We start from the raw sequence: 144,179 nt of genomic DNA on the forward strand, positions 1-144,179 counted from the left end.
TTTTCTTCAGTTAAACTAACGAATAGCTGTAGAATAAACCTGCACGCAAAATATTTTTACGGATGTACTAATTTCTTTCTTGGCAAAGCAACGGATTGTCCTTACGGGCAAATTCCAGCTTTGTGTTGGATATTCCGCAGCACGTACCAGTTTAAGACTGAATGCAGGTCGAACGGGCGATTTTGGGGATTGCTTAGTCACCAAATCAGCGAGCTGTTAAGATACGCCAATGAGCATTTATTTTACATAACATTATGGAAACTAAAACGTATGCCGCATAAAAGGGTATTTTTAAATTGCTAGCCAGTAAACGTTAGTCATTCTGCAGTGACAGCGCTAACAACTATTTAAAAAGAGTGTAAAGTTCCTTGAAGCTACTTAGGTACCTCTACATTAAATTGTTGGTTGATGACAGCCCTGTTCACGTTACTTTATCAGTTTAACAGTGCATAAGAAAGTTTAGAGCAGATATCCTATATTTAGTCGGTATTTGATTTGCAATTAAAAAAATTCTAATCTTTTTAGGTGTCAAAATTGCAATCACCCATGACTCTGACCCTATGTAAAATGGGCTTAACACAATTTTCGAGAAGATAAATGCCGATAGAGAAAGCTGCGCATTACCTGGAAGGGGAAATTAATTATGGTCTCGCAAAGTGACCGCCAAGAGAACAAGCAGATCGCGGTATTAATTTTTGTTTTCACCCCGTTTATAGGGCCGCGGAGCGTATGCACGTGAAAAACTCATACTGGCATCTGCTCTGAAGCCTATGGACACATCGCTCCTTTCTGAGGATTTGATCCTCGGCGCTTGGCCAGATAGTTTTAGAACTGTAAAGGCAACGCGAGCGCTCTCACGCTTTTTGAGCGACACGTACCTTGTCTCGCGTTTGTGATGTCAGAAAGTGTGCCTTGTTTTTTTTAAGTAGTTTTTCATCTGCCTCCTCCCATCATCATCGTCCCTCATCGTGACCTTCTTTTATCTCCTCTTCCCGTCCCCCAGAGCAGAGTAGCAGGCCAGATATTTATTTTTCAGGCCAACCTCTCTGCCTTTCCTATCAATAAACCCTCCCTCTCTCTCTATCTCTCTTTCTCTCTTTGTCGCATTGTTGTTCAACATAGTGACCTCAATTTTATTTGTACTAACATATACAAGTCTTGTTATACGCGTATTGCAGAAGCAAAAAGCTGGGCGGTGATTGTCCTGCAGAAATAATTTACAGCTAATTTCATGTCTGACGGTGGAATTGTGAACACTGAGCGCCAGAGAATTGTCCACTGCCCATGCTCATGCGTACGTGCAGTTTAAGTTGTAGCACCAAGTGTGGGTCAGTTTTTTCTTTTTTTGCGACGCTTTTCGACACTGTCATGTCATTGGATGAACACATCCGCCTGTAAGCCTCAGGAACGAGATGAGTCCCGGTTGCTATCATTTACTTCCAAGTATGCATTCACGTCGCCTATTAATCCCGTGTTGCTATCTTAAACTATCTCAAACGCGAATTAAGCCGATTTAAATGAGGTCGGGGCAAGATTAAAGGCACATTACGGTGCTCGGTTGTCGCCAGTGGGATCCCTTGTTTTGCAAGGTCAGACTAGGAGCACCAACATGCACGGGCTACGTGCTTAAGCGGGCTCATTTGCACGATTCAATAATTGACGTGCAATGTATACAGAGCGTAAACAACGTGTACTCAGCATGGTGCTCCTTCATATTGCGCGTGGTCTACCGCATGACATGCTAAACACATGTGCGAGGCTGCGCAATGTATAGTTATAAGGTTGTTAGCTATAACTATTAATCGCCTTCACATCGAGGGAGCAGGTGCTGCCTTTGTGTGTTGTGAGAAATATTTATGGCCTTGTACGTGGTCATACCACGCGTATTCATAAATTGTGAATTGTATGTGGTGTCCACGCTGACACACAGCACGTACGAAATCGTCACCCTGTATGTTCTTACTGGCTAACACCATGTTGTTACACTGCTATAATATTGTGGGATGCACAAACCCTGAGAAGTGTTTAGCGAAGCAGCTAGCTAAAGGAGTGAATTCATTAAGCTATGACATATGCGTATTACATCAGGATCCTATAAGCTTCAGTGAAAAAAAAGTCGGGCTAGTTGGTTCATTACGTGTAGAATCAGGAGAACAAGCGGGACCAAAAGATGCAGACAACAAGGGTGCTCATGTTGTCTTGTATGCATCCCCACTTCTGTTTTCTCCCGCCAATCTATGCTAAAAGATATGCTGACGGAAGTGTCATAATTAATGAGTATTGAAAGTTTAAATTCAAAAGGCGGTGCCATACTTTGAGGTCGCTTAGCGTTAAGGAGGTGTTACTTAAGACTACTGTTTTTTACCTGTGTCTAGTTCTCACGAGTGCTAATCTACAGGATTCGCGAGTGAAAATGCAAGCACAGGTACTTTGGCACTCAGACGGTGATTTAAGAGTAAGCGACTTTCTCCTCTTATTGTACTACGTTTAGCTGCAGGTGCGTACAGAGGGTTATATTAATAAAATGGCAATAAAAGCAAAAAAAGACTTAAGGCTTACGGTAAAGAAAGAGGAAACTATTACAGAACGCACGAACTGCGGAAATGTTATGGAAGCGTTTTCTGCTATCCATCATGGGCAAACATTATGAGCATTCGGTGTTCCTAAAGGTAAGCTTAGCGAATGGTTCCTGAAAGAGTCGGTTTTGGGAGGAAATCTTTCAGCGTGTTAACATGGCTATAGGTCACGGCGGCATGCTACATTCGTCGCGAAGTCAGCGTGCAACTTACTCCAATTCCGCTTACGCCTTTGTTATTGTTATCACATGGAGTGCATACTTCGATATTTGCAGTTGAGTCTATTAAATATTATACCTTGCACTGCAAGGCTGAGACCGTTGGCCACATCCTACTGCGTAGACAACGCTACGGCTGATTCTAAGGCTTTGTGATCAGTTATATAAACTGCCAACGCTGCCAAAAAAAAAAAGACTGCAAGCACCCTGTTCCTCCTTCCAGCAACTATGTGTACAGAAACATCTGGCATACATTTCGTTTTAACATGAAAGCGTGCAAAAGAATTTTAAGTGCTTGACCTTGCACTGTCTTCAATGCGTTTAGTGTCGGCGCCGAACTTCGCCACGGCCATGAAGCCTCTCGGATTGAGTGCTAGTCAAAACAAAACAGTACACTGCACTTTCTTGCAGGGATACTTTTTCAAAAAAAAAAGAAAAAGAAAACAAACCTGTCCTTCCAGAATAGACTTGCTATTGCCAATCGTCGTCGCTGCTACTCCTGAGCTGACATTTTAACATGCCTTCTCGAAAATCTCGCAGTCTTATAGTGATAAGACCGAGGCCACAGCTATGAAAACGGGATAACTAAAATCTTGTAACATGCGTTAAAACCGCCCAGGGTACACCGGTCGGGTTCGAGCCGGAGTATCCGGGTTCGAACCCGACCGCGGCGGCCGTGTTTCGATGGAGGTGAAACGCAACAGGCGCCCGTGTGCTGTGCGATATCAATGCGCGTTAAGTTCTCGAGGTGGTCGCATTTATTCCGGAGCCCTCCACTACAGCACCTCTTTCTTCCTTTCTTCCTTCACTTCCTCCTTTATGCCTTCCCTTACGACTTGGTTCAGGTGTCCGCCGAGATGCGAGACAGTTACTGCTTCATTTCCTTTCCTAAAAAAAAATCAATTTCAATTTTTTCCCATTCAGACCAGTCGCAAGGAGGGGTCTGGTGATGTGTTTCGCAGCTTCGAGTGACATTCGTTCTATCAAGGGTTCTGGGATGCGAGCGCAGTATACAAAGGTTATTTGTATAACAAGGCAAGCGGACATTGGCCTGCCTACTTTTGGCACACATCGTACCCTGACTATGGTCAGTCGATGGTGTGGCGCAGTTTCCTTAAAACGCATGTCGCTTTCTTAATGCCGGCAGGTGGAGACCCTCAGGAAGAAGTGGTTCCCAGGCACTGTTGGTTCGCCCCCGCCAAAGGGCATCCGTAAGTCTGTCATCGAGGAGGCCACTCCGTTGCTCTCCGGCGCAGGCGACGAGGAAGCGGCGCAGCCGAACAGCCATGGCGGAAGTCGGTCCAGGCGGGGCTCGGCCATGTCTGTAGGCGAAGAGAGGCTGCGCCGGGACAGCGTCCTCATATCTGAGAGCGGTGGGTGTCCATTTAGTCTAGAAGCAAATGGCACGCAGATTTAAATTTGTGTAGTTTATGCGGATGATTACCTCCACCAACGCCCGAAAGCTGTTGTTACTTTAAAGTTGTCAAGGAGAATACACCGGGTCGAATAAGCGACTAGCAAATAAGTGACTGCCTTAAACATACCCCATGTGGTCGAAATTTCCGGAGCCCTTCACTACGGCGTCTCTCATAGCCTGAGTTGCTTTGGGACGTTAAACCCCTACAAACCAAACCATCAAAGCAGCGCTCAGAGGAAGGAATGAGTACCTTTAGTCTGCATTGGATGGGGAACAGTTGGCGATAACAGTCAATAGAGAATGACAGTAATCTGCGATTCGCTGATGGCATTGCCTTGCTAAGTCACTCAGTAGATGAGCTGAAAAGCACGATCAATGGCTTAGACAAGCAATGTAGTATGGTGGGTCTAAAATTAATATGTCGAAAACTAAAGTAATGTAAGAGTCTCCAAGGAAACAGCAGTTTACAATTGGGAGCGTGGTGCCGGAAGTGGTAAAGAAATACCTCTGCTTAGGGCTGGCAGTGACCGCAAATTAGCACCAGAAGAGTGAAATAACTAAGGATAAGATTAGGGTGGAGCACATTTAGCAGGCATTCGCAGATCATGAATGGCAGTTTACCAACATTCTCCAACAGAAAAGTATACAGCAACTGTATCTTACTGGTGTTCACCTATGAGGCAGAAACATGGAGGCTAACGGAAAGGGTTTAACTTAATTTGAGGACAATGCAGCGAGCCACGGAAATAAAAATGATAGGTGTAATGGTAAGAAACAGGAAGAGAGCAAAGTTGGTCAAGGAACAAACGCTGGTTAGTTAGGTCCTGGTAGAAATCAAGGAGAAATGGTCTCGGCAAGATAACCGATGGTCGTTAGAGGTAACGGACTAGATTCTAAGGGAAGGCAAACGTAGCAGGGGCGTCAAAAAGTTAGGTGGGCAGATGAGATTAACAAGTTTATGAGGACGAGGTGGCCGCAGCCGGCACAGGATACGCTTAATGGGAGAGGCGCCTCTTTGTCCTGCAGTGGGCGTGGTCAGACTGGTGCTGCTGATAACGATGACGATAGCCACACAGCTGTGTCAGGGTAGATATTAATTTTCCGCAACTTAGATGTTGACTTCGTCGGGTACATGATGGTCAGTGCCATTCCTGCTTGATATCCGTGATCAACTCTACCGCAACCTGCCATCTGCAAGACATACTAGTTAGTTCAGTTGGTAGAGAGATTGCTTTAACTTGAGCATGGTTATTGGTTCGTTATCGGGTCAGGACGAATTGTTCTCTCATCAGAAACTTCGCATGGCCACACGATTTCCCTCTGATCAAGATAGAGATGAAAGAGAGAGAGAGATAGAACCTCATTAATCCGAGACTGTGCATTATCGCAACATGTGGTCGCATTGATGACAATGTGAAATGGTATAACATCACTTCTGCACTTCTGCTGGCCAGCCTTTGGAAATTCGAGCATAGTGAGCGTCGTAGGTTTTTAGGACGAAGAGGTAAGCGCTTATAACGAAGAGTTGCGGCGTCTATAACTGGGTAACGCTACCTTCTGAGCACGAAGAGCAAACATGGAGAATATTTCCATGTGTATTGCGTTCTTAGCAGAATAAGAAGACTACTGGAGAGGTTTCGTGATGCAAGCGACATAATTGGTGTTTGAAATGTTGGGCGTTGTGCAGCTCTCTGATCAAAGCAGTTTAGCTACGTTTTTAGGAGCTCACGGATAAATTAGACTTTTGACAAAATATACTTGCACAATATACTGACTTATACTTGTACGATATGCTAAGAACAATATGCTTGCAGGCACTGATTGCATATACTTATTTGTTGACGCTTGCTAACACAACCGTTATTTTATGCTTCGTTAAAGTTCGGTGAGATGCCCTGTAATAATTGTTATATGTGCGCAATAACCATACACAAGTGTGTACCCGTTGGAAATGTACCTTGTATTGACTTGCACAGTATCAAAGGGCACGTTTACAAAGCAATAATAAACCCAAATTTTATTAACTTTTCTCTCGAACTTGTGCTGCGAAGCTAACCCGTGTGCGAGAATACTGTTGAAAATGCGTAAAATTTATTGTTTGGTGGTAATAGAAAGTTGCGTAAAAGCGAAGAAGTCTTCATCAGATGCGGACATATGTTGAACACACGGGTGACTTTCTGCGTGTTTACAAGTATTTACTTGACCCACGCATAGATTCGGATTTAAGATACAGCGGCCTCTTAACACTGTGTGTGAATAGTGCACGCCGTATTCATATGGAATGGGAAACATTACAAAATAAACCGCAGGAAAGTTTAGCATTACATGGATATAGCAACTCTTTAAAGAGACTGGCGTGTCGCTTATACCCTGAGCGCATCAGTGTGCATACTCTTGCTTTGATGCTCTTGATTTTCCTTTTCCCATCCTTTAGCCCTTGTGGCCCTTTTATACAATGCAAGATAGCCAACTGGTTATTCTTTGCTGATTAAGGCCAACTCTTTTCTGGTTTTATCTCTCTCTCCAGAAGCAGAGCTAAAATCTTGAGAATACATGGGAGAAGTACTCCTTTGTACACCTTTTCCCTTTCGACATGCGTACAGTAAGAAACCATAAACTAAGTCCTCGCTAACTTGTCAGCATTTCCTGTCTTTTATTGGTTGTGCATTCACGCGTTAAAAATTTTAAACGGAGAGCGTTTGCTCAATAGAGGAAGTCAGAAGCAGGAAGCGCGTCACGTGGTGCCAAATTCGCAACCCCCACGCATTTCTACCGTGGCCGCAGTGTGCAAGTTGATCGAGCAGGAGGAGCACCGCAGCCTGTGGTCCATGCCATCCGAGGGTTCGGTAGGCCAGATCCTGTGGGTGCTGTTCTGGCCCGCGCAGTTCCTGCTGCACTTCACGGTGCCAGACTGCCGGCGGCCCTCGCTGCGCAGTTGGTTCCCGCTTACCTTCGCGCTCTCCGTGGCGTGGATCGGAGGCGTGTCGTACGTGGCCGTCTGGATGGTCACCATCATCGGCTTCACCATCGGCATCCCAGACTCGGTGGCCGGCATCACTCTGCTCGCCGCCGGCACCAGCATCCCGGAGGTCTTCTCTAGCGTCATTGTGGCGCGGAACGGTGAGTGGCAGTCAAGGAATTCAGTCCTGGGAAAAATAGTCTTTGAAGTGGGAACCGAGTTGCTCATTAAGTAAAAGAAAAAAGTAAACGCAGATGTAGCAACCGTCCTAACGTGTATATAGTAAAAAAAAGCGATAAAAAATATGCAGGCTCAATCCGATCGACACGGCAGGGTACGCGTTAGCGTGAGTGTTGAAATCGTCAACCGCTGCCGCTGACGGGTTCAGACCGTGAGAAAAGTGATGTGATCCAGTCCGTAAATCGCCGCGTGACACTACGCATCCCCGCTCCACTCTCCCAATACAATCCAGCAATTAGAGCGTGACACGCCATACTCCCCCCCCCCCCTCCACTCCTACCCGCATCCGTCTCCTACCACCCTATCTTCATCTTCCCGCTTTGACGTTCCGTCTCCCTCTTATACTCTAAAAGTGGAGAGGGGAACTTCTGTCTGCACTTTGCCACCTGCCAATCGAGGCTTCGGACGGACGGACAGATTTTTTGGACATGGGGGCTCTAATGCTAACGCATTAAAAGGACACGCTAAAAATAGCGGGTTTTGAGCACTGCCCATTCCACGTGTAGACACTTGTCATATACCACGTTATATCATTGGCTGCTCGCGCAGGACTCGGAAACATGGCTATTTGCAACCTCCTGGGGAGCAACATCTTCGACGTGCTCTTCTGCCTGGGCGTGCCCTGGTTTTTCAAGGCGCTGTTCGCCTCGAGCTCGCACGAGGTCTTCATCAACAGTGCCGCCATGACGTACACCAGCGTGACGCTGTTGTCCACCGTGGTGCTGCTGTTCTTCATCTTCGTGGCCACGCAATGGACGCTAAACTACAAAGTGGGTTTCGCCTGCGTCTTCATGTACGTCATCTTCATCGTGCTCGCCTGCATGTACGAGCTCAACGTCTTTGGAGAGTTCAACCCTCCGACGTGCGTCTAGGGATGGCGCCACTGTCGCTCGATACGGGGACGGCCGGACTGGAAAACGCTGATCGCGTGGCTTTGGAGCTCCGTTTGATTCTACAACAACGCGTTGGAAAAACGCTGCGATAGGACTTGAGGCGTGTTGATGGTTGTGTATAATATTAGTAATATATTCACCAGAATTACTTTTTTGCGTGTTCCAAGAATAAGATGCCACCTGTTCTGCGTTTAAAGGTTTCGTGTCGTAGACTTTCTTTGCTAAGCAAGAAAAAAAAAACGACCAGTTTGAATCGCATGCCTTACAAAATGTTGAGATTAACACGCAGCTAATAATTATTACGTTGCCATTTTAATTGTGTGAGAAAAGTGTCTGTATGCCACTGTACTTGAAAGGGCGCCGTACCTCAGAACGGCAAAGGGCCGAAGAGCAGGAGTACGGTGATCGAGATCAAAGGTCTTCTTATTGTTCCTTTTTTTATGGAAAGTGCGCAGTGAGAAACCGAATCGAAGTCTAATGTTTCCCTGCTTTCGTCAAAACGTTGTATTTGGTGGTCGCGTGATGGACATTCCCGCTGCGAAGAGCAATGTTAGACCCGTTTCGATGCCACGAGATTATTACACAGCTTCGGCTGTTATGAATTTTTAACGTTTTATTGTTTCTTTTCATTTTTTCTTGCTGCTGTTGTGACGGAAGGCCGACTCTTTGGACGTGGTTTTCTGTTCAAAAGTTTACAGCGCAACGCTGCGATGGAAGTTCGTTTTTAGAGACGCATCTATAGTGCGTTACGTCATTTCTCTCGGCAGTGCTTACCCCCTCCCCCCATCCTCTTTTTTTCGGTCAACGGCGGTCCAGCATTCTACCTTCATTCTTTCTATCCTTTCATCCTTTATTCCCAGCAGCCTTGAGAAGGCAGGGAAGTACCTAAACACATGTGAATAGCATCGAGACATCGTGAACTGATGGTTGCCCGGAATCCAGTCTTGAGGGCGTAAAAGTGGAGGAAAGGTATGCTTGGAAAATTCAATATGAGATCTGAGCGGCCTTCTTGAAAACCGCTTCTCTTTTCATTACTGTAATAATGGTGGCGGGAAACGATAAAATACCCCCGTATAAATGCGGGTAGGTGAATAAACTGCATAGAGTCGGCTCGTGTACGCTTCCGAGTGTACACAAGCATTACTGCATATTCGCTGAATTTCTGAAACGATATATTTTGCTTCACAGGTACATATTCACGAGTAAATGAACATGTCATTACTAGGTTAATATTTTATAAGAGTAATCTACAATCTTTGTCAAAAATATACAGGCCACATGATTTGTTCAAAGGCCGTTTTGTGGCGCTCTTGTAGCATTCCCAATGCTTCGGGGGTATCTTGGTGTGATGTATACTTCTGACAAAGGATTTACTCACAGTTCATTAAATGCTCTCCATACCATCACAACAATTTATGGCTTCATTCCATCATTCTCGCTGTACTATCAGACATTTAACAATTTTTTGCGCACTTTATTTATGTCCAAAATAACTCTAGCGCTCAAATGTGTAAAAAATATCACTAGAGCCTCAGTATATTTGGGGGGCTTTGTGGAATGATCAACCTTCGTGTCTGGACACAAGACGAGTGGAAACAGGCGTTTGGCCTTCTTTTACAGATTTTGAGTACCGCTTTTACATGTTCTGCTCTACCTCGTTACCGCCACTTGCACTGCAGTCCTACCTGCTAGGAAGACAGTGAAATAAGCGTTTAATTGTGGTACACTTACATTTTACCCACCTCAGGCACCATGATGATCCAGTTTTCTGAGAAAACTCGGATTCACTTGGTAAAGTCGCGCTATCTCCAACACTTGATGGATAACATAGGATCGTACAGTGATGGATAACATAGTGATGGATAACATAGTGATGGATAACATAGTGATGGATAACATAGTGATGGATAACATAGTGATGGATAACATAGTGATGGATAACATAGTGATGGATAACATAGTGATGGATGACATAGTGATGGATGACATAGTGATGGATGACATAGTGATGGATAACATAGTGATGGATAACATAGTGATGGATAACATAGTGATGGATAACATAGTGATGGATAACATAGTGATGAATAACTTAGGGATGGATAACTTAGGGATGGATGGCATAGGGATGGATGGCATAGTGATTGATTCGTACGTAGTGGTGCATAACGTATTGTTTACCGTGATTTTCATATGCTAGTATATTCGCCTAATATTCTGCCAATATGCAAACCGCATTTACGTTTATTTTGTATGTAAATGGCACTTTTTTCGATTAATTTTTCTACGTGCACTTTGTGTCACATCAGAGGCATCTGACACTGTTTACAGATAACAGTAATGAGCACCTTGAGCCGAAAAACAATTAAGGAAAACTCTACTCCACTGCAATAAAGTGGGTGTAAAGAGCTCAGCAAAAAAAAATAACAAAAAAACGTAGTCTATGCATTCGCTGGCCGCGACGCGGGCAGCCAGAGTATTCCAGAAAAGTACCGTTGGCCCATTTCACAGAAATGAAGGACTAGATAAGCGCCAGTCCAGGAAGGCTGTTTTCTATCAAAAACCATTGAGTCTTATTACATTTTATAGCCTGACCTTATTGTTGAATTCCAATCGAAGATCCACAGCGGTCAGCCCACTCCTCGGCAGAAAGTCTGAATCCGGCGGAAATCACTCGCACCGAATCTGCGTTTGAAATGTTCTGGCTCGAGACGGAGCAAGGAGGAAGGGAGAGAGACAAAGGGACAGAAAAACATTTATTTTATGAGTAATCATGGGAGGTGCTCGTACGCTTATTCGCAGGTGTCATGTTTTGAAACGGGAGGCGACAAAGGCACCGGAAGGAACCACACCACTTAACGAAATCGTCAAGCAGGCTTCTGTGGTCGAATCTGTAGATTTCGGTGGAGCAGTCCGGATTGCTCCGCGGAGCGCCCGGCTTGGGAACCGGTCTAAATCTGCCTTTGGAACACGTGACCTACGACCTCGATCTGGCGTTCTGATATCCTTACATAGAAACATAAAAGCAAGAACACAATTTTTGAATACAAAGAAACTGCAGAGGTATATTTAAAAAATACAGTGACATCACAGACATGCTGGGATCAATGTTAACCGTAGCTTTTTGCATGAAACAAACCAGTCTAGATGTGAGGGGAAAGACTGCAGAATACAGATTATCTCACGTTAGACGGTAAAAGAAATAAACTACGCGACATGTGGGAAAAATCTAATTTAAGTCTTGAGAAAAAAAACGATCTTTGAAGACACAAGAAATGAAAAAAAACACGCACGAGAGGCAAAAGAGAGGAGAGAGCTTGAAAAGGGTTCGATGGAGGCGAAACGCAAAGAAACCCGTGTGCTGTGCGGTGTCAGTGCACGTTAAAGATCCCCAGGTGGTCGAAATTATTACAGAACCCTCCACTACGGCTCCTATTTCTTCCTTTCTTCTTTCACTCCCTCCTTTATCCCTTCCCTTTCGGCGCGGTTCAGGCGTCCGCCGATATATGAGACAGATGCTGCGGCAGTTCCTGTCCCCAAAACGCAATTTTAAATATTTCAAGGTCCACTAAAGTTTGTGTTCCACCGCTGCGCCCGGTAGGTGATGCGTCGGGCGAGCAGGTGCAGTGGGGCGTCCGCGCAGTTTGTGGGCTCCGGTCGGTGTCTGACGGAGACGTAGGGTGGACGGCGGTGTCCACGGCGGGCATCAACGCATGGACCCGTCATGTCTGTGGGACCCGGGCGTGACCCCCAGGTCAGGTAGCTTGGGGAAGCGACGGTACAGATGGAGACGGCCAGTGTTTAGAGGCTGTCGGCCACGGGTTAGGCAGGAAGGGAACTGCGGCACCTGGGACCTGTGGCTAAGGCTGTCGACGGCGGGCCGTCGAGTTGTGGTTTCCCGGACGTCTGCGGCTGAGGCCCAAGTCTAGGAACCCGGAGCGCCAGCAGATACGGAAGACGTCGGTTTCCGACCGCGTTTTTCCTGCTCTTTCCGGCACGCTCCCCATGCGCCACGTTCCACTTCCGCTTCTCCTCTTACCTCGTGAGTCGCCTCCAGCGCCAGTGCGGCGCTGCCTCGTTACACTAGATCCACAACATGTGAATATCATGCAGAAATACAAACCCTTCCGCCGAGACCGAGAGCATGCTTATAGACCTTCAGGAGACGTCACACTCGCTTGCACAAACCAACGTCCTCGCGCAGTAGATCGAACTAAAACAAATATTTCAGGCTGTTGCTGTCAGTGTCGTCAGCCACAATGCAGTAACACTGTGATCTCTGTATACTCAACCGCACTTCACATTAACAATTCAAGATATAGAGGAAACGGTTGAACGATTGCCAGAACCGTACCTGACAGTCTGTGATTTTAAGGCTCACTCCGCTTTTTGGGGAACCGAGCAGACCAATTCTAGAGGACCGAATTTAAGATTTCATTCTCTCCAGCAGTACGTGCCTATTGACCTCAGGAAAGGCCGTGGCTTATTTTCGCCGAAGCTCTGGGAAATCAGCTGCCTTGATTTAGCTTTCACATCACCTTCAGTAGTTAATGATTATAAATGGTGTTTTAAACGATCCTCATTCTATCCACCTCTCAACGCAACGAGACTGTGGCGCTGGAAGTTTTATCTAGTCGATAGAACCATCTTTACTAGGAATGCCACATTAGATAAGAAATTTTATGAGGAGCTCAGCGCAGATGAAATAAATAAATAAATTACCACTTCATTAATCTCTGCAGCAACAATAGCTAGCGCTCAAACGCCAGGGCTTGTACAAAAAAAAAAAATCAGATAGTACGGTGCCCACCAGAGTGCATACTTAAAAAAAAATAGCGAAATAACGCGTGGGGTATATTTCATAGATACCCTACAACAGAGTACCTACTGGTCTTTAAAAAAAAAATAAAGCTAGCGCCAATGAATGTTATGCCCGCAGAAATGTCCACAGAACCGCAAAAACATCCCAGACAAAAATACATACCGTTCGCTCCCCTTCACTCCCCTCAAAGAAATTGTGTGAGCAGGTCCGTTATTGTCCTTTCCTATATGAGTTCTTGTCGGCACCCGACACTGGGAAATCTTCATGAGAAAACAAGCCAATATTTTAGGCGAACATTTACCTGCTGTCTGCAGTTCTCTAATCTGTGCCAATAGATTCCAGAAATACAGAACCATAGCAGAAAAACAACATCCACGCGGTAACAGGCATGGATGATTATAACCGGCTGTTTTGCCCACAGGACCTAAATAGAGTATTATAGTATATAAAGGTAGGCACCACCAGAACCAGATAACCTACATTACACAATGCTTGCGCATCTCTCTCCGGCACTATTAAAATTCTATAAAATATCGCAAACCAGAAAAATACTTAAGGCGTGCAAAGAATCACAGGGTCTTTTATAAAGTCTGGAAACCCATCATCACGTCCGGATAGTTAGACTCCTAGCACTTAGCAGCTGCCATGCAAAATCATATGGAGGTGTTCTGAACATTCGACTAACCTTTGTTCTTGAATCGCGTAAACTTCCCGATATACAATAGTGTGGTTTCAAAAAAGCATGCTCAACCGTACCTCGTTCGTCTTGAAAATTCGCAACAGTTCGAGAGGCGTTCATCCACATGCAGAGCCGCCTTGCGATTTTCCTCGACTTGCGGATACGACACCACTTGGAGGTTCGGCAAACTTCGTGAGCTAGGAGACCTAGGCATCCGCGGCACGATGTTGAACTGCTTGAGCGACTTCCTAGCCGACTGTTCATTCCGAATACGGCTGCGTGTAACTATTTCAACGAATTGTGCCGAGGACAATGGTGTACCTGAGGGGTACAGTTTAAGTACTACAGTTTTCATAGTGGAAACAAATCCCGTAGCAAAACCATTCCCTAAGTATGTTATGCATTCACTTCATGTAGGTACTTTGCAAATTTTGTCCACATTCTTCAGCATATCAACATGCGAGTGACAGATACAGATGACGAATAAACTGCTAATTGGACAGATAGTAATGAATTCGTTTTCTTCACCAAAATCCGTAACTGTTCTGTTCTCACTCAGACGAGCATTACATACCAACCGCACCTTGTACCTGAACGAAACTGTATTACGATTAAACCAGGAAAACAACTTTTTTATCGCAACTTTTGACAAGACGCTCACAATCCTACCTCCCATGAACCACTATAAAAAATCATCTCGAACTGAATTTTCTGCAGGTACTGTCACAATACAGTAGGATTCCGTGAAACTTGCCTTTTGCACGTTTATCACTCTTTAGTGCTCTCTTGTTTAGATTATGGATGTGTTAGTGTAATGACCAGGCAATCAAGCTTATTGATCAGCATATCAATCTTACTTGAAATGACTGGCCCCAGTATACTATTTAGAGCTGCTTCTTTCTACCGGCGTGGACAGGACTTCCCTCCTCAATAGTTTTTACGTAGAAAGAAATGAACTACATGTGCTCCTTACAAACAGAAGAACCCTTCTAACATATGTATATATTCTAAAGATCCGTTCATTGCCGAAACATCGCTGTTACCCATTAGTTACCAAGTGACGATCTAGAACACTGTTTAAAAACAAACCATGAGCAATGAGACCACTTCTCCTTCGCTTTGACAAGAAATGAGAAGAATCGGGCATACTGGACACACTTCCCGATATCGTCCAAGTATTTTATCCACTTCCAGATGGTTCAAAAACAGCACTACGTCGAAGTGCATGATACAAAACAAATGAGAAAAAAAAACAGTCAGTCTGCTTGAATGCTCATCAATATTCACGGCCGAATGTTCCGCATTCTCTGTGGCTATAGAAAACATATTAAAGAATCATATTGAAAATATTATTATCTACACTGAGTCTCTAAGCATAATCACAGCACTATGCTCCAAAAGTGCATTCAGATCTTGATTAGGAGTTGTCATGGAGAATGTAATAACAGCCGAAATGCAAGAAGAGGTGATAAAGTCCTGCTGGGTCCATAGACACAGGGAAATGAGCGGGAACGGTAATGTTGATGCATCGCCACACATGCCAGTAATGGTGATATAAAACACGTAACCATACCATATAAGAATTGCGTGAAGTTTATACAAGGCTACACTGAATGCAAAATAGCATGGCTTCATGGGACAACGACGTAGGGATTTTATGTCGCCTTCGCCTGTAACACGTAACTTGTGACATAACTGTGACACATAACTTCATTGTAATGGAACAAGACAAATCGATTTGTGAAGGGTGTAGAGGTGAGCTCACAGACCATGTCTTACTCTTATGCACAAAACATGTCAAAATAAGCGTAAAACATTTTGCGTAACAGATCCCTTCCTATCCCGGCGTGCCGGTAGGAGATTATGCAGTTGTCAAAATTTCTTACGTTTTTGGTTTCTTAAAAGAAGGGATGTTCCTAAACAAGCTACATTATTTTAACAATTTTTCAAGTCCTTACGAACGAAGTACACACATAAAACCTTCCGTTTCGTGCATGGTGGTCCTAGTTGCTTATGCGCCATAAAACACGACACAACACACAGTGCTCCGAATCAGCGATAAGAATTCAAGTGTTTGAGTAGCCGGGTGCAGTTAGCAGTAAGCGAATTTGGCGGAGAGGGTTAGACGTGTAGGGTTGGTTTTTGGGGCTTTGTTTATGTTGTGTCTTGAATTGACCTTGGGGTTTAGTGACATGACTGCTCATTCTGTACGTTACAGAGGTGTAGGGGTGTGCGGCTGGCGATAGAGACGGGAGTGCATGTAGGCAAAGGGGATTATTTCCTGCATCTCTAAAAATTAATTCTTCCCTAGAAGGCTCTTAGTATTCATTTCTTTACTCTTGCAATATCCATAACCGTACGTGTTTCTCTATTTGTTTAGTGCATGATGCGAAAACTTGGAATGCTTGGCATGAAGGCATGACGGATGGCGTGTCGACTCCAAACCACGTTTATCTTCGATCCTTTTACCTCAGTGTGCTTTTGGCGCACAAGAAAATTATGAGGCCACACGCTTCGCAACGGTTCTGGCTGTCCAAGTGTTCAAGCAACCTGCGAAAGTGTCACCGCGAAGCAGCGCAAGTGCCAACAAAAAGCTGCGCGAGTGTCCGTGTATAGCTACGCAAGTGCCCGCGTAAAGCTGCGCAAGCTACCGCGTAAAGCTTCAAGTGCAGAGAATGTTAGGCAAAGCTGCGCAAGTGCACATACACAGTTTCACAACTGACCCGTAAATAAAGGTGCGAGGAGTGACAAAAAAAAAAGATGTTCCCGCGTAATGCTTGCAAGTGTCCGCGTGAAGCTGCACAAGCACTAGATTAAAGCTGGAAATAATTATGGAAATAATTATATGCACCGCTGCGCAAGTGCACATACAAAGCTACGCAAGTGCACCCCCCCCCCCCCCCCAAAAAAAAAAAAAAAACCTTCGCAAGTGTGTGCTTAGAGCTTAAAGGCAAATAATGTTATGCAAAGATGCCCAAGTGCTCATGCGAGGCTACGCAAGTGCCTCTGGTAAACAGCACGAGTTCCCGCGTAAAAGTGCGTAAGTGCAGGTGTAAGTGCGTTGCATAAGTGTCCACGTAAAGCTCTACAAGTGTCCGCATAGTGCTGTGAAAGCTCCCGTGGAAAGCTGATGGTGTGCTCGTGTAAATCTGCACAAATGTTGGTGTAAAGCTGCAAGGCCAAAGATGGTTAAGTAAAGATGCACGAGTGCTCATGCGAAGCTAAACAAGTGCCCAAAATAAGCGGCTGTATTGCGCACGTAAAGCTGCAGATGTGCAAGTGTAAAGCTGTGCAAGTGCCATCACTGAGTGCTTTTCTCAACAAGCTGGAGAGAAAAATTTCAAGTCGCATTGGTGATAACACTCTGGAGGAATGGTAGTCACTGTGACATTGTAAACGACTGATACCAATGCAGGATGGATCAAATATGTGTGGTCTGAAAGAACGGATGCTGACGGTACAAATTTCTGCCTTTCTCTCTTTATTAAGGCAATAAGTGCTAACAGGAAGAGACAACATTGCTTTAAACCAAGCTCTTGTGGAGTCACATGGACTTATGCAGACTTCTATATATTCTTGCAGTTCCCGCCTCTCATTCAACGAGCCCTTAGTTAGTACACGAACAAATATAGTGCGCCTCTGGGAGAGACGGACGTCTGACTTTCAACATCAGTAATGCTCTGCGTGCTCTTAAGTGCCAGAATTCGCTCGCAAGCGCTTAATCTGATGGAGAAGCGCGGGGCACGTCGACTGAAAACTAAATGGAGTCTCTAAATCACTTCACTCTGATATACGACGACTAAACAATTTTTGCAAGCGCAACTATCAGCTCACAGGCTAAGCACAAAGAAATAAATCTCTGGACATAGCAATGAGAAGGACTAAAATGACAGCAGACTTACGAACCCTATACTTCTGCACTCAGTGCCGAAGATTGAAAGGCGATTCCGTGAAGCGGCTATTTGGAACCCACTTGAAGCGATAAACTGTTACAAGTAATTCTTTCATAAACATTTCATGTTTAGTTGCACTTCTGACTAGAGAATGGGCTTTAATTTTAACCCGCAACAACCATTCAGCCTCCAACTCCTGTTCTTTTTAAAGAAGTAGGTGTATGCGCGAGCTCATTGACCACTCGAAATACTGAGAACCGAATTGTAACGTTATTTAGCTGCAAGGTATTCAGAATTGAGGACGGCACCAACGCATTTTCACCTCGAATACAGAACTCTCCATCCGCATTGTTTTTTGCAGTACCATTAGTCAGTTGTAGATCGCAGTACTTTGGCTGTTCCTCGTTGAGTTGGCTTTAGACGTATACCTATCAGCTTATCATCCAAAGGACCTTGTATCAGCACTGGCAGGAAACAATAGCCCACAAGATGAGCTCCTCGTCGCAGCGTTGTCTGGAAACGCCTCGGCTTTATTAGTCGCGCTCAGAAGGTGCAGAGAGAAACAAATATGGCGGCCTTTCCAGCTGCGGACAACGCTTGTCGGAAGTCTCTTGGTGTTTTTTTTGTAATATTGTGCTACTTGATTGAGATGCATCAAAAATAGCACGTCGTCCTTAGCTGGCGCATGCGACTGGTCTACAGGACGCAAATAAGAAGTGATCTCTGGACCTCAAGAACGTGCTCTTAAGACTTGGGACGACGCAAACACTCTATTTACCAGGACAGGCACATGCTATCGCCTGGAGAGACTTCCTTATCTTCAGAACGCACTGCCGACTCTCTGCACCCGCCCGGCAAACCCGGTATGACCCAATCGCCGTCTTGAAGAACGAAGCGGTTGCGACAAAACGTCCTTGAAGACGCAGCGACTGTAAATGAAGCGAGCATTTGTGCTTAAGGCACGGGCGGCTCTCATGTCCATCGACAAGCGAGCGGCTCTTGGCATGAAGCCAATCTAGTTCACCTATTACTTCAGCTGGAAATTCAGCTCATTTGGACATTTTAGTGGGGCTCTAGAGATCAGCGGGTCAGGACTCTGCATGACCACGACTAAGTACCTGTGTGCTGAGCATTAAATAAGTAAAGTAGCTCAGTGTGCCAAATGTTAGATGTTAATTTGTAACGAATAATTGGCTGGCGGTTTAGAATTGCTCAGCAGGAAATATTGTGGGAAAGAACAGTTTTTTTATGTGGACACCACCGCCACGTACTTGAAAGCGCGATGGATGTTCCCACTGACCCAGGGAGTCAGTTATGCGCGTCAACTTTTTCGTCGGCAATGCCAATTTACCCAATGTACGCCGGTGGTCTACGCTGAAGGCCAATGCTGTCAAGGCCAACGCGCATTGCTCCAGTGCCGTGTTTCTGCCACACAGCGTTGTCCACGTGATCGCATGCAGCGCACATCTCTCAGTAACTGCCGCCACATTGATCAAAGCGCGAACATTAGTTTGATAGTGGTATTAGTTGATGAAGAAGACGATGTGCAATGCACTGCGCGAGAGTGTTGCAGTTTAACACGAGGCGGGATCGGCTGCGTAGAGATGGAGAGACCTGCGGTAGGCGTAGTCAGGCTGATAATGATGATGACTTACGGTTTGCCCAAGGTAACTCTAAAATCAAGTTTCTCACAAGCCGTTTTATGGAGGAAAAACGCTAAGGCGCCCGTGTGCTGTGCGATGTCAGTGCACGTTAAAGATCCCCAGGTGGTCGAAATCATTCCGGAGCCCTCCACTACGGCACCTATTTCTTCCTTTCTTCTTTCACTCCCTCCCTTATCCCTTCCCATACGGCGCGGTTCAGGTGTCCAACGATATATGAGCCAGATATTGCGCCATTTCCTTTCCCCAAAAACCAATTATTATTATTATCACAAGCCGGTGAGCCTGTTTGACATCGTGAAGTAGCGTTTTCGCACTAAAAACCGAAGAAAATGGCAGGGATGAAGAGAACAGATAGGATGGGCGTTGAACAGGGACGCGTTACAACCTTGTGCGGTCCACTTTTGCCAAATTTTCCTGTCCTATCTCTTTGGTCTGTTGATACACAGTGAGCAATAATTAATAAAACATAATTTTTATAATTTACTTCTTATGGCTAAGTGGTATTGTCCGCTTCTGCCAAGTTCTAGTATTGCTTTTAAAAGATTACCTGGCGTTCATTGAAGATGTGAATTTCAGCGCTACAGCTGGTTGCTTAACCTCGCTTAACTGTGATGCTACTGATGAATGAGGCTGTTGAGCATACAGCCAACGCTGGAATTCGCGGCATTTTCGAGAGCCCGCCGCCGACCGTACAAGCGATGCCAAACGGGTTGGCCTTTGAAATGACGCTCACAGGCCCGTGTGGCAGCATTGATTTGTAGTCTACCTGTCTGCTGAGTCCAGCGGCTTCTGCTTTGAGGGCATCTACTTCCTGATCCTGGCGCCGTTCTCTTATCTTCTCTGCATCGCCATTTCGGCCTCCTGGATCCTGTCACTGATCACACTTTCACTCGGCTTCACAGGCGCAGAACTCCGGATCTTCACGTTGCAGTCGCTTGCATTCAAAACGTGATTAAACGAAGTTTTATACAGCAGGTGCTTCTTGCCTACAAGTGCTGCTTGTTGTTTCAGATGGTTCTAGACAGTCTGACCGTCAGCTTCAACAAAATATGAGTGGGCGAGTAGTCTACGTGACGTCACAGACTTAGGATTTATTCGCAGGACAATCTGTACAACCTAACGCATTTCAGAGATTTTCTTCAGCTTGTTAGAACTGTGTGTCACTGCGCACAGAGCCTCTAGCGTTGGTGAGCACACCATGGACTCGTTTTGAAGTGACTAAGGTTTGTACGGCCGCTACACACACTGACTAATTCTAAAAAGGCAGGATCAGTCAGCAGTCATGCTGATAATAACACAAACGGGGTCGGTGGTTTGGAACAATCGCTAGAGCTTATTTAAACGCGTTTAGGAGGGGAGATCTACTGGGTGTTTCAGTCTGAGCATTGTTCTTGTAATCTGGCCGTGCATCTGTACAGCTAGTGCTCTGAACAAAACCCGACTGCAGTAGCGATAGGGTGTGCCCGCCTGCAACAAAAGAGGGTGGCGTTTATTTAGCGTACGCATTGTGTAACAAACATGAGGTAACATTGGCTGCAGAACCTCCGAAGTGCCACTTTATCTGCGCTGTTGAGAGAAGGCGTCCTTATTGTGGGCATACACCTTCATTCAAGCCTTGAACAATGTCTCCTAGTGCGCAACTCCTCCCAACCTTCAGGAAGACGGACATCTTTGACAACCACAGTAAAGATTTCCTCCTTAACCTTAACATCCAGCTGATTGGCCTGTATAGTCAGCCTTCGTAACCTCCCTGCTTTTCCCCTTCCTTTGTCTCTCAATGACATACCACCGTCATTAATCCCGCTCACGCGACATTTGATCACCACATAATCATCCACCCACCATCGTCCGCTCCCCACAATCCTTGTTTCTTGGGAGAGGTAGGCGTTTTGCTTGATGGAGTGCACCCAACACTGCGGCGGCCAATTTCGGTGGCTCACGTCACCCATTTGCTCGATAACCATTACGCCCCGAAGCCGCGAAGACGAAGCGTTATGCGAGTGCGAAAGAGAGGACGATCGCGGTTCTTTCTCGCGCGGGAATTTGAAGTGACAGTGACACCACCCAGGCCAACCTCCCACGGTGGGTATGTGCCAATCAGCCTAAGGTCATCATTATCATTATCAAGTGACACTCGCTTGTTACTTCGGACTCGGCTCCATATATATGTAGCAAAGCCTTTCGCGCGTAACAAGATTCCTAGACAGCTTGAATGCGGTGATATACGGTTTATGCTTTATGGGGTTTAACGTCCCAACGTGACTCAGGTTATGAGGGACGCCGATGTGAAGGGCTTCGGAAATTTCGACCACCTGGGGTTCCTTAACGGGCAATGACATCGCACAGTACACGGACCTATAAGATTTCGCCTCCATCGAAATTCGACTGCCGTGGCCGGGATCGAAGCCACTTCTTTCGGGTCAGCAGCCAAGCACCATAACCACTGAGCCACCACGGCGGCTTTTTGCACCTTACAGTTTGTCTCAATGGCAGTGCCATGACTACAGCGTTTATGTTAAGGGCTTAACTAGTTGCCGAATTAATCGAGCAGTACTGCAGAAAAATAGGCCCTCATACTTTACTAAAGAGGACCTATCGTTGCAGATGTAGCGGCAGTCGCACTGCTTGAAGCTGTGATGAGGAACAAGACGCGCAGTTAGGAAGGCACGTGCTAAGACTATGAGTGCTGCGTACTGATTAGTGATGCTTCTATACCTCCAAGGCGCACACACTATTGCTACTGCCATGGTCGCCGTTGAGTTCAGCCATTGTTAAATGTGCGAGCCGCGTTTTCAGGCCATGGCGTAATCGCGGTTATACATCGCTTCCGATGACAGCGTCACCGCAGTGGAGGCGGATGAAATCATTCACGTTGCACGAGTTGAACGCTCGATTTTGCCTTTGCAATGGAATCATGTCCAGCTTTCTGCACGTGGCAGAATTGCATAAAAGGGCAGGAACAAAAGGTTAGAACTGCTTTTGCGTAAGTGTCCTACATAAGATTATGGGTTACAGTGAAGCAAAAGGGCTGCGAAACATGAGTGCAGGCAGCAGTCGGCGCCCATGGTGGCTGCATTCATAGTTTCCGTCCCCATTTTTGTATTCCGCATTTCAGCCTCGGGCCATCCCATGACAACAGTGTTTCGCTCATTCTATCATAACGATACCGAACGATGTATCGATATCTATATGTAGAACAAGCTGTACAGGACTGTCAAATAATCTGTGTTGATAGTTTTTTATGTGAAATTCGAACATATTTCAGGGTTATCTGATGCTTGAAGTTCCGTTTGTGCGTTTGTGGCGAGCATTTGAAAGAAATAACAGACACAGTTATTGGAAGTTGTGAAAGAGATTTTGAGTACAGATGTACACAAGGAAACGGCACGACAGAAAGAGAAAAGGCGTGCGATTTATGCTGCAAGCAATCTAAACAATAATGCATACAAAAGTTGTACTTTGCCAGCACTCACCTATGGTGCGGAAACTTGGATACTAAATAAAAGGCTTGAAGTTAAGCTGAAAACAGCGTAGTGAGCTATGGAAAGCAAAATGATAGGCGTAACGCGAGCAAACGCAACGCGGAACAAACGTGTAACAAACGCGAGTTAATGATATCCTAGCTAAAATTGAGAAGGCATGGGCAGAGCATGTAAGTCGAATAAAAGATAATTGAGTGTCGCTTAGGTTAACGAATTGGATTCCGAGAGAGAACAAGCGTAGCAGGGCAGGTGGGGGGGGGGGGGGGAGGCAAAAGAGTCAGGTGGGCGGTAGTGATTAAAAAGTTTTGGCCACAGCTGGCAAAGGACGTAGTTAGATTGTTGATGACGATGATGATCATGTATCTTTATCGACATCCCATTCCGCGCCAGTAAGATGTAGTAAAACGAAGGACGCATATCAGGGTTCAACTATAGTCGAACCTCGTTATAACGAAATGGCTTATAACCAAATAATTATATAATGAAGGAATGATGATTCCTTTTGAAAGTTCGGTCACCACGGGCTAAAATGAAGCTACGGCTATAACCAGGTAACAGCCGTGCGCCTTCAACTTCACTGTAACGAGGTTCAACTATATCTGTGTCTCCTCTAAAGGTAGCACGGAGTCGCGCCAGTTACCGCCTGCGGGTACTTAGGCCCTGCATCCTGGTTCGCTATCTGATACCTTGGTCCGGGCTGCAGTTGTACAGTGCAGGTGTCACAAGGTGCTGTTGGTGTCTGGTATTGTGTTTAATTGCGCCGTCATGAAAACATCACACGATAAAGGTGCACTGACAAAGCGACAAACTGGCGTTGGTTAAACCAACGCTTGCGGGTAAACACGTTTGGAAGGCGTAACTACAGCTGCGCATACTGCATTCAAGTCGAACGGAAGGAGTCATACAAGGCTTGGTTTCTAGGAGTCAGTCAAAAATACTTTCTATTATGGATGTAATGATTGCTCGTTTGTTGAGCAAGATGCAGCAAGCAACACATAGTAAACACTGGTCGCAGCAAACCGTCGAACAGCGAGCCCGAATGCACTGCACCGCATCTCATTCCAGCTCTCGTCACTACGGATGTGGACCTTTCGCTTTTCCGCAGCCGTTGATGTTCCAATGGGGAAATTTACCTTTTTAGGGATTTTGAGTTGTAAAATTTGGCGAAAAGGCATTTTTTCGTAGTTTCGGGAAAGAACCGAAATATTCACTTCATTTCAAGTTGGCGGGGTTTCCAAGCTGCTCAAGAAAAAAAAAAGGGGGCCAGAAAGAGGCACTTTTGGGTCGAATCTAGGATAATTTTTGTTACGGCGTGGAACATCGCTGTTCGCAGCCTCACCAGTAGTTTGCAGCGAGGCATACCGCAACGGGTACTCACACCACTAGCAATACAAATAAAATGTCGCCTTAGTACATATTTATTTCTGCTTTCACGCTACAATTAAAATGATAATTAATTGAAAAAATAGGACGAATGTTAATCTCAACGCGGTTATTTAGTTGTCTGAGCGCACCAACGTGGTGCGCGATTTTTGTTATAAATTTGTTTCAAGAAAGGAGCTTACAGCCATTTTCTTGGAATTTACTCCTCTTAGAGACGTCTACCACTTTTGGCATTTTAGGGCGAAAAACTACTTAACACGGTCCCAATCTAGAATATTGTGCGAAGCCTCCGAGTAACTCAAGTGCGCTATGGTTAGTTCGGAGGAGCGTCACGCCAGCTGTAGCCAATGGGATCCAGGGTGACCTTGATGGTGCCCTTGGTCAAACCTAACATAGCAACAGCCCATGCAGAAATAAAATAAATATTGCCGCAACTGCCACCACTGCACCAGATCACTATGCTATCGCCGCAGCCGATCACTCCTGCAACACTTTCTCGCACTATGCATTGCAAGTCGTCGTCTTCATCAACTTCCATCTGCGACGCGAACACAACAGATCAGCTTAACCTCGATCACAGCTTGACCTGAGTCTAATATCGTTGCCGGAAGTGCCGACTACCTAGCAATGAGTCGACCAGGCTAAACACATGTTTTCGCACGCTTACTCGTTATAACTTCGTTAACACCCTACTACTTTTTTGACAGCGACCATTAATTTTGTACGTGGTGCAATGTGACTATAAATTCTTTGGCGCAGGAGTATGATGAAGAGCCTGAATTTTTTTTTTCTCCAAGTGTAAAATGCATACCTTCAGGCAAGAAGCAGTTTTCATCTGGAAACTTAGAAAATTAATGAGCGCTTAATTCATTCCCCGTCTGCTATTCCATTTTCAGATTTTTAATATGCGAAGCCGTATCGCTAGCATGCGACCGTCGTATATTGTGTTACGAATTAAATCTCTTTGCGTGGTAACAGCATTGCTCTCGAGAACCGTCGCAAAAAGCTATCTGTCGTTCACTGAAGTCTTATCAATTGAATAGACGCCTGGGTTCCCCACCGTTTATCACTTGCAATGAGTGCATATTCTGATAACCTTTTTTTGCACACTTACAAAAATAGGGCGGCGTTTGCAGACTCTTCCACAGCTATAAACATAGAAAATAATGGAAAGTTGTCGGTAGTCTGAAATTGTAGCATCTTGGAGCTCAAAGCCGATCTAACTTTGATTCGATGGCGACGCCTCCCTCCATCGTGACCGTGTTCAACGCAAAGCGTTTTCCCAGAGGCGAGGCAAAGAAGAAGCAACGCTCCATTCGATAGTTCGTAGGTAGTTTTGGCTTCAAGGGCCATTTACTCACTTCTCAGAACGGCAGGGCATCAAGCCTAACCAAGACAAAAAGAGGGAAACAGAACTGAACTTTGCGCTTTTTCCCGGGCGATAAAGTGACGTGAAGCTGTATAGTATAGGACGGACAGCCCAAACTCATACAAGGAGTTGGCGGAACAACTGATTCCACTGACGAACGCCTCAACAAGAAGCCCCGACCGAAGGTAAGCCATCTTGTCGAAGCGTTGGCCTGTGCAATCCGGCATTCTTTTCACCCATTGTCTTAGTTCGCCGCCACGGTGCTTAAGTGGTTATAGTGCTCGGCTAGTGACCCGAAAGAAGCAGGTTCAATATTGCCAGCGGCGGTCGCATTTCGATAGAGGCGAAATGCTAGAGGGCTGCGTGCTGTGCGATGTCAGTGCCCGTTAAAGAAACTCAGGTCGTCGAAATTACTGGAGCCCTCCACCACGGCGTCCATAGCCTGAGTCGCTCTGGGACGTTAAACACCATAAAAAAAACCTTTGTCTTAGCTTGTGTTGCCAGCCTTTTCTACCTTCCAATTTATTGTAGGCGAGCTTCCTGAAAGGAGCCTCGGGTTCATAAGCAGCCTTGTAATTCTTTGAATACATCGTCATGTTTTCAGCTAGGAATCTAACATGGGAACCGAAGATCTAAGTCACTGTGAATGACAAAAGCGGAAGTTGTGGTGTTGAGCGTGAATTCGTGAGTTCAGTTTCCAGCCGTGTCGGCAGCGTTTCGATGGTAGCAAAATTAATAACAAGCATTTTAGAAACATGGAGAGCAAATTTTGAAAAGCAGCTGTTAGCAATTAATACGGAGCCTTAGACTACGGCATGCCTGTTCGGCCGGGTGTTGCTTTTACATGTGAAATCCTTCAGTGAAAAATTTATACATTTAGTAGTTTCCAATATGCGCCTCGTAATGCCCCGTAGCACAAATGGAGGCTCTAATCATCGGGACTAGCACAAGACGCTATGAGCATGCAGTGCTTCACATTCTCAATAAAAAATTCCTGATGATTTACTGCTATATCAGTAGTGGTGCCATTCTTCAAAAAAGCCGGCGCTATAGTTGGAACATTCCTCCTTCCATCTCCAGTCTCCAAAAGCGCCACACACAACTAGCCACCCAACTAGCCACACACAACTAGTCTACCCTCCGACCACCTTCACTCTCTAGAAACACCAACCACTCCCGCCTCCCCCCTTTTTAAATCACCCCCAGCTAGGGGGCTGACCGCAGACACATATCCACTGAGGCCTCAGCGGAGAAGAGATATGAGGGAGCGAGCAGAAAAGAGGCAAATTCAACCCACCTCCACCCTCCACTTACCTCCACAACCTAGCCCGTAACTGGAAAGCTGTCTATCCATCCACATCCAGAATCTAGGAACGGCCCCGACCATCTACCTGCACCCTCAACTACCTTTCGCTCTACTGCTACGCAACTTTTCCGCATCAATTCGAACGATCGCCTGTCAAATTTATGTGTGCAAATTATGCAATTTATGTGTGCAATTTATGTGTGTCAAATTTATGCGGATGCACAGCTTATCCCAGAGGATTTCTGCCTCATGACTTATCTTCTGAATATTCTTGCGCTGTTCATACAGATAATTCCAAACTCTTCTGCGTTTTTTGCCAGGATATCTAAGCGGCCATTTGCATATGTGCGCAACGTACTGGCAATCTTTTTCTCTACAGAGCTACTTTCAAGTGACGTTGAGCCCCACCTCTGTACCCCTAACGCGCTTTTAGATGCTTTCAGTCAACCTTGTGCCATTAATACTCAACAAAGCCCTGATGATTCAAACGCGCTAGCAACCACTGAAGCCGGCAGGAAGCAAGCAAGTTCCCCTATTGATACGCGTCCTACAAAGCGTATCGCGCCGTGCAGCGCGTGCGCGTACTGCCCGATAACACCTCTCGCGCGGAGGAAGCCGACATGAAGAGAGGGAGTTCCATCGCTTTGCAGCCGCGAGATGGGAAAATAAAGAAAGAAAGAAATAACTCCAGGAGAGAGAAGAAAAGAAGGAAGAGAAAGAAAAACACGGATTCGAAAAGCGTTTCGGTTATCGGAAGCGCTGCGGTGGGATAATGGAGACAGTCGATAAGCGTGGACAGACGCCCGGAGGAGCGCGGATCAAGCGGCGTTCCTTCCCACAGCCACACACTCAACTGGCGCTATCCTGACCGGTCAGCCGGCGGCCGCGCCTCTGCCACAGCTCAGCAGCGCCCAGTGTGCACCGGGGGTGTAGCGAACAGGCTCAGTTGATAGCGCACAGTGGGTAGTGCCGGGCGCACCCGTTTGTTCCAAATCTGGATACCATCCCTGAGCATGTCCTGACGACGGCCTCCCGTGGTCGGTCTCCGACCTTGGGGGACGGCTGGCGAAGGCAGTGGTGGCTGCACCTGCCACCCACACTGGTGCGCCCCTTCCTGCTGCTGCTGATCCTGTGCGAAGCGGCGCCGGTCGCCACATGCGGTGAGTCGTCCTCTCTTCGACAACGAAAAGCTCGCGCTTGGGGAATGGGGTCCCTGAGTAAGGCGTGTTGTAGTTGGTGTTGCTCTCCAGACAATCCCTGGCGGTATCTATGCACAAGCGTTCACAAAACAACTCGAGGTCTCCGCTAAACAATGACAGGGCCTTCTTTCACTCGCGCTTAAGGCCTCCATAGGCCTAACAGTTTTCGGCTGAGCACCTGAATGGATTGGGATTATCACCGTCTTGTTGCGTAAGGCTTCAGCGTTGCTAAATTGAGGCAAGCGAGCAATTTGCAGGACACAGCACAATAATGAACGGAACGCAAGAACAAGGTGGACGACAGGAGAGGTCCTTGTGCTGCGTTCTTTCCTGCGCTGTCTACTGCAAACACGGATACAAATGAATTCTCCCAAAAGCAAGTTTCGGTTAAGCAAACGATGATGTGAGAAATGTAAAATTTGAGGGCTTGAACGTTTTTTTTTGTCGTTATGCTCAAAACGCGGCAAACTTAGTCAGAATCGGAGTGCCGGACAAAGCGCGAAACAAAATGGTTTTCTGATTCTCTGTTTTGTATCAGCAACTGCTAGATTGTTTTGTAGTACAAGTAAGCAATATTCTTATTTTAATGCGTCTCGTCAAGTCATCTGTTTATGAAACAATTACGGAGGGACATTAAGAACATGCAGAAAGAGATATTCAGTGTCTGTGGCGGCAACATCGGATTTCAGTTGCAAGAGACAGCACAGATGTTCAAGGCGATGTAAATGAGCGCTGACGGCTGCATAACAGAAAAGAAATAGTGCGAAGTTGGCTGCCCTGAAGCGGCAGATACGCCAGACACGGTGCTGTTCTTCAGAAACCGCTAATTGCGTAGCTTGCGTACTATTTCAGTTTGAGAGATTGTGTTTCTAGAAAAAAGAACGTTTCATCTTATGATGACTAAAGGTAATAAGTAATTATTGCCCTCATGACTGTCCAAAACAAAGAGACGCAAAGCGGAGATACGCGCAATTTCCAATTCTCAGCTTTAGAGGCCAGAGAAAGAAATAAAGAGATGTAGAACAGGTCGGTTTGTAAGACCGCATTGTGGCGTCACACTATATCGGCTTCTCGTTTTGTGTTCCACATAGAGTTCTCTCGGAGCACTTCTGTCATTCCTAGCATTACTTTTAACACGAGCATTCTTGTAGGTGCCGAGCCGTAACAACAGTATACGGCAATCGGGACACACAAGTGGTGTTTGAAAGGGGTAGGTAGCAAATTAATACGAATAAATAGTTGTAAAAGTGTGCATAGCGAGAAAGAAGGACGCTAATGCCGTATGAAAGAATCTATAGTGCATGTCGACGCGTTAAACTAAAAATAGGTAAACCATGAGGAACTGCGTGCAACACTTAGTCCTCGCGACTGATGGTTAGTCCGGGGGACACCTTGGCTTTAGGGAGTAATGGTTTCTCATTGTAGGGACTAATTAGTCGTAAGCACAGTTAGTCCTGAAAGGACGAACCTCTAACACGTAATGTCTGTTCTGACTGCAGAGAAAATAAAGCCGAGGGCCACATAGCTCGCTGTACTCTGGATAGAAAGACAGCTGAGAATAGTAGGGAAGTGCGCAATCTGTATTTTGAAGGAGCATGACGAAAAAAAGCGCCCATTTTTTAAAGTGTCATCTCACGTTAGGGAACCACAGAAACGCGCAATTAATACGTACCATTAACCTCAATGTGTGTCAAAAGAATAGCGCTAGTTTCAGGCGTAAAAATTCATAAGTGTAGGGATCTGTGGGTGGAAACGCCTCCCGAATGCCTCATACAGCTTGAGAGATTTCTAGGCGCGAAAGAACTACTTGTAAAAGGCGAATTCTGCACGGCTGATAAGGCTTCAAATGCGCTCCCTTTGCAGAGTCCTAACTCCTATCTGCGTGAAGCGTGAACGAATGAGAGGGGCGTGTGTGCCGTAGTTGTTATTGTCGGTCAAGCGCAATATCTACAGACGCTGACTAAGCTGGCGGCACACTTGCAAACGCAGCGGGAGATAGTCAGAGCTGAAGCACAGTAACGAAGTTCTCTACAACATTCACTGCATCGTCTTGGAATTGCTTGCTTCTCTTTATTTTTATTTCCCTCGTGCCACTGAAGTATTTTATCTTGCTTTCAGGGGAACTGCGGCGTGCGGTGTCCCTTCCGGGCGGCGAGATACCAAGACGCTGTCAGCTTGCGTGAGCTCGCCTGCCGGAGTAATGGAAGTCCGAGCGCGTGATAACGCTATGCGCAGACGCTCTCGTGCTGCCTGATATGAATAGTCCCCAAGGTTAAAACATCTCTACCGGCCTTGTGAGATGGTTTTACGCCTCCTTAGTCAGGCGGAGCTTTGATGGCTGAGACGTTCGGTTGGAGGTGCTTCTTCTATCGCAGGCAGCCTGCCATGATGTGTTTCGCTTTGTTTTGGGGGCTGCATTGATATCGCACCGTATTCTCGCGTGATGCCGGCTCGCTTGATATGATTCGCTCGAGGGCGTCCAGTTGGAACAATGGCGAAGCAGGGCTTCTAGGAAGCCCAGTTGCCAGGTGTAAATAGCCCATACAGAGAGAGAGAGAGATAGAGAGAAATTAAAGGGATACTGAACCGAAATTTTACAGCTGCAGTGTCTCATACAGACAAAAATTAGGCTGGTAAAATTGATTAATACGACCTGATAATGAGAAAAAGAGGCTCAAAATACTTTTTTTCTGCCATTTTGTATCGTACCGCCGCATCGGGTGGCAATCTAAGGAAGCTGCATATGTGAAGTATAAATATGCGAAGCAAGTGATGCGAAAGCAAAAAAATTCAAATTGCTCGTGGCCCCTACTTCTCGACAGGCACATCCGCTTACCTCGTTTCTTCGTCGCGGCTTGGCGCTAACGGCTTGTAGCCAGCAGTATGTTCTTTTTATTTCGATGGATGCGAAGCTACTTCGTAACCAGAGCCGTATTCGCAGCTTGTGCAACAAATATTAGCGCCACCAGAACCAGGTTTCGCACGATTCAAATGCCGGAGCCGGCTACCTGCCTGATGAGTGTGTCATAACGTCACACTTAGCCAAGCAATAGACGAGGTAGCTTGTCATGCTCGCAAAATGTTAGATATGTAGCAACCCGCTTCTAACTACGTAAAGTTACTACTGCATCTGGATATAATCGCATACTGAGAGTTCATTTTCTATGTTTTCTTCACTTTTTCAAATTTTGCTTCAGTAGCCCTTAAACGCAGGTCTGGCGCTACGTATTGAGGTTGCCGGGGAAGTGCAAGGCGTTCTCATGTTCAGCAAGAAGTTCCTGGGCGCTTCCGTGGTGCGAGCTAGGTGGGCAGTTAAGTTCTGCTCTCATGCGACAGGAGTGGATGTTAGAGTTTGCTTGCGGACTACTCTGTTAACTGTGTGAACTGGACGTGAAGCGGGCACGAGTGGACGTATCCCCAGGAATTTAGGACGAACTCGTGGGACGTGGCGCATGGCTTTTCACATTGAAAAATAACGTCGTGGCATCACCCGCGACGTAAGAAAGAACGATAATGACCGAGTGGCTGCCATTGAAGCGCTTAGGCTACTAGGCTTAGCTGCACTGGCTAGGCGCTGTCCCCAGTTGCTGGTAATGATTGTATGGTTCGGACGCGAAAATATTCCCAGAGTGTGCGACGACTCTCAGAGTAACGTCTGTGGCTTGCGCTTGTGCAATATATATTCTGAGGTAAGAAGAGCTAGTTGCTTCCTGAGAATGCCGAGCTTTTGCTGCAAGCACGCTAACGCGAGAGTGAGATCAGGACGATGCCTGAAGGAAACGTGAACTCAGGCTCTATCTCCGCCCTGAAGATGTGCTTAAAAATTCTGTTGCCCCCGAGTGAACTTTCACATTAATCCGCACATGATGGCTTAAAGGTAAATCTCTAGTACAGAGGGCAAAGCACATGTCTAGAACGACCCAAAATTGTGTTCCGCAGCTCAAAAAGCAGCTGCGACCAGGAAGGCTTCCTGCTCTGGAAGGCAGGGAAGCAGGAACAAAAAAATGACGATGATATAGTATAAGTTTAACTGCACATGCTTACATCCAGACCATTTTTAACCATATTCCTAGTTATCGCGTCTTCAGCCCGAAACACGCCCAGAACGTTCTAGACAGGCGTTTTGCCCTCTGTATGTGGCATATAGGGTCACACGGGTTATCATGGGCACCGTAGTGGAGGGCTTCGGGTTAATATAGACCCCTTAGGGTTCTTCAGCATGCACCAAAGTCATCCAGTACACAAATAGCAGAGCGTGAAGCCGCATTTAGCCCGGAGCGAAACGCGGACGCTGCAATCTGGATGTGATCCTTGTGCCTTGAGCTCAGCAGTCAAACGTCAAAGTATGTGTCACCGCACTGAGGAGAGGATATGTTTCTGAGCTTACTCTGCCGATACTTAAATGATGCTGTCAGAGAGAGATGATCGAATAAAAGGGTGGATAATATTGCGAGGTAGAAGGGAACCGAAAGCTTTTTCCATGAACATTGCCAATATTTCTGGCGCAAGTTCTTTCGAGAAACAGGACTACACTCTGTATAAATTAATGCCCACCACCTCCATACCAAATTTTTACGAACCACTGATCAACTAAACAAACAAAAGCAGGCTCGTGTTGTCTCGTATCTTGCCTGGACATGCGGTGTGCTGGGTGAATAGGTCAACTGTGACAAGCGGCGAAACTGGGCCACAGGCCAGTTTTTTTCCCAATGAATTATTGTCCTTTGCCTTCTTTTGACAGCCGGCTCTTCTAATCACCTCTGTAAGTGCCATGTCTTTGAGGAGTCGAACTCACCACGATGAACAACTGCCAAAACTCACACGCACACAGCACACAAACATTTTTTTTAGTCTGTGTGAACTTTAGTGTTCAAAGCCGCGAAATGCAGTGCTTGTGGATTGTGCAGCAATGTGGACATTAAAACCGTCTTGAAAACAATATTTATTCAGTACTCCTTTCTCCTACGAAAAGGGAGGGAAAAAGAAATCCAAGATGGAGTGGGAATTAAATATTTAATTAATTAAAAATAACTAAACTACTTGTCAGCTTATGGTTTTAGGGAACAAGATTACATGGGCTAACATCTCCGATCATCATTCAAGAGCGCCTCTACCGCATACGTGCTATCCGTACTGTACCGCACCCTACCGTACCGTACCGCAGCCGAGACGACGGCAGGAGGCGAGGCAGTGCGGGCGCAGGACTGTCCCACTGCTGCTGGCGGCGGTGGGGAGACAGTCGGCGGCGGCCGGTCCGAGTTCCCGACCGACCTGTTCAGCCAGGCGCAGAGACAGCGGGGCTGGGTGATGCTGCATCTGCTGGCCACCGCGTATGCTCTGGCGCTGCTGTCGATAGTCTGCCAGAAGTACTTCGTCCCGTCCCTGGAGGTCATGACCGACTGTGAGTGCATCCGTTGCATGCGCTGCGTGCAAGTATTTTTTAAAAGTAACATTACCGAACAAAAGTCAAAGTCCTTGAGAAGTGTTAGCTGTGGAAAAACCATGACCGGTTCCAGGTACGGACACCTGAACATTTATATCTGACATTAAACATGCAGCGAACACCGAGGCTTAGCGCCGGTAGTCTTAGAGAAGTTTTTTTGATCTCAGACGCATTTAATTTTCTCCTTACGCATGACACGAACTTGCCTTTATCGCACCACTCCGTTTTGTTCAGCGGTGTTCAATTTAAGGAATGAGGGATCCTCGCATTGGTGCTGGAAATATTCATCTGATGTTACAAATTGCTGGCTACTGGGTGCCTGAACAGCTCTGCTCTTAGGAGTGAAGCTGAAGGCAGACGCAGCTTTCTTAAAAGAACACTGACGATGAAGTTAACTTCGCTTCTATAGACACATTAACGAATTCTAGCGACAAAGCCGCTACTACAACTGAAAACGGAACATTTAAAAGCTATTAATTAAATAAAAAATAAATACTAGTGTCGCCATCGTCGGTCCATTTCGCACGTAAAATATGCGCGGCTACACATAATTACGAGGATTCCAGAGGCTAGCTTATACCTCTATCCACTTCAAAACGATGATCACGGATTCTTTTTCGGTGTATAGGTCACATGTGTGGACTGAGGAGCGGGAAAATTTTTTAGAGAAATTTTAGCTAAAAATTAACTAAAAAACTTAACTAAAAATTTTAACATGAACATAACCACAAGGAGTCATAGCATCGATGTTTATACAGAACTAAATATGTCCTCATTGTCCCTTTAAGCTTTGTGGACGGACAACGCGTGTTATCGCTCCGAGCGTATCGTGCCCATTGCTGAATGCATGGAAGGTAGCACGATACAGGGAGCTGATAGCTGCTCCGCTAGAGTGTAGCTTATGGGTGGTGTCGAGGGCGGTGATGGTTTGGGAAGCCAAGAGTAGTGACTTGATTCTCCGGCCTCCAGTCAATTTTATGTTGGCAGACATTGGCTTGCGTGTGGCAGCGGCACAGATTTAGAGCAGATGACCGTCGTATGTAGATATCGTTCGTCATTTTCGTCACTATTTTCGCGGAAAACTTGAGATTTGAGCAAAATGTGACCATGAACAGTGCCGTTTCTGCCGCAGACCTTTCTTGAGCAAAGAATGTCATAAGTTAAGCCGTAAATCAGTGAATTGCAGGTAGGGTTACGGTGCCAGGGAATACAAAAATGAGAGCTGTGAAGCTTTCAAAAACTGATGAGGTGAATGTTGCGCGTTATCTGACGAGGTGTTCTCACGAGCTCTAGACTGCGCGTTATCTCCACATGATCCTTGGAAACTAAAAATCCAGGTACTAGCTCGAAAAAGAGAGAGACTTGTTGCGAGTATCTTGCGGCAGCTGCAAGCCGAGACAGAAATAATTTTTTGAGTGCCGTCACTTATTTCGGCAACACAAAGCACGATGCTTAAAAGAATAGCCAAATTAGCTACGTCGACAGTTTCTGCTCCAACGGCCTGTCGAGCTGTTCGCTTACGCTGTCGGCTTTGAAGTTACAGTTTCGCAAACTCAGGGCTCAAGGCAAGCGAAAACAAGAAGCTCAGTGCACCGTTCAGGCTCTACACGTTCATATTATTCGCTATTATTTATTTAGATCATAAAAAAAGTTTGCCGCCCTGCTAATCGCGCTCTTTTTCTCTAGCAGAGTGCTACATCTGTCCTGTCGGTATTTAACGGAGGTGATTTCGGCACCAGGCCAAGGGAGGCCAAAGGGCTCCATTCTTTACATGAATTGAATACGTGCGTATAAAATGAAGCGTTAAGAGGAGTACGTAAATAAAACTGTCCTAAACGATCTGTTTTGCAGACTTTCGAGTCCCTAGCGACGTTGCCGGCGCAACCTTCATGGCCATGGGTACATCGGCGCCAGAATTATTCTCATCTGTATTCGGTAAGTATTGCTGCATGAGAAGGGCCGACGAACATTTCATTCTGACGCCTATCATGAGCGATGTGTCGCTTGGTACTGTGTATAGAAATTTCAGGTACAGCCGCTTCAAATGTAGACTACTAGGAAAAAAGCAGGACGTTGGTACGAAGATGCAGGGAGTATACGCGCTGCATGATTGATTAGCACATTCTTTATCTGCTTGAACATCGGGTGCACGTAATTTCTGCAGATATAGTCTGGTTCGCAGTTACTGGCCCATATAATAAGGTAACAACTGCTCTGTCTGAACATCCACACTATCCGGCGATAAGCTGGAATTAGTGAGTTTTTTCAGTGGAAACAACACATCCGGTACCAGTTATACAGAAAAACGCTCGTTCTTGGCTTATCTAGCGCCTGTCGTCCTTTTATCGCAATGATGTGTTGTTCCTGAGTGATTTGCAAACTAGGTCAGGAAAAATGTTTCCTAAACCACAGCTGGACATAGCGGAGTGACGATGTCACTACAGAATGCCATTTTTTTCAAAGTACGAGGACATGATGGATTCGGATTCCATTGCTTATCACGACAAACGCGTCAATAACATCTAGAAAACATTTATTTGCAAGTGCAAATAAAGTAAGCTGAGCTAGTTTAAATGTTATCTGTGCGTTCATTTACTGCGCTGGCTGAGCTTAAGTCGAGCCTTCTGTTTGCGAATGTATACATACGTACTATTTGTTTTTTATCATGCGGGATTACACTCATCAGCTTGATAATAAAATACCATTATCGATATCATTAGCAATGTTATCGTTACTGCATTATTATGATAACTAGCGTGTCTTTATTTCCCAAACAAGGTCTCTTCGTCACTGAAGGCGATATCGGAGTGAGCACCGTTTTGGGCTCGGCAGTCTTCAACATCGTTGGAGTGACCGGAATAATTGGGCTCATCATTTGGAAAAAGGTGCGTTTATTTCCTGCACACAAGGCCTTCCCGAACTGTCCGTGTAGTATCTCACAGTGATTACCACCGGTAGCCCTCACATGCAATTACTCTGTAGTTTTTTCTCGGCGCACATAAGGAAATGTCTTGCACAGTGGCGTACCCAGAAATATTTTCAGGGGGTGTTATACGCCGCTGGTGAAAAATAAAAAGAAAGAGAACCTGCGCCCAAACAATAATGTTTCTTGTTCTGTGCCATTATTTATATTTGTTCTTCGATGCTATTTGCTGTATTTCTTTTATGCCTTTCTGCCCCTCCTGCCAGGACCCATTCAGGGTCTGCAGTATACTGTAAATAATAATAATAATAATAATAATAATAATAATAATAATAATAATAATAATAATAATAATAATAATAATAATAATAATAATAATAATAATAATAATAATAATAATAATAATAATAATAATAATAATAATAATAATAATAATAATAATATCTGTTACTTTCCTGCTTTAATAAAGCCGAAGCGTTAGCTGTTTCGTTCATTGTAATATCTACATAAAAATACGAGAGCGCACTGTACTCTGAGGACTTGATTGATAAAGAACATTTTTTCTCAGAAAAAAATAACACTAGCACGAAGAATCGCGGCTATTTACAGTATTACAGTACTCCTAATGTGTTAATTTCTCGGCACACATAAGGCATAAAGTCCGATATCGTTGACGAAAAAATTGCTCTCGACCAAACAAGTAGACGAGGCAGCCAGATCTGAAGGTTCCGCTAACCTTGTTGGAGTCGTTTGGGCCACCTCTGTTGGGGTCGCCGGTGCAGCGCTTGTAATAGGAGTCGAATAATCCTTTTCCTTGAAGAAATTGTGTAGTGTCAAATAGGGTCGTTTCTTTGCGGTCATTTCTAAAGCAACAATGCAAGGGACCACACACACACACACACACACACACACACACACACACACACACACACACACACACACACACACACACACACACACACACACACACACACACACACACACACACACACACACACACACACACACACGCACACGCACACGCACACACGCGCACGCGCACGCACGCACGCACGCACGCACGGTAAGTATGGCTTTCAGAGTTAATGAAAAAAGTACAACGAAACGGCACAGTAGAAGTCGAACTCATCATAGTGAAGCTCTCAGCGAGGCGGCTCTGAGTCTCATGGGGATCTCAACGCTGATCAATGGGACAAAAACATTTTCAGATAGCTTAGGCGCTTATCCGCAGTTGTTGCTGCTAGCTGGCTACGTCCCAACGTTCACGTACGCTAAATGCAAGCGTTTTGTGGGAATTTGCGCTGATACATCCGCACATTTAGCTCAGCGCATGCAAACGGAGACGCAACGATAACTGCAGCTTAGTGGCGCAATCTGGTTTTTAGAAGAGGAACCATTTCTGTTAACAAACCGACACTCTTTTTTCGTTTTTTGGGTTTCAGTATATCGATGTGGTGTGTAAATAGAATGGGTGAAAAAAAGGCCGATCGAAAGGAGGGAAGGATGGGGCGATGTAGTGCTCAGAAAATTTCTGGGGCTCTTCTGACACCGAATCATACCCCCTGGCTACGCCCCTCGTCGCGGGATGCTAGCTACCTTTGTTTAGCTGCTTATTGTTTGTTAAGAGCAACATAAGTTTTCCGCGAGGCGCAATCTACGGCAGCCGAATAGTTGGAGTGCAGACCGCGTTTTGTGCACTTGGCTGAACAAAGGACTGATGATAGACCTAACTCAATTTCTTGCTGCGTAGGACAAGATATGGCCTCGACTGTCACGGAAGCCCAGGAAGAGCTGCAGACTGCGATATGCACCTCTTATCCATATCGATGCGGTGTGTAAATAGCATGGGTGAAATATAGGCGGATCGAAAGGAGGGAAGGATGGGGCGATGTAGTGCCCAGAAAATTTCGGGGACTCTTCTGACACCGAAACATACCACATGGCTACGCCCCTCGTCGCGGAATGCAAGCTACCTTTGTTTAGCTGCTTATTGTTTGTTAAGACCAACATACGTTTTCCGAGAGGCTCAATCTACGACAGCCGAATAGTTGGAGTGCAGACCGCGTTTTGTATACTTGGCTGAACAAAGGACTGATGATACACCTAACTCAATTTCTTGCTGCGTAGGACAAGATACGGCCTCGACTGTCACGGAAACACAGGAAGAGCTACAGACTGCGATATGCACCTCTTATCTCCGCGCTGGCATCACGCCACCGAATAACCAAATAGACCGCTATCTCTACGCGATAAACTAAGATAGGTAGAGGGGCACCCGAAGTTTTGCGAAATGGTTAAAACCTAACTTGTTTTCACAGGAAAAGCGAAGTGAAAGATATGTGTGTTGGAGAAGACTTCTTCACTTTTGCACTAGCGAGCTGTTTTTGAGTACGGTACGTTATGAGTGGTTTAACGTCCAAAAGCTGCACGTGTACGAGAGACGCCGTACTGGAGAGATAGAAACGCAGAGGCGATTAATTCTAAACAAGCTTCCATGACGGAATGAATATAGCCTTGAAAGCCCTGTGTAATCAAACTTTTGTTCCCCAGTTGGTTTTCTTTTATGTACGCCTCTTCCTCCATACGTTTCTGTTGGCATCGTATAGAACATGTACAAAAGATTCGCACTCCATAACGTTGAATGCACTGGTTTTCTCTTTTATATGTGCAAACGCCAGCCAGGCAACAATTTCTCTTGTTGCGAGTATCGAGGTTTGCCATCTCTTCTTGTCCCACCTCAACTTCACAAGTTTCAGAAATTGTCCAGCCGATCATCAAAGTAGAGCTGCTTGCGTTTTGCTGTTATAATGTTACAGTGTGGGCAAAGTTATCTTGAGAAACAAAAGCCCAGCATGTTACTGAACATGTTCCTTCGTGGGAAAGGCCAGGATGTTTACGTAGGCGTTGCAATTTTTCCTCAGACAGTGGACATCAGTTGGTACCCGGTAACCAGAGACTGCATCATGTTCGCCGTCACTGTCCTGGCCCTGGTGGTTTTCGTCTCGGACAACAGCGTCGCTTGGTCAGTCAGTCGCTATCTCAACAGCAGCAGCGACAACCAAAAAAATAAGGCGACGTAACCTAACGGACGAAGCAGAGTGCTTCTTCGCAGTACCTATACTCCCAGATGCGCCGCGATCCCTAAGGAATTACAATCTGGGTGCATTGCCTTAAGAAACAGCAGTGTTTTGCGGCTAATTCTTGCCTCTAATTTACCGCAGTAGTTCTTGTGTGTTACTGACCCAGGAGTTGACGCGGCTTCGCAGCCTAGACTGTTCATTTGTAAAGTCCTTTGAGTTCGACAACTCCTGCATGTGTAAAGGATATTATCGCGTCAGCCTAGCCATGGCTGCTAGCCTGTCTCATTCGTGGTGGTTTTGTCAAGTGAAAAATCAAAACTAATGTTTGCACCTATAACGCATAAACACGATAGAACAGTGACGCCTGTAGATGACACTGTTGTCTAGATGCCGTTGCTAACCTTAGCTATTTTAAAACGGCTTCTTTTGCGGATTCAGAGGCACGGCTTTCTGTACCTTAAGTGTTTGTCTATATTTTGCAGGTGGGAAGCTTTAATCATGTTGCTCATGTTCATCATGTATATAGTCTACATGTCATTCGATGCGCATATCTCCAAGTGGTCTCAGCGCAAGGTGAGATTTCTTTCTTTGATGGAAGATGGGTTGGCTACAGCTGCAAAAGCTGCTTGCCGCTAGTACGAAATTGAAGCAATACACGCGAATTTTGAGAAACAACGAGAGGAAGGTGCGGTAAATTAGCTTGCTGCTTACTAACAAGTCGCATTTACTGTTGATTATACGAACATAAAATGAACTTGAAAGCATTGCTGCTCCAATGTTCAGATATTGAACATACATTACTGACACTTGGAAATTACCATAATGCCTTCTGACTGCGTGAGTGCAAACAGTGTACTAATTTCTGATTTAGCTTTAAGAACTGAACACCCATGGGTGGAGAACGATGTTTTTTTCTGGACAGCTTCAGAAGTTACGCATGCTAAAACGCATTGCATGCCGTAGGTGTGCACATATTATTAGGCTATGCAGTATGTCTTAAGGCCTTGCTCAATGATTTGAACGGCTCCTCCAGCAGGAAAGAATATTTCACTTCTATTCAAAGACAGAACGTATGCAAGTAGTGATCAGGCTGACGTCTTTCAGGTTGACAAACTGATGATGTCGCGACGGGAGATCGCCGACTCAGAGACAACACGCAAGACCGCGGACGAAACGACGCCACTCATCACAGCACAGACGGTGATCTACGTCGAACAGGCGCTAGAGAAAGGCGACAGCTCCGGCAGCGATTCCCTTCTGGACGGCTCCTCGGTGTCGGAGAACGAGAACATCCTACTGAGCGGACACGGTGCGTACCGCGGGCGTTTTATGACTTACAGTACAATGCCTAAACCCGAGCATTGCTTGCAGTTCATGGATCAAGGCCTTGCGCTATGTTTTGTTAGGTCCTCCAGGTAGAGCAGCATTTTCCCCAAGCATTCATTTCATGCGGAAAGGTGCGAACCCTGCTGCGAAATGCTTTGATTGATAAAACAAATTTATCGGCTCCCAGCGGTACTGGGATTCAAGTCCATCACTTCACTACGCCATCGCCGCGGTGTGGTCGCTGAGAGAGTGAGATGCCCGTGTAACCGTTTCACCCTCCGGAGAATAGAACGCCGAACTATAAGAAAAGCGCGTTTAGTTCCGGTAGCGCCCGAATGCAAGCGTTGTGCGTCACGCGTGCAAGGCGGATGTTCTAAACTGGGCCAATGTGGCAGCACCTCGATCTCTGAGTAGCGAGTAGTATGGTTCTATTTTTGTTGCCTGAAGCGGCTTAGCGGGCACTAGTACAATTGAAAATAGATGTTCGATAACGACTTACAGTGTTCGTGTATTGACGCCGTGAACTGCAACAAACGTTGCCTGAGTACACTGTGCACGAGTACATGATCACGAGCCGACCAGGTTTTGAAAAGCGGCAGGTAAGATCGGCCATGATTAGGAAGCCTGCTCGCTGATTTCTAGCCGCGCGAGATTGAAATATTTCGCGTGAATGCATAAATCCGGCTTATGAATGACCTCAGTCCACAGCAAGCTCCAGTGTTTTAATAAGGTGCTGAAGGGTGGGATTTTTACTGCTTGACAGGAGAAGGCAGCATACAAATTAGTGGGCCATGCCTTATCACCTAGCACTACAGTCATCATGCCAATTCAGCGGATCTCCAGCCGCATCACCCACACCACGGCCGTTTATCCAACATATATTCGAACAATGGCTCACCTAAACGTTTTTGTAGCGAAAGCTACACTAGGCTAGTCAGCAGTGCATTTCGCGTAAGCGTCCCTAGTCACTACTGCGCATGCGCCACTAGTTGCACCGAGCCATAGGTGTTTCACTGCTGCGCCGCCCTGCACCTTTCCTCAAAATTCAGTTTCCTCTTCATTCCTTTCTTCTTTCCATCCCTTCTTTATCCCTTCCCTTACGGCGCGGTTCGGGTGTCCATCGAGATATGTCAGACAGTTACTGTGTCATTTTCTTTACTCAAAAACCAAACAAAACAAGTGAGCTGCCGGTGTTCATTGGCGCTGACAACGTTGCAGAGGCCGTTCAATTTCACGAAAGGAAAGCCGCACAACTGGCTCCGCTGGTCAGTGGACACCTCATCTTCGCTTTCATGTACGTGGCGTTGGCGCCTAACTACAAAAAACTGCTTTGATTGCGTTCCGCACACTGGATAGGCAGTGCACCCACCTTGCCACCCTGGCAGCTAAGTTAATGGCTGATCGCGAGAGGTTGGTCACCAAATGAACGCTGCCACCTGTTGCTGTTACGTTTGCCCAGTGCCGCGTGTCAGCCTCAACGTAGTCAGCGCTAATGCATGCAACCCACATCTCTCTTTCTTTCTCTCTCACTCTCACCACCTACATCAAAGCGTGAATGAGGCGTCCACAGATCCAGGAAGCCAGTTATGCGCCTTTACTTTCCTCAAAATCATCCCCGTCTAGAACGTTAACTCAAACGCCAATGAACACAATAAATGCCGACAGCTTTCGCTTCGTATATCCTGGATTAACTGACCTAATGTGCTTTACATTAACTTCTATTGCGGCAGCGTTAAGGGCCTTATGTCGCTTAAAAACAGTGTCGGCGTCGTTGGCCATGAGCGAAAAATCTTAGAAGCATTAATAAATAAACCGAGTAGGAAATTCGTCGAGTTGGGGAATCGCACCAAGGCCTCCGGAGTGCGAGACGAGCACTCTAACCACTGCGCCACGCCAGCCCGATGGTTTGGAATGAACAGAGGCGCGTATAACGAATACGGTGTTGTCTTAGAGGGGTGCTTTAGAGACATGGCTGGGGTGTACATTAGTAGTTATGAGCATAGAAATTACAGAAGTCGCAGTTAAGCGAGTAGCAAAGTGCGTTTACGCTACTATTCCTCTTCGCTTGGCGCCCACGGGGCGCCATCAGGCGGCGCCCTCTAAAACTATTCCCTCCTCCTCCTCATCCTTATCGCAATGTACGCCACTTCCCCAGCAGAAAGCGCGCGACTGCAGCGCCACCCGCTCGTCTCGTTCGGGCGCAATGGGGCCGTGCGGGGACGCAGGAATCACGCGGTGAGCGGCGAACAACGCAGCGCACATCCAAGGGGCGTTCACCACGAAGCTTGCGGCTTGCTGCCCGTTCGTTTGGCGCGGAAGCTATACTGGCGTTCGTGGCATCGGGTTTGTCGAGAACGATGTGTCGACGAACTACGAGTGCAACTTGAGTCCCGCGCGTTTCGGCAAGGCGCCTGGCAGCGCTTGTACGTGGCTTGCCGCTCCGCGCGTCCGTTTCACCGTACGTAACATCAGCAGCATCAGGCTCACGCGGCGCCGAAGGCGTCGGCCGTGGGCGAAAAATCCCGGAAGGATGAATAAATAAAAAAGAGTAGCAAGTTGGTCTACGTAGGGAATCCATAACCGATTACTCTATCGCGTCATACCCTCGAGGTGGAGCTTCAGGGTCCCCTACAATTTTTTGTAATAAAAAGGTTTGACCAGCTGCTGAGAGCTATTAAGGAAGACCGGGCACTGAATGGCGACTTACGTCCCATCAGAAGTTTATTGCAATTAAAATTGGCGTGATCTTGGTGACTGGTGGCCGGCAATCGTAACGAGCGCGATTTGTAACAACAATGATGCAGATCTTAGGCGCGCAACAGGCTTACTACGCGCAGGTAATGTAACGTGATTATTTTTTTTTTCGTTAATGCGCCAGGTGCTGGCGAGAAAGCTGTGAGAGCAGTTCTTAATAATGCAGTCCTAAAAACGATGGATGACGCACAACTACGACCACACGGTACTTTCTTCTGTCTTGTTGTGTGTCCTCGCCCTTTACACCGTTTTATTGTTATGGAAAAGAACCAACTAGCATCCAGGATCTAGCTTCATGATTCTGCAATGATCATCATGCTGACTTAATGGAAACTTCTTGTTAATTGGCTCCTGAGCTTTCGCATATTACGTACATGGTACTAATACCTTCCCTATGTCTACATCTACCACTGGAGCTGAAACAAAACGTTCCCAATAAAACTTGCTTTTTTTTGCAACAGAGTGGACCTGAAGTAATTCATCACTGACGTAGACTCTGGATTAAATCGCGCCTGCTACTAATTGTGTTCAGTTTAGTCACAGTTCGCCAGTGCTCATTCCCCGTTCACTTCAGTTCCTAATTCTTAAACCGCGATGTCGCAGTGCGCAAGTTGGAAAGCGGCGAGACGTTCAGCGCCTGGTCTATGCCCTCCGGCGGCTCCCTGCGCCTGCTCGTCTGGCTGCTAGTGTGGCCCGGGCTGCTGCTGATGAGCCTCACCATCCCCGACTGCCGCAAGCCACGCCTTCGCATGTGGTTCCCCGTCACCTTCGTAGCAGCCATCGCCTGGGCCGGGCTGCTCTCCTACTTCTGCGTCTGGATGGTCACCGTGATAGGTGAGCGCACTTGATGGGGAGAAGCTAGCCTGCACTCCACAAAGTGCGCTTCATTATATAATTTTGATATAAACCCGGAAACAATTTGGGCCGAGAAAGGCACTGTCAAATCCTGCACACAAGAAAAAAAAAGTGTTTGTGAAGAAAACAGAAGGCTAGCACAATGAAAAGAATATGAAAGATAGAACGAGTGTTTCTGTGAGTGTATCAATGCTCTGAATAGGCTATGACAGCAAACCGTACAGGTGCCTACTCGCGCAGTAGTAGTGTATCTTCAACTTTTCATCAGGTGCATGCCCGTCATACTGTTTTCTGTCTCAGCTCTCGCTGAGAGGTCTGAATGGTAATAATGTCGACGGAAGCTCCGTTAATTAATTTAGGACAGCGGGTGACATTTCTGCCCTCAAGAGTACGGTTTGTTGATGGTGAATGGTCTTAGGTTCAGACCCTGACGCTTTTTGATTAACAATTAGGAAATATATTGCTTCCATGTCACTCTTTCCTTTACTTTTACATCCACATAGCTGCCACACAAAATAACTGGCGGCTTAATATAATGCTCTCACATCATTACTACTGATGTTATAAAGATACACTGTTATTCCTTAGCTGCGATTGCCTACGAAAACAATAAAATTGCTATTCTTTCTTCAGAGGCACACCCGTCACGGTGGCTCAGTGGGATTAGCACTCGGCTGCTGATCCGAAGGTCGCGGGATCGAATCACGGCTGTGGCGGAAAAGCGAAATGCTAAAACGCCCGTGCACGGCCGTGCGATGTCACCGCACTTTGAAGAATCCGAGGTTGTCTAAATTAATCCTAAGCCTTTCACTACGGTGTCCCTCCACGCCAATGCATCATTTCGGGACGTCAAACCCCACATACTGGTACTGATGCATATAGTATATGCCATCAGATACGAATATAATGGTTGATTTACGTGCTGCAAGCAATTTCTTGTCAGTCGAACTGTGTACCCTAGCGCCGGGGCACGGGGTTAGATGATGCAAACTGAAGTATTGTTTATGAAAATATCTCGCGAATTATATATTATATAGCAGTTACATATATTGGGAGACTTGGTTTCTTTACAACAGGAGATTCTGAAGCTAAATTAAAGAACGTGCCACAGTACTGGCTTCGGTAAAGGTCTTTCTCTGCAGCTAGCTGCGCATGCAGCTGAAAGATATGAATGGTTCCCGTCGGTCAAAAAGGTGAAACGAATGCCTCATAGATGGGGTATTAAAGATTCATGATACCGCCAACTAAGCCGCATTTCGCCAGATGTTTGAAGAAGCCTGTAAAAACAAAAGAAAACTGCGCATGTTATTCATGACTATAGTAACTTCTGCCTCGTTCATGACTATAGTAACTTCTGCCTCGCTAGACAAAAACTTAGAAGTATGTTTTGTGGCGTCTAGTTGTGAGGCGGTAGGCGGTACGAATTACACTGCACGAGGTGTTACCCAGAGAATAGGGCTGCAACAATAGAGTACTAAGCAAGATGCATGAAGTTGAAGCTTAGCGTGACCGGTCCACTGCTGACCCCAGTTCAAGTATAAGAAGTTGCTCTTGGAACAAGAATTTTGAAATCCATGACTCGATCCTTGTGTACCTTTATTGCTACCACACCCCGCAGTGCATTCTATTCATTCGAAAGCGACATTTTTCTTTCGTGTTGTAGATAGGGTTCATCGGAGCTTCGAAAACCATGATGCGCTATAATAACCTAAGGCAGCGTTCAAAAAAAAGGCAGTGTGTGTGCATCGTAAGTTCATAAAGCATGAATGCGCACGCGCATCTTGTGTATAGTAGTTGCATTTTCATTTTCTGGTTTATAGAGGTTTAACGTCCCAAAGCTACTCAGGCTACGAGGGACGCCGTAGTGAAGGGCTCCGGAAATTTCTACCACCTGCGGTTCTTTAACGCGCGCTGACATCGCACAGGGCACGGGCCTCTAGCATTTCCGTTCCATCGAAACTCGATGTCCGCGGCCAGGATAGAACCCACATTTTCGGCTCAGCAGCCGAGCGCCATAACCACCGAGCCCGCTTTGCGGCTCATTTCATTTTTACCGATCATTTGATTCACATAGTGCGTGTAATGCGCCTTCAACTGTTCTCCTTCAAGTTTATAATCACAATTTCTGCGCCAGTGCCCTTTAAGTAAGCACGCGCTGACTGGACCCGTAAGAAATTTTTCTGAGCCAGCCTCTTTTAACAGGGCTCTTGATCAAAATCACATTTTTGCGTTATTAATCCTACGCAGGGGACACGTTCGGAATTCCGGAGACCATATCCGGAATCACTCTGCTGGCCATTGGCACAAGCATGCCGGAGGCCATAACCAGCGTGATTGTGGCCAAAAACGGTAAGTGAGAACTTTTGTCTCGTTTTGGCTCAACCATACGTACCGTTGTGGTCCGAGAGCGTATTGCTCGGGCTTGACTATGTTTCCTCTGTACTTTTGTCCTTGTGACCTCCTTCTCCCAGAATAGAGTAGTCAAGTGTATACTTAAGCCCGCCTATTGTTATTGTGTTTGATTTCCCCGCATCCTTAATTTATCGCACATTGAGCTAGACTAGTTCAGCTTTCAGCTTGGTAGTTAAATTTTGGTATCGTGTCGACAGTTCTATTAAAGAAGAGAACTTATTCACTGCGAGCGAATGGAAGTTCGGCAACTGTTTTTAATGTTTTTGATTGGAAGAAGAGGAAGGAATGACTTGACCTGTATTAAACCTTCTTTTAAGAATTGTCTACTCCAAGTGAGCTTCATACAAGCTTGATTTGGGCAGGGAGTAATCATGGGTTGTAAGAAAGTCACCTACTCCATTTCCTCAGAGGTGTAACAGTACTTTGTCAATAAAAGCCGAAAAAGCATTCAGTATATAATACTTCAAATGTTTACAAACTGGTGAGTATAAATATAACTGTGTATGTTCTGCATATATGGTATTTTGTATGTGCATATAGAGAGGTATACAGTAGTGAACAAACAGATATATTCAAAATTTTAATTTATCTTTCGCTACCTTACTCAACCTCGCGCACGCGGTTGGTGGGATAACAAAGTCAGACATTTTACAGAATAGCAACCAATATTTATCATTTTATTGAACCACAATTTATTTCCACAGCAAAGTTTTGAAGAACTGATTTCTGCGCTGCGCAAAGGTATCGGCTATAATATCTTTTTTTTTTTATAACGAAATCGGGCAACAGCTTCAAGACTGCCTTTTCACAATAACCTAATGTGTCAGTGCTTCCACGCAAGCGATTTCGACCGATTGCTACTCGCCACCGCAGAAGCATGGAGTCCAGGAAGATGTCAGCGAACATCTATATGTATAAGTTCCCCACTTGCAGCAAATGATTGAGTTGCGTTGAGTTGAGGTGTTGAATGCTACAGGTGGGGTTAGCCTTGCTTTATCTGCCGGGAATTGCTCCATCGTAGCGTCCCTTCTATATTAACAATGTCCTAAAGCCTGTCGCATCTACCCCACTATGCGCACATTCTCTTGTAACAGCACGCATTCTCTCCCGCAGTCACCATCTATGCACACAATCAATCCACACAGTCCACATCACAGTCCAATCCAGAAGTCACCATCTATGCACATATTCAATCACAGTAGAACATAGGTCATTGTTGTGCCACAATTCATACACACATTCACTCACAGTATAACGTACTCCACTCCAGAAGTCACCATCTACGCGCACATTCAATCACAGTAGGCCATAGTCCGTTCCTGCTGTCACCATTTAAAAACAAGATCCTGTTCTGCAGAAATGTTAAAAGAATGCGTGCAGCCTCCCTTCTACATGTCTGGTTTCCACTCGGGTAGACAATGTCCTGCACTGTGCTGTGACGGGTTCCTGCCTTCTTGAAGGAAGCGAACATCACATACCTTTCCGCGTTGTACTCTGGGCAGTACATAATATAATGTTCGATATCCCCGCACGCACCACATAAAGAACAGAGCATAGACAATTCTATGCCTGTCTTATGCATCCAGGCAGGAGTGCGAGCAGAGGCCGTGCGAATTCGATGTAGTAGGGTCGCCTGAGATCTTCTCAGCTCCTCGATCACACATGGCTTGTGGGGCGCACTCTACAGGGTACTGAAATGATCGAGCACCGGTTTCCTGTAGAGACGTTTTCTCTCTTGAGGTACTTTTTTTTATGGAATCCTTGGGAGAGCTTTATGGGCGAGATTGTCTGCCACCTTATTACCGTTGACTCCTATGTGAGAGGGCACCCATTGGAAATATGAGTAAAGCCTCTGCTGTGCAGATTCTGCACCAAGCGCAGAGAGCTTATAGATAAGGCGTCAGTAGGGAATCCGCTCTCTAACCTCTGAAGGGCAGATTTTGAATCAGTTAGGATGACAACAGGTTCAACCGGACAAGACCCTAACTTCCGTAAAGCTGCCTCAATAGCAACACTTTCAGCCGTTGTGGAGGATACGACAGCAGTAAAGCGTACGGACCACTTACAGTCCAAAGAAGGAATGTAAAAAGCCGCTGCGCTAGCTTGTTTGACCTTGTCCACAGAACCATCCGTGAAAATTTGAAGATGGCCGGCATACTCTGTTTTCAAATGTCCAAGTGCAAGCGAACGCGTTGCTGCCAAACGAGAGCTGCGCTTGGTTGAAGATAGACCTCGGTCACTCTTGCATCCGTCAATTCAACCACACGCGTTTCCTGGACGTCATTATTGACTCCCGTCTACAGTGGCGAAAAGCTGTAGACGCGATTGTTTCATCTATATCTTCTCGTCTCAATGTGATCCGTAGAATTGCACGTGAGCAATGGGGAAACCATCCTTCTTCAATGGTCAAACTTCATGAAGCGCTGGTGGTCAGCCGGATAATGTATCATTTACCTTTAATTTCCCCCTCGGCATCACAACTTGAGCATCTCGAAGTTGTCCAGAGAAAGGGCCTAAGAAGAGTCATTGGAGTTCCTCTTAACCTCTTAGCCTTATCGCTTCTCAGAGACTACTAATGCATCTTGGCCGCCTAGGAGAGACGGTAGCTGGGCGATCCCTTCTCCAGAGGCTCTGCAAGAGATATGAGTCGAAGGCTTACTTGGCACTCAATACTCTTAGTTCTTTAGGCCTTAATGCCCGAAGGCAAAGGAAACGGTTGAAACCCCCCGGTCTTTTCCGACCGTCGACTGTAAGGTCACAATTCCCCATGTGAGCAAATGATTGACTGCTAGGTTTTTGTTCATTTGACAACGCACGATTCTTACGAAGAACTGTTCGATTTAAATAATCTCAGCAGAGAGGCTTGGCCACTTCATAAGGCTGATCATCCTTTTCTTCATCCATTTTTTTCACAAGCATAGAAGTGTGCTTTGCGTTGTAATTCTGTTCAAACACATATCCAAATCGCTTGATGAGGTTCACTGGTCACTGACCAAGGTCAACAAAAAATGACGTTTTGGGAGCGCTACGGCTCCCTTGTTCACACTGGTCACTGACCAAGGTCAACAAAAAATGACGTTTCGGGAGCGCTACGGCTCCCTTGTTCACAATCACATTGTGAACAAGGGAGCCGTAGCGCTCCCAAAACGTCATTTTTTGTTGACCTTGGTCAGTGACCAGTGAACCTCATCAAGCCATGATTCCTGACCAGACGGTATGCCGTCGAACCCTCGACTACATCCAAATCCCAGATTCTTGCGCGCCTATGAAACCATAAACTTTTCAGGAATGCTCATATGAACCTCGTCGCTCGTGCTACCTAGAATTCACTCATGGAGACAAACTCCCCGTGGGAAGTTGATCGCGGGATCCATATAAATTGCGTTTGGGGCGACATGTACAAAATGAGTCCCATTATTCCTGCACGACATGAAGTTCGATTCCTTTAACGAAATCGCACTTTTTCATTCGTCACAGATCCACACCTACACTGAACCTACATCTCTTCAAAGCTGGCGAGGGCGTGGACTGCGCTACTTGGAAATGCAGTGGAAGTTGATGGTGTTTTCTCTCATAGTTGTGGCCGCAGACGATTGCCATTTGAGCAGTCTTGATTACGTTATGTTAGCCTGACACTCCAACCACTGCTTACAAAGTCCAGTAATACATGTAACGGCAGAATATGTCACTTGAAAACGACAGAGCTAATAATAATATAGAACAGACGGAAAATGAAGGCAGCGGGAGGTGCCGATGAAAGCATGAACCGAAGGCAAACATTTACGCTTCCAACAACCGTTGGAGGAATAAGAAGGCATTATTTCATCGTAATTTACTCCAAAGTTGCAACCAGACCTTTTACATCCGTGATATATCGAATTTTGAAGAAAAAATTGTAAATAACTTTTTTTCTGCACTACCGTATATTCTGCATATGAAGCGCTGGTAGCAAAAGGTCGACTTCGTGTTTCATTTTTAAAATCCGGCCGATTATGGCCACAGTTCACAAAACGCATGAGAATAAAAGCTTCCACCAGTGAAAGTTGAAAGTAAACAAGAGAACGTAAAGAAAGCAATGATCAAAACTAAACTTAATCGAGTATGTATAAAGTCAGCTCTTTCTTGAACGAGAGCCTCGGGTGTCTTTTTTTTTCTCTCTAGAGAAATAAAAAAGCAGATGAGGTTTCGCTTATGTTCACTCCGTGCTATAGAAAATGCGACTATATATACAGAGAGAGAGAGAGAGAGAGCGAGAGAGAAACAGCCGTAAATATCTTTTGCACTTTTTTCCTGCGAACAAGCAATGGTTTATAGCCGACCAGTGGAATGCGCTTCGCTTGAACGCCCTTTCATCTTTTATTCCCATTATAAATTCGCGCTTTCAAAACATATAAGCGCCATTTACACGTGGAGGCTAACGATAACGGTTCAGGTCAAGTTGGGGATAACGCAGCGAACTATGGAAAGAAAAATGATGGGTGTAACGTTAAGAGACCGGAAGCTGGCAGAGTGGGTGAGGGAACGAACGCGGGTTAATGACATCCTAGTCGAAATCTAGAGGGAGAAATGGGCTTGGGCAGGGCATGTAATGAGAAGACAAGATAACCGCTGGTCCTTAACGGTAACGGAGTGAATTCCAAGAGAAGGCAAGCCTAGCAGGGGGCGACAGAAGGTTAGGTGGGCGGATGAGATTAAGAAGTTTGCTGGCATAGGGTGGGCGCAGCAGGCAAAGGACAGGGTTAATTGGAGAGACATGGGAGAGGCCTTTGCCCTGCAGTGGGCGTATTCAGGCTGATGGTGATGATGATAATCATGAATGGCAAGGACAGTCTTTATATCATTCGGAGAAGTAATTATCAACACTATACAGAAGGCGCAAGCAAATGCTATTAACTTCATAATCTGGAGTTTCATTTATTTTTCCCCTGTTAAACAAGTGGCACCTCTTAAGCACAATGGGGGCTTTGCAACAACCAGTAAACTCTGTCTGCAACAGAAGTCGGCCGAGTGTTCTGCCCTCTTTCGAAGCAAGAGCAGACCCAGCGGTCGACTCTTTGGCTATTATACTGCGCAGTTAGCGGGTGGAGAGAGTTACGCAGAGTTACGCAGTCTGTTATCTTTATGCTTGTTCTCTCCAGCTTTTACTATGTTGCCATGAAGATTACGAAGGTTAGTAAATGGACAGCTCTCGTATTCGTTATCCTGCGCACTTTTTCATTATGACATTCAGTGCAGGGGGAAAAAAACGCAGAGATATACTTGAACTAAAAAGAAAACAATGTAAAAATGGCACAGAAAAATGAACTTGAAGTCTCTTTCTTAGAGGTACAGCTGCCACAAATCGTTTACGGGATGTGGGTGTGAGGAAAAAAATTTTTTTTGGCACATTCACGTGAGTTAATCGCCTAAATTGCTTGCAATTATTAGTGAATGTGCCTGCTTCATGAGCTTATGTCAATAATGAGCGACTAGGTCACGAGGTGGCGCTACAATATATCAATCAATACTGTCATTTGTAGCTTAACACTACAGATATCAGTATCTACTGTCGTCGAACTTCATTTCCAAATGCAAATAAAACTTAGCTAGTTACCTGCCATTCGACTGAAACAAACAAATCATGTATTAAAAATTTAAAAAGAAACGTCCTCCTACGGGCATGCAAGTTAAGTGCGCTTACGGAGAATGTCATTCGCAGTAAGTGCACTCTGGCAAAGCCGCACGGCTTAAATAGAATTATTTATTATTATTACTTAGCAAATACTGCCGGCCTGTGTTACAGGCCTTAGGCAGGAGTGGGGTACAAACATATCGATAAAAATGACAAGTACATTGCAAAAGAAGCAGATAGCGAACAGAGCAAAAACCAGTACATACAACATAATATCGATTACAGACATAGAACATATGATGACATCGATCCTGGCAGCAAACGAAGGCATCGGACTTGGCCCAAAACAAGGATACATAAGAGCCCTATACATCCTTCAGAGCTTGTAAAAATAAATTCACCGATTCGCAATTGACAACATCAGCAGGTAAACCATTCCACTTAATGATAGTATGGGGAAAGAACGAATACTTAAATACATTAGTTTTGCATGAAAACGTGGCAACTTTCTTAGTATGGTAAGAGCGTGTAGGGTGTCGAGATGTGTGCTCAACTAAAATTCCTTCCTCTATTGTTAGTTTATTGTGATAATAAAAGTAGAATAACTTTAATTTTTCTCGATGACGACGCATGGCCAGGTGTTCAAGTCCTGCGGTTTGCAGTAGGGCTGTTGGGGAAATATTCCAACTGTAACAATTAAAGATAAATCTAGCAGCTTTGCATTGGACATTTTCTATTTTAAGTTTGTTACTTTCGGTCCAGGGATCCCACACTGCCGCAGCATATTCCAACATTGGCCGAACAATGTCACTCACTGAAGGGCGCACTCTGGCTGGAATGCGTTCATGGAAAATACTTCGCTGGCTGAGTGTGTGGCCTCGCCGGCAGAAACTTCAAAGGCATAAAGTTTAATGTATATATATAAGAGTTCACTTTACTTGCTCTAACACTGTTTAAAAAATCCGTTGTTATAGCAAAAAACGAAACAACACAGCAAAGAAACGATAACTGATGCAGCTTCTCTGCACGGCATCATGTTGTTTGTTGTCAGAGTTTAGGATACGCTAGGACCTCTTCTTCGCCTCTCTTGGCTTGAAATACGTTAATATAAAAACTTAAATTCTTGTTGTACTTAAAGAAAATTCTCACTTTGCTTTATCTAGATTGATTTTACAGTGTTTTTACTTATGAAATAAGTATTCACGTTATAAAAATTATAACATGCCTACATTTCATTACTTAATTACTTTTTTCTGGCCCTGTATTCCCGATGCACTTGGAGTGACTTGTGCGAGGAAAGCTAACGCCGGTCGGTAGCAGAATTAGCGTTATCTTGTCTCACACACTCTCCTCTCGCTTTCGGCTTTGACCAGTCCTGGTTGTTCCAGTTTCCTCTTAAATACTCTTGAGCCCACTGCGTTAAATAGGCTGCCAACGAACCTCATGCAAAGTCACTTTTGTCAATCCCGTACTCTCTCATTATACACCATGCTTTTTAATACAATGCAAATAATCTGTCGACCGGGACCGAATAATAGTTACTGCTTTTTGCTCTCGTTGTTTTTTCTCCGATAGCACAATGAACGAATAGAAAAACCAAAAGCACTTTGACACAAATCACGACGAAGGTCCCTTCTGAGACAGGCAAACTCAGGGCAAGGTCATTCGATTCCGTTCGATTTCCTATAGAAGATAGGGAGACCGTGCACAGGGCATCAGGCTTTTCATTAATGAAATCGGAAGAGTCAATAAAGATTATTCTTTTAAAAGAAATTATCAATAAAGGATGTGAATAATGCGGCGATTTCATTTTGATTAACGATTAGTGCGACTTCACACCCACCCCACGTTTCCTTTTAGTTAGTGGCACAAGCCAGCCATGGCGGTGGCTAGTCTTCTCTCGACGAAAAGAGAAAAAAATTGCGTGAAAAGTGAAAGAGATTTGAACTGTAATCGCTGAAGAATTTCGGTTAAGGGGTCGCTTGGAGATGCCGCAAGAATATCTTCGGGGCGTCCCGTCCAGAGAGATTACTTCCTCATTGCACGCCTGGCAGGGCTGCTTCATACGAGAAGGTTAAGATAAAAAAGCAAAAGCTACGACTATACACTAAAACTACACTAACACAGTCCCAAATGCACACATCAACGCCATAAGGTTTACGTCGCTTTATTTGTGGACAATATCGTGTGCGCATGCGCACGTGCGCGATACTCCTAAACCGCGTACAGCGTAAGGGCAGGCGGCAGACTAGAGCTATTCTAACAAAAAGCGCCTATTGACGGCGAGTAAAACGGGGCTGCGTAGCCCTGACGTTCTCTGCATAAAGATGAACAAAATAAAAGAGCATGAATAAATATAAAGAAAATATAGAGCTGACGACATTGTCACGTGCGCATGCTGCAAAAGGAAAACGCAAAGCGAAGTGTTCCTGGCTGTACTTGTTCTTCCTGCACAGATACCGGTTGTAGAGGAAAAGGAGCGCGTTATCGGACTAGCAGCAATTACGAGAAACGGTGGCTACGTCAGTACGCACGTGCCATCTACCCTCCTTTGCCTCTCGGCGGCACTAAAGGCGCCTTGCTTCAGATTTTTTTCTATTTGGCGCTCCATTATCTGAGTGCAGGCTAGTCGCGGAACCAGTAACTGTGCCATGAGTATGGAGGCGGTAGCTGCTCTCCGTAAGACAACGAGAGTGAAAAGGCAGGTCGCAGCGGCATCAAGTTGGCGACATCCCCTAAGGCGCTAAATTGCACGAGAGAGAGAGAGAGAGAGAGAGAGAGAGAGAGAGAGAGAGAGAGAGAGAGAGAGAGAGAAGGAGAAGCAGAAGAATGCTCGCTCTGCCGATGGATGACAATTTTATATGCTAAACGATGGTGACGTAAAATAAATTACGAAATTTGCGTTTTTTGCACGCTATCCTTTGGTACAGCACGAACGCATTCGAACTAACATAATCAGTACAGATAAATAAACAAAGATAGTTAAAGACACAGGTTATCCTGACACAAGGAGCGCTGATGCTGGACTGTCCTCGTTATTGAAGAAGCGCCATAAAAACAGCCGGAGTGCGAAGAACCCAACACGAGAAGTGACCGCGAAAGAAGGACACATAAAAAGGACAAAAGAGGCTTGAAAGCTACATCTAAATCATAAACACGTATCAACCCGCAGGAAACTGCGTTGGCTACAATTGCCGGCTATAAAGAAATGAAAAATTTTCATCAGTTAGCGTGGCACGGGACTGCTCTGCGCACTTGTCAAAATTCATTGGGACCATAAAGCCTAAGTAACGTGCATTGTAAGTCGCTACCTTGTACTGGCTCGAAACAACGGTTGCATACTTTCATTGTAAGGGATAGCAGAAAGCTGCTTTTCGCAACTTGGCCGAGCGTTGCAAATATATATTTTTGTTCTCGTCTAAATTCTCCGTTATCCGCTCAATCTGCCGTGTATTCATGGCCTAGACAGTTGGACTTCCTTTCTACTTACAGTACAGTCGGGGACAAGTCTCTGGACCACGCTTTCCTTAAGCGAAGCATATAGCTATACTGTTAGCCGGTTGCAGGAGACCACGCTTGAGGAGATGAAAGACCAAAATTCTGACTTTCGCCTCCACAAGTGTGGTCTGCAGCCACCGGCTAATAGTAGAGTTACCGGCTACGTTTGAGGAACACGTGGTCCAGAGACCTTTGTCCCCGACTGTACATTACTACATACTGTAAGCTGCAGCTCATGTTACCAGTATGTTCAACATAACTTGAACAGTAAGTATTCTTGCTGAACGGTTGCACAGAGGAATTGCGAGTGGTGGCGATACTCTTTTCTGCTTACCTGTCGGCAAGTAATTCGCGCTTTTCATTTCAAAGCCTTTCCCAAAGGCCGTAACACTCTTTTTCGATTATGTTATTTTGCTAGGAACTACAGGTAAACGACTATTATAAACCGCAAGCACTGACAGCCCATAGGCTAGCCAGAGAGGACACAGTTGTACTTGCCTGACACCTAAATGTGACAGGCTATGCAGCTGTTCTTGGCGTAGAATAATAGTAAAGAAAGGACAGCCCGACTAACAAGAACTGAATTCTAACGTCTACATTGCATGAATAAAGAATAATAAAGTGAAATAAAAATAAAATAATCGTGCTTGTCACGTTTACTGACACGCGTGAGAGACAGTCAGAAAAACGTAGCCGGCCGCACAGCCCTGCGTGTGCATGAAAGTGAACCAACACCACTGCCATCTTACGTATTCAAGGCTGACGAGTGGAGTATCAGACAACTTTCACATTTGATGACTGGAGAGCCGTTGAGGCTGACTCATGCGATGGAGACAGCGTGTACTTGTGCATTGAGGTGGGAGTCATCGAGGAGCTCCACACCTTCTTCCTAAACAGAAATTTGGCAGGCACTTCATATCAGTGAGGGCTGAACATGCGCTCGTGAACGCTGTAAGAAGCTATGGGCGACACGGAAGAGTTGCTTCGCACCGTAGAATGGCAAATAAAAGAGAACACCTTCAAAGAAAACAATTGTAATGAGAGGTTTTCGTAATGTTATATTTATTGTGATTTGCCCTGAATTAATGTAAGAGTTCAACAGCAGAAAAGCATAACTCGTATTATCAAGTATTTTCTTTCTGGTGCACCCAATTAAATGAAAACTTGTGAAAGCAAATGCGTCTCCTAAACTAAATGTACAATAAAGAGCCTGGAGAATCGATACCACCGATTAATAACACAACTAACTAAACAAAAACTACCTTTGTATTTTAGCGTGAAATAAAAATCGTGCTACGAGGTCCCGCAACCGTAAAACTTTGCCACACTCTCTGGACACCGAAATCTTGTCTGGAATGAACTGTCGGAATATCTCAGTATCTAGGAAGTAAAAATAAAAAAAACATGAAAAATGATCACTAAATTGCGACACATTTTAACAGTTAAGGAATTTTAGCACCACATTGAGCGCATGAAATGCAAGTGTGTGCAGTCATTGACAAAAGTTTGCGGAATGTGGTTCGCGGGGAAAAAAAATATTTCTACGTGGTCAGGCAAAGCTAGCCAATGAAAATTATAAAACCATGCGGAGACATTCGTGCTCAGTCCTCTGGAAGAATATCAGCTGAATGGCTAGCAATCTTCCGTGAATCCGCAGCCCACCAATGACTATCTTTGTCTCTCTGCTATCCAGTGTAGAGCACATACCGCGCAAAGAGTACAGGGAAAATGTTCTACCTGGAGAAAATGTTCTTTTGCGCAGTTTACATTGAGGGCTTTTCCTGATGCGGAAAATTTGACTAGTTTAAGGGTCCACACATACACTGGTCGCTGCAAAGAAGCTAAAATTGCGTCTAAATAATTGCGAAACCCCATAATACCACTGCTCCCTTCAGCCGCCTCAATCGCTTTTGTACGCGTGGAAAACTTTGTTTTTCCGTGTCATCTCAGCTTAAAGGTGAGCAGTGCGGTAAGGAACACCACAATGTGTGGTGAAAACTGTGATCCTCTGCAGGACTGCGGGAGCCGAGCTTAAATATATCTGTCCGTGATGTGCATATGCATTTCAAGTTAGAAAAAAAAATTGGTTGTACATGAGAAACTCGGGAAGCGACTACTGCAAAAATTGCTGTGTCACTGATTTCCCGGAGCAGCCAATGCATTATGTTGTTGTTGTTTGTTAATCAGGCTATCTATTACTTTCTTCGTCCTCTGCTTCTTTCTTTTAATATTGCTGTTCTTAAAACTTCACCTGGATAACATTATAACCCGCCTTCCGACCTTCCTGACCATGTACGCAATGTGCGGTATAAGTGGCGTCCCTGTATGCAGTGTATGTGCACTTATGATAACATTAATGCCTTGTACTGTTACTGGTAGGTAAACTATGAAGTGCGAAAAGCTTCAAAAAAGCTTCAAAAAAGTGTCTTGTGAGTCCCGGATCCATTTCTGCATTGAGGAAAACAAAACCTGCGCGGGTGGCTTTGTTGGCGCAGGCCTCGGGAACATGGCCCTGTGCAACCTGTTGGGAAGCAACGTTTTCGACATCCTGTTCTGCCTGGGCGGACCATGGTTCGTCAAGGCTGCTTTCTTCTCCTCCGAACACAGCGTGCTCTTCAGCAGCGCCGGCGTCAGCTTCAGCGCCTTCGTCCTCCTCACGCTCGTGCTGATCCTATACCTGTTCCTGGTGGGATTCCACTGGAAGCTGGACCTCCGCATTGGCCTCGCGTGCTCGGTGCTGTACGCCGGGTACATCGTGTTCGCCTGCATGTACGAGATGAACGTGTTCGGCGTTGTCAACAACCTCGCCTGTCTGTAACTACCGCTGTTAGAAATTTCTCGGATCATTTAGTGTGTGACCAGAAAGGTCGTTGATCGGAATGCCAAGCCGCCTGTCGAGCTCCCAATAGTCTAGGCGCTGATGGCAGCGCCTAGACAATGATCTGCCATGACTGAGAAAGAATGAGAGACTGTGTCCTGGAGGCTACCGGCTCTTGGGCACTGCACAACGGAAGCACCACAGAACGGTTCGGTGATGGTTTGTTTCACACTCGTAGTGATCTGAGAAAAATAGCATGCACTGTATCACAAACGTATGTATATATTATTACTCGCAGTTTGGGCTATAAGAACCCTTTTTAACCCGTTGTGATGAAATAAGCGCCACGTGTAGGAAATAGGTTGCCGCAGTGCAATATGGTGGTGGAAGTGGCAGAACGACTACTGTGGTGGGGTCCAATGTCAAACCTCCTAGCGTTTAGCGTCGTGTCAATGTGTCCGTCGAAGAAAGGTCAAACCTTTTTCCTTTTGCTGCTTCTATCCCTTAGAATGAAGGAATCAAACAGTCGATTTCTAAGTGCATGAGAAGTTATTATTTCTCCGTACCATTTACTTATTACCAAGATCCTTCGGACGAAGTTCGATGTAAACGGTAAGTGTCGTAGTGCATCCTTACCTTGGGGTCTACTGGCCATGAACGTCATGCTTCTTGCGCCTGTCATTTCAAACCCTACAACCAACCCGAAAGCTGCGATGACTGCCAGAAGTGCTGCTACGTGCCTTGTTTAACAACCGGAAGAAGCGAGTTTCACTGCTGTCCCGTTTCGCCAAAGTTAATTTTGATATATGCGTGGAAATGAACGACCTACGAGAAGGTCACCACCCTAATCGTGTTCTGCGCTTTGGCATACATGCGCTTAGGTTTTGTTATGTCATGCGTTTTCATGCTCATAACTCCAGGTTAAGTATAATAGCGCTCACAACAAAAAAACTTAATTCTTTAATGCGAGTTTTAAATGCTGGCGTTAAGAACAGCCTATTTCCGAAACGTCTGCATGGGTTGATGCTCTGACCAGGATGCACGCAACAGATTTACTGCAGAGAAAGAAGGTTAGGGTGGACCCATCAGAGCTGCCCGTGTTTATTGTAAGCTGTTATTATACCCGTGATATACGACCTGCCCTTTTTGCACTTATTAATCGGTTCACACGAGCAGAAGGAAAGATAGCTATCTCTCTCACTCTCCTTCCTCATGATAATAAGACTAACTATCGGTAATTATAGGCAGACTTTTGTCTAGCGTGGCACGATGTCAGTAGGTTTTCATGTGGAATCTGTTCGCGGTACCAGTATTCATGACGTTCTCTGATTTGATTTAATTGTTTCTACAAATAATGTTGCACGAAACTGTGGTGGGAAAAAGGGTGAAAAAGCTGCTCAGGGCAACATGACAATATCCCCAAAATCCATTGTCAAATACGGCGATCATAGTAAACTATCCTATCACACGTTTCGCCATTGTCAGCAACGAGTAATGCGCATGATATGCAGCACCAGTTCCAATGCTTGCCATATTTATTGGCGATATCTTACCTCCTTGCTTTCACTTCGTCATTGTTGCAGGTTACAGCAGTCAGACTCATGCCTGATTCTATGCCATTCATTCTATGGGTTTTTGTGCGGTACCATTCTGGCCCCATGGAGCCGGAATGCGTCGTCGGTCATAAAATTCGCCCGTCGGCTTGAGTGACGTCACCAGATGGCGTGATGTCGCCAGATCGGAAGTTATGTCACATCCGGTAGAGGCATCAAGAGTTGCTACCGCTATCGCACTGCCAGGGCATAATGGAATTCATAGTGGAATTAAGTGTTCCTCTGAATTATTTTCCTCTTGTATATTTTCTCCACTGCTGAAGCTAGGGAGAGCCAGTGAAACCCGTAACAACGATGTCGAACGCGAGAAAATAATGCAGGAGAAACAAGAATAAAATAACAAACGAGCTCTCAATGTTTCGATCTTTGGGTGGGTTGAGATGAAGCTGCCTAGTGTGACCAATATTTTTTTTTTGTGTGTTATGTGTTGTCGACTGGGCGCAAGCTGTGGGCGTTCGTTTATCACTCTTTGTAAGATTCTAATATTTTACGCACATTTATCTTTTAGCAGTGTGCTTTCACACGAATAAATTTGTTTATCGTATACTGGCGTTATTTGCGTTTTTCGTCTGACAAGCCTCTAGGTCGGGGAGAAGCAGCGCGAAAGGAGACGATCAACGAAAGACACATTAATGACAAGGTGGGAGCTAGTGGCGAACTCATTTTATTCTCTCAAGAGGGCAGATATTCGTAGCCAGACTGGTGGTCGCTGAACTTCCTGGAATTACGGTGGGGCCGGTAACAACGCGCTTGAAAACGAAACGAAAAGGATTCCCTGCAAGGGTGGTCAAACGGGCTAGTTGGTAATTCATATTTGAAAAAAAAAAACAGCGCACCTTAAGACACAGACAGAGGCAGATATAACGACACAGCGCTGTGTCGTTATATCTGCCTCTGTCCTAAGGTGCGCTGTTTTTTTTTCGGAAAGGATTCTCTCAAGCCAACGGTTATCAGCCCCACCTTCTGCCTTCGCGTCGTCTGCTCTTGATAACGCTTTGCTTGACCGGCACCTGCGCGACGACTTCCGCGTTGTAATCCTTATGCAATTCGCTGGTAGCATTTCATCTCTTTTGGCTAATTTTTTATTCAGCTGACTTCACAAAGGAAAAAAATTCGCTACGGTTACGCTATGCTGCCTAAGTCTCAAAACTCGTCGAGATGAAGCGTAGATGTTATGTTTTTTTTTAATCCCTGCCACTTTCATTCGTTCATTAGCCCCTTTACGACACTCGGACGCGCAAAAAGCACCCGAATGGCATTTGATTGATGTTTACGCTTGTCGTCTGTGCGCAAGAAAGTTCGGTTTGTTTCATTTGACGTTTGGTGGCGCCTTACGATTGATGACAACGAGGGTTCAGATAGGCGCGCAGTGGAGTGGTAGCATGGGCTGTCGCTAAATTAATTGCAGTTCTTCCTTTGAAATGCACATTTCTTTTGCGCAGTATGATAGCTAGTAGTTATGTCTCTGGCCTCACCATGAAAGCACGTTTGTGAAAAAGTACGCCCAGGAGCCGGGCAGAAATGAGCCATCCGACTGGGAAGGTCACGCGACGAAGGAGAGTCTGCTGATTGTCGAAATGACAGAATCTTTTCCAGTTAGTTTTAAAAGCGTGCCGCTTGTCGGCACCACAGTGCATCTAGAAAGCGTTTATTTGGCCACGCGTTGCAAGTCATATTGAGCGCAATAGTACATCTCTCTGTTAGCGCCTGGGCGTGCCTGTAAGTGAGGATGGGGTTGCTAACGGCACTACTGTCTGGCCATGCGCCAAAACGATAGCCGCGACCGAAACAGTCAGGGACTATCCTGTTGTGGCGCCAGCGATAACAAGGGTTGCTATATCTCGGTCAGCGGCCAGGAGTGGTCCGCATATTATGAAACAGCCCCCCCCCCCCCCGGCGGAGTGAGAGCATTCGGTTATTTCATCTCTGGCGCACAGGAAACTGTCCAGGAGGGGACTCTGCGCGGAAGTGACGTTGTCACCTTCAAAGCTGCGACGGGTGTAAGGCGTCTGCGAAACAAGTGTAGGACAATACGCACGCATATCTATACGCAAACTGAAGGTCGCCACAAGCGTCGGAGCATAACCCGATGCGCCGTCCCTGCTAGAAGACCTCGACTGCATGTTCTGAGAATGCGTGGACAGCTAGGAGGGCGGTCGTTATTGTGTGTACCTGCATTTTGCTTGGAGCCGGTGTTGCAGATGTTGCAGTCTGCTACTAAACTTCGTTACCCTTATCCAGCTGTATATTACATATCAGCCATGTTGTTGCGGTCCTTAAACTCCTTAAACCTTAAACTCACGTTCTGTGAAGGACACGTTTGCTGGGGCTATTACTCACGTGGGAAAAAGGAGTTGTTACCGCACGATTTGGCGCACTCCCAGACAATCAAATGAGGAATAGCGTCACTGTGCAGAGAATCTGCAGTCCAAAAAAAAAACAACAAAAAATTCAAAGCATTTCATTTTATTACTCTCAGAGCAGGTCAGGCGCTACAGAGAGGAGTGGTTAATATTACGAAACAAATAAACAGAATATTGAAAAACGAGTGGTTACAGTACGTAAGTAGAAACGGCATCCTTAAATTTTACATGGTCCATAATGGTGACGTTGGAGGAGGGCGAGTAGTTCCAGTCCGAAGCAGTTTTGGGAACGAAGGAGTTTATGAACTGGCCAGTCCTGCATTGCGGAACATGAACATTTAAGTGGTGATCTCTGCGAGACGATGAGTACTGTGGAGGAGTAAACAGGGATTTCATTAGGCTATTGCTATAGTGTAATATATTCTATGAAAAGTGCACAGGCGACAAATGTGGCGTCGTATGGAAAGACCTGGAAGGTTAAGTGTTTTTTCATTTGGGAAACACTGGCATGACGTGAGTAATTATACATTATAAACCTCGCAGATCGGTTTTGAACTGATTCACCTAAAGAAATGAGAGAGTTAGTGTACGGATCCAACACAGAGGCAGCGTACTCAAGCTTCGAGCGCACTAGAGTTTTATACAGCAGCGGTTTTAGAGGGACAGGGGCCGGCGAAAAGTTGCGAGGGATAAAACCAAGCATGCCGTTAGCGTCATTAGTTATATACTCATTGTGCGCCTTCCAGGACAGATCATCTGTTATTTGAACACCAAGGTACTCATACCTGTTAACTTGGGTGAGTGAGGTTTTAATAATCAGATAAGTCAGAGCTTTAATAATCAGATAAGCCAGCTTTTGGCTCCAGGATTTCCCTGTTCGTTGCTGACTGCAGTTTCTGAGACGCTCCTTCAAAAATTCAAGTGCGGAACGCGAGAACAGCAGAAGATCACCAAAAGGTCCCTATAGACAAAACTTTGTGCCCTACATTCACCGAATCTCGTACAATCTAAGAAAAGTTGGAAGCTGGGACGGCGTGCCTGTTCTTTTCTCGGCTCCCAACAAGCTGCGAAAGTTACGTCAATGCATTTGCGATGCCAAAATCGTGGATGTAACAAAGCTCATGAAACGCCGTCTGTGAAGTGTTCCACAGGAGTGGTATACTCTAATCCCATGTCATGTGGAAAGTTTTATGCCGGCCAAACTGGCTGTTGCTTCAATGACCGTTTAGGAGAACACGCACTGAAACTAAAGAAGCCAGATGACAAGTACGCACATTTAGTTGCTCACTGAAGTGAATGAGAATGATGTGTGGCATGGCTTGAAGGAAGAACGATCCTTGGCAGAAGTACAGACAAGACGGCGCAGACTAGTTAAGAAGCCGACCACGTAAGGAAACTTGTCAGTTAGTGCTTCAGCACCCCGTCCTTATCCCTCTGTGTTGCTGAGTTTGACTTTCTAGAAGCGGTTAACTGTTGACGAAACAAAAAAGAGAAAACTAAACAAACTTGATTTGACGTGCTATTCTTCTGCTTTCCTGCACATGCATCCTACTATGCTGGCTGTGTCACCATCAATGTAAGGCGAAAAGACTTATATAAGGTGTTACCTTCCGGCAATAAAATCAGTTGTCATTTTGCTCTTGTGTATGTGTGCCCACTCCCAGTGGTTGCTTGTGTTTGCGCTATGACTTTCTACTAAATCGTTATGCACCAACTCGCCCATAAAGACGTTTTAATGAGCAATCTTGCATGTCATTTGATATTTGTGAAAAATAAAAATAAGGCGATGTGTTACGCATTTGCGTAGCGTTCTGCCCCACTTTCGACTAAGTTTTATCGTTCTGCATCGAGGCGCTGAGGGATGAAATTTTTAACAAGTATAGCTGTCCCGCATTTCTCCTTCTCTTTTGTTGCTTTTTAAGAGCGCTCCCACTCCCAGGCCCATGTGCATAAATAACTGACGACCGCCGCGGCTGATAATTTGCTCCTGACAATATACATATTTTTCTATTTCAAACACCATATATTTTCGAAAGTGCTTGCGGACATACTTGATATGCATAGTCAAAGGTATGCACACATTCAAAGCACAACAAGTAAGGCAGTGCAGCGGAACGGTTCAAAGATGAAAAGACGCCTTCCGAAGGTGAAGCAAAACATTTTATGGTTTATGCGGGTTTAGCGTCCCAAAGCGGCTCAGGCTATTAGGGACGCCGTAGTGAAGGGCTTCGGAAATTTAGACCACCTGGGGTTCTTTAACGTTCACTGATATCGCAAGGTACACGGGCCTCCAGAATTTCACCTCCATCAAAATTAGACCGCCGCGGCCGTGATCACACCCGCGTCTTTCGGGTCAGCAGCCGAGCGCCATAACCCCTCAGCCACCGCGGCGGCTGCAAAACATTTTGAAGGAAACATGTATTCATTACTTTCAAGTCATAAGGTATAATTTTCCAGGCCTAAAGATTTCGATTCTATCACTATATAGCATATGTTAATCATTATTTTATTTTTTTATTGATACTGCTGGCCCATGGAGCCGTTACATGGTGGGTTTCTTTCTACATTGTTGCAGTGTTGCACACTCCACGCATGAACCCCGGAGATAATATGGGAGAAAATACACACTCTACACAATGGATAACACATGCCAGCACATGAGGCATAAATGAACAATTTGAATACAGGTTCAGTATAGCAAGCAAATCAGATGATGCGCGCAAAATGTACCAATAGATAAACAATGGTGGGGCGTAAATACAAATATAAACCATTGGAGGGCTAGAAGCCGCCGTCCACTCTAATGTAATGCGCCGACGTCACAGTGGCGGCCATTTTGCGGCGCCTCTAGCGCAGCAAAACTCTGCTGGCATATCTCATCAGATTATCGCCACATGCCCTGTTTGGAACTGCCGAAGCTGGGCGTTGTGCCACAAAACAGCGCCCATGACGTCACATCAATACCTCGGAAACAGCCTTTTCAAATTGGCACATGGAGTCTATTTGTACGATATCACGTGTTAATGAGTTCCATGCTTCGATCACGTAAATCTGTACGCTGTAACTTGCAAAAAAAGCCCCAAATGGCGCTGTGAAATGGAGAGAATTCCGAGCAATCACGAAACACGGATTCACCGAATAACTCGCTTAATACATAAAGTGATAAGCTCATATCTGCCGCCACAGTGGCTGAGTGATTATGGCGCTGGGCTGCTGGCCCGAAAGACGCGGGTTTGATCCCGGCCGTGGCGATCGAATTTCGGTGGAGGCGAAATTCTAGAGGCCCGTGTGCTGTGCGATTTCAGCGCACGTTAAATAACCACAGGGGGTCGCAATTTCCGGAGCCCTTCACTACGGCGTCTTTCATAGCCTGAGTCGCTTTGGGCGTTAAACCCCCATAAACCATAAGCTCATATCTACTACTAAACTGGGGAAGGCATAGGATGCAACAACAACTAACACGTGCACACCACCCTCTCTAGGTTCACAGCTACGGTGCGCAAAAACTAAGAAGACGAAAGCGGTAGGAAATAAAGACAAAGGTAGAAAACGCGAGTGCGAGATTACCGTAGCTAGACGGTAGCTCGTTGCGCAGCGCAATGCTGCCGCACATCGTGCTCACAGCTGACAGCCTATCGCGCTTACTTCCCTACTAGAGTGAGGGCGCACAAACACCGCTAGTGTTTCTTTTTTCGCCTTGGCATCGAGAGGCAATTCTTATCCGTCACGTGACTAATCTTCGACAACCCCTCCTTCCCTTCCACAGCCCTACGCACGCACATCGCCTCCCGGCGTAGTACATACATACGCACGCCCTTGCTCCGTCGCGTCGGCAGGCGCCAGGCGTCGGCTTACAAGGACGCCGAAAGGCGCTGTAGGAGGAACCGACTTCGTCGCCCGACTGAAAGGCGTCGTTTTGCGCCCTGTGGTAAGCCGACTCGCTTTGCGTAGTGGTATGCACGCGCGCGTTGCCACATGTTTTGACTGGAGTGACGCGTAGTACGAGTAGCACGCAGCAAGGTGGGCGGGGCCACAGGAAGCATTTGGGACACGCGAGTGTCAGTTTGTGCGGGCAGTCGTCGGCGTGGGTATAAGGCGCGACCGCTCATGCTTGCAATAGACATTGTCAGCAACTGTGCTTTGACACTGGAGTTTCGCTGACTGTAACGCCGTTCGCACCTTTGCGCTAGCTATTGAGGCTGCTGAATTCCACTTGGATGCAGGTAAGGTATATCGTTTCCTTCTGTATTGGGAAACGTGTTACTTCTCTGGTGACTGTATGACGTTTTGTTTTTCGTAGATGTGAGCATTCTATTTCGTTAGCCATGGAGTAACGCTACGTATAAACTAAGAAAGCAATAAAACACTACGCCCGAGCCTAACAGAAGTCCGGCGTCACCTTCGGCTATCCTTTTCTATAGGTGTGATATGCGTAATACTAAAGTCCACTGGTTCTATGTGTCAATGCAAATTTTTTCCACCGAGTTAGCGCCGAAAATCGGCACAATGGTGCCGTAGGCGGGCGCGTTGTGCAGTATCTGATATAGAATCGGTGTGTGCTGTCAGGTTAATTACGCTCTAAGTTCTCTCTCGCTACGTTTTTCTCAATGTAAAAAGCTTTGGAAGGTCAAGGTGATATTAAGATCACCAGCTCAGCTAATAGATCTCTGTGCAGATGATTTTACGTCCGAAGGCTTCGGTTATTGTGAAGCAATGTTGGGCCACGAAGCGCGGCTTATTTTATGGTGCTTAGTAAAAGATAACTCTACCGGAAGAAGAAAGCTGGACATGGCTTTCTTTTTTTTTGCTGAAACTGAAGGGACCTTTCAAGGCCAGAACCGATGCTGAATATACGTTTAAAAGCATACTCCTTAATACCACTTTCACTTGAAAACATATTGATTGCTGTTCTATGTTTGAATTTCCGTGCAACTGCTCGCGCAGAAAGCATGCATTTGCTCATCCCAACATCCATTTTTTTTTGCCGTTTCTGCTTTGGATTGTTTCTGCGGGCAGATTCACGGCGTCGCAGATAGGGGTACTTCACATTTCATCTCGCTTTAGTGCGGATATTATCAGTTTAGATAACGCAAACAAATAACGTTATCCCCAGCGTCTTGAGCACATTTACCTTGGACTATTTCGCGCACACCAAACAGGTGCACGAGTACCCATAGTTGCCTAAACAGATTTTCTCCTGAAGCTGTACTTTTATGCGAGTAGGGAGGGAAGGTAGACTCGGTTGAACTACGTCTTCCGGTAAAAGCCTTGGACCAAACCTATACAGCAATTCGCGCCTCGGAAGGACAAGCTATTTGACCTTGGGAAGGAAACACACGACGTTCCGCATCATGTATCGTTTTAATCCCATCGCACTTGTATAGGAAAATGTTTGTCGCAAAATGACATTTTGCATCGTGTTTAGCATTGGAAAGGCCGTACTGCGGACATGGCTTCGTGCCAGACTCGTTAAAGAAGCACTATTCCAAGGAACATTCTGTGCGTTTTCTCCTTTTGTTGAATCAATTCCTGCAGCTTTTAGGAGGCATCACTTGATCATCAACTCTGAATCTGCCGCCGTGGTGGCTCAGTGGTTATGGCGCTCGGCTCCTGACCCGAAAGACGCTGGTTCGATCCCGGCGGTTGCGGTCTAATTTCGATGGAGGCGAAATTCTAGACGCCCTTGTACAGTACTGTGCGATATCTGTGCTCGCTAAAGAACCTCACGTGGCCGAAATTTCCGGAGCCCTTCACTACGGCGTCCCGCATAGCCTGAGCCGCGTTGGGATGTTAAACCGCAATAAACCGAACCAAAGCATTAACTCTGGATGTGTGCGCCAACAATGGGAAAATTTAGAGGGGAGTACGGATTGAAACACGTTCTTTATTAAAAACCCCCGCCGAATTGCCCTTCCCCACATGTTTTAGAAATCTAAGCAAAGCCACTTTGATTAACTTTTTTTTTTGTGTGTGGGATGGGGGAAGTAATTGAACACAATGCATTGTGTTAATGCCCTCGCCCTACTCTCCTTAACTCCGCTTATAATACATCACTGGTGCATGTGCGGTTTACAAGAGCATGCTACGTCATGTTAGATGACTATCAGGCTAGTAACCTCATTTTGTTCTAATCTTTCCAGCGCTCGAATGTGCGTGCCCCTATAGGCAGTCAAATGAATCAGTCATTCACACCACTTAGATTTGACCCCTGCATTCCGCTATTGTTTAGTACCTCTAGCAGCACATGATACAATGTACCAATAGGTACATTGTATAGGTCCGCCTGTAAGGTCGCTATTAACGCAACTTGGCTGTACGCTATATGGAACGAACAAAATTTCATGAATATGCAGTGAGTGGAAACCAAGCTGAATTAAATGGTCTTGATGAAAAGATTTCGTCGGGATGGGAGCACGGTAGGCGCTTTGCATTATTTTGGGTAAGCAGCGCTGAACAGAAGGCGAGTACTAGGTTTTCAGTTATCACCCCACCGTCTGTTACACAATAGTAATTAAATAGTACAGGTGTAAAAGAGGTAGAAAAACATTTGACACTTAAGCTCCGCCTGTAAGGGTATGACGCAATGCCATTAATGGGTCCCGTAAGCGACTCCAGTTGGTCTCATAAGCGTATTATCCGATCACGTGGTCTACTAATGTTACCAGGTCACGTGACAAAAGCATACAGTGGTTCGCGTACACCAACACCTCGCCTACATGCAATTCGTTACACGCTTAATCACTACGTCTTTAATTATTACCTCTCCGGTCACACACAACTAACCATGATTATCAGCCAGACTAGGCCCACTGCAGAGGTCAAAGGCCTCTCGCACATCTCTACAATTAATCTTTTTCCACATACGTACTCGTTAGCATAACCTACTACATTATATAAAACACGACAAGACTTGTTTATAAATCCCCGTTTTATCCAATCCGTACTAACATGCCTGCATAGTACTTCATGCAACAAAGAAAAAGTACCTGCGTGGCCCACGGTTAGCGCGTTTGGCTCGCAATCCAAGGACCAGGATTCGATTCCCCGCTGATTACCACAGTTCTCTTTCCAGCACAATTCATTTAATTTATATATAGTCGAGCCCAGTTATAACAGCGGCAGTTATAACGAACGCTCGCTTATTACGAACGAAGACGGTGCTACCGTCTCGGATACTACGAACACCTGTGGCGACTCAACTCGGTCACAGCGAACGAGGAGACGCTGTAAACTCTGCCCCGCAGTCGAAAACCAGCGCTTCTTTCAGGAGCGGAAAGACGAGTCTCCTAGCATCTGTCAGCTCCTCCTCCCTTTCTACGCAGATAACGCGGGGACCCAAAAAAGCAAAAGCCACAAGAATAAGAAATGCCAGACGTACGCTATGCTGACAACTTTTTACCAGATGCGGCTGTCAAAAACGCATGCATTCGAAGGCGGTGCCTAGTGCTCGTGGAAAGTGCAGAGAGCTTCGCGATAGCAGATATCTACGTGCGAGCATGAACGGCAGGGACCGGTGGTCGCCGTTCGTAACCGGGAAGATTTTCAAGACGCAGTGCTATGGAAGCAACGTTCTAAAACAATACACGCACCACGCAAAGGCCTGAAATATGCGCCACTTTTCATTTTATTACTCTACAAGTGTTCCCCTGGCCAGATGTTTAGAGGAGGAATGCGGATGACAGAAGATTTGATCGCAGAATGACTTGAGGTCGACCATGACATGGCGAATAAAAAAAGGAAGGTCCTTCTCGTGCTGGACTTGCGTGCACTGCGAACACCGAGCTGCATCGCCTCACTGCGGTGACCACGCACAATCTTCTGCCAGCGAACGCGACGAGCAAGACCAGCCACTTGACTTGCAGGGGCATAGTTCACGTGCTCAAGGTGTCCTGTCGGCGGCGCGTCTCCAGCACACACTGATTGCATTTGACCGACCAAGCGCCGCGACGATGGGAATGACTACGCAGCGAATCGGGAATTATTTCCATAAGACAGTTTATGAGCCCAGGAAGAATAGCGGACGCTGTCAAACACCCATGTCATCAGATGCATGTAGATTTGTCGGAACGCGTGGTGGATGCGCAGTTGGTCAGACCTGGTGTCGCCTGGGATGGCTTCGTTGCTGCGGATGATGTCGCCGAAATCGGAAGCCATACACTGACAAAAATAATAGTACGCGAAGCCCGAGAACTCTCACTGCCAGGAATCTGGCGATGACGATGAGGCTGCCCTACCACATGCTACCGTGAGCGCTTCCACCGCGATTAGTTAGATGGCGTCCCTATAAACGGTTCCTTTCTTCTTTCACTCCCTCCTTTATCCCTTCCCTTACGGCGCGGCTCAGGTGTCCGTCGATATGAGACGGATACTGCGCCATTTCCTTTCCCCAAAAGTCAACTAAAGAACTCAAGTCCCTATAAACAGCTGGTTGGTAGCAAGGTATCGGCGAGGAGCATGTGACAGCGCTAAAGAGCTTGGGAAGCGCTCTAATAGGGCCTAGTTTGCATAAGCAGATGCGCACAAATGAGTTGCACTTCGGACTTATTTTTCGGTCTAACATGAAATGTTCACTTACTACGAACCTCGGATATAACGACAACAATCCGCGTGACCGTCAGGCTTGTTATAAGTCAGCTCGGCTGTACTTACATGTCCTATTGACGTTTGAGTCATGTCGCGACTTTGCAACCACAATTTATGTAATGTCAGGATTACTCAAATCTCGCTGTTCCAATTGTGTGACACCAAACCTTTTCGACCCATCCGGAGTTTCGTGACTCAACGGCGCCGGGCGGACCCCACTAAACAGGAGCCTTAAAGCTTTCATTTTAAAAGAGCATCTGCTTTTTTTGCCCGCGTCCCCGTAAATGTGGAACGTTAAACCACCTGTTCTAGGACAGTGGACCGCATCGAGAAGCACTCTTGCTCACAGTCATGACAATGACGATGTGCTGCCAATACCGAGTGCGCTGGATCTAAGCGTGTACATGAGAAGTTAAGACCCCCATAAATCATAAACCAAACCAGAACCTTTAATAGGAGTTATAATACATAACATAACTGCTGACATACAAGCCCATGAAATTGAGCTCTGTTGGATACCAAGCCATCTCGGAATTAGTGGCAACGAGAGAGCTGACACGTGCGCTGCTCAAGCTCACCGTAAGGAAGTCGGGACTGTAAATACAACGTATGCAGATTGTGTAAACTTAGTAAAAATTAAGCTTAAAGAAAAATGGTAGTCTACATGGAATAATGAAGAAAATAACAAACGACATTTAGTAAAACCTATCCTGGGAGAATGGAGATCATGAAGGCATCAGAAAAATTTTATAGAGGTAATTTTATGCCGCCTGCGCTTCGGACACACGCACCTAACACATAACTTTATACTGACAAAACAAAACAGACCTTTATGTGAGAAAGGCCGCCGCGGTGGCTGAGTGGTTCGATCCCGCGGGTTCGATCCCGGCCGCGGCGGTCGAATTTCGATGGAGGCGAAATTCTAGAGACCCGTGTACTGTGCGATGTCAGTGCACGTTAAAGAACCCCAGGTAGTCAAAATTTCCGGAGCCCTTCACTACGGCGTCTGTCATAGCCTGAGTCGCTTTGGGACGTTAAACCCCCATAAACCAATAAACCAACCTTTATGCGAGAAATGTGGAGATGAACTCACAGTAAATCACATCCTATTCTCGTGCACAGAACTCGAACGGCTAAGGAAAAAATATTTTAGTGTATTTTACAATGAACGCATTTCCTTCTACCCCAATTTACTTGGAGATAATCCACTTGCAAGAACTTTGTCTGTTTTTTGTCTTCTGAAAGAAGTAGATATCTTAAACAAAATATAATATCACAGAACTATTAATTCTAAAAATTCTTACCTTGTGCTTTGACGCATTTTATGATTCACCTCATCCATTCTTCTCAGGCCTGAGAAGAAGCCTGAGGTCTACATTCGATTTGTTGGGCTCCTCGGAGTCCTTGTCCGGTCAAGGACTTTCGCTGAGGACACCAAATTCTTGAAATAAATTATGCCATGTGTTTGGCGCAAGATAGTCTGAGTTGCTTATGCGCCATAAAACCAAATAAAATACAACACACTGAAACAAATCTCGAACTCCCAACGCAACTTGTACGCAATTTTTAGCAAAGGACAATTGAGATTGGTGTTTTATGCTGACTGCGAGTCCGATATTTAACGGTTTCTACTTTCTCAGCCCAGGTGCACCAAGAGAGACGCCATGACTGCCCGCATCGTGGACGGTGTGCTGCAGTCGCCGTTCCCGGCCTGCGACTACCAGGGAATCTCCATGCCCGAGCTGGTACGGTCACGTCTGGAGTTGTTCGCCAACAAGGTGATCGCTGTGAGTACAGAAACTTTCACCGCAGTTGCACAGAGCGACGATTCCGCGGTGGTTTACGTTATTATGTGTGTAAACAAATTAGTGCCCAGTGGGCGCTGCAGTCGCTAGATCGTTTCGCTCAGTTTCCACCGATAGCCGCTTGGGTCGCGAGAATAACCAGACAGCCTTGTAAAAGTATACGAGAGATGTGTGCACCCAGTCATACACACGCGAGCCAAGTGACAATGTACGTCTCTTTTGTTGCCTAAGAGTCTTTTGCACTGCTGGTACTCCCCTTTGATATTATTTAAAGATCCACCGACTTGCCCAATAGCCAGTTGTGTTAAAGGCCACGTGTGGTTTTGGCAGAACGGCGAAGAACGGGCTCCCGCCTACACCCTTCAGGCACGAATTATTAACCAATCAGGGGAACTTTCTAACTTCCAGATTATTGTAAAGAATACGGCAAAAATTCACTGTACAAATTCGCACCTTCCCCGACAGCTGATCATGACATTCATGCCGAGTTATCGTGAATTCATACTGGGTTTCAAATCTGGTTGTAATGTCTCAGCTGTACGTCTACCGACTGACTCTTGATATACCCCGGCGTTATGTAAGCAAATCAGGACATCTGAGGCGCATAAAAGCTCTGATGCTTGCCAAACAAGCAATTTCACTGGAGCCGGATCGCAGCTACCGTGAAACACGAAGGTGCTCATTTTAAAATGGATGTGCGTTCAAATTTCATGCCGGGCTTAATGCTGCTGTAAATAATTTTTCATGTGTCTGCACATTTTATGACATCTACGTTAGGCAGAAATGGTCTTTGCATTTGGAGGATCTGATAGTTTAGGTCGCGTCAGCAAATGAGGGCGCACGCTGGGCTGTTGACGATTTTCACGACATCGACGCGAACTAGTTTAAGAGGAATCTGAGCGCACGCGACCATGACGTTTTGCTCCGTTGCGAGGGTGGTTCAGCGGCATATTCAGACATTGTTGCCGCAGTTTTCTGTTAGAAATATATTTTATTAATGCTGTCAAACGAATGTTTGCACGACAACAAGATAGAAGGGACACTAAATGTCTTCCCGTCGATTCTCAGGTGCCAGCAATGCATAGAGAGCTTGGGAATAGGAAATTGTCACGTTGTCGCGGAGCGCTATATGATCCATAACAGCACAGTTCTCACTAGGCACTGAACCTATGTTTCCACCTTACACACAACTTCCAGCTAAGAGAAAAAGACAGACCTGTTTGTGAAGAATGTGGACATGAACTTACAATTAATCACATTTTATTGTCTTGTGCGAAACTGGAATAAGTAAGAAAAATGTACTTTACTCAGTTTTATAACGAATGCATTCCTTTTCCCCCAACACAGCTCTTAGGTGACAATGCAATTGTTAACATAAATTGTTTTTAGCCTTTAAAAAAAAATCAGGCGTTCTTGAAAAACTGTAAATCTTGATCCACTGGTTCCCTTTATTATACGATACACCTCAGCCACCTTCTCATTCCTGAGAAGAAAGCTAAGGTTTTTTATTTGTTTGTTTGAGCCCCTTGACCCTTGCCCAGGTAATGAGGCGCTGAAGCTGCCTGACCTTCTTTAAAGGTTTTACTATTAGCTATTAGAAATTGCAGTTCCTGTTATTGATGTCGGTACTACAAACTATTTAGGCTCCCTACAGCACCGATCCCTTACCACCTTTCATAAAATTCCTCAGAAAACTATTTATATACCTTGTGCTTGGCGCATGATGACCTTAGCTGCCTATGCACCATTAAACCAATACAATACAGTTAAATACAGTTTAATACAACACAATACAATGGACATGTTTCGAAAGAGACGATCAGCCAGCATTAGAAGGTCCTAGATAAATACGAGGCACAGTTTGTTTCCAAGCATCGCTGAGCACACGACTATCAGGCACATTTCAAGCGCGTAGTGTTGTGCCTGACTTCTTCTTTTGAAGGGAAAGTGAAGTGTTTTTTTTTGAGAATTCGAGGTTATACGGGAATAATAATGTATGAAGCTTCTAGGTAAAGCATGCCAAGTCGTTTCGCGCTCGCATTTAAAATCGTGACGTCATCACCGATTAAAACCGCGACAATTTTCAGGCTTCTGCTCACTGCGCTGGAGAAATGCGAAGAAACTCGTGTTGACGTCATTGTTTCTGAGGTTTTAGATGACCGCTGCCTTCGCCCGCGTGTTGCCGTGCGTCGTCCGATGCAGCCAAACAATTTTTCGTGGGCTTCATATTCGGTGGCGTTGGTTTTCTTCCTTGAAGCAGCCGTTCCTTTTCTGGAAGCCTAGCGTTACCGTACTTGACGTCATCGTTGCTGCATCTACCCGTCGCTTTGCACAGAAGCATAAATGCCGACGTGGCTTCATTCGGTGGCTTATGCCTTCATTTCAAACGCCAGCACAAAATTACTTCGCATGCTTTACCAGCCCATTTCACACATTCTACCGCTTTGAACTCGTCGAGTTCTCAAACCTCTTCACCTGACTTTTTAAAAAAGCGCCGAGGGCGACACCAACGAGATATTGGTCTCATTAAAAATTCGCTTTGGATATGTTGCTGTTTCTTATGCAGCCGAAGCCACCTTAAGATGAAAAATTTGATTTAAATATCTTTTGGCCAGAAGATTTAAACTAGTGACATTCTTACCGAAAAGGACGGGCTGCCTTCGCTTTGAAGTGAATAGAGATATACCGAAGGATCTAGGATCCGCGCAAAATTTCACTGCCCACGCGTACATTCAAATTGCGAAATCGGCCGGTTGGTGGCGACACCTACATTTCGGTTTCTTGATTTTTTAAGCTTATGAAAGCTTCGTTTTCGGTGAGATTGGTCGCTTTATGATTAGAACGTGGTGCCCGATTGACACAGGCCGGCTGCTAGTTGTGCTCGCTGTCCCGTTAATGGAAGGCCTTATTAAGGCACGCTTGTATGCTGATACGTTGCTTTGATATATCCGGAGAGGGGCGGAGATGGTATTAAATGGTTACATTCAATTATAATTTCATCTTGATCGCATCTTGCTATTGCAGCGTACAAAAAGATTTCGCGTTTGCGAACTTGTCCACACTGCGTTAGTCATTCCGCGACACTGCGGTCATGCCACTGATAACCAGGCCAAATTTAACATAAAACGGAGATAAATCTACCATCGCTGTTACGACATGGTCTCAGTAATTTCACAGCAACAAAAATGCTTCTTAAACAGTGCACGAGGCGACAAAAGTAGAAAAATCACTTTCTCTACGCTGGACATTGATACCGGACTTTCTTCCGTGCTCTTATCATTCCCGAAATGGTCTGAACATATCCAAGAGTTCGTAATAGGTAAGAACATGTTCCCGTTTACGCAAGTCGTCTGCTGGGAATTTTATTTCTGGTCGGCGGGAAAGTGGTGTAGAATAAACATGACGCAACCGCATTAGGACTGGCTTTGTATGCTTCCCGCGCTCCCTTTCGTCGATCTGCTTCAGATTTCTTTGATTATTTCTGCAGTACACGGTCACGCAATGCGTTCCCGACTACAATGTAACCGAGAACGGCATTGATAAAGTGGTACAAATCTTTAAAACGGCGGAAGTCTGACGAAAAAGGCTGCACTGCAATGCATAAAGAGCGCGACTGCACAACCCACTCATGACTGGAAACAATGGAACGGCGGAAGCGGAAGTGGCTGTTTACGCCTAGCGCATGGTGTTAGAAAATATCCCCCCCCCCCCCCCGCCCTCCGCTTGCCTTCGGTAAAATGGTGTATACGGTCACATAAAATGCCTAGTTAGGCGACTTTAGGATCCTCTGATGGTGCTTCGCCGATTCTTCTAAAATTGGACAATGTGTTGCATACGAAACAGGGCAACCAAGTTTCAAGCGATTAAAAAGCAGTCACTGTGGTCAGTCAAGGTTTTATGCATCTAAGCCAAAATTATTTTTTTTTCAGTGACTCTGGACGAAACCAACTAGCCTCTACACCCATGTAGTGAAAGTTGGTCGTTAATGTAGCTAGTTGCACTGGCATGCGCCACCGTTTAAAGTTACAAGGGCTTTACACTCGTATTGTTTGCTCTTGCATGGTTTGTGCTCGCTTTACTTTTCATAATTTACTTCGTTAGAGCGACAGCTCTACTCCTCTCATACGCAACTGAAGGTCATGTGGCTATGAAGTGTGACCTTCAAACCAGGAAGAGCGGAGGCTTGGCTCTGACGTAAGGCCACGTGACTCGCCACGCCTCGCCACAGCTGCGCGCGTTGAGCCGACTGCGCTCGCTCGCCTCGCAACTATTGAATCACGTCACTCGCCGCCTGTCGCCACAGCTGCGTAATGCGGAGCTGACGGAACCCTTGCAACTGCCTCAAATGGCGTGACGCGCAGTTCGCTATATAAAAGCACGTGGCGTGTGCTTGCATTAAAAGATACTTGATGCCTGATTTAATATCTGCTGCAGGTCGTTGGACCCAAGATATTAATCTAATTTTTGGATTATGGCGGAGTGCTTGAAGCAGTCTGGCACGGGTCGGCCCGGTATTGCACGGCCTCTGGGATCAGCCCGGGGCATAATAGAGCGGGCCTTCTCTATCTATCTTTGCTCTGCTATCCTTTTACTCTCCTACTTTCAGCACGCGGCAGCGAACGTGGCTCGACTTGAGCCAGTAGGCAAGCCCGTGCACTTTCGTTTTCTTTCTTCCGATCAGCAACAACAGCAACAGCTTGCATTAAGCGCTTACTATATTCAGCCGGATTGAGCCACAGCTCTTTTTCCCCTTCGCTAAACGGCTGCGGTGGTGGTGGTAGTGGTTGTTTATTAAAATAATAGTAAAAAGGAGGAAAAAGACTTTTGCTAGCCCCGGCATCTGCCATCGGTACTGAAGCACCTGAGCTGGGGCAGCGGAAATAAAGGATAGCAGGCAGAATGGAGAAATGAAATGAAAGAGGTGAGGGGACAGGAGGAGAGGATAGGGGGAGAAGTAATATGTACAAACTATTTACACAATAAGAAATGTGTCCAGGTTGTGCGCGTGATTAGTTCATTTTAGCGAAGAAAACAGAATGCGAACGAAAGAAACACAAGCGCGTGATTGTTGGAACGCTGCGGAATACGAATAGTGAATTTATGGGAACGTGTTCTATTCAATAATTACGGAAAGTGACCGTTACTAGGTTGTTTAAGTTAAAAAGCTCGTGTATAGTGCAGTCGGAAGCCATTAATACGAGCACATATTGCCATTCTTGAAAGCTCTTTCAGTTTCATCCAGTGACATTTCGTCACAAACTTGAGAACATGGCAGGCATGATGAGAACGACCACCTGGTGCTTCCAGTTTCATGTCAGCTTTGCGCAGAGGCAGTGTCGCATCCAATGAAGTCTCGGCTGAGGAGCGACTATTGCTAGTTGAAAACTTATCCCAATGCCCCGCCTGGGCGACGTGAAATACCGTCGGCCAAGGCAATTTTTGGCTGGCCCTCCGGGGCCTAAATGTGCAATCCAAAGAGAGATTTCACAAATATCTCGGTTATTACCTCTAGCACACACATATTAACGCGAATGCGTTACGGAGCTCGTGTCGCAGAATAGCCGGTGTCGTCGGCGTATTTAGCCGTGAGCGAAAAATGACGCATCTCGGTAGACACCTGAACCGCGCCTGAACGAGTTATCGGTTGAAGCCTCTTATCTGATATTGTCTGGCGTCTGTCAATGTGTTAGACACTTGCGTTGAAGGGTGGCTTGTTAATATCCGTTTGTAGACTTCGGAAATTGATGCATAGGCATAATTATGCAAGCGTAAGGTTTGTTTGGTTTCGTTTTATGGGTTTTAACGTTCCAAATCGACTCAGTCTATGAAGGTAGTGAAGGGCTCCGGAAATTTCGACCACCTGGAATTCTTTAACATGCACTGACATTGCGCAGTACACAGGCCCCTAGAATATCGCCGCCATCGAAATGCGACTGCCACGGCCGGGATCGAACCCGCGTCTTTCTGGTCAGCAGCCGAGCACCATAACTGAGCCACCGCGACGGCGCACAAATATAAGGCAATGCGACTATATGAAAACAGTTAACTTATTAGGCCTAGTGATTTGTGGTGAGAAAATGCACACGCACCAGCCGATAGTGTGGTGAGGTAGTTGGCTTTATTCGTTTAGTTTGGGGCTTTCTTCTAGTTTGTTTCGTTTAGTTCGTGCTTGACCACGAAAAGTTTGATTCCACAGTAAGCAGGGGACTGCTTTAATAGGTTTATCGCCAGCAAGAAAGATTTTGCATTAGGGTACAAAGGAAGCGGGCATTCGAGAATGTATGTCACGATGCGAAAAGTGCACTAATTAGAGAATGCATATTTGTAAGAATTCTTCCACTAATCAAAGGTTTATTTGGGGCAGAAATGAAAAATTAGTCATTTTCATCATATTTATTTCCATCGTGTGATACAAGAATATACATCGATATTGGTATGCTATTACAGGCGTAGGTCCCGAAGTAAACACTACGGGGGACCTCCGGTTGTATAAAAATATCGAGGAATCGTTGCTATTGACGTTAAGAACTTGAAAGTAAACTTGCAACCAAAGAATACGCACATTTCGGTCTAATCAGCGGTTTTGAGGCGGCTGAAGTGATCACTAAGATTTGCTGTTGAACACGCTTGAAAGCTGAAGGTGTTATAATTCTATGAAAAGTTCCTAATCTCAGTTTGCGCCTTTATCATAGAGAGCACTCGCTCTGGAGCTTCATATACTGAATCAGGATAAAAATTAAAATGTGGATTTAACATCCATAAACTAAATAGCCGCAGGCTGGTAAAACCTGCTGAACAGGCCGAGAGCCCGAAACAGTCTGTAAATGGCCAGCACCTCGGGAATATTTACGGCACAACAACCAACTATCCGGTAGCATACACTGAGGACTCAAACTTTCATTGTACTGCTAAAAAGATAGTCTCGACTGTGTGTATTACTAAACGCAATAAACGAGACCCTTGTATCGGGCATAAACCAAATGTTTTGGAGCTCACCTCAGCCACATACAACAGCGGACGTTTTTACCGCGCCTTTTGGGTTCGTACCTCACGCAGTAGATGGCGCCACGGCGCAGCTCTGCGAACCGTTTTCCTGCGACTTCCCGTGTCTGTGCAGCGCAAGTTACTTAAGGAAACTGAGTCCCACTATCGACACATCCAGAAGAAACGTAAATGGCATGCATGTGTAGTTCTTGGGGGGGGGGGGGGGGAGAGGAAGTGGTAGAGGAAAGGCAGGGAGGTTAACCAGTAAAATGTCCCGGTTGGCTACCCTGCAGTGGGGGAGAGTAATGAGGGGGCGTAAAAGAATAAGTAGAATGCGTTCCGTAGCAAGCACGACAGGCAGACACAAGCACTGTAAGTAGCAGGCCGCCGCAGCTGTAGCCTGTACACCTTGAGGGCTGCCGTCTGCTGTGACCTGAGTAGAACAGATCGAGGGCCCTCCATCACAAGGCAGCGCAGACGTTTCAGTGTCAAGAAAGTTGCCGTTGCGGCTGATAATGCTGATGACAACGTAAGCGCCGGATTTCTTCTCGGAAGGATGAGGCTGGAGGATGCGTTGTGCCAGCTATTGGGCAGCTGCAAGCACTGAATTCAACAAATCCAGCATCTGCAGTGCATTCTGTGCAGCTGGCATGCGCATGCTGGAAAGCAGCACACGCATGGCATTCACGATTGGCTTCAGCATTGCAATCACTTGCCCTTCTGCGACCTGGTCCGGTTTCTGACCTACTACCCGACCAGCAGCAGGCTCAACACACTGGGTGCGCGGTGACTGTTCTATCACTGAGGGTGTGCAGTGCTTCGGGAGCGATGGCCAAGTCACTTGCCGGTCCCGGTCCCGGTCTTGGACTGGAGTTGTCTTGTGCTTGATTAAGAATAGGCTCGGGACTATGAGTACGCAATACCTGTTTGGTCACTGCGGGTGTGTAGCTCAGGCAGGGATGGCCAAGGCCCGTCTGCGACAACCGTCTGTGCCTCGCCAGTCATATTGCTCCAAGCCCTTTAGGCAGTTAGGCAGGGGGAGAGCGTGTGTTGTTGTGCTAGTCGGTCAATCATGGTAACTCAAAGGGGGTACTGTTCACAAAGACACGCACGAGAAGAGAACATAAGCGCAGCGTCACCTTCAAAGGTAATGGACATGTAATGAACACAAGCAACTGCTGTTGTGTTCCTTTCTCGTCCGTGTCTTTTTGTGCGCAGTACCACCTTTGATTTACCACGGGGGAGAGCGCGAAAACTCATGGCAGATGTGAGCGGGCTCCCTGTAGAGAGGGCGGGCTAGGAAGTGGCGCTACAAGGTGGCATGGCGCACTAACACTGGGAATGTCTCCCCACAGAGTTAAGCACTGAATGGGGCTCCTTGTAGGGGGGGGGGGGGGGGGCACAAGAGATGGTTCCAGCGCACAAAGAGTTTGGGAGAATTTGGGGAATTCACAGCAAGATTAATTAATCTGCTGTGAATTCTGCAATCTTGACGCCAGCTTGTGCAAAAAAATGAAGTAAACGAGCGAGTGTTTTTTTTTATTGCAATTATATAAATGGCAGAACTGAAGAGACGAAAGCTTCCACAAGCGCGCTTGCTTTCTCTCGCCCAGGAGTTAACCACGCACGTGCATATGCTGTCGCATTGCACTCGCCCCTCCTGCATTCACGACAGAAATTCGCGTTGTGTAGAGACGTAGTTGTCGTGGTCGTAAGCGTGCTGTTGGCCCGTAGTCCTGGAAGCCTATTTCCTGTACGAAAAGACAATAGGGAGAGAGGTAGAGCAAGAAAAATAAAGTAAAAGTAAGCATTGCCCGATTGGCTACCCTTTACGTAGGGAGGGAGGGAGATGAAAAGAGTGAACGAAGAGCATGAAAGTTCAGTTCAGCTTATAGTATGGACCCTTTCAATGTTTTCCTTCGGCCTATAAGAACTTAAGGCGCCTATAGCTAGTCTGCAGTCTGGCGTTCAAGCCTTTCTCATGAAGATTTGAGGATAGCCTTGACAGCTTTCCTAGCTGACGAAGAATGGGACGATGGTCCCAGTAGCTTGGCCTTTGTAAGAACACTTGAATCCAAAAGCTGAGGGGCGGACTAGAGGCACTCGTCCATCGTAAAAACGGCAGAGTAGGTTCGCAACAATAAATACAGCCACATTGTGTTCCTAACTTTCTGAAACTAGTTGCAGTCATAAAATGCGATCACTGCGTGCTAGCGCGGCGGCTGCGTTTCTATGGAGTCTAAACGCAAAGCGCCCGTGTGCTGTGCGATATCAGTGCACGTTAAAGATCCCCAGGTGACCGAAATTATTCCGGAGCCCTTCACTACGGCACCTTTCCTTCCTTTCTTCTTTCATTCCCTCCTTTATAATTTCCCTTACGGCGCGGTTCAGGTGTCCGCTGATACGAGACAGATACTGCGGCATTTCCTCCCCCCCCCCCCCTTAAGACCTATTATTATTATTCTTATGCGTGCCAGCATACTCTTCACTCAGAGCACGTGCAGTTCGTTGCTGTAACACAACGATCCCAGGGAGTGTCCAGATGCCTCGAAGCTTCGAAGTGTTTAATAATTAATCGGTCGGTTGTTGAATAATTTTCACTCTCGCTGTTCAGAATTTTCTGTGGTTTCTCGGGAGGTGCGCGTTGACTGGGCGTACCAGCGCACAGCTGCATACCTTGCACAGAGGTGACGTTGCTTTCTTGATATGCATGGTTTCGTCATGTTTGTTTTTTCATACCTTATATAATCGCTGGTACTTTGATGGGTAATATCCGTCGGTCAGCGAGATGGTTTTAAGCGTTTCATAATGCGATTTAAGTCTCGCGGGATGAATTTATGCACCGCTGTGCAAAAAAACATGTAAACTAAAGCTTCTTGGATTAGCGCTGATCATCAGGGAAGAGTCGTCCAGTTACTTAGCATGATGCGACGCTGACATCTGATATGAGTAGCTGTGGCTAGCGGATTTGAATGAGGCTCTTGCCAGAGGAAGCAAACGTTGGGAAACAAGATCGAGGCGACCGCTGCGCCAGGCGGCTTGTTTGGAGATTCATGAGTTGAAATAGGATGTATGTGGGAACCATCACCAGTCATTAACATTGAACACAGCCGTTCCATTCGTCGCATTATGAACCACTGTATTTTGTATTATTCGCATTTGAGAGGAGTGCCCCAAGAGGACGAACATTAATAAAATGCTGAGAAGGAAAGTAAAAAAGAAACAATGCGACGAACTGGATGGGAGTTGTGTGATTACGATGATTGCCTTCAGGCCTTATCTGCTGTGAATTCTGCATTCTGGACGCCAGCGTGTGAAAAAAAAATAAGAGTAAAAGGACGTGTGGTTTTATCACTAAGTTTCACCGAGAGTTCGCTCTCGGAGTAAATTTGTGGTGCCAACTTGATTTAAATCGCCATATGTCAAGAGGACGCATTTGCATGTCTTAAAATGTAAACTAGGCACGCGGGTCCATTTTCTCTCGAGGCCCTGAACTCCCGAGTTTTAATTATTCTCAGCTCACTCGGAGTACACACGCGTCGTCGAATTCAAGCCAGTCGGACTCGCTTGAAAATGCAGCATGTGTCGAAGTACGTGCCTGAACGAAAAAAAAAATTGAGTAGGGCGAAGTGCTTCCGTACTTAGCGTTCACGCACTGCTGGTAGTACTTTTTTTTTTTCTATGTCGGTTGCACAGGTCCTTCCGCTGATGCTGCATATCACTTAACCGCCTCGCAAACTCAGCGTACGAGTCGTGGCTATTTGCCTTACAACAGGTCTTAGCGGTTCAGCCTTCCTGCCTAATGCACGAAGACGCAGTAAAATGGGCTGGCGTAGCAGCAGCTACTGCTTTAGTAGCTTTAGATTTTTTTAGCTTTGTCGTAGCAGCAGCTAAACAGAAATAGTTCTTATTTGTAGTCAGTGGAGCGTTTTGCCACCGTGTTCCTCTCCGTATACGCAGTGTGCCGCATGTGCGTCAGGCCTGGTGGGTTTCAAATGGCGAGGCTGAAAAGCGTGGCGCGGACAGGTATGATGAGTATGTGCGGTTTGATGTCCCAAAGCTTCACATGGGCTACGAGAGACGCCGTAGTGCATAACTCCATATTAATTTATAGTAATAATTGGTTTTTGGGGAAAGGATATGGCGTAGTATGTCTCATATATCGGCGGACACCTGAACCGCGCTGTAAGGGAAAGGATAAATGAGGGAGTGAACGAAGAAAGGAAGAAAGAGGTACCGGAGTGGAGGGCTCCGGAATAATTTCGACCACCTGAGGATCTTAACGTGCACACGGGTGCCTTAGGGCTTTGCCTCCATGAAAACGCAGCCGCCGCGGTCGGGTTCGAACCCGGGAACTCAGGATTATTAGCCGAACGCTCTAATCACTGAGCCACCGCGGCGGGTCCCATATTAATTTCGACTTTTTCGAATTTCGAATTTTTTAATTCGCTAGCACTTACAGTGGGCATTCCCCGCATTTAGCCGTTTTATGTTTGTCTGTTTGTCCGTTTGTTTTAAGTCTGTTTTCCTGAAGCCGGTTTTGTGGCAGACTGCTTGCCTGCCGGGCCACCAGATGGTGGGCATGTATAGCAGGTGTTTCAGGGAAGGTGATCACTGATTTAAAAAGTAAGGTTTTTTTAAGGTAACGCCAACCAATTTTCTGCATTGTAATGAGTGCTGGCGTACGTTAAAAAACAGGTAATTCATCTTAACTAAGAATTTAGTTAATAACTAAGATAGTTAACGTTTATCTATCACCAGTAGGCACCTGATTACAATTAGATTTGTAGCCAGCCGTTAGTAATAGCCATATCAGTATTTAGAATTTCGAAAACACCATTACTTTCGCCGCTGCGGCACGAAAAAATTTGGCTATTTCGACTAGTTATGACTACTGGAGGTGTTGCTTTGCCTGCATGCTTTCGAAAGCGCATGTATTTTCGCACGATGCAGCGAAATTTTGTCGAGCCACAGCGGCGAGAGTAATGGCGTTTTCGAAATTCTAAAAACTGATATGGCTATTATGAACGGCCGGCTACAAATTTATAATTGCAATAAGGCGCCTATTGGTAACAGTTAAAAAGTTAACCGTAAGAATTTAGTTAATCACTTAGCTAGTTAAGATGATTCACCTGTTTTTTAACGCCTGCCAACGCTGGCACTACTATGCAGTAAAAAGCTTCTGTTTACCTCAAAAACCCTACTTTTAAACACGAGCGATCACCTTCCCTGAAACACCTGGCATATAGCAGCCTACCAACCGTGTTAGGTGGCAGCTTAATTAATCGCGAGAGGCTGCTCGGGAGGAGCAACCCGGTTCGCAACCCAAAGTCCCACCAATGGTAGCGCGTGCCATAGAAGGGCAGCGGCGCATGACCGCTCAGCAACTACGCCAGGAATGGTATGAGCACTCATAGGGACCTGAATTCAAAGGAAAGTATGACAAAAATGAACATAAACTCATTATCGCTTTCCGAACAACTGCCATCCTTGATCTGAACACTTGATCTAACACCGAAACCAAAGCGAATACCTAACTGCTAGCACACGTAATTCTCATCTGGCTAACAACGCAAATCTACCACCATTGTTTGCTTCCATTGCATTGAAATGTGGCCGCCACGGCCGGGTTTCGATGGTAGATTGCAACAACGTTACTGCGTATCACAAACACGTCCGCCGCGCCGCCTAAGATATCGTGCATTGACAGGTGGCATTAATCAGATTAGTTAGGCCCTTTGCTCCTGTCACTGGGCGCCGATAAGAGCTGGAGAGGACACCTGCACTTAGGTACAACTTTATAAGCAGAAGCTGCGTGACGCTGTCGCGTGCTTTCAAGCCATCCTCGCCAGACACTGGCTGAAGACAACTGCATCCAGCCGCCGTGGTGGTTCAATGATTATAGTGCTCAGCTGCTGACCCGAAGGACGCGGGTTCGAGATATACTGTGCGCTTTGTTCATCCCGTTGGTTGAGCTCGGTTCAACGACTTCCACTCTACGCGTCCAGCTTTGTATATGTTTTCTAGTGCGATAGCACTACTTGAGACGGTTACTACCAAAAATATTCTGTGAAGCTTTACTTTGAGGGTGAGTTTACCTAACATTGTTCCAACTAAGAATCTTGCCTGAATCTTGACCTTGCAGGTGACGTTGGCCAACCTGGAGGAATAAAATAATGACGCGACTGGGTTTCGAACCCGCGGTGGCGCGAACACATCAGCTTCGCTGGCCACTGAACGAGAGCACTATGGCATCGCCAGAGACAATGACGCCTGGCGTTAGAGTAAACACAAGCTAAGCACAAAGCAAAACAAGCCTACCAGGGTAAACACGTGCTTTCGCATGTGTACTCGGTTTAAACCTGCTAAAACCCTAACACTTTTTGTGGTGTCGAAATCAGTGTTTACTTTGAACCGACCACCGATTTCAACAATTGCCTAACAAACGCACGCAGGTTCAGTTTGTGTGCATGTCTATGCATGTCGCAGGTTGACGTTGACGCACACCTGACTGGCGGTGAGCTGCTAAGCCGAATCCGCCGCTGCGCAGCCGGGTTTTCCCGGGAGGGCCTCCAGAAAGGCTCGCGAGTCTGCTGTCAAGTGGGAAACTCCCTCGACAACATCGTAGCCGCCATGGGCGTAGTCTTCGCTGGCGGTACTCTGGTCATGGCCAGGACGACCTCCGTCGAAAGTGAGTCGCACACACACAGACCTCCCTGGCGTTGTAGCATCACAGACCACTGGATTGCTTCCATTTTGAAGCACTATCATTAAAACACCAACAGAAAGTTCTGGGCATAGTTCTTGAAGAAAAAAACTTGTAATTTTAACACACATAAGCAGCCTAAAAAAGCTTCTCGAGCCCTCAATACCTTGAAAGTGCTGTCACGGTAATGCTCGGATTTCGATAGGACTTGCCTACTGCTAGGGTGTGCGAATATTCACTTTTCGAAAAGCCAATCAAATATCCTGTGATTTGGTCCGGCGAACGAGTCGGTGCATGTTCGAAATTGTTCGAACCGAATCGAACATGTTCACAAGTTTTCGTGTAACTTTCGGATATTTGGCTCCAAGTTGGGATAAGGCACGCCATACTTGCTTCAAGGACTGTTCTCCTAAAAGGGGGCCCTCTCCGACTCCGCACAGCATGTTGCCATGATTTGTCTGTGCAGGAAAGAGTGTTCAGCGCCCCGACGCAATCCATTTGAGTCACAGTATTCATAATACTTATTGACGGCCTCCATGATTGGGCGACGCGCTAGGCGTCAGCCAGGTTCAGTAAACCCTCCTTTGATGCCAGATCCTAGTGGCCATGGCTCATGCGTAGCTCTCGCATTTCTGATTATGAGATGCAGCGCTGGATTATTTGCTGTCGTTGTCGGTAGCAAAGGGGTAACTTTACTATGAAGTGACGTGACGGTAATAGTCATAAATATAAATTTTAACGGTGAAAAAGAAACTGACACGAGAAATGCCGGGTAGATAGAAAGAGCGCGTACTACCGACTGAGTTTATTGCTGAAAACGCCGTCTTTTTATACGCCAGTACATTAACGCAGCCAAAACAATGTATCAGGAAAAAAGTACATAATCACCTAACAATGACACATTATCAGGGTCTGCCCGTGTCCGTCTAAAAAAATATATTTGGTGGTCGCTGAGTCTGACCGATGATGCGCTAATACACGTGGGCCCAGCTTTCTGTATATGATAGATAAAAATTTCGAACCCATCAAATTTCGTCCTAATAAGTAAAAGAATGTTGCTTTGAATTTACTAGTGCATCTTTGCTTAGAATCATTGCGCAAGCTCGTAAACACAGGAAAAAATGTTTTTTTTTCACTGCAAAACACATAAGCCTGAATACCTCAAGCGTGTCATTGTTTCTGAAAAGGGATCTTGATAATCCCATGTATGTGGATGTCTACAACGTTATTTGAAGAATATTTGTCTGCATGACCCCTTTCTTAGAATTGAGTCGGTTATTTCTGACATGAAAACAGAATTGGGGAAGTGTTTTTGATGTCAGAATGCCATTGGGGTTGAGTGACCATTTTATGCCGTTGCTTGAATTTTATCTTCAATCAACAGTCATTGAGTTTAACCGAAAGTTTTGTCTGCAGAGAGCAGGAATTTGCGTTGAATCGTCTATTAACCACGTTTTAACGGAAATCTTTTTATCTTATATTGACAAGCACATCAGTACGCAGTTGAACGGGACACCTGTTAGATGGATGTTCCAGTTTGTAGATGATTGTTTTATTGTTTTTAATAAAACCACGTTTTTATATTTGACGAAGCGGTTGTAAATGTTCTTATCATTTTTGGACACAATTCTCAAGGGCTTGCTTCAACTTATAAACTGCCTCACGGAAGGAAAATCCAGTTTCTGAATGTTCGATTTTTCTGCTCCAGCGTATAGCATATACTACCTCAGGTCCAAGAAAAGCCTTATGCCATTCAGCAGTGCCCATTCCAAACTGGTGAAACGCAGAATCGCCATGACGTGCCTACACACAGCTCTCTTGATACCCTGCAAGTACTGTGTGCTTCCTGGATTTGACAAGCAGCTTCAGCGACTCGATAACGCTGGCTACCCGCGCCTCTTGGTAACTAGTGTGTGTGAAACTGCTTCAAGAAATGAAACGTCCAGTGGCGAACTACAAGGAAAACAGAGAGACAAGAGGCCTGTGGCAGTAATCCCTTACATACGCAATTTAGAGCAGAATACCAAGAAGATGAGCGGTCGATATGGTGTGAACGTGTTTTTTCAGCATAGTGCAAGCTTGGAAAGCTGTGCTCTATGATGGCCAGATGACCGCCCAGATGCGCTATCAAGCATGACCTGCAGTTTACTGACTGCCAATCTGAGGTCGTGTACGGGATACCGCTCAAGTGCGGGCATGTCAACATCGGCCAGACCGGCCGATGTTTCAGTGAGACGGTGAGCGGACACCGGCGGTATATGAAAAACAATGCAAGGGGAACCTTCCAGATTACTGCAAACATTGCGAAGGATGTGAACCAGTGTTGGAAAAGGCAATGTTTATCGGCAGAGGCAAGGAGCGGGTCAAGAGGGAAATTAGAGGCCTATCATATACAGAAAGCTGGGCTGACGTCCATTGGAAGTTAGGTCACCGTACCGCAGCGCCGCCGCCAGCACTTCGCTGTTTTGCGCGATTATTCGTTCTGTCTGTTGTTGCCAGGAAGAAAGAAAAGGAAAGCGCACAGGCCTGCCCACTGGCTCAAGCCGAGCCACAATCGCTACCACGTGCACATAGGAGAGTTGAAAGATGGGATAGAAATACAGAATAGTAAAGACGCGCGTTATAAAGACCAAGGCCGATCCCGGAGGCAGTGCAATACCGGGCCAACCGCCGGCGTAAGTGAATCAAAATTCAAACTCTCCTCCACATTTCCAAACATAAGTCCAATTGAGGCCCGTATCAGATAGTCTACGGGGTCCGGACACCTACGCGATTATTCGTTTCGTGCGGATATTCTCTTCTACTTGAACATATTGAATATAGAAACTGATTTTTGTATGAATTATTTATTTTTAATTTTGCTTTCTAATGACACTACTCATTAACATACAGTCGTAAGGCAACGACGCATATGCAGGTTAACTTTTATTCGCCAAGAAGGCACGCGGTTTTTATATGCTAATACTATTGGGTTTACATAACATGTGGAAACACCAAATGGCTGTTCGCATACCCGAATACGGCGGCCGCGTTACGATGGAGGTAGAACTCAAAAGTTGCCCGCGTGCTGTGCGATGTGAGTGCACGATAAAGATCCCCAAGCGATCGAAATTATTCAGAAGACTCACTACGGCATCAATTTCTTCCTTTCTTCTTTCACTCCCTCTTTTATACCTTTCCTTACGGCGCCGTTCAGGTGTTCTCCGATATGTGAGACAGATACTGCGCGATTTTCTTTCCGCAAAAACCAATTTTAATTTTTTTTTCATGTGGGTGACGCGTGGATTCTACGTTGCCTTCGCATTGGAAATGCGCATCTTACACACAATACGTGCTTCTGAAGCAAGAAAAACCTACATATGTAGACGAGTAGACTATCGAGCACATTGTACTCTAATGCACCAAACATGACAAATTAAGGAAACTGTTTACAAGGTACTATGATGAACGCATCTCATTCTAATCTAGCTGGCCGCTAGGAGGCAATGTGTAGGAGGCACGTCTTTTTTTAAAATTAAAATTGAAGCCTTTAAAAACGGATTTTTTAAATGCGTTTTTAATACGAAATAGAATTTAACCGCGTGTTTGGCGAATGACTACCTTGGTTGTTGACGCGCAATGAAACCCAACACAACGCCACAGAGCACTCTAATTGAATGAACAACAAAAAAATTCAGCCTAGACACTTTCGAGGGGGGAAATGTTCAGTTCTGATTACTTTGTTAACGTGGTCTAGCCGGTATTCAGAAACATGATTTGCGCTAGATGTGATCGTATAAAGGAGAGCAGTACTTGGAACACAAGATTTTAGTATCGGCTGCAACAGTAAAAGATACAAATACGCTTTACGTTTCAACCTGCCGGCATGGACCCTGTACTTCCCTGCGCCTATTCGCTGGTGAAAGGCTGGTGTATTTCAAATACGCAGCTTCTAATGTCGGAAAAATTTGTACGTGATAAAATCTGTCCGTGGCAGGTCGCAAAGTGAAGAGCGCAAAAATTCCCTCTCAACTTTAAAAAGAGAGGGAGTGTGGGATAGGGAATACAAAGAGACAATGGGAGGTGGCGGGTTAGTAGTGGAGAGGTCATAATTGGATTTTGGGGAAAGGAAATGGCGGAGTATCTGTATCGCATATTGGCGGACACGTGAACCGCGCCGTAAGGGAAGGGATAAAGGAGGAAGTGAAAGAAGAAAGGAAGAAAGAGGTGCCGTAGTGAAGGGCTCTGGAATAATTTCTAGCACCTGGGGATCTTGAACGTGCACTGACATCGCACAGCACACGGGCGCCTTAGCGTTTCGCCTCCATCGAAACGCAGCCGCCGCGGTCGTGTTCGAATCCGGGAACTCCGGATCAGTAGCCGAGCGCTCTAACCACTGAGCCACCGCGGCGGCGTCAATTCCATTTCTACTTTCAGGGATAGGAGGCAAAGGAAAAGTGGGATGAGGAAGGCGAAGTGACAGTGGGAGGTGGCGGTTGCGAGAGCGGACAATGGTAAATGCACACTGTGTGCATTCTTCATCGTGTATCAGTGGTCGCGACGTACTGCTATCGAGCACGAGGGTTCAAACCCGGATGTGCTGGCCGCATTTCTGTGGACGGGAAACTCAAAGTCGTGTACTTATAGGTTTCGGAGCGAATTGAAGAACCTTGTGTGGTCGAAATGAACCCTTCGCAGCAGCGTATTTTATAGACCACTGTTGAATTGACTTGAAAAATGATTATCCTTGTTACTGCTTTGTCAGGCAGACTTTTACGTGAAGTTATATACAGTGTGAACAGTAGATAATAATACCTTTAATACCATAATATACGTTAATTTACGTACATTGATCAATATTCCCAATATGTACGCAACCGTGTAGTCGTTTCTATCGTCAACATATGCCACCGGGCCTGGTCGTGCGAGCTCCCCGTTTGCTGTTAGGGGTCGGCATTCTTGTGCATTTGTTTGCAAGACGGCGAATAAAATATCCTAAATAATTTTATATTACTGCAATTATAAGGTACAACGTAGCGTTTGAGTCCTCGTGCTTGTCTCTGAAGCGCTGCATTGGACGACCAATGTACACTATTCCGAAGTGATTGTCTAGCTTGAAATCAGTTATGTCAAGTGAAATTTTGGTCGTCTAATAACAAACGAGAAAACAGGAGATAAGCAACTCTCAGATTTTTGCTGAAACCTCAAAAGAGCAGTACTGGTGCCAGATTGGCGCAAAAAGTCAACGAAAAGAAAAGATTCCAAAAACGACAGTACGAACTACGGCAAAAAAGACACTCTCTCAGTAGTGCGAAACATTCACATAAGAAGCTATTGGATACTTGGAAAACTGAGCTGGGGGTAGCGACTTCTGGCAACTCCATCGAGCGGTACATGTCCAACACTTAGGGGAAAAAAATTTAAAGTTGGAAATTGTACCGTGCTATTGTGGAAATATTGAAGGCAATGTTTTATTCTTTTGATCTATGAGAAAATCTTGTTTTTAGGCTGTTTCCATCAATCCCATCGAACAGTTAGGACTGCCATAGATAACCGATGGAGAACGCTTTTGACGATAACAAAAGCGTTAAGAGAAAAAAAAGTATGACAGCAGTCAGGTGATCTGCGTTTATATTGATTGTTTAGTGAAATCTAGCATTATATGAAAAAATTGCGTTCATAAGCGGTTTCCCACTCAATAATGCTTTTGTTCAGAACTGTTGAGTATGTAAAGCGCACATTCATCTTGAATGCTCTAACTTGCACTGGAAGCCGCAGATAAGTGTAACTTTTTTTTGCGTGAGATTTTCCTTTCACTGTGTCTACTTGTCTACTATCTTGTCCTTTGCAGGAGAGCTGAGATACGAAATTGAAGACAGTACATGCGAGTGGATTCTTACGGATGTTGCCAATTCATCGAAAGCCTCGCAAGTTATGGAGAAGATTCCTTTAAAGGTGGGCAAACTTCGTTTGGTGCTCGGAATTTGTCTGGTAATTTAGGAAGATCTCGGGATCTTCAAGGTATCTTGTTTGGCACGAAAAAAAAAAGTGCCGCATGGAGCTTGCTGTCGCAGGGCCTGCGCTGTTTATGGTAGTCGAAAGACCTTGAAGGCTGTAATGGACGCTACTTAGATTGAATACTTTTACTCGTAGTTCATATTTGTTTTCTGTGCGTGTCAAGTATATCAGAGAACTGCAAAGTCGGAAATGAAAACCAGCGCTAAAAAAACAGGTCGAGACGAGACACACGGAAGGCGCTGATTGACATGATTGACAGCGTCTTCCGTGTGTCCCGTCTCGTCCTCTGTCTGTGTTTTTTAGCGCTAGGTTTTAATACGAGGATCACCACCAACTCGCCCAATCCTCACTTCTTCGGAAATGAAGCCTGTGTGCTCCATTCTGTAGTAGTACACCTGCATCACGCGCAGTAAATTGGAAGAAATAGGTGAATACCTGTACGGTACTGATTATTCTGCATTAATAGGCAGCTTGCGCTGATAAATAACCTAATAAACTTCCTACATGCGGGAGATGCGAGGATCGATTCCCAGCTCTCTCTCAGAAAATGGGTACAACCTTTTCTTTGGCCTGGTGTTCGGCTTTTCTGGAGGTAAATGTTCGCAAATGGGTCCTTTACCCCACTTCCGCTTTGTGTACCACAAATATCTTGTGCCATGGCGTTTTCTGGCTGAAACCTGCCGTGGCGCCATTCTTAAAACATCACCATCTAGACTAATAAACTCACCATTGTGAATTCTTTAGGAGATTGGTGTTGTAATGGCACTAGGTGCACGAACTTTCGGGAAGTGGACGAGCTAGATTCTCTTGTTATAGAAGTCACCCGCGCGAAGTGAGAAACTCCAGTGTTCGCACAATTCTGCTCGATTTTGCGACCACAACGGGTTTTCTCTTTGCCCTCTACCGCTGCTTGTGCATGAATAATTCGTTGCTTCGCCCTAGAAATCGTTCTTGTAATGTTCACAGGCTTTTAGCTTCTTGACATTGAAATAGAACGATGCCTCTCAGTAGTTTGACCCGCCGCGGTGGCTCAGTGGTTAGAGCGCTCGGCTACTGATCCGGAGTTCCTGGGTTCGAACCCGACCGCGGCGGCTGCGTTTTTATGGAGGCAAAACGCTAAGGCACCCGTGTGCTGTGCGATGTCAGTGCACGTTAAAGATCCCCAGGTGGTCGAAATTATTCCGGAGCCCTCCACTACGGCTCCTCTTTCTTCTTTCACTCCCTCCTTTATTCCTTCTCTTACGGCGCGGTTCAGGTGTCCAACGATATGAGACAGATAATGCGCCATTTCCTTTCCCCAAAGACCAATTATTATTATTATTATTATTATTATTATTATTATTATTATTATTATTATTATTATTATTATTATTATTATAAAGGACGTATAACAATGAAAACCTTATAAACTGCCCATTAGTTGGCAAAAAGCACGTTTGCTTAGAATAGAAGGAACAAAGCACGAAATGAGTTTTCGTTCTCATTTCCGAGGTTTATTGTCAAAGCTCCAGGAAATGGTGTCACCTATAGTTAACGCCAGCACGATGTTCATACTTTAAGAGTTAAGTAAGCATTTTTTGGAAACTTTGTACGCCGATGTAAACAAGTCGACATTTTTCATTGCTTGGTCTGGTACGTTGTCACTTGTGACAGTAAGGATATCGGTCGTGTTAACGACCATCTGGCGTCACTCGCTTTCTTTACTCATCTGCAGCGGGAGTACAGCCGTGGGCAATATGAACCTACGAAGTTCGGGCATTCATTTCATGATTACTCCTTAATTATGCGTGATAGAAACAACTTTTTCTAGCTAGTCTTGGTGTGTATATCCAAAAGTTATTCACAAATTTAGTTTAAGAATCATTATGAAATTGTTTGTTTCATGTGATACTACGCTTGACTGTAAGTCGTTTAGGACACAATACTACGCTCTACTTATGCTGTCACAGTTTGCCCAATTTCCAACTGCTGTAGCATATACATCTGCATTTCGTACTTCATTCTCTCTCGTCTTTCGGCTGTAACTTGCAAAATGATTGTCTGTACGTGACATCACTGCCATGTTTTAAGTTGCAAGTTTCATAGCCTTTCTAGCATTTTGGGTATCTAGCATTTTCAATGGAAACGAAATTCTAGAAGGCCATGTACTGCGCGATGTCAGTACACGTTAGAAAACCCCAATGAGTTTAAATTTCCTGAGCTCTTACCTACGGCGTGCCTCGTAGCCTGAGTCGTTGCTTTGGGACGTGAAACTCTCGTAAACCAAACGTAAACTATCTAATTTCAATACAATGAAATGTAAGGCAATGTATTTCACCACGAATAGATGGACACTTGTATTCCACTGCGCTGAACTCGACTTCGCAGAAATTTTATTTTAATTTATCTTGTTCCTTGCAGGCATGCGCCATCGGTGAGGTGCCCGGCTTCATAAATGTTACCAAGTTTCAAAGCAATACTGAGGATTCGTGGCGAGAAGCGGACGTACCTGTTGACCCAAACGAAGATGTGATTGTCATTCTGTACACATCTGGCTCCACAGGGCTGCCGAAGGGCGTGGAAATAACCCATAAGGCCTACGTTTCGACATTCTTATCTTTCAGGTATGCATTTAGCGGAAGGAATGAAGTACAGTCAAGGAATGTCCAGTAATTTATTTTTCCCAGTTTGTAGCAAATTTGCAGCAGTCCAGCTTACATCTCAGTGTGTGTGTAGAAAGCACAAACTTCACCAGCCAGCCTGGCTTGCGAGCTTGGCTTTTATTGCTTTGTAACGGCTATACTGTTTACATAACGAAAAAAGTAACGGCCTCAAGTAACTCTCAAGTTACTACTCTCAAGTAAATTTGTCGTGCCTATAACAATTCTTGTCGCGACGGCACAGTAGGTAACATGTTGCAACAATTTTTACGGTTGACAACATAGCTGTTGCAAAGACATGCTTCACTTGCATCACGCGTTTGTCTGTATTCAAGTGCTCTGTATTGCAGCGGAGAAAATATTGTAGAAGCTAGCAATCCTTATGCTAGGGAAGGTTCAGAACTAAAAGAATGGGAAAAATTTCGAGGAAAAATTGTTGCCACTATGAACTCAAGTGGCTCCGTATAAAGGTGCCAAAAATTTTCATAGTTGCACGTATTCACGACAAAGTAATGGTAAGTGGAAATAATGGAAATAGTAAAGCATGATGCAGTGTTTGTCACAACCCAGTATCTTTCAGACTGGTCGTCAGTAAAAAGGCTACCTGGAATGGAATACCTGAAGTAACCTATACCTACGTTGGCTGGCACCACGCTGCAGGGTTGACTTAACCACACTCGCACGTTATTTCGACGCAGCGCGACCGCTTACTTCTACAGTCTGCGTCACCCTTATGTAGAGCGTTCAAGCAGTTTTCACATTCAAACGTAAAATCATTATGCAGTCCGTAGTTTTCGGGCAAATTGCTTTCGCCCATCTTCCTTGCAGCTTCCCAAGGAACTACTTCTGCGCTAGAATATACTTTAAAAGCAGGGCGTTACGATGAACTGTCGACGTTTATGCAAGGCAGGGAACTGCTAGAGCGTTATACACAATGGTGACGCATACTTTACTGTGTCTCAATCTGCGTAGAATCGGCTGGGTTCTTTCATTTGCTTTGAGCTGCTGGTGGAGCTGAGGTGACGGCAAATGTTGAGGTTACTAGATGACATGCTATGTGGTACTCAACATGCTGAATCTGCACGTATTGTGGGGGATGATAGTCCGGAGTCCCCTCTAGAGAGATTCTGTGTACTCATGGTGCATATTTCACCTACTTTGACTTTTTTAACGCGCTCTGGCACCGCACAGCATGCGAGCGTCTTCAGCATTTTGCCTCAAGCGAAACGCAACCAAACGTGACACTCACTCTAATCGGCTGGTTTGGTGGATAATAAACCAACAAAGAAACGGCATTTCCTCGCGATGTCTTGGCAGTATTTGTGGCTATCAAACCGAATATTTCGGCTCTCGAATCGGTACAATGAACTGGGTTGACAAATGAGCTTCTACGGTTCTGAAGGCAATACAATGTCAAAAACTATCAGTCGAACAGTGCGCTTATGATTTTGAGGTGCGACATGTTCGGCTACAGATTTAACACGGGGTTTTCTTTGTTAAGAAATAACTGTGCGCATTATTCTTTGGCGCAGGACCGTTTTAGATGGCTTGATTTTGTATAGATCTGTACCGCTACATTGAAATGCAAATTGTCGATTGGTGGGCATATTGCTGCCACTTTTGTATACGTACTGCGACTATCACAATGTTCATTAATGCGTGCTTCAAAAACGAGGACACGATGTTTCCTTTCTTTTTCTTTCAGCAAGCTAGGGTTCGTTACCGAAGGTGACGTCTTCCTGGCTTGGAATCCAATCACTCATGTCTCCGGCTTCACGCTCAACACGTTTGGCCCGTGCTGCGGCGCTACAACCATCCTTCGCGAGATCACGCTACCGCTGGACAAATTTGTGGATGTCGTCCAAACGTACAAGGTAATTAGGTCTAAGGTACACATGCAAAGTCCATGGTACACATGCAAGGTCCAAATTACACATGGGAGGTCCAAGTTACACATGGGAGGTCCAAGTTACACATGGGAGGTCCAAGTTACACATGGGAGGTCCAAGTTACACATGGGAGGTCCAAGTTACACATTGGAGGTCCAAGTTACACATTGGAGGTCCAAGTTACACATGGGAGGTCCAAGGTACACATGGGAGGTCCAAGGTACACATGGGAAGTCCAAGGTACACATGGGAAGTCCAAGGTACACATGGGAAGTCCAAGGTACACATGGGAAGTCCAAGGTACACATGGGAAGTCCAAGGTACACATGGGAAGTCCAAGGTACACATGGGAAGTCCAAGGTACACATGGGAAGTCCAAGGTTCGCATGCCAGGGCCCAAGGTTCGCATGCCAGGGCCCAAGGTTCGCATGCCAGGGCCCAAGGTACGCGCTAAAGGTACATATGTACCAGATTTTGTTCTCGCACAGCAGCGGATACCTTTAAAACAAGAGTGAGTAACACGCACACTTCTCGCATTGAGTGTTTTTGCTGGTCCTAAGAGAAGGCGCACTGTTTTTTCTTATAGCCTATGCCTTACTTGAGTTTGCTGGCAGTGCGGCGATGATCACGTTCTGCGCAGAGACGCGATACCATCTGTGAGGCATCCACATAATCCAAATTAACTGCCCTAATTATGGGAAAAATTACCATTGGTGGATCTTACGAATCTAAGGTACCTTTTCTTTCTATTTGAGCAAGAGGTGATAGCATAGTTCTTAAGCCTTGTATGGCAGTTGGCAACCATAAGAATTTACATACCGCGGTAACTCAAGACATCCGATCACTTTTAAAGCATGGAGATTTCTTTTCTGCAGCTATAACGACGCATCATTTCTTTAAAATTAAGTCGTGTAACTGGCACCTGCAGCGTTCAGTAATCGAGCTGCTTTTTGTGAAATGCTTCTCTGGTGTGTTATGAGGGCGCTTCTCAAGTAATTCGTTTCTTTTCTGTTTTATTTTCGCTCACCCCTCTCTCTTGTGGTGCTCTTTCATTCTCGTCTAGGCACTCTACATGTTCAACGTGAATGAAGCTATATTCCTTAACTCCAGGCATTTCAATGAATGTTCACGAAGAAACATTTGCTGCCCTAGGTTCAACAGTCCTTTCTCTGACCCATTTCCACTCTAAATGCTACAGGCCTTTACGACATCATAAACAAGAGAAAAACTAACCTGTGACGTATATTTGGTTTAATATATACGCGACAAAATATATATTTAAATGACCATCACAAGTGATCTTATTGTTGGGGCTCAGAAGTTTAGGAGTTAATGCGTTCGCACTGGAGAGGTCTGTGCAAGCAGAGACGGCGGCAGCCGTCTGTCAGTAGCTAGAGGCGGGTGGCAACCGCCGCCCCCCCCCCCCCCCCGGCCACTAATGAACTTAGTGTTCTATCTATACGAAGTTATTATGCTATCTCGGATATAACGAAGCTTAGTATGCCACCGCCTAAACAACGAACTTCAGTGTGTTAACCTCACATTTACCGAAACCAGTATGCTGCCTCAGATAAAAAGAACTTTGCGTGGTAACCTTGTATATAACGAACGCTTGGCTGCTTGAGCATTCAAACGATCAACCAAAAATCGCCTGTCTTTTTATTCTATTTGTCTGGTGTGAGCAGCGAGCGGAACGCTCATTGAGACAAAACAAGCAACTTGGCAGGCTACTCAGAGCGCGAGTATTGCTACCGAATTCTTGAAAAGGCGACTACGTAGTAGCGCTGTCATTACTCGACAACTTGAAATAGCACCTTGACTTTATAACGCTATAAAAAACAAATGCGTATTATAATGTACGCGGGCCGCCGTGGTGGCTCAGCGGCTATGGGGCTCGGCTGCTGACCTGAAAGACGCGGGTACGATCCCGGCCGTGGAGGTGGAATTTCGATGGAGTCGAAATTTTAGAGGCCGCTGTACTGTGAAATGTCAGTGCGGGTTAAAGAACCCCAGGTGATCGAAATTTCCGGAGCCCTTCACTACGGAGTCCCTCATAGCCTTAATCGCTCTGGGATGTTGAACCCCCGTAAACCTATAATGTACGCGGGGTTTGACGGGGACCGTTCCGTACAGATCACTTCACGCCCTCGAGTTTAGTGTAATTTAATTCAGCTCTTGAGACGGGCACCGCGATAGCTCAGGGCTGTGGCGTTCAGCGGTGTGAGCGCGGCTTCACGACCTCACTTCCTTGGCATTGCGGCCTAATTTAAACAAATGGGAAATGCGAAAACACCCAAGTAATTTCGGTTTATGTAGGGAAGCACCAGATTTCAAAATATATCGCGAGCTTTCAACCACGGCATGACCCGTAGCGCCTGTGAGCACCAGTGCTCAACAGTGGATTTTAAGTAGCTTTCGTACCCAGCAGGCTCTTGGCATGGATGTCGGATAACTGCTGCAAATGAGAATAGCTTTTTCGTGTTTACTGCTGCACTACTGCCGCACTGCTGCCGCATGCCCAGAATTTTTCTTGCAGTCTAATATCGCTTTAGTGCTGATGTCTTGGCAACACTGAATGACACTTGTTTATTTTATTCGCTTTCAATACCGCAAGTGCTCCGTACAATCTACATTACACAAGAGAGAGGTACAAAAAAAAACGAATACAGTGCTTACATATTTTAAGCACACAGAGGGAAGCACGGAGAACGTGTATCTCTAGATTTGGTTTCAATGTGAATTCAATTAAAAATTACTGAAAGGCGTCATACGGATGATGTTATCGCCCGGTTTGAAATTTTTATTCACGGAGTCATCAAATGCTTTCACCATTGTCTCGCAGGTCACGTCGGTGATTAGCCTTCCAATCAAATTGCAAATGCTGATTAACGAGGCCAAGAGCACGCGGCGAAAGCTGCCGCATATCGACAAGATAATGTACGGTGGTAGCCCCATGTCGAGCAGCCTGTGCCGAGACATCTGTGACGTGCTGACGCCGTCCACGCTGGCAAACGTGTACGGAATGACCGAGACCTTCGGCTTGGTCAGTGCCACGCAGGTTGACGAGATCACCACAGATCACATGGGACTCCCCACCGCAGGCTGCGAAGTGAAAGTAAGCGTTTTCTTCATCTTTTCGCAGACTGTGATGGCACCGCATTTGTACGCTGTGGGAGTCATTAAAAAAAAAAAAAGGCTGGCGGTTTAGATTGCTAAGCAAGAAATACTGTGCAAAAGCACGGTGTTTTCCAGTTGGACACCACCGCCACATACCTCAAAGCGCGATTGAAGTATCCACTGGCACATGAGCCACTTACGCCAATGACATTTCAATGACATTTATTATTTTTCTTTGTTGCAGAAGTCACTATCTTATGGTCAACTGCTGACGCCATGCAAGAGCACGGTGATGTCAGAGGAATTTCGCCGCAACCATGGCGGAAGGCTTTTATACTAATAGGGCATATAGTGCTTTCTCATTAATGGAAGAAAAAAACACACGTGCGTTCGATCATGGCCGCGGAGGTGCAATTTCGTTGGAGGCGAAATTCTAGAGGCCCATGCACTGTGCGATGTCAGTGCGCGTTAAAGAACCCCAGGTGGTCGAAACTTCTGGAGTCCTTCACTACGGCGTCCCTCACAGCCTGAGTCGCTTTGGGACGTTAAACGAAACTAAACCAAACCCAGAAACAACTTGAATTCTTTTATCATAAGAAAACAAAATATGATGTAAAATTCGTAGTTTGATAACGCATGATAGCCCGGAACTGGAATCTCGCTGGTATTGCGAGATAAAATTTGCTGGCTTCTAGGGGCTTTATCAAAGCGCTATAAATTATTGTTCCAAATATTTTCAGCCCACTGGTCGGAGATGAAACAATAATTCACTAAAGTCTGTTTTCCGGCAGACTTGTGAATGGGTACAGCATTCTGACGATGACTTACTGTCCAATAGCGTTTTTTAAACAAAAAGACAAGAAACGGTGTCAGTGCTCGGGAAAGTTCTTGGAAAACAGGCATATAAATCGTGTCTTGGCCTGAATCAGGAGACGCATTGAGGCGCTTAAGTAAGAAGAACACTCCACTTTCCAAGATAACAAAATTGGACTTGAATTTAGGAACATTGCTGAATAGGCGGCAAGGCTCTTTTTTAGAGTTCTGGGAATGCTTATTTGAAGTATGTTTGGTTTATGGGGGTTTAACGTCCCAAAACAACTCAGGCTATGAAGGACGCCGTAGTGAAGGGCTACGGAAATTTCGACCCCCTGGGTTTCTTTAGCGTGCAATTACATCGCACAACACACGGGACTCTAGAATTTCGCCTACATCGAAATTCGACAGCTGCAGCCGGGATCGAACAAAGCATCCTTTTGTAAGAGTCATCAGAGCCAGTAGTGTGCCTATGAGAAATAGCAAGAATACAACCGAATCTTTCCTGTTTGACTTCACATATTTCCATGCCTTTGTTGGTTCGGTAAACATTTTTTTCTTCAGTGAAAAAAAGATTCAGCTTTAGCTTCATCCAGTAATTTTTTCAGAGGAGCTGTGATGCTCGTGCTTTTCATGCGAACCATCACTCCTCGCATCTTTTAGAGATTATAGTCCAGGCTTTTTATTGATAAGACAGTGATAAGCGAAAGCAATGAGCTGAGACTTCTAAAAGCTCCAGAGGCCGTTAATATCGATAAATAAGCAGCAGCCTTAAAACTAGGAAAGAAACGAGGAGAGGTAATCTTTCACGCAAGATGCCTCTATCATAAAAATACCTTAAAGGATAGCTTGTTTAGAATCTCTATAGGGTTATTGAGTACAACAACTATAAAAACCTCATGGTCCCTAATCCCAGCAATTTTTGCGACTGATCTAACCAGCTCGGGATTTCTTCAGAGCACGAGGTCAAGAACAGTAGAGCATTGTTACTCAGAAGCGCTTCAAAAACTGAGTCCACCCTGAATTTGTTGCATGAAACCGGCAATAAATTTTTGCAAATTTCAGGTAGGTTAGTACCCAGCAAGAAGAATGCCGTCTCTCTGAAAGACTAATACATCAGTGCTTCAAGCTGTTCGGAATTAATACTATTCGGGGGCCTGTAAAAGGATCCGTTGGAAAAGTGATGTACATTCGACAGTTCAGTGCTTAAAAGCGTAGAGTCTCATGAAGCGGCAATGAACGGCAATGGCATGTTTTTTACTAGCTCATCAACAAGCATAAAGACGCCTCCGGCGGAAGCATTACAATCTTTGCGATAGAGGTTAAACTTGGAGAAAATAACGGCATCTAATATTGGGTCTTCCAGCTTGAGATTCAGTGCGTTGAGCAGTGCGGCGGCGTCTTGTTTGTATCAGGTTTTAATGTTGAGAGATAATATGGACAATCAAGGCGTCATCAGAAGGGTTCACCACGCCAGTGGTATTCAGTGACTAAGGCGTTTTGCAATGGACACGATTCCGAGGTTCCCATTCCCTTGTCGGCGTTTGGTCACGTTGTGATGGAGACGAGATAACGCTCGTACAGATTTCAGCGTGCAGTAAAGAGGCCGAGGTGGCTAATATTGACCTCGTACATTCATACGGTGCGCCTTTTAACCTGTGTTCAGCTTTGTCAAGTAATAATTCAAAAGAAAACATACACAGGTTAACTGGCAGCTGCTTGCGCTGTCATGACGAATATGATTTTAAGGGATGATCCGAATTTGGGGAGAGAGATATGAGGCTTTAGGGCACGCGCACAACCTTGCTTTAATTCAAGGCAGAAAGATTTTAGCGTAGAGAAAGTGCAACACGTCCTTTCCAGCATTTTAGGAACAGTAATAAGTGCTGAGTGGCGTAGCAGTCTAGCGATGCCAGAAGATGCAGGCTAAAGGCATTTGCAGTAACTGAGCTTGATGCTGGCTCCGGCTGCTTCATCTCATTTATTCATCCTTAAATGCTAGACGGAATTACATGAGAGGCTACAATCCATGTAAAAACATGAATAATAAAAATACAAAGGAAATGAAACACGAATGGGACAAAAAAGAATAAAGGAAATATATAGGCATGGCAAAAATACACGAAATGTGCACGCGTGGGAGTATGCAGATAAAAATCGGCGTGTCCTTGAAGAAAACTTGCACGGAATGTTTACCCAGTCTGGAAATGAGATGAGTTTGGCATGGTAGGATCTGCGTTCGTTTCACGAAAGTGTTATGAGTGAAAACAATAAAAATAATTCAAAGAACTAAGGGACAGGTTTTTGGCAGAAGGAACCGTTGCGCTAAAAAAGGAATAGCGTTCGTGTGATTAGTAAATAACAGTTTATATTATGTGGACGCGAACTCTGATTAATTTTAATTCAGAAGAAACCGTTGCACTAAAAATTAATAGCGTTCGTGTGATTAGTAAAGGACAGTATATATTATGTGGACGCGAACTCTAATTAATTTTCATTAAGGCTAAACAGAGGGTCGCTATTCTCGGGCATTTTTTTTTAATATGCTTCTAAAAATTTTGGCTTCGCACTTTGAATGTAAAACTACAAGCAGTTCGTTCTGGGTTCAACCTTTCTGGTAGGAGGCTCTCATCACAGTGTTCGCCCAATACAAGCGGTAATTTGTTGAATCTAAATGTGTATTATGCCTGGAACTGTGCATTATCTTTCTTTCTTACATTTGGGACCGGAAAAAGTTGCCTGACAGGCTTGCCTTCTCCAATGTCTTAACGCAGCTTAGGCAGGTCTCTGCAAGACTCGGAACGATGTGACAGGACGTGACACTTCCTTCTGTTTGAGCTGTCTGCGAAACAGGAAGCCATTAGAAGCCCGTTTATAGAGGATCCGGGGCTATCCCGACACATGTAACAGCAGACCACTTGTTTGTTTGAATAATATCCGAAGCTTGATATTATCTTACGCCATATTGCGCTGGAAGAACATGACGACCAGCGCCGGCTACTTAAATGTGTTTCTAATCAGTTCCAAACAAAATCTGTCGTTTATCAACGGGTCATCCGCGGTTCTTTAATTTGGTTGACACAAGCAGGAAGTTGCAAAAAAAGTAACAGGTACGTTCAGTTAAGAATCCTGATAACTGACAGAAACATCCGTGAGCGCATGATTCTTATAGGATATCATCGGTAACGTTGCTGTAATAGTAATGAAAAGGTGTCGAGCGGCGCGCTGCCAGCCGAAAAGTACTTCTTTCCAGAGCTTCTGAATTGTAGAGGTGCTTGAGGTGCTGCAATTTTTAGCAAGCGATAGTTACCGATCTTGCGCGTTACCTAAAGATAATCAGGCACTGTCTAATTTCAAAATTTATTGTCAAATGCAAACTTGTCGAGTGCTCCACACAAGCTTAACGTCTACAGTACATATTGACGGGTACAAATGCCGATGATTTCAGAATTTGTTTCCTCCAACAATTCAGGTGCTAATTTTCCAATTTCTGTTTTTTTTCATAATATGCTCACAGGTTTCATAATATGCTCACAGGTAGCATGCCAGGCCGACAACCAGGCAGACCCCCCCCCCTCCTCCTCCTACTCTTCATCCTTCTCCTCCTCCTCCTCCTCCTCCTCCTCCTCCTTCTCCTCTTCCAACTTTCCTCCAACTCCTCTTCCAACATTCCTCCTCCTCCTGGCGCCATCGAAATGGCAAACCTACAGCCGAATGCGACCTTAATAAGCTCGCTCAGTAATTTAATGAATTTAGTGAATTAGAAAAAAAAGAAAACGAAGCATTCCAAAAAAAAAAACGATCTGTTGGTTTATCCAGAAAAGCTACGGAAGAGATCCACTGTAGGAACAGCGAAATTCATTTGGTTCCCGAGAGCAAAGAAGATGTAATTGTTCTCACATCAGAAAAGTGATGAGAAGTTTTTCAAGTGTAAGAATATAAGGTAACAGAGAGGACCTGCCGACAAAGGGGAACTCTCTGACGTTGTTAGCTTCACGACACTTATCCACGCTTGATGGAAAGGCTGGCAGAGTACTCAAGACAGCCGTCTCTTTGTCTTCAGTTTTTTTCGCAGCTTTTGAGGCTAGTAGCACATTGAAGAAAAAGCGAAACAAAGTAAATGCTTGTGCGTTGCTTGTCTTTCAGGTGGTGGACGTGAACACCGGAAAGCTCTTGGAGCCGTTTGAGCAGGGCGAGATCTGCGTCCGGAGTCCGCATGTCATGAAGTGCTATCACCGACGTCCCGAGGCCACCGCAGACGTCCTCAGCAGCGACGGATGGCTTAGGACAGGTACGTACGAACAACGAAAAGAAAATCAACAAAATCAAATCTGTCGTTCTTCTTAGCTGCACATTTTTCTACTTCCGCCTTGCTTCTGTTCCACCTTTGGCGATTTTCCCGCTGACAGTCCTGATGTGTAGAGTAACTCTGCATGGAATTATTGACCCAGTGTCCCCCGCATTTACCTCGGCAGTTTGAGTTGCGAAAGCCTACCCTACTCAGCCCTTCTCATCTACATGCGGAAATAAAGCCGTGCCAAGATAGCACAATTTAAATTTTGGCAATGTTTCGAGCATGTGGAGAGTGCAGGGCTGGGCCATATTTGATATGTGGCGAGCCGTTTCTCGTGTGGAATAGGTGATGGGGATGGGGTTGGGGGGATATTATGACAAAACAATGGTGCTGTATTGAGCGGGAGGCTTTGAACTTCGTAGATTTTTTTACTCATTCGCTGTCCTGCTGGGGGCAGCTATTTGAAATAGGAACTACAAAACTGCAAGAAAGAGAACAAAGAAGGCTTTCACATTTTGTAATTTTGTAATGGGATTTTACTGCGGTAGTACTACTAGGAACATTCTCCGTTTTCGGACATAGGTGCGTTCGTCCCTGAAGCCTGCTTTTTGGCTCACCTTACCACTTGGTTATGGGTAACATGCCAAGTGCGTACACATGGCAAGTCTTTGCCCAGGCATTTACCTAAAGGGCTTTAGAGCAAATGCCTTACAATAAAGGACTTAATGTTTAAGCCCTTCATGGTAAATGTCTTTAAGTAAAATGCCTTCAGCATGTAGCTTGCGTTACTGCACGATATTCCGTGCATCACCATGCGAAACCGTCTGCTTTTTCATTTTTTCAGTCAGTCCCCGCAAAGTTATTTTGACGGCAGTAAATTTTTTCGTTTAACAACGTTGAACAGATAGCCCATTGTGCCTGTGCAGTGCAAGTGAAGGCCTGATGAACGAAGTGCGTTCAGTGTATCACGACGTTCGCAGCATGTTGCACGGATTCTCATTTTATTACTGCATTCCCGACCGCCGTTCTCTACCAGATGAGATGACTGTTGGTGCTCTGCGAGATTACCCCTTGACGTCATTAGTCCCTGACATCCACTGGGGAGTATACTTTGTGCGTTACTCATTCTCTGCTCGCACCTACCTTGACCACTACATTGAGAGCCGACCGGGTCGCCCGGCTTGCTCTCATTGCGTTGGCCTCCCTGACTCCCCTGATCTTTTCTGGTACTCCTAACAGTTTGTTTTCCTTCGTAATAATCTCTAACTAACTCTTTCACAAAATCATACCTGGTGGTGTGTCTGACAGATTCGTCCGCAGCTGTGCCGGTCATATATACGTTATGCAGCCTAGTACGCCTGGCCTCAGTCATAGAAGGGGTCATGTTGCCCGAGAGTGAAAATACCCAAACCTCTCCTCCGTCAAATACATACTTTCCTTCAACTAGAGAGTGCGTCAGACTAATAAGTTTCGTTATTTTGTCCTTCGCACACAAATCACTGAGGCAAAAAGCATGTGCTGCAAGGGCTAAAGTTCCGAAATGACTTTGCACTAGGCAGGGAGAAGCTGCCTAGTGCTGGCCCACGTAAAACGGTGTCTAAGCAGGCGAGGTAAGATGTATTTAGAACGCATCCTTCGTCTCAGGCAACTTTTTGTCGACCACTTGCGCGTTTGTGTGCAGGGGACCTCGGGCACTACGACCGAGAGGGGCACCTGTACATGGTGGAGAGGCTGAAACAGCTCATCAAATGCATGGACAACCAGTTGGCTCCGAGCGAGCTCGAGGAGATCCTGCTGACTCACGACGCGGTCGCGGAGGTGGCCGTAGTTGGAGTGCCCAGCCCCAAGTACGGCGAGGCGCCCGCCGCCTGCGTCGTGCTCAACGCTTCTTACGCGGAGCCACACAGTACGATCGAGGAGGAGCTGAAGAAGCTCGTCGCAGGTGCGCGCATTCAGTAGAATTGACTGCAGGTGGCGAGTCTCAAGGCGAAAGCTTTTGTAGGTTCATGACTCGCCCGCGGGGTGTTCGCAGAAAAGTGTCACACTGTAGATGTCAATAAAACTGATGACGACATCAAAACAAAACAGAATAAATATAAAAAATTAGAAATGTATGAAAATAAAAATGAGAAAAATAAGGAAAGAGAAATAAAAATAAAATAATAAAAATAAGATAACAGAGAAATAGAAAATGAAGTAATTAAAGTAGCAAACAGAAATAAACATTAAAAATAACAGAAAAATTTAAAACTACAACGCATACCGCCTTCGTGGAAAAAACCCGCATCAGCGACACAAGCAGCAACACCGCGCTAAATGCTTTCGCCTCACCGCACTTTAGGTGGACAAAGTGCCCCCGTGAATTTTTAGGAGGCAGAGCAACACAGGCGTTTCTTATGCATAGCCTTAAGACAGGTTGAATACTGCAGCGGTAAAATGCGCTATTTCCCAGTGAACCCTAATATAATCAGTTACAATGGAGTTACACACTATTAAAGCTAGTCAATATCATCATGGTTGTGTTTTTTTTCTCATTCGCAGGGCAAACGGCCGTTTATAAGTACCTTTACGGAGGAGTCATCTTCCTTGACTCGCTTCCGAAGGCCGAAAATGGAAAGATACTCAAGAAGGAGCTGCTGGCCAAGTTTGCCGACAGACCGATTCCTTGAAGTATTCCACCCTAAAAAGTAGTTTGCCTTTTCTTGTTGCGTTCAAATGTGGAAGTCGCGAGAATGTACTTTACACTTGAGTGTTATTTTGCACTGCCAATCTTACAAACTAGCATGAAGTTTTATTCACTATTTGAAAATGATGTTTGTATTAGTATTTCAGATTTATGTCCGAAACGTGAGAATAAATGTATATATAGGTATGAAAAACACTGATTCTGTTAATGAAGAGAGCTACCTCGCCGGCTCTTCTACAGTGTCCGCTTCTCTGAAACTTCTACATACGAAATGTCCGGCAGCTGTCGGCGTCAGTGTTTTGCTCGACTAGCCTCGATAACGCATTGGACCTTTCCTCCACGCAAAAATTCTAGGGACGCTCAGGCTCCACTTTGGGGGTATGATGCGTTAGCTTTCACAATAGCGGGCATCGATTGCGTGATGTAATTAAGAACACGAGTAAAACGCAGATCTTCATCATTAAATTACTCGGAAGAGTGCGAGGCGAACACAGGCCGCGACTGACTGCGACCAACCTGGGATTTTGAAGTGATAGCTATTTCGCGCACGACCAACGCATGGTCCACGCCAACGACGCTGGATTTTCTGCATAATGAGGCGCTCAAAGTAATCGCTTTAGAACCTTCGTTCTGTGCTTTGGATCGCTTCGTTGTAGCCAAAACAGACTCCTTTCAGGGTACTTTTGATTCTCGGGAACAGGGAAAAGTCTACCGTAGCCAGGTCAGGACTATGGGGGGGGGGGGGGGGGGGGGGCAGCGTCGCCACGTTGTGCTTGACAGGGAACTCCAGTGCGCTCATAAGTGTGGCAGGGAGCGTTGTCGTGGTGCAACTGCCAGATATCGGCGATATCCTTTCGCGCTCAGAGGACCATTTTTCTCATTCTGTCGAGAAAATGCACCTACTTAAGATGTCGTGCACGGTGGGTTTTGGAATATTGAGTCGCTGCTATCAGCTGCAGACTCGTTCGACGGTCCGTGCTCAAAGGATTAGGAGCACGAGACACATTTTCGTCTCTTTTGCACGTTGATGGCCGTCCATAGCCGGATTCATCATTGACGTCTCTAAGGCCCACCTTAAACGCCTTCAAACACCTTGAAACTAGAGAATATGGCACAGCAGAACTCCCGTAGGCTTGCTAAATTATTTGGTAGGCGTCGGCAAGATTCTTATCGAATTTTGCACAGAACTTGATCACGTACCGCTGTTCGCGTGCGGATTCCATCGCAAGTAGTGACGCAAGCACTATCAGTAGGTGCATAGAAACGACAATCCTGACGCTCCCAGAGCTTGGAGCAGACCGCGCTAGGCAGTGATGAAAGCTGAAAGCCCCCCTACCTAACCCAACCGATTCGAGCGTGGCAGGACCAATGAAAGCGCTCGAGAAAATTTTTTCATTACTTTCCGGACACACCCTGTACTGTACATCAAAGTAGACATGTCTCGCCAGAGCTGCTTACGCGCAATAGACTTAGCACAATGGTAACAATAAATGAACGAACCGAAAGCGGGGACAGTCGTTCTGTACTCCAGAAGGAGATAATAAATGCCTGCACAGTGGGGCGCGAATGAGCACGTGAGCTTTGTCACTGGAGGAGCCAGGTCTTTACCTGAGCTATTCAATTGCAGCGATTCTAACGACGGCGCGTGGATAGTTTTCGAGCTTGCGGATCGCGTTCGTATAACCTTGATGGGCTTGAATAGATCCCAGTTTCAAAGCCGAGAGGTAGTGAGTTTCGCCAAAAGAGGCGTCAATGGTTCTTTGCACATGGCGTTCATTAAATGCGCGAGTTCAGACCTTTTTCAATGATTCGTGAGATCGAGCAAATTTAGGCTGAAGATTAAAAGCGCTTAAGGCAAATGCGGGTTTCCAAGGTTGCATACTGGCATGTTCGATGCGCGAAAATTGTCTTAAATGGCGAGTAGACGGTAAAAGAAGCGCAGTTGTGATGAGCGCACGCACAAAGAAAACGAAAGCGAACCCTGCTACCCGCGAGAATTGTCGGGCGGTCGACGCCAGGCGCCTCGACGGGCGACATTTCCAAAGAGTGCGGCGGCTGTTTAAATTTCTTTTTGCCCGCTCCAAATGTTTCCGCTTCTGGTTTTTATCGTCGAAGGCAAATCGAGAGGCGGCAGGCATAACAAATGCTTCGCTTCTGCATCGGCGTCTGGGTGGATGTATACGCTAGGAAAACAACCAGCGTGGCATGAGGGCCAGACAGACAATGCACACCCAGTAGAGACGGGAAAGATCGGTGGTATTCAAGAGTGGTTGTCTTGCTGGTTAGCGACACCGAGAGATTGCGGCCACATCCATATATATATATATATATATATATATATATATATATATATATATATATATATATATATATATATATATATATTCGTGAGATAAGCTGTCGCTGGCTGGGCTTTTCGTCACCGCTTCCCTTCTCTATACTCCAATAGTCCACCCGTACTGTGTTCGCGCTGTGTGGGCTGCTCGAGTATGCATGCTCTTATGCATCGTGAACGTTGACGTTGAAGTCGCTGCAACGTGGGAATCGGGTATTTTCTGTGGATGCGTCGATGCAACTACATGCCTTCGTCGTTCGCCAAAAACCCGCGAGGTGCAGGCTTTCTTGTGTAGACGGCCATATATATGGACGCGGCGAATAAATCGACGCAATAGGGTGTTTACGAATTCTGACACTGCACGCTGTTCGGTAGAGGCTTAACGACTGCATCGCCGCCATAGTGCAGGTTTGCTTATGGACGCGCGTTAAGCTGTCCATATAGGACCGATAGCTTCTCCTGCTAACGCGAACGACAAGTCCTTGCTTACCTCGACGGTTTCGCTACAGGTGAAGTGCATGTACCACATTCGGCACTTGCGGTTGCTTGGATATTTGCGCGAAGGCCTGTTCGTTCGCAGGCTAGCTGAACGCGTTGTTAGCCAGTTCACTGGGGAGAATTGTACTGACATGAAGATAAACACAGGTTGAATACTAGAGTGCGTTTCAAGAAATGGTTCTCTGCAAGGCTGATGACCCGCCGCGGTGGCTCATTGGTTAGGGCGCTCGGCTGCTGATACGGAGTTCCCGATTTCGAACCCGTACGCGGTGGCTGCATTTTTATGGAGGCGAAACGCTAAGGCACCCGTGTGCTGTGCGATGTCAGTTCACGTTAAAGATCCTCAGGTGGTCGAAATTACTTCGGAGCCCTCCACTACGGCACCTCTCTCTTCCTTTCTTCTTTCACTCCCTCCTTTATCCCTTCCCTTACGGCGCGGTTCAGGTGTCCAACGATATATGAGACAGATACTGCGCCATTTCCTTTCCCCAAAAACCACTTATTATTAAGGCTGATGACTGGGTGAGTTGGCACTGGTTAATCTTAAAACTAGCCAAATGACGCAGTACAGAAAGGGAAGGAAACAGTACAGAAGCTGGTTTCCGGACAGAATTCGGTCGTTGTTTACTTCAGTAAAAATGGCACATACCCACGCGGGAGATGGGCAAAAAGTATGGTGTTGAATGCCAAAGGAAACCGTATAGTATTTGCACAGAAAAGAAAGCCAGGGGGCGAACTAGAATACTTGAATAACTGATACTAGAAAATAATACTTGAAAAATTCAAATCAGTTTAGGAATTGTGAAGTAACAGGAATAGAAAAAACTGGTTTTTGGACATGATGAATTTTTATACATTTAACAAGGTAACCTACAAGTCGTAATATGTAATCGAGAAGGTATCCGCAAACCCAACCCAATGCGAATCCCTTGGCGCTCGGATTGAACGAGAAAGCTGGAAGAGACGCAGGGAGTCCTAACTTCGAAAGGGGACCTCCAGGAAGTTGGTTACTGGCTCTGTCCTGTTTTCTTCTCTTTTCTCGTTTGTCGTGTTACAAGATGCTGGACATCATCGACCTGTGCCGCAACTTGTTGCATTGGACGCCTTATTCAAGCCGCCAATATGCGCGGAAGCAATGACTGGCCATTCGTTATCTACACAGCATACAACTTTTGGCGGCTGCCGTTTCGCCGCACCGACTTGGCGGTGTGTGCGTGTGACGCATCAGTTTTCTCGACGCTGACGGCCCCTAGTTCGTTCCTTCTGTCTTCCGGTGAACATGGTGAGATATAAAAGACCGGATCATGATCGTCGTGTGTAGGGGTAAGTAGTATTGAACTCTCCTCTGATGCCACTGAGGCGCATGCTCAAAAAGCCACCTCCTCCTCGGTGTGCGGTGACATGCTGTGATCCCCGCAAGGAATTTTAGTGCGCCGAGATGAAAGGCTTCACCGTCGCTCCGAGGGGCCAACTCACTCAGCGGTCACTAAGTGTCTGAGAAATTTATTGCCAATGCATGAAAGCGCCGAACCTTTTAATGATCCTGTCACACCAGTCATGTGATGCAAATCGAGACAGCCTGCTCAGTCTTCTTAATAGCGTAGTTCTACCACGTACAGACTATGGCTCAGTAGTGTACGAGTCGGCACGAAAAACCACCTTAAAAATGCTCGATGCAGTGTACCACCAGGGGCTGCGTTTGGGTACTGGTGCTTTCCGTGCGAGCCCAGTTGCCAGTTTGTACGTTGAGGTGGACCGATGGTCATTTGAAGGACGGCTGAAGTTTACAAGTATAGCATATGCCACGAAGGTACTATCCCAGGCTGACCATCCTTGTAACATGCTATTGCGCAACCCAACCAGTACACTGCTGTTTTCAAACTAACCGTCTGAAGCACCACATTTACCCATCAGAATCGCCACAATTTTTTCAAGACATATAAATACCAGTCTCTAATACTCTGATGATTTCTTCAAAAGACACAATTGCTCCCTGGGAAGTGCGTCTTTTTGACTGTGACACATCTTTTGTTGAGTTGGGCAAGCATAGATCTTCAATTTGCATAAAACAGCCCTTCACGTCCCTGCAAGCAAAGTACCAGTGCCCTGAGTTTTACACAGATGCCTCCAAAGCCTTCTTCAGTTACATGTGCAGCTCACAGCTGATTTTCTGAAACAAAAGCAATGAATAGACACACAAGAATATCTACTGCAGATCGTAATGGTATCCTGTTGGCTGTTAAATCTATCCTACAAAAGAAAATCCCAAGCTGCGTTATTCATTGATTCCTTAAGTGTGGTTATGACCCTGTCTTCTGGGAAACCCTGTAATGAATTACTTCTTGAAATGTCTTTTGTCTGTACGCACATTGAACCTTAAAATTGCATTATGCTGGGTACCAGGTCACAGTGGAATAGATGGAAATTAAGAAGCTCACAGGCTTGCTGCGTCAGCTGCCGAGCGAAGTCTGATCAATATAAAGCAATTTCCATACCAGGACCCCAGGCCACATATTAGAACTGCACTCCTCAGAGAGTGGCAACAGGATTGGAACAAAGAAATAGAAAACAAACTTCACACAATAAAATGAAGCATTGGAAGGTGTGCCACAGAAAAACAAAATAGATTCAAAGAAGTTGCTTTTTGCAAACTGAGCATAGGACATACATTCATCACACACACGTATTTTAAAAGTACACTGGCACCAATAAGGTGGCGGTTTGGGCTTGTTGGTAGTGCATGACGTATAAAATAGCGCGACAGCAGACAAGGACATGAAAGAACACACACGAGCGCTAACTTTTAACTGGTGGCAAGTTAGCGCTCGTGTGTGTTCTTTCATGTCCTTGGCTGCTGTTGCGCTATTTTATACGTCACACAGGCACCAAAATGCGCGAGATGTGGAGCCCACACCTCGGTTTTTCACACACTAAACATGAGCCCTATTTCGGAGACAGAGAAAGCGCAGCACTTCCCAGAACTGTACACATTTCAAATACCAACGCACCCTTCTTTATATTTAGGTAATGACCGCCCATTTTCATCGGATAGGGTTTTTAAATTTTAGGTCATGTAGGCTTTTTTACAAGTGATCTCTTATACCAAGTGATCTCAGCCCGTCCTCATTGCTGAGTGCTGAAGAGAAAGTTGTGCTTAGCCGTAGCTGCCTCGCCCTTCTTGCTCATGCAAGGACTGTGGTTCAGACTTCCTGGCTTCGTATTCTATATTTAACCACTCTTACCACAATTTTTAGACGCTATACAGTACCTTAGGCCATTTCACCTAACTTATTTATACACCCTTTTATTTATTTATTCAAATACCTCACGGGCTCCTACTGGAGTATTGTGTGTGCGTGTGTGTGTGTGTGTGTGTGTGTGGTGGTGGTGGTGGGGGGGGGGGGGGTTATATAACTGGGGTGCGAAACAGAAGCAAATAAAGATGGTTATTTTAACAGCGTTATACAATAGTAAGCAACCAACCAGAAAATAGAACTAATTGAAAAACACACTTAAGAAACACTTCAGAACAAAATTCTGCTTATTTTTTCTTTGAAAATAACATGATCTGAGATGCCAACAATGTTGTCAGGAAGACTATTACAATGAATGATTGTACGGGGTAGGGCTAATAAACTGAATGCTGTGGTCTCTCCCGAAAGGCGTTTAAAACTGAGATGATTATGCAATGGATGAGATGTGTGGGCCGGTTGTGTAAGAGGTAGTATGGAGGAATGATGGCAGTAAACAATTGTATGGAAGAGGCAAATAAGTGCTGTTGTTCTTCGGAATTCTAAGGATGGGAGGGAAAACGGCGCCTTCATGTTAGTTATGCTGGAATGTCGGCAATAGTTGCGAGCAATGAAGCGAGGGGCACGATTTTGTACGCGCTTTTGGGAATGAACGAAGTAGTCTTGTTGAGGTGACGAAATGGAATATGCTTACTCAAGTTGAGGGCAGACAAATGTTTGATGTGCGAGTTGCCGTGTAGAAGAAGGTGCACCTTTGAGGTTACGTTTTGAATAACTTAATGTACGGTTAGCTTTGGCAGTAATTTTTTTCTATGTGGGTTTTCCATGAGAGATTAGGTAAAACCAGGACGCCAACGTACTTGTATGATGATGCAAGAGTGACTGGTATGTGGTTAAGCGAGTAAGTGAAAAGGTAATTATACTGTTTACGGCTAAATGTCATTAGCTGGCATTTATAAGTGTTAAGGGTCATTTGTCATGAGGCGCACCAGTTATTAATGCGGTGTAGATCTCCTTGAAGAGCGATGTGGTAAATAACAGTGCGGATTTGGCGATAGGACCGTTTTCGCCTTCATGGCCCTCCTAATTCTCCCCGCCGCGGTGGCTCAGTGGTTAGGGCGCTCGACTACTGATCCGGAGTTCCCGGGTTCGAACCCGACCGCGGCGGCTGCGTTTTTATGGAGGAAAAACGCTAAGGCGCCCGTGTGCTGTGCGATGTGAGTGCACGTTAATGATCCCCAGGTGGTCGAAATTATTCCGGAGCCCTCCACTACGGCACCTCTTCTTCCTTTCTTCTTTCACTCCCTCCTTTATCCCTTCCCTTACGGCGCGGTTCAGGTGTCCAACGATATATGAGGCAGATACTGCGCCATTTCCTTTCCCCCCAAAACCAATTATTATTATTTTTATTACTCCTAATTCTATCAGGCTAAAAACTCTCCCTACCGAAGGGAAAGGAATGAAGAAGGGAGTGAATGAAGGAAGAGAGAAAGGGGCGCCGTAGTGGAGGACTCCGGATTAATTTGACCTTCTGGGGTTCATGCTTACATCACTCTCGACGACTAGACAGACTGTACTTTTTTGGCTTCATCCTATTACTTTTTGAGTTGCGATATGCAGTGACTCTGTATTTACCTGCTCCTAGTTTTTAGAACAGCAGCAAGCTCCTAAGCAGCTTCCAGTTTACGCTCCGTGTTGTTCTTCATGGTGCTTTTACTTGTACACCACTGCTCGTACCCACGCTATTGAGACTACAGGTGAAATAAAGATAAGATTCGGCGAGAAAGAAAGATTATGAAAAATGACAGATGAAAAGGACCAAGAAATGGACGACGTGTAAAGCTACACTCTTCACGTTCAGCACCCATGCGATGACAGGGTCCCCAATAATAACAACCGGGGACCTGCGCTGCTGGCAAAAACACAGACCGCATCTAAACGCGGGCCAAATGGTTCGGCTCGCGACAAGCAATAGGAGAAGAATCGAGAAACAAATATTCCAGGCGCAAAGCAGATTGGGGGCACATCCGGGATCCATCATCATTGCAAGCTGTCTTTTCCTGCGGCCTGTCTGTCGCAGTGCCCGCATGCCCGGGCGTCTGGAGTTGCGTCACACAGCGACAGAGTGAGAGCCTCAATGGGACAACCTCTTCGACTGATATCGGCTAAAAGCAGCCTCGGCAGACTTGATCTTACTTGCGTGCAACTTCGCCTGACATTAGGGACTGTCTGCTCTCGTAACCGTTGATACCACAGATGGAAAGGTTGCGTTTGCTGCTGACGGATGCTCGTCGACAAGGCAGCTGCTCCGGGCGGAAACGGGGGTGGATGCGGTCGGTGAGAGCTGGGAACTCGGAAGCTCGCACGACAGACAGAGGAAGCCTGATGGAGAGACCAAAGCCTGTTCTGCAGCGGAGCGGTCTCTAATTGCGATCTGATTGGCGCCGCTCGCATGGCCGCAACGAGAGGCTGTGGTTTGGTTCCCTCCGCTGCATTCTTACGAAGGTGCAACGGAGATGTCCAGAGATTCCTATTCTCGACAGGGGCAAAGACAAATGTGCTTCCGCCTGCCAAGCGTCAGCAAATAGTTGCCTAAAGTTCAATTATCTGTGATAGGTCTCTTACCGAGGGTACAGTGGTATGTACCGGATGGCGCGAAGGCTGGCGAACAAACAGCAGGAAGTGTCGCAAGTCGAGAAAGTCGGTTATTATCGAGCTGGTATGCTCAATTACGGTCTGGAAATGCGAGTTTAATTACACTAACGCCTCAGTTTTCTTTCTTTAGGTCGAGGGCTTGGCTGTCCTGACTTCCAAGGTGGGGGGGAGGTGGAGTTGAGGCGGCCTCTTTCTTCTTTGAATGATTTCGTTGATTTGGACTCAAGTGACGTTCAAGGGTATTAGGACTTCAAATGGAGATTCAACCTGTCCGTTGTGCCAATAGGCGGTGTGGGCAGGACAATGCTATTCTTAATTCTTTTTTTAGCCCTCTCTAACATATGCGAAACTTTACGCTTCAAATGGATTATTTTATCCTGACTTTCGGCTGTCTTAATCATGCATTATCTAAAAGAAGTTTATAGTAGATATGGGAATTCTCGCATTTGAAACTTTTATATATATTCTAACGACTAAACAACACTATTGACTATAAACTAAGACCACATATCAGCTGCCCCCGAGGAAGCAATGGGGGCCCATTGCTTTTCAACGTTTATGTGACTGATGCTGTATCGAGCTAAGAAAATGTAAAACTTATAATCTACGCTGATTATACCAACAAACTTGAAACTCTTCCATAGTTGAGCACTTGTTGCAAGCGGAACTTTCTTAAAGCTTCTATAAATAAAACGAAAGTAGTCTTTCATTTTCAGTTATGCGTGCTTCATCACATCTAAACGTTACGATTAATTCTACACAGACTGCGACTGACGATACTTTGAGGATACGGGGGTATATTTTCTTGTAATCTGTTGAGATATGGGCAAGATAATTGCGTTCTTCTGAAAGTTAGCTGCACTAGAGGCCTTTTGGGTCGATCGGTTACATTTTTTACACCAGTAATATTGCACATTATTAATTCTTATTCTTCTCCAGCGAGATTTGCGGAAATGGGGAACTCGGAATAATCTCTATTTAGATGACATAGAGTACAGACAGAAATATAATACTGTTGCTTACGTAGGGGATAGGGATTTCATTAGGCTGCTTGCATGCTGCTTTCGTCTCTGCCGCGGTGGTTCAGTGGTTATGGCGCAAGGCTGCTGACCCGAAAGACGCGGGTTCGATCCCGGCCGCGGCGGTTGAATTTCGATGAAGGCAAAATTCTGCAGGCCCGTGTATTGTGCGACTCAGCGCACATTAAGGAACCCCAGGCGGTCGAAATTTCCGGGGCCTTTCACTACGGCGTCTCTCATAGCCCGAGTCGCTTCGGGACGTTAATCCCCATAAACCAACAAACCATAAACCAAGCCTTCTGTATCGACCTGGTCCATCGTAGGGTATCGCAATGATAGGCAGAAAAGGAAAAATAATAAACCGAAAAGTAATCACAAATGAGCAAATGCATCTGACACATACACAAAATATAAAAACAAAACAGGCAGTCCTGAAACACGGTGTACAAGCAGGAAAGATGGTGCACTGTTTGAAAGAGCGCTGTTTCTTTAGTTTGCACCAAAGAAACCTTTTTGGAGTATCAGACAGCCCGGAAAACTTGCGCATGCTGCTAATTAAATCTCACAAAATTACCAGCAATTATTATTATTATCCGCGTAAACAACTCTAAAGGGAAACCTTAGCAACGTAGCTGATAATGCAGACGTCATACAGTAAATAATTGTAACTAACCGCGATCACTGTGGCCTGTTAGGTTAGATAATTAGTATCAGAGCATGGAATCAGTGATCATTGATATTTTGGGGGATTGGCTGATTAAAACTCACAGAGTGTACTAAATTCCACATACATCGACGATTGCTTGTTAACTGTTTAAAACACTGACAGTACATCATAGCTCGCATCCTTTGCGTAGAAAGAAAATTATCTTAGCAACTCAGAGTGATCGCTGCATGCCGTACACTTTAGCGTGTATTTTTACGACACCTCAGTAACCTTGAGTGGGGGGACGGCTTTGTAGCCTCACTGTCTCACCCAGCGTAACGTTTTTAGTAGATCACGATCGCATGAAGGAACGTAGCCATCATTTACATGTGGTTCACACTTCATTACTTTACTTGTTTAGTTCGCAGCGATGGAGGAGTATTTTTGTTTGAGTCGTATGGTACGGGATCTCCAAGCGATGCCCTTTTTATTGATAGGTCAAGCCATTTCTACGAGCTTCGGCTGCCCAGAGTCAGATGGGGATATCGACATCGCGCGTACGTGAGCGCTTTTTTCTTTAAAGATGTCTCGTCGATTGATATACTTTGCTATTACAATGACGGCCATGAAATGCGCATTATTAGAAGGTCTGGGGACAGTTTCGGCCACGTGGAATATTTCCACAAACGCCGAAACATTCGTAAACGGGCCCTTTTTATGCTTTACCTCCATCGGAATGTGGTTGTCTGCGTCCACATAGGAACGGCGAACTTGTAATCAGTTGATAGTTTTTCCGAAGGAAAAACTATCATGGATAGGGTCGGCATCACAAAATAGTTTCTTATTTTCGGTCTTTGAAATTACCTCATTAAAAAACAATCTCCTCATTTTCCCTTCTTGGAGAACGGTAAAGCGCCGGGTTTAAGTCACACCAATTTAAACACGCCTACTTCGTGAACACCTCCAGAATGCGGCCCCAGAATTGAGAAACGTGAGGCTCCACGTTGTGTGGCGGTGGTAGAGGAGACAGTTCGCCATGTTTAAAATGCCTGGGTTGCTGTAGTAAACGAGTCTGAAACCAATTCTATTGCCTCTTTGTATTTCCCGCTTCTGTGACTGGCTGAAGGCGGGAAAGACTAAAATGAAACCGGATCGGTTTCTGAACACTAATAATATTACCGACGAGGCTTGCGAGGCTTGTTTATTCATGCTCAAAGCTGCTAGCACGCAGCTTATCGCTTTGTTAGCGGGCAAGATACAGCCAGATTTATCTCGAATGATTGCAGCCACTTCCAACTGCTTCGATGTTGTTCGTGATAATTGTGGTTGTTTTTAATGCTTTATCGCGAAAGTTCTTCGCCAGCTTTCAACTGAGCGCAGCAAGGAGGAACGGTGATTCTGTTCTTTGACAGCTGCCGAGAACGTATCTTGCTATCGTCGCCGCTAAGTGTAGAATTCTTTGTGGGCGCAAGTCAGCCCAATAAGAAGTTTCGTTTAGAAGCCTACCGGTGCTTTGCGGCCTACCACTTATCCCTGTGCCATCTCGTAATGTCTGTGCTGCTCAGGCGCGGTGTGCTCAGTACAACATAGAGGAATGCCAAATTTCCCAGGCCATTTGTGTTTGTTTGAGTGGGTATACACATGTGCGGTCGGAGAGAATATTCTCTGGACCGCGTGATCCGCAGCTGAAGCCTATTGCTCTATTGTTAGCCGGCGGCTGAAGTCCACACTTGAAGAGATGAAAGAACTGGATTCTGACTTTCCCCTCCACAACTATAGTATCCGACCGGCGGCTAGTGATGAAACTATCAACTATCAAGATCGCGTGGTCCATAGACTTGTCTCCGAATGCACGTACGCTCATACGAAAACTCGCACTCAACCCCCCCCCCCCCCCCCATACACACACGCGCACACACAATTACACACCCCGAGCATACGTATATATTTACAAACTGCGGAGATGGTTCAGCGAGCTGAAGCTGCACTACAGTCCTCGGCGTCTTCCGACGAGTACGACAAATCAGAAGCAGGGGCCATATCGGCTGCCCAGTGCCCACCATTCGCTCTTTTCGTCCCATATTCGCCGGGGTGGCAACTTGTGTGAGCAGCGAGTCACCTTTATTTTAGAGCGCGTCCGGCAGGGAGAATAATGCGGACACGAAACGGAACAAACAGGGCACTTTCACAGTTCAACGCCCACGTTGCGCCGAATCTGTTTTGCTTTAAAATGCTTGGCCAATTGTACGAGTCGAAATTACTTCTGCTCACAGTGATGCCTTTACGGCGATCGGTGAAATGGAGACTTTCTACGACGTTCGCCTTCGCAGTGTGTCATAATTAGGGTCGGACTTTACTTGTTAAAAATTCTGCGCAATTTTTTTGATGTGTTCTTTTTTTTGTTAAGGCAAATATTGTTTTCAGTGAATGGTTATTGACTTTTTCCGGTGATTTAATGCGGCAATTATATGTGGTCAAATGTCACTTCGAGTTTATCTCGGCAATTTCGTGAACAAGAACAGTTTGTTTGCGAGTAATGATCATAATTTAGCAGCAATTTCGCACTTGGAGGTGCGCTTCTAGCCGGAATTGCTTTCGTCATTAACAAGTAACCCAAGTTTAATGAGACAGCCGGCAGTCAAGAACAAAAGTGGAATTCACTTCTAACAATCAGGATGACACGTGTTCTTTGGGTTGTCGCGCTTGGCTGAGTGAGAGGACGAGTCATCAGGCGGTCTGCGTGTTGATGACAGCGATGGAACTGCGGCTCAGTCGTCACGGTAGCCCGAACATGATACTTTTCATGACGACCATGCACTGTTTTGAGTCATTATCCTACTTGCATTTGACAAGCCTTCTTAACCGACTAACTGCTTCAAGAGGAGGAAGATAGTGAACAAACAGTGCTTAGCTATCAGGCGGCGAGGAAGTGGTGCTTCTCGGTCTGCTGAGAAGTGTAAACAAGCGGAATAATAATAATAATAATAATAATAATAATAATAATAATAATAATAATAATAATAATAATAATAATAATAATAATAATTGGTTTTTGGTGGAATGGAAATGGCGCAGTATCTGTCTCATATATCGTTGGACACCTGAACCGCGCCGTAAGGGAAGGGATAAAGGAGGGAGTGAAAGAAGATAGGAACGAATAGATCCGTAGTGGAGGGCTCCGGAATAATTTCGACCACCTGGGGATCTTTAACGTGCACTGACATCGCACAGCACACGGGCGCCTTAGCGTTTTTCCTCCATAAAAAAACGCTAATAATAATTGGTTTGGGGGGGAAAGGAAATGGCGCAGTATCTGTCTCATATATCTTTGGACACCTGAACCACGCCGTAAGGGAAGGGATAAAGGAGGGAGTGAAAGAAGAAAGGAAGAAGAGGTGCCGTAGTGGAGGGCTCCGGAATAATTTCGACCCCCTGGGGATCTTTAACGTGCACTGACATAGCACAGCACACGGGCGCCTTAGCGTTTTTCCTCCATAAAAACGCAGCCGCCACGGTCGGGTTTGAACCCGGGAACTCCGGATCAGTAGTCGAGCGCCCTAACCACTGAGCCACCGCGGCGGGTGGGAAAAATCCCTCAAATCGCACAACTGCGTGGCTTATTCAACAATACCTCGTTCTTATCACGCCGCTGGCTTCTCTTCTTAGCAAATTTTCTACTTTGACTGAATTTAACTCGCACTCAACAGCCAGCAACTATGCCTTGCTGGCTGTTGAGTGCGAGTTAAATTCAGTCAAAGTTGAAAATTTGCTAAGAAGAGAAGCCAGCGGCACTCAACAGCCAGTAACTGTGCCCTGCATACCAAGAATACTGACCTTTACCGAACCATCAAAGCATGAGTTCGGTTAGCCAAAGAATACAGCCCGTTGTCACATCACAAAGCTCCGCGATGAAGCTGTTACCCACGCAGTCAGGCAGTGGACGCTCTGAGGAAGGCGCCATGTTTGGTCACGTGATCGAGTTAAGCCTAAAGGCAAAAAACAGCGCTGCGACAAGGTGCGAGGAAGAAAGCAGCGTCGGTCTTGTCTACTTCCTCTTCCTTGTCGCAGTGCTGTTTTTTGCCTTCAGAATTATGTAGCAACTGGCTCAACTCTCCGTTTTACTGTGTTAAAGCTGGCACCCAGCTATCTCTCGGAGATCTTCAGAATTAGCAGCGCAAACACCACAATGTCCGGCGCAGGGTACTAACCGGTGATACAATGGGTACAAGCCTTCCCCTGGTCTGGTGCTCGGCTTATATACACAAACAGTACGGGGCGCATTTCGGTAGCCACTAGAGAAAACGGAGGCCCGGTAGCGTGCTGCAGCACCAGACACTCGACAGTAACGGAGGCGGAAGAGTTGGGGCCATTGCGCTGGCTCTAGCTCAGCAACAGGTTAAAGTTATCGTGAGTGACTCTAAATCAGCTATTAGAAACTTTGACGCGGGCTGCATTTCAGCTACAGCAGCACGAGTGTTGGCCGGCAGTCCACCACCGGCAGAACAGGTAGTGCTCATTTGGACACCCGCGCACCAAGGGTTGAGGGGAAACGAGAAAGCGCACGCACTGGCCCGAGGATTAGCTGCTTTCCGGGATCCCAGTGGCGTCTTGTGCACAACCCCTTCCCCCTCGCGCGATGAGGAGCTGCTACAATTCGATGACGACCTTAACACGCATAAGGAAATCCTAAACCATTACAAATTAGGCCGAGCGGTACTTCCCAAAGCAAGTAAGCAGCTAACCAAAAAACGAAGAGGTTGTGTGACGCAAGCTCCAAACCGGAGTATTCCCTAACCCTCAGCTTTATAGCAAGTGGCACCCTGAGATTTTCAGCTCCAGGTGCAAACGTCGCGACGGCATAGCGGACATGTTCCATATGGTATGGACATGTCCGAGCTTTGCACAACTTGACCGAACAGATGAGTCCTGGGAGGCACTGCTTCACAACGAGGACGAAACTAAACAACGTGAAGTCATCCGTCTCGCCCTTGCCGCTGCTGAGATCCACGAGATCCCGGTCGACGGCTGAGGGGGAGGACGTGGCTGTGACCGAGCGGCGCCTCGGATACCCATCATCCTTTTGACGGGTGCTAATAAATGTTATTTCTCTTTTTCTCTCTCTCCGCTTATATAGGGTGAAACGCTTCGGAAATGGGTCTTTGACCCCACCTTGAGAAATGAAAAATACCTTGTGCCATGGCGATCTTTGGCCGTATATGCCCTTGTGCCATAAAAATCCACAATCATCATCATCACAATGTCCGGCATGGTAGATTACTTACTCTAACGTATCTTACGCACCCTAACGAGCCTTCCAGTACCTTACTGTGCTGTAACGTACTCTGGTCTACTATCCATGCCCTGCCTATGCGTAACGCACGTGCTGTAGCTTATTGGGAACCAAACGGTAACTTATTGGGAAGCGTGACTTTTTGAACAGAAGAAAAGAACTAGCTGCATTTATTAAAGTATGTGATGCCTCAATCATTAATGAAAGCTTTATTTTTAGAAACAAATTAGAAGATGCAGGAAGATAAAGAGGTCAGCATTCACTTTTTGTGCGAGCTTCTGTATATAGTGCTCAGTTTTCAATTAAACTTCTAATTCAATTCAGTTATTTTATTTTCCTGCGTGCACTGAGGAGCTTGCGAGCCTTAACGGCGTGTCTATTTTCTTCTTTTTCTTGGACTGATTCATTTCACTTCGCGTCTTCGAATCAGTTAGTGAACAAAAAAAAATGAAATAAAAGGGAGTAAACAGTTCCACGTGTTTCCTCCTTCCGGGGAATATGTATTCAGAATTTCCTTATGCGTCAAGACATATGTGGTATAATTTTGTAATAAATAATAAAGTAGCGTTTTAGACTGCCGGCACGTCAAATATAAAGCAAGTAGCCGCGTACGCGGAAGAAACAAATGCCGAAAGCGAAATTTGACGACCGAGGGAGAAAAAAAAACGAGTCACATGGAGAACGATTGATCCGAAAAGGGCCGTTTCCAAATTTAGAAAAACAAAAACTAATAAGTAAATAAAAAAAAAAACCTTGAAGGGCACTCGAAACATCGCACCCGTATGCCTTGTGCAGCATATATCCACAACACGCGCAACGCACGTTTCCGCATTGCATCTCACATAGGCATATATCGAAGGAAACGGCCTCGTGAAATAGCCTGCTTTCTGCATGCGTGCGTGCTTTCTTGAGCCAAACGGCGCTTTTTTTTTTTTCGAGTTGAGCGTTCACCCGTGCGTGCGGAGTCATGTATACGCCTTACCACATGGTGACGCTGGGCTCAATGTCGGCAGCGGCGTGGTATTCTCGTATTCGCTGTTACTTTGCATTCAAGTGCGCCATATCGTATAAGTTTCGAATCTGCTCCCCCCATTGAAAGTCTGTCGTGTTCTCTGAGCTATGCAGTACGTGCGCCTGACAGGCAGGCCTCGTTATGTGCCCCCAGAGCCGACAGTGGCAGCGAATGGCCTTCTAACACTTCATGCGGTTTCTTTGTAGGCGTAAAAAGCAGCTGCAATCACGGCATTGATGGATAATAATGCCAACGCGCATCTCCGGGGAGCATGCTGTGCAAAAGTCGGGGCGAGCAACTCAGTTTTTTAGTTTTTTTTTTGCTCTCACACAAAGACCCGATGGAAGCAAGAAAACAAAAGGAACATGACCAAAAGACCAAACATAGAAAGCATGCGAGAAAATCAGGCGAGGAGTGTACTTACTCTCACGAAAATTCCCCTCAGCGATAGCCAGCGGCTGCGGAGTGTCGTATGAGTAATACGTACCACTATGAGCTGTACGCTGATATTTATACACTTCACTAAGGGCCGCTCGCCTCAGCCTGAGAGCCGATAATCTGACAAAAAAAAATCTGAAAAGAGAAACAGCATTTCACTTGTGTACGCATCTATTTGCGCAGCACACTCCCTGAGGAGTTTGCAGATGACGGTAGGGGTACCCTGCTATGATAATTATTAAGGCGCAAGCCTCACTGCTTTACTCAGCGCAAAAACCAGTCTGTGTACGCGCGCGCGTGTGTGTGTGTTGAAAACTAAACATTTCGACAGATTTGCCTGTCTGGTTGGGCTTGAAGACTTATAATGAACTGCACGTGTCCAATCAAAACACTTTAATTTCAAACCCAACGTTTCGAAGCCGTCTCGGCTCCTTCATTAGGGGTGACTGTGGGTAGCAGCTAGCGTCTTTAAGTATGGAGGGGAGGAGGGGGTCAAAGGAACGGAAACTGTGATGCGAAAGAGTGGGGGAGGGGGAGGAGGAAGGGGGTAAGGCTGTGAGTGCGAGTAAGATAGCAATCCATGGTACCCATTAAAGATGGCTTTGTCATGCGACCAGGCAGGTGGCGGTGAAATTAATGAATGGTCGCTCGAGGTTTGTCGCGACAACCTAGATCGCCAAGTCCCTCCGGTGGCGGCACCTGCCATCCCAGGGGGCGCTGGTGCACCACTTAACCACTGCACCGCTTCGCCAGGAGTGGTATGAGGACTCCCGGTGATCTATGGATGTCAAGACCAATCCTGCATATATTTGCATTAACCTATTACCTGTCGCGTCATAGCCTTAAGGCGGAGCGCGGCCGTCTTACAGCGGCAACTGCATTCACGAAATTAGCTCGCAGATGAGAAGGGCTGCGGCGGCTTGGCATCTGCGTGGCGTCGGGTTACATCACGCAGCAGTGTGCGGCGACAGCGTCCGCGAAATGAGCGGGCGGGCTTACGCCTTCTCGCACGTAAACAGGCTTATGTGTCTCCGCCGACTTTTAATAAAAGTTTCTTTTTCTTTCATTTGGAGACGAAGAAGTCATCAGAAAGGTTGTTTGGGCTAGGTATTTTCCCATGTTCGCTACCGACAGCCATGCCACTGATCTGATGTGTTCAAAAGTCTGCGACACGTGGTGGGTAGCGGTGGTGGTGGAAACTTTATTAGACACAGGGGAGCTTAGGACACGCAGGTCCCTGGGCCCCCGCACGGCCCCACCGTACTCAAACATTCATGCCCGGAGGCTCATGACGCTGCCAGCCAGGCCTGTGGCGATGGTGGGCGCACAAGAGCTAAAACAAGCCGTTTGTGCTAAAATATTTTCGTCCAATACAGTTCTTCTCACCATAAAGTCTGTTTTCCAGCAGCTAGCATAGCCCGAATTTCTCAACAGTTGTCTCCACGGGTGAACCCTAAATTCCAACGAGTCTTTAAGCACGTCATATTGAATCGTACACTAAAGAGAGCCTACCTTCGAATGCACACCCCAGAGTGACCATCTAAGACGCAACGCTGGCATTCAGTGACGGCAGCGTGACCCGTGTTAATATCCCTTTTAGACACGATATGGTTGGATGAGGTGTACTGTCGTCTAAAATGCATTTCTGGGAGGGACGCTGAGCAGACAGCGTGGAAAGCAATGTGAGGAACAAAAAAGCCTAAAACGGACGCTGGTTCGGACTACATGGCTAGTGGCTACTGAATCGATGCTACTGCAGTATGCCTACAGTTTGTGCAGAAAATTGAAACCAATGTGATTAATTGAAAACTTTATTGAATGAATAGCAATTCTGGGAGTCTTTGGTGGTCCGACTATTCCTGCAACCTATTGGCCTGCGCCACAGCGTGGGCCCTGCGAATCAGTCTTCCCTTTTGTACGGGGTCCTCGCTGTGCAGAATGGCCTCCCACTGCTCCAAATTGGGATTAGGAAGTCTGCCAATAGCGCGATTGAATGCGAATGCCCACACCATGGGTAAAGCCGTAGCTGTTTCTCTACAGTGTTGGCACTCTGGTTTGTAGAGTGAGGAGTACCAATGGTAGAGTTTAAGTGGTGTTACGAGAGTGCCTGTTTGTACTCGGCGAAGGATGCGCTCTTCTGCCTTGTCTAGAGTTTTGTTAGGTGTGTCATAAGTCTGCCTGGCCTGTCTGTAGGCGTGTAGACGTTCGGCGAAGCTGATTATGGGCTGCGTAACGTGTTCCTCTGCCTCATGTTATGATCCATAGCGCATAATCCATAGTGTTTTTGTTGCTGCGCTATTGATCATAACGCATACCCACTAGCCCGAACCTCACCTTGTTAAGTCCTCTGCCTCGTCGGCAAAGGGGGAATCCCGGCGTAAGAGAGCTCGGGCGCGCCGGTAGGCGGCATCATTCCCTCCCGTGTATTCCGTGTGTCCCGGAAACCATATGATTGATCTTTAGCAAACAGCGCGAACAACGACGGACAAGAACAAGAAGGACACGGGACGAGCGCTGTTGCGGACGAGAGATGAGCGCATCTCTTCCTCATCTTTTCTCTCTTTTAGCGTATCATGTGTTGCACTATGTGTATGTTTCTCCCTTTATAAGCACCAGGTGTTGCTAATAAAACCTTAGTTGAGATTGAGAGTCAGCGCTCGTCCCGTGTCCTTCTTGTTCTTGTCCGACGTTGTTCGCGCTGTTTTATAAAAGATGCATATGTACCAACTCGCCCAACTGAACGTTCTGCTTAGCCATAAGATTGAAGCTTGATTGGGAGGATGTTTTGATAAGAGTGTGAGACGTGATTGAAGGATTACTCCGTTTTTAATATTTTTGCACGAATGTTTGGAATCTATGAGTACTTTAGCGTTTGGATTGGTAGCTAGCGCCAGCGCAATGGCTGCCTCCTCTGATGCTGAAGCCAATGTGACCTTTGACTATAAACTCGAATATGTAAAAATGAAATTAACGTTACATTGCACCTAATATTTAAAAAACAAGAACAGTTGAAATCCTGATGGGCTTTTTTTCCAGTATAAAGTATATATCGGATGTTTCACTTAAGATGTTGTGTAGTTTTTAAAGCGAGTTTTCCAGTTATGAGAGCGATTTCATGGGCATAGCAATGTCAGCGATTTAGCGCATCACAATACAACTAAGAGGTGCTAATTAGTGGCCTGGTTAACTAACATTCAGCAGTTAAGTTTTCTAACTATTACTGTTGGTCTCCTTATTAACTAAGTGGCGTTTAGCCCACCGCAAGAAATATCAATATAATTTTTTCAGAATTTCGAAGACGCAGTTACCCGCAGCGCTGTTGTCCAACAAACTATGACTTTTGCGACGAGTTACGTGCATTGGGTGCTCTGGAGGGATTACGTTGCCTGCAAGCTTTTCGAGCGGCATGTATTTTCGCGGTCAAATGTTCAGGGGAATCCCCCAAGGAGGAATAGATTTGTAATAAGAGAGTAATTACTCGTTGCCATCCACCCAAGCGCAGCAATACGGCTACAAAGGAAAGCTATACAAGTTTCTTAACCTTCCAGGTAAAGAAAAATTCGTCTTGGTCAGGGGTTCGAATCCGGGACAACCGCTACACCGGAGCAGTTGCTATACCAACTGAGCTAACCGTGACGGCAAGCTCATGGTAGGGTGAAAGCGAATTGATCCATAACTCGATAGGGAACAGTGTTGATCAAATTTTTAGGGGAATCCCCCAAGGTGGAGTAGTTTTGTAGTGAGGGGGTAATTACTCATTGGGCATGCACCCAAGCGCAGCCATACGAGTAAAAAGGAAAGTTTTCCTCTGTCAACGTACGGCTGCGCTTGGGTAGATGCCAATAAGTAATTGCTCCCTTATTACAGGCATTTTGGTGTAGGCAAACATTTGTTGAACCAGAGCGCCGATGGGTGGATGCCAATAAGTAATTACTCTCTTATCACATGCATTTTGGCGCGATGTAGGCCAAAATTTGTTGGACCAGAGCGCCAATGGTAACTGCAATTTAGAAATTCTGAAAATTCGTATGGTTGTTACTCACGGAGTGCTACACGCCTCTCTATAAATAAGGAACTAGCAGCAACCGTTAGAAAGGTAACTGTTGAATGCTCTGAAGAAAAAAGCGCCCTTCTAACTCAAAAATTGTGTCATTAAAAATTGCAGAACATCTTAGGTGAAACACCCGGTTTATATGTAAATATACTGAACTAAAATCGTACAGATCTACGCAGTACGCACTTTATACGAAAGGCTTATTTTATGAAAAGAAGAAAAATTGTGGATTGCTATAACAAAAGTACTAGACTATAAATATTTGATACAAAAAATGTGTTCTATTCATTCGAATGATATGGCAGTGGGGATTAGAATAAAACAATCCCGAATGAGGTAGGCGGTGTAGTTGCTTTAAAAAAAAACGAGTCTAAAATATGCCTCCAAATACATGGAACGTGTTGGGTCCATTGTGTGCCCTTCAGCCACTAACTGAAAGAGTGGCCGCGCACAAATTACTGTCGGTATACATTTTTTTGTTCACATCTGATCTAACCTTTCCAATCGGGACGTTGTTATCTTGACTTTGGTGCGTGCAAACCGCATGGAACGTTCATAAATATTAACCTTTCTGAAACAACTTTGGGGAGTTAAACAAACAAACAAACAAACAAACAAACAAACAAACAAAAAACAAACAAACAAACAAACAAACAAAAAACAAAACAGAAAAAACAAAAAAGAAAACAAACAAACAAACAAACATTTAAACAAAGAATCAAGAGAACGTGGAGTTAAGACTCGCGAATTTCTCGCCAAGAGCGCGATCCCGTTCGCGTCCTTCTCTGCTAAGAAGCGGGAACGGAGGTTCTCGGAAGTTGAAATGCAGCGTACGTCGTCCAAGTCGGCTGCGCTCTTATGCCGCTCACGCTACCCAGTTCGCGTCTTCCTGCTAAAAGAAACACAAGTGGGATAAAAGAGACAGAGAGGAAGCCGCAAACAACAACGTCGCTCCTCTCTAGACCATTAACAGATTGAGGCCGACCGGGGTCGCATCGCGTCTGCGGGGTGCTACTCATCATGCCTTACTACGGCCTCTTGAAGGCCGTAGTAAGGCAAGGCCAAGATGCCGGCTGAAAGTTCAAGGCCGCGTGTAATGCCGGTCAGTCAATCATTAAGTTTCTTTCGCATCAAAATGGGGCGAGGGCGCTGACGGATGGGTGAAACGCTTGGCAGAGTTTGTGCGCCCGCTACATAAACGTGACAGGGTTACGTACGCACTAGGTAAAATGTGTTCAGGCGTCATGGTTTGCTTATGGGCCATATAACGTATTATTTATAGCGCTTCTTAAGCGCTGAATGTCCTTAGCGTGGACAGAGCCCTTGTACTAACTCTTAAAACCCTTTTGGTACATAGGGTCGGCAAAAAATGGGCTCTAACGGGTCAAAAGCCTACCACATCGCACGACGACATTTTCGCCAAGGCTGTACTATTGCGATCAAAATATTACAGGATGCGCGTTCTCAGAGGAAAAATAGAAGGTTACTGCGCCTCCACCTCGTGCCTCAGGCATGCGGTATTGTTACCAGCGGAGAGAGAATGCCCGTTTTCTCATAGCTTGATACTTTTCAGGAGACTGGATTATGTGACTGCGCCGAAAAAAAAATTTTTTTCTGCATATTCACGCCCCGTAAATTTTTGATGGCATAGTACCTTAGTAACGAGCCCCAATATGGCAGAAACAGAAATAGCCACAAAAAGCGTACTTGTAGGCATATAGATAAGCCTAAACCTAAATAGAGTCACAAAAAAAGATTTATAAAGTAGGCTGGTGGTTTAGCATTGCTAAGCACAAAATTTTGCGTGAAAGTACACTTTCTTGGAGGTGGACACCACCGCCACGTACCTGAAAGCGCGGTTGATGTGCCCGCTCACCCACGGAGCAAGTTATGTGCGTCTTCAATTTTTTCATCGTCAGTGCCAATGTAGCCAATGTACACCGGCGGCCTATGCTCCAGTGACGCGTTTGTGAAGCAGCGCTGTCAACGCTAACGCGTATTGGCCTATAGTGCTACCGTGTGTCTGCCACAACGTTGTCAACGTCAGCGCATGCAGTGCACATCTCTCTGTCACTACCGCCACATAGCTCAAAGCGTGAATATTAGTTTGATAGTAGTATTAGTTGAAAAAGGCGACGATGTGAAATAATAATAATTGGTTTTTTTTTTGGGGAAAGGAAATGGCGCAGTATCTGTCTCATATATCTTTGGACACCTGAACCGCGCCGTAAGGGAAGGGATATAGGAGGGAGTGAAAGAAGAAAGGAAGAATAGGTGCCGTAGTGGAGGGCTCCGGAATAATTTCGACCACCTGGGGATCTTTAACGTGCACTGACATCGCACAGCACACGGGCGCCTTAGCGTTTTTCCTCCATAAAAACGCAGCCGCCGCGGTCGGGTTCGAACCCGGGAACTCCGGATCAGTAGTCGAGCGCCCTAACCACTGAGCCACCGCGGCGGGGCAAACGATGTGAAATGCACAACGCGAGAATGTGTTGTAGTTTAACAAGAGGCGGTTATAAATTTCCTGTTAGAATCTCACCGACTGCCATGCTAACTGTTACAAAATTTTATTTTCTATCACTTATTAAATTTTGACTTCATAATTCTGTTTCAATCCCTCTCTTTATTATTATTATTATTATTATTATTATTATTATTATTATTATTATTATTATTATTATTATTATTATTATTATTATTATTATTATAGTAACTAACTTTCAAATCAAAACTCTTATTCCTTTTCTGTTCATGAGGAAGAATCCTCCGGTTTTTCTTTCCCGCGTGCTTTTCATTTTCATTACCCGAGTACAGGTGAATAGCCACCCGATTCTTGGCCGATCCCTCAGTGTGGGTATGTGCCATCTTTTGATAGGCTAACAACAACAACAACAACAAGATGCGTAGCCTATGGTGCTCTCGTGCAGTGGCCAGCGAAGCTGATCTTCCATGACTACAGCGCGACGAAAGGGACATGGAAGAAGGAAACACACACGAACACAACACAGCGCTGTTTTTCTTAGGACTTGCTTGACGTTCCGAGGGAAAGAAATGTTCTCAGAGGTGTGGATATGTTGTCCGGATAGTTGGCTCTTCTTCGGCAGAAGCGAATGAAGACTGGGGAGAGTTTGCTGCCATAAGAACTGTGTGGTGCGGCGAATGCACCGTGACACCTGATGCCAATGGTTCCATGAGGGGCCCGGTCCCGATGAAAGCCGCACCCGAAGCTTGATGTGCTCCCTGTACACATACAGCTGCCACTGCTATACAGCTCGGAGTAACTTGACTGTCCTTCTACCATGTCCGACTGAGGGCCGGATGCCCACCAGTATGGTCAAGACTCCTAGTGGAAAGATCTTGCAGACGCAAAAACCGAGCAAGAAGATCCTTCCAGACACGACCACTATTTTTATTTTGTTTTTATTTTCTTTTATTTCCACTTTTATCATTGTATTTTTCTTTTATTTACCAAAAGACACAAAAAACCTTCCTTTAATCAAGCAGGACGAACGTTCTTCAGAGGCCCGGTTCACGACACAGGGATCTGCGGTTCGTGTCCCGGCTCGACCACTTCTTTTTTCAGAGCAATGATTTTTATTTCTTCAGAGGCACTACGCAATGGTGGTGGAATGACATCACGGCCCTGTAGACTAAGGAGGAAGTGTGTAGTGACATCATAATTGTTGTACTGTGTGATTGTTGATGGGTGCTTGAATTACCCGCGCGAGGTCATGTGGTTATGATGTCATGACCCTCTAGACTAATCCCGGGTTTTCTCGACACGCCAACAAGAATGGTGGTTTCTCCGCTGAATGGCGCCCTTAACGCAATCGCGTTAATAGAACTCATAATGGTATCATCAGTCGTGGTCGCCAGTATGGTATTCAACAGTGCACAGCCCCGCTAACAGCAAATATATATTAACAACACATATAGCGGGCTTTTTGTATTGATTATTTCACTACTGTAAAAAAATATACAATTTCAGGAAGGTATTCTATAACTTTGAGTCTATGAGCTTGGATGGGCGTTAAAGGGATCAAAATCTGCCTCCAAAAAACGAGATTAAAGCGGCCACAAAATTCTAATGTACGTTTTAATCATTCGAGCATAGCAACCAAATGAAACTTATTGCCTTGCTTTATTCATTCCTGTCACTTACACGTGTGTCTTACGTGAAGCCAGTATTCGTCTTCTAGATATCTTCTAATTACCGCATATTAACGCGATTTCTTTTCCAGCACATTCGGCCAGTGTAAAACGAAGAATAAATTGGCGATGGTTTAGCTTCCGTAAGACCTGAAGCGACGCGATAGCTGCAGCTGGCCGGGCGGAACTTGGTCACCTGACCAACCACGTGACGAACCACGTGATCAGTCACGGAGCCGCGCCGCCGGCAGCTGCTCAGCACCACGTGACCAACCACGTGACAGCGTGGCGGCGCAGCCATAGGGTGGCAGTGCCGCCACGCTGAAGGCTCGAAATGCTACCGTAATGTAGCTATCTCTACAAAACAAAATCCACCCTGGATGCTACTACAACTTCGTTTATACTCTGTCCAAGCACGATATACACAAACAGTTACGTGCATGCGCTGTAGAATTTACAACAAAGAAAATTCAATGTGTGAAAACTGAAATTAACTTATGCCTAAAGCAAGCTGTGCCTCTTTCTTCGACAGCACAAAATCTTCGAAGCACGAGCGCTTTTTGTTTTTAATGCTTTCATTTCTTGCAACGACGGCTAACACATGCAGACGGTGGAATGTACGCTTCAGTGAAAATTCGTGCTTCCATGCCCAACCACTGATAGAACACCGTGTTTGAAAAACAAACTGAAAATTGGTTCTTGGGGAAAGAAACTGGTGCAGTATCTGTCTCACATATTCGGCGGACACCTGAACTGCGCCGTAAGGGAAGGATTAAAAGAGGGACTGAGAGAAGGAAGAGGTGCCTCAGTGGTGGGCTCTGGAATAATTTCGACCACCTGGGGATCTTAAAAGCGGGCTGACATCGCATAGCACACCGGCGCCTTTGCGTTTCGCCTCCATCGAAACGCAGCAGCCGCGGTCGGGTTCGAAACCCGGGTACTCCGGATCAGTAGCCGAACGCCCTAACCACTGAGCTACCGCGACGGCCTTAGCTCTTCGCACACGACAAATCTGTCCCATAAAACGCTGTGATGGCGTACTGCGTAAACGGCCTGGCGTGCTTCTTCTGAAATCCAGACTTTCTTTAGTTTGTTTTCGAAACCAAGGTAGGCGCGAATAGATTCCCTCTAAATCTTGTGTGGAGCTGATGAACAACAGCAACAAAGATACCTTACCTATCGGCCATATTTTTCCACTTTTATGCAACGTGTCACATCGAACAGAAAGGGTATAAACTGCGCGAACAAGACGGGACGAGAGGCACACAAATCGACAGACAAAGCGCTGTCGATTTCTGTCGATTTGTGTGCCTCTCGTCCCGTCTTGTCCGCGCAGTTTATACCCTTTATGTTCATCACGAACCAACTATCCCGCCAGAACGTCCTTCTTCACATCGCCTCCAGCATCAGCTCGATGAGCGGTTCGTTTTACTGTTCAGACAAGGGTCTTTGTAGCCGCGGCCAAGATTGTACACTGGTAGCCAGTCACTGTCATCCTCGGCCATCACTTAATTATTACTTAAGGACAGAATCTCAGGAGGTCACTTATTGGGAGCAGATTCCACGAAGAAGCCTATTCAAGGTTAACGAGACGAGTAATAACATTTCTTATGGTGGTAGCAAACCGCTTGCGACGCCATTGCCACACGAGGCTAGTAGGGTTCAGAGAAAAGTAAAAAGGAAACGCTTGTTTTTATCCGGGGAATTCTCATTCCGCAAAAGTGGCATGTAATGATACTGCTGGTCAAGAGCTCCGGTGAAGGGCGCATCTTGGCGAAGCAAAACCTCGGCGAATCTGTGTCTGGCCGTTGCTGTTTTCTGCTTTTAGCCTTCCTATGTACGATACCGGCAAGTGGGAATGATTTTTCCCCTGCAACGTTTGGCTGGAGGAGAAACAAATAGATAAAGAAAGCAAGAAGTAAGAAGCGCCGACCACATGTGGGTTGCACTGAAACTGTGCAAGCGACCGTGACATTTGCTCGTCCATTGGCCGAACTAGGCTCTTTCCTCGCTGGATGGGCCGCACTGACTCGCAGCGTAATAAAGGGCTAATGGGGAATGATCTTTTCCGCTGCCCTCTGGACGGCGGCTTCACGACAGAGGACTTGGCGGGGGCACGCTTCGGGCCGTCCACTGCGTTCTTTGGGAGCACGGAAGTGGATTCCTTCTCCGGCGACTCGTTTGCCTCCGCAGCGATTTGATCTGATTTGCTCATCAAGTCTGTCCTCAGCTGCGCCTAATTTGTCGTTTCTCGGATTGTTTTCGGCGCTCCGCTTAAACCCTTCTTCCTTCATTCTGTTGTTTTGTGTATTATGTGTATTACGTGGCATTTGTTTTTTTTTAGAAAATACCTAGTTTGTTAACCTCCTTGTCACAATAGGTATAGATTGAGACTTATCATAAAAAAATTAGCTGTTGTTCAACTACTGCTGAACCCATTTAGAGAGCGAAAGCTGTGGTGTATCGGGTAAGCAGACGCGGCTAGACCTTTAACGTTGATTGCGTTCCGCACAGTGGATAGCCAACGCGCCCACCCTGCCAGGTGGCGGTTAGATTAATGGTTTATCGCGAGAGGTTGGTCACCCAATGAACGCTGCGGCTTATTGCTGCAGTGGCGCGTGTTTGCGACAACGTTGTCAGCGCTAATGCTTGCAGCCCACATTTCCCTCTCCCCACCATCACGCCAAAGCGCGATTGAGGCGTCCACTGCCGCAGGGAGCCAATTATACGCCTTCCTTTCGTCAAAATCATCTGGGTCTAGAGCGTTTTCGACGCTATCGCCAATGAACGCAATGAACGCCGACGGTCTATAGCTTCAGTGCCGATTTTCGGCTACAACTTTGTCAATGCCAACGCATGCAGCGCACGTTTGTCACTACCGCCACGTAGCTTAAAGCGCGACTGAGGTGTCCACCATCCCGGGGGGCCAGTAATGCGCCTTTTCTTTGCTTTAGAAAAAAAAATGGATTGGTGTTTAAAATTGGTTTTGAAGAAAGGAAATGGCGTACTAACTGTCTCACCTATATCGGTGCACACCAGAACCGCGCCGTAAGAAGTTTGACCTCTGGCTCACTTGAAGCTCAAAATCGCAAGCACCGCAAAATTGTTACGAGGTAATGTAGTGAAGCTTTCGCTTCAAAACATTGAGAGCTAATTTATGCTACGCATACCTCACTGCAGGAATGCAAGCGCGCTGCGCCGTGCATGCTTTATTGCAGTGTGCACAAACCGAGCGCTGTCCATAAACACAACTTCATGCACTATTTTTATTCACTTGTTTATCGTGGCGTAGCCCAGGGCGGCAACCAAGTGAGTGATCAATATCAGCTTCAAGAAAAACCTGGTCCTCCGGGGAAGCTTTCTCGTGGCCGTGTGTCGAAGGGCTCGTGATGTCTTGGCAGGCTAAAGTCTGCAGGTGCCACTGTATAAGATGTTTTCTTTTCTCGGCCCCCACCCGCTGCTTGCGAAAGCTATCCTGCAGTCGTGTCGCCGCGGCAGAATCCCTGGCCCACTCTTGCTTGGTCCTTGGGGTCTTGACGCCGTGCGGTATCGTCCTTCCGTCGCCTCTTCCGACCCCTTCTTCTTCCTGTCCTTCCTTTGTCGTGGCGGCCGGCTTTATAAAGTGGTTCATGTTCCGTACACTCTGCCTCTTTTGTTTCTTACCTCTCTTTTTAGCTTATGTGTGCTGCATTTCCGCCACGAAGCCAACGCTTCTCAAAGCTAAACGTAGACCATGAGTTTTTAGAAGCATCCACAGGTGTGTTGCGGTGATACCGGATCTTTGTCAAGCACGATTCCGGTTGCGCACTTAAAATGCGTAGTATCGAATTCCGTAAGACCTTAAACTCTTCGCAGTGCGTTATACTTCCGGGAGTTTTATAGTGCTAGGAATGAATGGAGGGAGAAAAATTCGCGGACACGACAACGCTAAGGTGTAGGCGTTTGATGCACTCATGCATTAAAAGGCAGGAAAGAGGGACGTAATTTCGTCAGCCCTTGTTGTATACGCTTTCCGATCGCTATCAGTGCGTTATATGTGCACAAGCGGGACCGAAGGCCGATGCGAACAGAACCTCAGAAAAATTTTTGCTATTTACACGGGGAACAAATCCGCTTTTATATTGTCGAGAATTGTTACTTGCTGAACATCTTTGTCTTCCATGATGGCTCTGTTTTCTTCGAGTACCTTTCTTCCTTATTTTCATCGCTTTTAAAGGTGCTAGATATCTATTGTATGGTCGTGAGGAAATATATGTTTGTCGACGTTCCTCAGGAGGGCTGGCATACAAAAAATGTCAGAGCCCCCGGTGTTTGATTTTAACACTTTATGGGATGGCGACTGATCACAAAACGTAACGAAATTGCTGCGCGAATTAATAAACAATTGAAAAAACTCACACTATATTAATAGAACAAAAAAAAAACTACTGAGAAATGCTCAGTCCTGTTTTTTCTATTCGGGCACGAAAAGACCACGGGAAAGTTAGATTGCTACTGATGTTAAAAATGTATTTCTTCGTACTATTAGTTCCTGGTCTTTTTTTAATAATGTGTTATGTAAAATAACTATACCGAGAAGTGGCCCTGATTTATCTCTGGCGAATATAAAGAGGAAACAATGGCGTTCCTCATAAAATTGCGATTCACACCTGTTCTTTCTCCGAAGGGTATTCTACAAACGCCGAAAAGATTTCCCCCAAGAGCCGTAAAACAAGCAAGAAGTAATTAACAGTTTTTAAGTGGCAAAACTGTCCTGTAAGCACCACGCAGGGTATAGCTCTAGACACACTAAAACTGACACGAAAAAATTAATTCTTTTTCAAACTCAGACTCCAAATTACAAAAACATATCTTTAAAAATGCTTAGTATATGATTATTCGGATACCAATACATGAATGAAGCAAATTTTAGTGCGTCTCGAGCTTTCAGCTGTATTTTGGGAAAAGTCCAATTAAGAGAATATGATATTTTCAAAGGTAACAAAACCAAATGGTGATCTATTTTCGCCTTTGTGTCGGGGGAGCTGCTGAGAGTGCTCATGAAAGCCTAATAACGCTTTACCGCGTTTGGAAAAGCACATGAATCCATCTCCCACTCCCACTGAATTACATTTTTTTAGACTTAAAGAAGAGAAGGGAACTGATAAAACTTTATCCATACTCGCTAGATACCTGCATAGGTTCTATAAGTAGCGGCGAAAGATCTTTTTAGAGCAGTAAACCACCGGCAATGGCTGCAGCACTTGCGAATTCATCATCCTAACGTAACGAATCCATTGTTATAACGTAGAAAGCCTTTCTTACAGGCCTAGCGTGCCGTAATTTCAGGGTCCCTCAGTATCTGAACCGACTAACAGTTAACTGCTTTCTTTAGTTGTGGTAACTTGCATGCTTGATGCATTGGATAATTTTTTCGTCACACTTAGCTAAACATGAAACGATCAGGGAATCTGCCTAAAAGCACGGCCCTCCCTCGATTGTCAAAGCACAAATGTTTATCGCGAATATTTCTCGTTCTTCCGCAAACCGCTGTTACACTTTTTTTTTCTGATAAGGAGCGCATTTATCATGACACCGCTTTAGTTAATTTGTTCCTAGATTTAAAAAAAAATAATTTAATCGAAGCCCTCAAGTGCCTTTGTGCATAGCCTATCGGCGTCAACAGTTTGCAAAACGAGCGCCGTCTCTTGCACACCCTCAGGTACATGCAGCGCTGATAGATTATGCTCACAGCTTGACCGTACCCAACGCGCGCACGGTTCGTCTGTAACAAATGTCGCGCATCTATTATCTTCTACACAATGCGCCGGCTCTTGCGAAAGAGGCCGGTCGGACCTGAAGCGCAGTCTCTCCAACTGTTTCGAAAGAACAGAGCTCGGAGGCTCCAACGCTAGTCATATTGACCATTGCTGAAACTAATTTTAAGATTTGAATTGTTAATTCTGTAACAGGCAGTGAGGCAGTGCCACTAAGGTTGTGTACATGTCGCACTACCGTTCATACAGGTTTCACCCCTAGGCGTCTGCTTGTTTGCTTAAAAATCGGGATTGATCGAGAATCAAATCGATGCTTGCACAGAGGACACTCGAGGACATGGACGGGACATTCAACCACGAACCCCCCCACCCCTTCCCCCTGCAGAGCGCTAGCATATCGATCAATGCCCTTTCTAAAGGAGGCTGCGGTAGGTAGTTGCCTTCTACGCTTCTGCCACACTTTTCGACCGGCTATACTGCGCGCAAGCATCTATGAGGTTCACTGCCGCGGTTGAAGCCGTCATGTGCGTGCTCATGAGAAAACGATGGAGTAGCTCTCAGCGATGAGGCGGAGAAATGAATAATATCAAGTTTCAGCCAGCAATAGCTTTCGTAAAGCTATGGCATGAAATCAGGACCTTTTAGTTATTCTCGTGGAGCACGGGGGTTCCCCTACCTCTCCACACCTTTTCATGCATATATACAGTATGCTGTTGTATGGAAAAAAGAAGACAATGCTTTATAAGAGAAACTATTTCTCTTATTTTTATGTCAAGCTTTAACGAGGCTTCTTCCTTTATTTAACACTAGTTTACAAGCGCTGAAAACCTAGGATCCAACTTTTTGCCAGAGAATAGTATGAGGATGGAAACTGATAAGCTTTTATCTGTCACATCTGACCGCACTACATTGTTGTAGTGAATAAACAACTACAACAAAAGCGAAGTAAATAAACCCTGTGGTACGTTTCTTTCAGTGTTGGAAATATGCGGCAGTTGAGTACTTACTGGCGTGATGTGTGCCGCTGCTTTTACGAACCCAAATTTGATCTCTTGAGACAAAAATACATGCACTAAATTTCGTGAGCGGTTCAAAGGAAGGAAAGTGAAATATTTCAGTGACAAAAGCTGCGCTGAGTGTGACACACGCCTCATTCTTCAGCGTAATGCATGTCTTCTCTTGACTGAAAAACGTCCTTGAATGTACAGCTGAGGGCAAAATTAAGAAACTTTCTTATTTTTAGTTTAAGAAGAATTTTACAAAAAAGTTTAAGAGAAAATGTTTTTATGTCACTTATCCAAATGGACCGCGTTGGTCACAGAACTATGCAGAGCGTTCATCTCGGTACACGCTTATGTCTTTGAGTGACTAGAAAATCTTTGTTTGGGTGACTAGAAAATCTTTGTTTGGCGGTTGTCATGTTTCGCAGCCTTTTCAAAGTGATTGTGCTTACTTGAACTCGGAAGCGTCAAACACGGCCGAGTTGCAGCCAGTTTTTCGTCGTGTGCAATGTAAATTGGTGGGCAGAGTTGTCGGATATTAAACGACTTTGAATAGCTGCTACTCCACTTGGTAATCGTTTCTTGTTAAGTGTCGTGTATTCCGCTACCATGCTGCTTTCTGGTGCTTTTCCAGATGGTGCCGCCTGTTGAAAACGAGCATTTGTAGGGAATAATAGTAAATGCACACTACGAGGCGCTCCTTCAGCGCCAGGCCGATTGGCATCGCTGTCATTAGTGAAATAGTTTCACCTCTCTTGATTTCATGATCACATTTTGTCCTTTTATTTACTAATAAGACTGAACATTCCCTGTTTTGAGAATTATAGTGCATTTTGCAAAAAAAAAAGAGTTCATCGAAACCTTGCCACACCAAGTCGCGAATGCACAACTCACCACTTGATGCTAGACCACTACCTCGCGTGGCTAAAAGCATTTGTTAACAATGTCTTCAATCGAGGTTGATAGCGGATGCCACTTTTGCTGACATTAGAGCAAATGCCGGTGAACAGACTCGAACGGAGGTGAAAGCAACGCGTGCATAGACGTGCAGAACATTCGCTTTTTTATCAGAAAGTGGAAAAATCGTGGAAGTGGCATGCCCATCGTCTCCCATCGGCCACGCAGGAATATGTTAGCAGATTGTTTTTCTTCCTATCTGGAAGTAGCACTGCGCAGCTTAGATGTTCTTCCTTCGCAGAGGCCTAGATACTAGGACGGTGGCTTGAACTTTCATCACCTCGGCACCGAAGAGCCCGAATGCCTTGAGTGAATTTTAGAGCGGCTCAGACTTTTAGGGGCCAATCTTGGACACATTACGCGCATCTTTTTCGTCTTCACCTGCTGCGAGGGATTCATGACTAGGGTTATGGCCCATGAACACAACGGATAAACGTTTCTTTCTTTTCTCCGCTCTTTAAATTACTTTACCACCATCTCATGCGTGTCGTGTGCAAAGAAGCATAATGCCTGGATAACTTCGCTGTATCTTCTTTCTTCTCTTTCCCTCTCTTTTAGCAAACAGCTCGCAAAAAAAAGTTCCAAAAAAAAAACGAAGGTCACAAGGAAGGGTCCATTTGATTTAAAATTATTAACTATCCTGCCACCCTACTTTCAAAGACGAGTCGCGGAGTACAGACAGGGACAAAAGACGATTAGCCACTCGAAGTGTTTCTTTTCTTCACGTAATCACTTCACAACGACTTAGTTGTGCAGGGCTTTTGTCCGGCCGAGACAGGGTACTCTCGTTTCAATTGCGAGTGCAGCTAACGCTGTCATTTCTGCGTCCCGGAGGAGGGGAAATTCTGGCAATTGGTTTATTTATGTGTGTGTTGGAAAAGTGCTGGCATCCATTGTTTGAGGCACCCACTTCTTTTCTCGTAATGCAGTTGATGCGTAGCAAAATAAAAATAAATAAGGAATACATTACCACAACTAGTGGAAGAATAAACCGAGCAGAGTACGTTTTTTACAGTTTTCTGGAAAGGTAATTGCTAACAATTTTTCAGAACTGGGCCTAAGGCCATTCTTTAGACTGTCCGTGGGCCGCTTTGGTTGATTGCATTCGTTAAAACTGTGTTGCAAAGAAAAAGGTAGGCTCGAAGCAAAGCTCGTGCCACTCGAGATAATGCTCGGGGCCCACTTTCATTCGCACTTTCACATTTATGGTAAAAAGCTTTGTGTTTCCCAGGCTCCACGTCTGTCTCACAAAACCGTTTTAACCCAGGACAGAGCGCACCTCTAAGAGAAGAATGATTACGGCTCCTTTTTCTGGGCTGACTTTGATGTGTGGTATTCCTTGCGTAAATTCTGAGCAACAAGCAGGAGGCTACTGCGTATGACGCCAGTTCGGCTACCAGTTCTTTACATCGGGAGACTGCAAATGGACACAGCCGAAAACGCACTCAATCTTCGCCTATACTTTCTGCAGAGAATTGTTACCGTGAAATAAACGAAGCAAATTGAAATTTCGGGCCTATTTACTGGAAAATAACATGCCTTAAAACAACTGATATTACTTGTAATGCGTCCGGTGTGCACCAACGAAGGCATACGTTTTGCAGTAAATCAACGTGCTTTGACACAGCGTCCTTGTCGCGCAGACATTCAGTGCCAAAATTCTTTGCGTCGACGGCTTAGTGCGAAAGTTTCTAGCATTACTGGACTTGCATTGATTCGAGAACTCAGCCCTTACAATATCTTGTGCGTGGCAGCTGGTATTGAGCGTGGTAGTGCACAATGGAGGATAAATAAACTAGGAGTTCACTCCCGCGTGAAATTTTGCGTTATCCCGGGCGGAGAATCAGCAGCTAAGCTGCTGTCACTCCCACCAGCCTATTATAAGCACGCAGTTTACGCAATAGATTTGATGCGTCACTTTCAGCCTCACCTGTGCATCGACGTCTCAGTGGTACGAGAAAAATTGATCGTAGCACCCGAGCGGCTATGGCTTTCGGGCGCTGACCCTAAAATGCAGGTGTTCAACCCTGGTCTCGGCAGCAGCATTACGACTTAGGCAAAACGCAAACACACCCACGTTCTCACACTTAGAGGTGGGTTGATGAACCTCAAGCAGTCGAAATTAATCGCTGAGCCTCTTTAACGGCGTGCATTATTATAACTCACTGTGATCATTGGACAGCTAAAAACGGAGCAGTCAAAAACACACAAAAAAGGAAACAAAAAAAGGAACTATACAAATAGAGATTCAATCGTAACTTTTCCACTGAGGTGGGCACAAAGTAGGAAGCGAAATAGCGTTTGTAAGGCTCTTTTTGTCTAATCAAAATACAAATACTGTATGTCCATTAGGTATCCTAAAGTCCGACACGTGAGTAGGAAGACAAACGCGCTATGAAAAACGCAGTGTTTCTGCTAAAATATTTAGGGTGTGCATGACTGCGATATCACAGTCGCTACATCGGTTTAATAATGAAGTATTTTGAGGGTAGCCTGAAATATTAGTTTTAGTTTTTCATTTATTGTTTTATTCATATGCCTACATTTCGCCCTGAGGGGATTATTGTAGGAGGATATATTAGTGAAAAGGTCAGCAATTGAATGACATATAACATTAAGCACAAAAAGGGGACAAAATATCCCAATAGAATCCTCAACCGGTGATTGGGTAAAGAGAGGTAACAAAATAAACTTGGCAAACGGCTAACTCGCATATATAAACAAACATAACAACAACACAACGGTTGTTACATGTAGGCTTTATGTGCTGGTTCAGTGAACCTGGTTCAGTTTTCTTTTCCACTTT

The 144,179-nt window shown here is 45.7% G+C and overlaps 3 protein-coding genes and 1 non-coding gene across 6 annotated transcripts in view; all 4 read left to right on the forward strand.

The window, feature by feature from the left end:
* The window catches only part of LOC144125142 (sodium/potassium/calcium exchanger 5-like), a 25,392-nt gene extending 16,480 nt beyond the window's left edge, over positions 1 to 8,912 (forward strand). Inside the window, exons 7-9 of the mRNA XM_077658259.1 lie at positions 3,942 to 4,167; positions 6,996 to 7,331; positions 7,960 to 8,912. Of these exons, the coding sequence (XP_077514385.1) occupies positions 3,942 to 4,167; positions 6,996 to 7,331; positions 7,960 to 8,282 (885 nt within the window). The 3' untranslated portion in view covers positions 8,283 to 8,912. The remainder of the gene's footprint in view (positions 1 to 3,941; positions 4,168 to 6,995; positions 7,332 to 7,959) is intronic.
* Positions 8,913 to 27,728: 18,816 nt separating this feature from the next.
* LOC144125143 (sodium/potassium/calcium exchanger 5-like) lies at positions 27,729 to 61,250 on the forward strand. Its single transcript, XM_077658260.1, has 10 exons — positions 27,729 to 28,061; positions 33,265 to 33,501; positions 35,395 to 35,478; positions 36,322 to 36,428; positions 39,388 to 39,488; positions 40,029 to 40,119; positions 40,651 to 40,855; positions 44,230 to 44,460; positions 46,729 to 46,830; positions 58,498 to 61,250. Exons 2-10 carry the CDS (start codon positions 33,408 to 33,410, stop codon positions 58,818 to 58,820), a joined length of 1,338 nt encoding a protein of 445 aa, XP_077514386.1. The 5' UTR covers positions 27,729 to 28,061; positions 33,265 to 33,407; the 3' UTR covers positions 58,821 to 61,250.
* Positions 61,251 to 66,563: 5,313 nt separating this feature from the next.
* LOC144125144 (uncharacterized) lies at positions 66,564 to 108,502 on the forward strand. 3 transcript variants are annotated; one of them, XM_077658262.1, is made up of 10 exons: positions 66,564 to 66,724; positions 73,020 to 73,166; positions 86,658 to 86,859; positions 92,705 to 92,808; positions 95,272 to 95,474; positions 97,216 to 97,384; positions 100,242 to 100,514; positions 105,476 to 105,620; positions 107,305 to 107,565; positions 108,165 to 108,502. In XM_077658262.1, the coding sequence occupies exons 2-10, from the start codon at positions 73,044 to 73,046 to the stop codon at positions 108,290 to 108,292; spliced, it is 1,608 nt and encodes a 535-aa protein (XP_077514388.1). In that variant the 5' UTR covers positions 66,564 to 66,724; positions 73,020 to 73,043; the 3' UTR covers positions 108,293 to 108,502. The 3 variants fall into 3 exon arrangements, with proteins under 3 accessions (XP_077514388.1, XP_077514389.1, XP_077514387.1); XM_077658263.1 differs by having other exon boundaries at positions 66,593 to 66,724; positions 73,025 to 73,166; XM_077658261.1 differs by lacking the exon at positions 66,564 to 66,724 and adding an exon at positions 66,861 to 67,019.
* On the forward strand, positions 78,501 to 78,642 carry LOC144126443 (U4 spliceosomal RNA). The gene has a single exon (XR_013313494.1). It is a non-coding gene; the product is annotated as a U4 spliceosomal RNA (small nuclear RNA).
* Positions 108,503 to 144,179: the final 35,677 nt, after the last annotated feature.

This window comes from Amblyomma americanum, chromosome 3 (genome assembly GCF_052857255.1).
Source record: "Amblyomma americanum isolate KBUSLIRL-KWMA chromosome 3, ASM5285725v1, whole genome shotgun sequence".
Classification (NCBI taxonomy): Eukaryota; Metazoa; Arthropoda; class Arachnida; order Ixodida; family Ixodidae; genus Amblyomma; species Amblyomma americanum.

Excerpts from the sequence above, each read along its gene's own strand:
- LOC144125143 (XM_077658260.1), top strand. The coding sequence starts at position 33,408 with ATGCTGCATCTGCTGGCCACCGCGTATGCTCTGGCGCTGCTGTCGATA. Across the intron at positions 33,502-35,394 it reads CCTGGAGGTCATGACCGACT|ACTTTCGAGTCCCTAGCGAC; the intron begins GTGAGTGCATCC and ends TCTGTTTTGCAG. Across the intron at positions 40,856-44,229 it reads CATCCTACTGAGCGGACACG|TGCGCAAGTTGGAAAGCGGC; the intron begins GTGCGTACCGCG and ends GCGATGTCGCAG.
- LOC144125144 (XM_077658261.1), top strand. Across the intron at positions 92,809-95,271 it reads TGGAGAAGATTCCTTTAAAG|GCATGCGCCATCGGTGAGGT; the intron begins GTGGGCAAACTT and ends TGTTCCTTGCAG. Across the intron at positions 95,475-97,215 it reads TCGACATTCTTATCTTTCAG|CAAGCTAGGGTTCGTTACCG; the intron begins GTATGCATTTAG and ends TTTTTCTTTCAG.